Source organism: Convolutriloba macropyga, chromosome 14 (genome assembly GCF_964194025.1).
Source record: "Convolutriloba macropyga chromosome 14, txConMacr16.3, whole genome shotgun sequence".
Classification (NCBI taxonomy): Eukaryota; Metazoa; Xenacoelomorpha; order Acoela; family Convolutidae; genus Convolutriloba; species Convolutriloba macropyga.
The window spans coordinates 32,922,903-33,060,365 of record NC_134481.1 but is presented as its reverse complement, the minus strand read 5'-3'; the positions used below and the strand labels follow the sequence as shown (position 1 = coordinate 33,060,365).

The 137,463-nt window shown below is 36.9% G+C and overlaps 6 protein-coding genes and 1 non-coding gene across 8 annotated transcripts in view; all 7 read left to right on the top strand.

Moving 5' to 3' along the window:
- The first annotated feature begins 6,475 nt into the window (after positions 1-6,475).
- LOC142353014 (2-aminoethanethiol dioxygenase-like) lies at positions 6,476-11,992 on the top strand. Its single transcript, XM_075405195.1, has 2 exons — positions 6,476-6,693; positions 11,461-11,992. The coding sequence occupies exons 1-2, from the start codon at positions 6,485-6,487 to the stop codon at positions 11,957-11,959; spliced, it is 708 nt and encodes a 235-aa protein (XP_075261310.1). The 5' UTR covers positions 6,476-6,484; the 3' UTR covers positions 11,960-11,992.
- An 8,961-nt stretch (positions 11,993-20,953) lies between these two features.
- LOC142353097 (2-aminoethanethiol dioxygenase-like) lies at positions 20,954-35,390 on the top strand. Of its 2 annotated transcripts, none has more exons than XM_075405293.1 (4): positions 20,954-21,138; positions 21,538-21,722; positions 34,228-34,466; positions 35,014-35,390. In XM_075405293.1, the coding sequence occupies exons 2-4, from the start codon at positions 21,547-21,549 to the stop codon at positions 35,361-35,363; spliced, it is 765 nt and encodes a 254-aa protein (XP_075261408.1). In that variant the 5' UTR covers positions 20,954-21,138; positions 21,538-21,546; the 3' UTR covers positions 35,364-35,390. The 2 variants fall into 2 exon arrangements, with proteins under 2 accessions (XP_075261408.1, XP_075261409.1); XM_075405294.1 differs by having other exon boundaries at positions 21,520-21,722.
- Positions 35,391-40,044: 4,654 nt separating this feature from the next.
- On the top strand, positions 40,045-42,033 carry LOC142353503 (5-phosphohydroxy-L-lysine phospho-lyase-like). The gene has a single exon (XM_075405754.1). It carries the CDS (start codon positions 40,217-40,219, stop codon positions 41,756-41,758), a length of 1,542 nt encoding a protein of 513 aa, XP_075261869.1. The 5' UTR covers positions 40,045-40,216; the 3' UTR covers positions 41,759-42,033.
- A 1,972-nt stretch (positions 42,034-44,005) lies between these two features.
- On the top strand, positions 44,006-56,741 carry LOC142353731 (NADH dehydrogenase [ubiquinone] iron-sulfur protein 3, mitochondrial-like). Its single transcript, XM_075406076.1, has 4 exons — positions 44,006-44,272; positions 44,635-44,876; positions 47,648-47,796; positions 56,498-56,741. The coding sequence occupies exons 1-4, from the start codon at positions 44,035-44,037 to the stop codon at positions 56,664-56,666; spliced, it is 798 nt and encodes a 265-aa protein (XP_075262191.1). The 5' UTR covers positions 44,006-44,034; the 3' UTR covers positions 56,667-56,741.
- Positions 47,347-47,419, top strand: Trnar-ucu (transfer RNA arginine (anticodon UCU)). Its single transcript has one exon. It is a non-coding gene; the product is annotated as a tRNA-Arg (tRNA).
- A 203-nt stretch (positions 56,742-56,944) lies between the features above and the next one.
- LOC142353081 (uncharacterized) lies at positions 56,945-76,343 on the top strand. Its single transcript, XM_075405277.1, has 4 exons — positions 56,945-57,955; positions 59,351-59,555; positions 67,139-67,292; positions 76,058-76,343. The coding sequence occupies exons 1-4, from the start codon at positions 57,421-57,423 to the stop codon at positions 76,256-76,258; spliced, it is 1,095 nt and encodes a 364-aa protein (XP_075261392.1). The 5' UTR covers positions 56,945-57,420; the 3' UTR covers positions 76,259-76,343.
- A 43,340-nt stretch (positions 76,344-119,683) lies between these two features.
- LOC142353698 (uncharacterized) overlaps positions 119,684-137,463 on the top strand; it is a 99,022-nt gene continuing 81,242 nt past the window's right edge. Inside the window, exons 1-3 of the mRNA XM_075406022.1 lie at positions 119,684-119,858; positions 132,240-132,741; positions 136,151-136,362. Of these exons, the coding sequence (XP_075262137.1) occupies positions 132,553-132,741; positions 136,151-136,362 (401 nt within the window). The 5' untranslated portion in view covers positions 119,684-119,858; positions 132,240-132,552. The remainder of the gene's footprint in view (positions 119,859-132,239; positions 132,742-136,150; positions 136,363-137,463) is intronic.

Genomic DNA, 137,463 nt, shown 5'->3' with positions numbered 1-137,463 from the left:
CTGTGAAACATGGAGAAGACGGTCAATATTCAAGCCACCAGCTTTGAAATAAAAAACTATCACTGTGAGATTCTCACATTCATGAATAAGTCTCACAAAAGGAGCACTAAAAACGCTTTAGGCTTCAAGGTCAAAGGTATTGTTCATATCCTAGTTTGTTGGCTGATATATGACTGACCAAATGTTGATAGGTTTCAGTAGAGTAAAATAGATTTTTAAAACAAAGCTCGGTCCTTGAACAATAATTACAAAAAAAATTGTCAAATTCAAAACAATTGCCAAATCAAAAACAATTGTCCATTCAACATATAATTGGTTGGCCTTTCATCTGGCGCTGGATAGAACAGGACATGCTGGACCCCAAAATCAGTATCCAGATCAGTGGTGTTCGAAAATAGTGAATTAGACTGTTAAAAAGATAATTACAACACCAAAAGGGCATCAAAAAAGCCAGAATTCATCTCATGATAAACGAACAATTTTTCTACAACAAAGATGCAACCTTACACCTAATTTTGCAAGCAAATTGAAAAATCTAGTTGACTCGCAAGTGGTGTTCATAACGCGAAATTAAGATAATTCCTCCCCATCCAAAAATCTTCCTTCGATAGAAACCTGAAATCCCACGTGGTCTATAAGATAAAATGTATTGGATGCGGATCCATCCTTGTTGGGCAGACAAGCCCGCATGTTACCACTTTGATATCAGAACATCGAAAGATAGATTCACCTTTGAGTCAGCATCCTGTTGAATGTGGTGGCTCCACGAATAACATTGAATGGATGCCTTTGGCAGAGTAGAGAAACCTGAGACCCTCGAAGCTAAATAAATCAGCAAGTTTAAGTGGGGACTAGACACACTCGATGAGTATATTGGACGGAAGCTCACGCTAAAGTTTTAGTTAAAGTCATAATTCTCATTTCAATTTTTGTGCATAAAAAACGTAGTTTGCAAAACCCGCACAAGAGGGATACTTAGGGTTAGGGCAGACTTTTAATTGCCCTAGCAAATCAAAACATGGCGAATATCTAAAAATCCGGAAAAGGAACGTCATCAAGGAAATTGATAAGAAATGCAAATAGGAAGCGGTAAATAGGCTAAAAATAGTGTTTATGGAAAATGTTCAAAATAATTTCAGGGATAAGTCCTAGAATTGTTTGGTGTTAGACCATTGTAAATACACATTCATTTCAACAATTTGTGGATCAATTTTAAGCAGACGATGAATAGATTTAATTTATAAACTAATTTCTTCTAGATCAAAAATTTTTGAATTTCATTTATAGAATGAACGTTTTGAGTTTTGCATTCATCGTCAAATTCACTTAATACTGATTTGCAATCAAATTAAATTATTTCCAAACATATATAAATGTCATTGACTATACCTATCGAACTCTACAAATTCAGTTAGAGTAACAACGAGCGGTTGAAATTATGTACAGTTAATTTACATTCAAAAAATTTTATTTACTTTAATACACCAAAAAATTTAAATCATTATTTCGCAATTTTTGAAATTCTCAGGTATTTTGTTTTCATTACCTCAAAAACAGTTTTTAATCTCGTTTCTCTGTTGTTATCCTTCAGTTGTCGGGATTGCAAAAATGACATATCAGTATTCACTGGGTTAATTTACGACGTTGATACAACAAATAATTCGTGTGGACTAGCTTGAGGGTTTCATTTAATCATTGAACTGCAATCCTTCCATCCAAGCTAAACACTCATTTTAATCTTTAAAATAGCAATTTCTTCTTCTATCGAACTACTTACTAATTCAAATTCTTTGTGTTTTAACAGTTACCACACTTGACTCATTAGAGTTAATAATACATTTCACGCGGCTACTTTATCACTAAATGCTTGTTTTAGAAACAAAAAGCATTTAGATATTAAACAGAAGAAAAAAGAATTCAAGAAAAATAGAATTAGAAAAATTAAAACCAACAGAGCACAAGCGGCCATCGAACAAGTTTTTTAATTTCCGAACGAGACTTTCTCATTCTATCGATTGGTGGTGAGGACACATCTTGGATATTGTAATCAAAATTGCTTTCCGTATAGAAAGAAGCATCAAGTAACGATACAAAACAACGAAGGGCAGCTAGCATTACTTGAATATCGGCGGATACAAGCTGTGGTGACCGATAGTCCATTAATTTAACAAATTCCACCAAGGTTTACAACCAGTTTTTTAGTTGTTGAGATTACGCTAGCAAATCATATTAACCCAAAGCAGCGAAATCGCAATTGGAAATTGAAAATGTCCTTGCATTAAGAAAATTCTAGGCCTGGATGAACTGTAAGAACAAAATTAACAATGTAAACAAATTTATGAATAATTTAGACCAACAACTGAGGAAGAATATATGTTTCTCAAACTTCTGGTTCTGATAAAATTATCATTGCAGTATAACTATAACACTAAGAGCACCAAAGGTGGGCCCACGCGAGACTTTGAGTTCTTTATTGGGATAATCTGTTGACGACAAGACTTGTAACAAAAATTTACCCTAGCTATTTCCTTCGTTGGCTAAAAAATGTTCTTCAAATACTCCATCATTTTATTCATTTTTCGTGAATTGCATTTGTTTATACAGCTGGGAAGTAACCCTTTGTCCAAAATTAAGTTGTATATTCGAGTGACCCTTTATTAAGTTGTTTTTTAGAAACCGTTTGTTATCGTTTTCGATTTTCTTTTTATAGTTCCTATAGTGACCGTTCCAGTTGCAGTAGTCTCTCTGAACAAAATACACTAAAACAACGATAAATGACATTTTTTTATTGAATTTGTATTAAAATTCAAAATTTCTATCGTATAAAGGTTGTAAACATCAATGATGTGGTCTTATTTAAGAAATTGCACATATGGAAGTCCTCTTTTGGGTAAATTTTATTATCGGCAAAAACCGTTTTAGGAACATGTATATGGGTCGTAGCATATTTTTGGAAGAACATCCACACATGAGCGGCTCATTTTTCATCTCGGGCTTTATTTAAACGTTGTTGTATTATTAGGAATATATTTTTTGGCACAATATCTTGTAGTCTTATAACAACAGAAATGTTACGAGTCAACTTTAATAAGTAGATATTTTATGTTATATCCAATATTTAATTTTATATCAACGTGTATGTCTAAGTAATTGAAACTTCTAAAGATCTCAATGGGTTGATCCTGTAGGAATAAATTACAACCATCTGACCTATTAAAATAGATTGCTTGCGGTTTTTAACTTTCAATATAACTCGTTTATTGGTTAACCAGGCAGGAATGCAATTCAATTAGTCAATCAACTCAGGTTTGTTTCTTGACTTCCTTTGCTGAGGCGGTTTGTACCATCAGCAAAAACATAGAAACTCAAATTTCTATATTTTATGGTAGTCAAAGATGTGAAATATGAAAACTGATGGACCATGTTTTGGAACCCTCTGGCACCCCGCAACTGATTGCCAAAGAATCAGACTTGATATTGTTATTGAAACCACTCTCTTCCTGTCAATCAGATAAGAACGAATCAAAACCAAAGCTACACAACCTACTTCATATGGTTCAAGTTTCTTTAATAGAATTACGTGGTTTCTAGCAGAGAATGTTTTCTTAAAGGCAAGCAGAACGCTGCTAAACTACATATATTCAGCTTCTACTTCAGCTCGTCTTTTTCAGTGATCTTTTCAAGTGCGTTGTTCAAGCGTGCCCCAGCGAGAACGAAAGCCAAACTGTTTATTATGTATGAGATTACATTGTGAGCTTGAGTCATATAATCTGTTGAAATAAATACTTTAGATTAATATACTGAGAACAGAGAGTATGGATATGGAACGATAGCTATCAAGCAATGCTCGGCCTCTGGATTTGTGAATCGGCGCTACCCTAGCAACCTTTAGACAATCGGGGAACACTCCATTTTATTAATTGATCTCCAGTCCTATATTTGTCCTGTTTTAAATCAATTTTTCGTTTGACCGATTTTTCCTCTAACCCATTTGACTTTTCGTCATCAAAAACGGGATAAACAGGTAGCGACCAACCTAAATTGAGTTCTCTTAGAGACTTTGAGCTCATTACTCTCTAAGCATGCGATTCAGGGAAACTGTTTTGAAGATTTATACTTATGTTGTGAAGAGAGGTTCCTAAAGGTTGATCTCCGAGGTATCTTGTCGTCCTGTTTTTTTTTCTCTACATTAATTGTCTTTTTTTGAGCTGTGACATTTTCAAAAAGTATGATTGTTTCATTTTACTTTGTTCTGTATTTTTTCCAGATATTTCGCTGGAATGTCAACTAAACCAAGGCGGTTTATGGTAGCTTTAAATGAAATGCTGAAACCGAAGTTGAATGAGAGCATTGCATTAAGCGGCGAGGAGCTTTTTGCTGTGAAACATGACATAAAAATGTTGACTTGCAAAGATTTGGGAATTTGCGAAAGCAAGCTGAGCGACGCTATCATATGGTTCAAGTACTTCATATGGTTCAAGTTTCTTAAATAGAATTACGTGGTTTTTAGTAGCGAATGCCTTCCTAAAGGCAAGCCGAACGCTGCTAAAATACATATCTTCAGCTCTTACGTCAGCTCGTTCTTTTTCAGTGATCTGATCAAGTGCGTTGTTCAAGTGTGCCCCAGCAAGAATGAAAATCGAACTGTTTATTGTGTGTTGAGATTATATTGTGAGCTAGAGTCATATAATCTGTTGAAATAAATACTTTCGAATATTTTACTGAGAACAGAAATTATTGATATGGAAATATAGTTATCAAGCACTGCTCGGCTTCTGGATTTGTGAATGGGTGCTACTCTAGCAACCTTTAGACAATCGGGGAACACTTCCTGTAGAAAGGTTTCTTTATATACTCAACAAGAAATCAGCAATTCTGTCTAGACTAGTTTTCAATTTAGCAGCTGATATTCAATCCAAGCCAATAGCTTTCCCCTTTTCTAAGTTGTGTATCAATAGGACAATTCCACTAACGGGTAAAGAAACGATGTTTTGATATTTGATTCAATTTCTGGGACATATTCCAAGCCATCATTTGTGTATTGCTTGAGGGTATCAGTTCCAATAGAAACTAACTTCTCATTAAACAGCTGCGCGACTTGCTTCTGATCGGTTATCCGTGAACCCATATCATGTTCAATGGTATAATCAGAACTAATTTTTGATTTTCCGGTAATGTTCAATAAACTGAAAAAATTACGTGGTTTATCCATAGCAAGCAAAAATTTATACCGTAATGTTTTTCTAGTATCATTCACAACTTTTTGTGCCTCTTTATGAGCCGTGGTGTAGCTTCGCTTGTTTATCCCTACTGGACACATATATTTTATATAACTTGTTTTTCTTTGTAATCAAGTTTTTTATTCTGTAGTCCCAAGGAGCTCTCCGTAGAGTAGGCTTTAGAAATGTGTAATTGTCGATCGTCCTTTTCCTGCAATCAACGAAAGCGGAGTATTGTTCACTGAGTTTCAGTCCAGAATCTAGGAAAGTAAGTCTGGTTTTCAAGTCTTTTAAGAACACTTGCTTCTTTTATTTTTCGAGAAGAAAAGTTTTTCTAATAAATTTTGTGTTTAGTGTGGTATTGAGTGCACATGGCAATTCAATAAACGTTGCGTGATGGTACGTGATTCATATATCAGTGACATCAGTTTTTAGAGATAGGAGTATATTATTTTGGATTATATTACCGACATTTTGTCTTTATCAACAGGCTGTCAAGGCGCGTGATGGACGCCACTTTTGACGAGCTTGGTCAAGAGGACAACCTGAAGACCAGAATAACAGAAACCAAAGCTCAAATCCTATTCTACTACTACTACTACTATAGTGCGGGCGCACTGTTCTTCCAATTCCATTGATCTTACCCCGTTTTATTAATTGATCTCCAACGAAGTTTGTAGCAATTATATTTGTCCTGTTTTAATGCAAACGAGGAAAAAACTTTTCTTCTCGAAAAATAAAAGAAGCAAGTGTTCTTAAAAGACTTGAAAACCAGACTTACTTTCCTAGATTCTGGACTGAAACTCAGTGAACAATACTCCGCTTTCGTTGATTGCCGGAAAAGGACGATTTGGAAAGGAACTGGAATGAGCCGAATCCTTGCACATGGACATTCATTTGTATCTGTGAAAACTGTCGTGCACATCCTAGAACCTAACAGCGGGAATAACATCCCAGTGGCATATCCACGAAGTCATGATAATAATAATAATAATAATAATAATGCAATGTTTCGTTTGACCGATTTTTTGTCTAACCCATTTGACTTTTCGTCCTCAAAAACGGGATAAACAGGTAGCAACCAACCTGAATTGAGTTCTCTTAGAGCCTTTCAGCTCACTACTCTCCAAGCATGCGATTCAGAGAAACTTTTGCAGACTGATACTTAGGTATCTTGTTTTCCCGTTTTTTCTTTACATTAACTGTCTTTTTATGAGCTCTGACATTTTCAAAAAGTATGATTGTTGCATTTAACTTTGTTCTGTATGTTTTTCAGATATGTCGCGGGCATGTCAACTAAACTAAGGCGGTTTATTGTAACTTTAAATGAAATACTGAAACCAAAGTTGAATGAGAGCATTGCATTAAGCGGCGATGAGCTTGTTGCTGTGAAACATGACATGAAAATGTTGACTTGCGAAGACTTGGGAATTTGCGAAAGCAAGCTGAGCGACGCTATGGGTGATTCAAGCAGGTATGAAAATTAATTTTGTCTGTCGGAGGTAGGGTTACAGAATATCTTCCGTACAGTTAAGAAACATTGAAGAAACGGAAAAAATCAATCGGATAAGTTTCTTTTGTACTGTTTATTTCTTTTTCTTCTTTTTGTACTGTTAATTACTTCACATCATGGTCAAAAATTTTTAACAGCACGGATCTTTCCCCGTTTGTAGCATATTAGTTGTATCAATTGCACTCTCCTTCCACGTGCCGTTTTTTACATAATGATTTACTATGTAATGGCACGTGCTTTGTAAGCGCGCGCGGGGGGTGAGTGTGCGCAAAAGCTCAACTCATAAAACAGTTGTAAATTATATGCAGATGGGTTTCAATCTAAGACTTGATTGGGTTCTAATCTTGCAAAAGTTTCATTTTTGTGACAGGATATTGGATTTAAATTCTGTTACATAAAATTGAGTCAATGTTTTTCTAGCAGAATAACTCTCGACCTCCGTTTGTTCTATTGTAGTTGTAATGGAACGAACGGAGTTATTTATTATAAAATTGAGTCAATTGCGGACGGGCGGATATGCGGACGATTTCAAACTCATCGGAACCGATCGCATTACTATAGGACTAGACCTCAGAAAGATTCTCAAGTGGTGCAACAACAACTTCATGGCCATAAACTTAGCGAAAACAAAGTACATCCAGTTTAGAGGAACTACATGTCTGAAAGTTGGAAATTTTCTGTTTGATAGCACACCATTCGTGAAAGACTTAGGTCTTATTGTATCAGAAAACCTCAACTGGTCAGAGCATCCAAAAAAGCGGGCAGAAAAGTCGTTGAAAGCACTTTATACCATCAAACGAAATTTAGTGAACACAACCTTAAGCAACAAGAAAAATACCTACAGAAGCTACATTGTGCCCATTCTCAGTTACTGTTCACAACTATGGAAACCAAGCAAATCGGGTCTAATTTTAACTGAAAAAGTGTAGAAGAAAGTAGTGACATGGATTTTTGGTTCGAAAACAAAGCAATCATACAAATAGTCTAGTGATTCTTAAGATTTTACCATTATCGCTTTATCAAGAGCTGCATGTTGTCCTATTGTTTGCTAATATAATGTCTGGAAAAGTTGATATTGACTGGCATAAATACGTTTCACTATCAGATATCGGAAACACAAGAGCGCAGACAACTCGAAATTTCCAGTGTCTCAATTTTTGTTTAAAAAAATGCGAGTCCGATTTTTGGATGCGAGCCTGTAATCTTGCCAATATAACGATTTTTTCAAAAGCGAAATTTCGGTTTAATGAGGATTGCAAGAATAAACTTTTGGATCTTTACTCTTTTACTTTTACAATAAATATGAGGAGAATATCTCATGTACATGGAGAATTGTTTGCGGAGGTACCAAAAGCAAAAAAGTGAAAAAACTCAATTTCTCTTAAACTACGAGCTTAGAACTGCTAAAACTGAGGGTCCCGGGATTATTATTATTATATGTTGTTGTTGGCTTTCAGCTCCTTGTCGAGGGGACTTGTTCCCTATTTGCCACATTGATACAATGTCGCGTTGTTCTGCATCGTTACAATCGCAAGCGATTTGCCACGTGCAGATGTTGGTTTCAGAAAATGTGCGCTTTGGCATGTTCTAAAAACCAATTTATTTCCTCCCCTCTCAGTGAGTCTCTTCGGTAGTTAGAATTTCAATGTCCACAGTCATTACTTTTAACCTCATGCAAAATCAGATCGGCGTTTTCGTCATCGACCAGTTGGATAAGATCGACAACGGTAGAATATTCAATAGCTTCAACTGATTGTTATAGCTGGTAACTTTGTTCCAGTGATGCATTGCACAATTTTTTTTCGAGAAGCTTGATTTCACTGAGGTTTTTTCTTGACGGTGACACAACTGTAGCCACGAAGAACTGGAAGTAGCAGCGATTTGTACAAACCAAGCTTAACTAGGTGTTTGGACGCGGCCAGTGGGAAGAGCGCTGAGTGTTTCGACGTCAACGCCGAGCACGAGCAAATGCCGAACCAGGAGGGGGTTTACAGGGTCCGGCAGTGGATCTAGCTTAAGGGACTCTGTAGGACGTGAAACTCTCGTCAACAAACCTTCGGGTGTAGCCCACCCCAAAGTTAAACCTCAGGCGATAAAACTCCTTCAAGAGAGCAGACAATTTCGCAGTGCTAGGAGATTCTATGGTGTATGGAGTCTTCCTAAGTGGCGGAATCGTCATGGGTTGTCCTGGGGTAGGCCTGGAGAGAATGGCTCGACGCTCCATACGGAACTACCTTCTAGATCGAGGAGTGACGAGTATTGCCATTCTTGGAGGGACCGGTGACCTTGTGACACGAGAGAGGTGTGTCACCCCAGTATGTGACATCAAACCCGGCCTGGAATATACCAGGATGAACCAAGATGCTGGGGCAAAAGTTGCTATGTGTTAAGTGCCTGGCAGGAGTCGCTTCAAAGAAGCAGTGAAAGCACAAAAAAATTTACTTACAAACGTGCAGAGAAATGAGTGCTCTTTTTTTAGACTACAGAAAGTTCACGTTTGTGGGAACGAGCGGAGACGGGCTGCACCCAGATCCTAACCACCTGCAAGTCCTAAACTGCAGAGCAAGAGATCCCACCAAATATGACATGTATACAACCAAGGCAACCAAGTAAGTATCTACGATCGATCGCAACCAAGGTAACCAAGCATCACGCACGAAACGAATACCCCCACTTGACGGTGTACAGACCTCCCAGCGAGGTGTAACGGAAGAGAAGAAGAGGAACCAAGTTTAACTACCAATTTCACGCCAGAGCGCAAATTCCTGCGTAGCTCGATTGACCTTGCAAATTCTGAAATTCACATGAGGTCTCTATGGGTCTTTGTTGACGGTAACTCATTGATTGCAGTCTTACTTTGCAGTCTATTACCCAATGATTTCAGCTCGGGTGGAGTGACTTGAAATTCAACCTGGACACATTTGTCTATGGCTATGTCCATTTTGTTTTGTCTCAGCACTTACTGTACTGCTTGTAGTAGATCATCTTAGATGTTCCAGAAGGCATTTCCTATGGACAGCAGTTTGCGATTGACTGTTAAAAGAGGCATCTGTGAAAACAAATGCTTCGGTGAGATCTTTGATGAAACTGCAGAATAGAAGAGGACTAAAAAAAGAGCCCTGGGAAACTCACTCGTCAGATCTGAAGCTTCAGCACACGTTCTGCCTTACGTGCTGTTTTTAGTCTAGGAGATAGTCAAGGAACTTTCAGCAGACAACCACCAACTCCAATTTTTGCAACTTTCCTCAAAAGTGAGGCACTCTATCAAAAGCTTAGGAAGAATTTGTGTCAAAAGGTACTACTTAGATCGCCGTCAAACACATCATAGGTCTGCTGTAAATATTTCCGGATGTCCAAACTAAATTTCCCTTTTTAAAGTCTTGCCGTTTGCAGAGGATTTTCACAAAATGTTTGAGACAAAAGTACTTACGTTTTCAAAGACTACTAATTATGTTCAGAAGCAAACAGGTCTGTAATTTTCAACGGGCTTGCGATCAATCTTTTTGTAATTTGAGATTACATTTGCAACTTTCTGCTCTTGGGAATCTTTCGCAGGCGTTTGATATTTTGAACGTCGTATTCAATGCAAAACTGGTATGTCGAGTTGATAGCTGCGGTAAAGCTGGTGGTATGCTGTTCGGCTACGGGACATGGTTACGTCCGGAGACGGTAAAATATCAGAGATATGTCTTTTGGAGACACAGAATTTGTCAAGGTTGCACTCTCATTCTGAATATTTTAATACGGAATACTGATTTTATATTAGACTGTGAAAGATTTCATTCAACATTTACATTTGATCACACAGCAAAGCTGAAAAGGTCAAATTGTCTGAATGACTTCTTCCACTCACTAACGGCCTTTGCGCGCGTGATGTCATTTCTCACTCTCTTTATCAAAAGATTTCTGCGTGATTAGATTTTGATCCCAAGTGACTGACCTCACTACATAAAAAGACTTTTAAAACTTAAGTTTAGTTTGAATTTGTTTAAGATCAAAGGAACTCATATGTGCAGTAAAGGGCCCTAATAAGAAGTTTCTGCGGGATGAATTTTAACAAGCTTTATTAATTTATCTCTGAATGTTTTTTACCTAGCTTTTTGAGCGGCGGCGATTTGTTTTTCAATTTAGATCTATCTCTGGTTCTATCTCTATTATACGGCACGCGGGTCTATTCTTCCGCAGCTATTCCGGCAATCTGCCGGCTATGTTGTTTTACTTAGTTCAAGAACTCCATGTTTGACTCCTGACTTACCTGGCCCTTTGTTTCAACTGAATGGATTTAAAATCTTTGTACTCATTGAATTGCGCTATGTAGTGGTTTCGGTCAATGTCAAAACATCAAAATCAAGAAAAACACGATAAACCGGTAAAGCCCGGTCTTGAAGTCATTAGGTTATCAAAGTTCCTTAGATCGATTAGCTGGCATGGGTATTAGGCTTAATAGCCTTCAGTTTAGAAGCTGAATTAAATAGAATTTTACAATCTAACTGAAACTGCACACCGAATTAGAACACTTTTTGATACAAACAAATCCTGTCAATTGTTATCTCTTTTTGGTTCAATCCTGATGTGCGTAAAACGCTCCAACGGCGGCTATTTTCGGCAGTTTGGCGGCTTTTTTTGTAAAGTTCAAATCTTGAAAATGATTGCACATCAGGACTTTAAAAATCTTAGAAAAAATCCTCGTTTCTTTTCCCCGTAGCATCTGGCTTAATTTTGTTTTAGAACAGACATATCATATCTGAAAGTATTTGAGAATGCTCCGACGTTTGACTTAGGAGTGTTTGCTCTGAAGAAAGGCTGCAAAATGCCAATTCACAATCATCTTGGCATGTACGGAGTGGTGAAAGTTCTCTTTGGTTCTGGACGCATTCAGTCCTACTCACAGTGCGATGATATGCTCCCCACAATAGGCAAACTCCTCGATGTGAATCTAGTTGATGACCGGGTGGTGTCAGTTAATGATGGGAGCAATATTGTTCATTTGGAGCCTCACTGTGGAAACATACATTCAATTTCATCAACGGAAGACTCGCCATTGGTTTTTATGGATCTATTGACACCTCCATACGACCATGTTACTTACACAATTTCCTACTTTGATCTGATATCGTGTGACCCTCATAGTAGTAAATGTAAATTAAAAGTGGTTCCCGAGCCTGCTGAGTTTACATGTGGACATTTGGAGTATTCTGTTGTTGCTAAAAATGATTTGTCTGAGTAACTTCTTTTAAAATTTGAACAATTAGCTTTTCTATCTGTTTTTTCTTGGCATCAGTCCTAAGGTATTGTGTTGGAGTAAAAGATTTAAAATGCATCACTTGACAGATCTTACCTTTTGATGTCCTTTCAAGTTTTTACGTTTTTGTGTTTATATGTATGCGATTTGTGTTAACAACTCGAGAACAAATGTTATTTATTGCATCCGAACGTTAGAGTTGTTAATTTGTACATAAAACATGTTCCCTATTTTTAGGGCAAAAACAAAGGTGACGTTATTAATTCGGGGAACCCCCCTTGCAAATGAATGTAGAAATTTGCGTACGAGATGATAGGAATGTCAAAAGAAAGCTGAATAGGTTGTCCGCGCAAGCTTGTGAAATAAATTATACTCTTGTCGAAAACGCAAAAATCACGCGAAAATCTGCATTTTTTATAAAATATTGTATTATTTTTGTTTGTCACATTTTAACTCAAATTCCTTAATTTCCGAGTGTGGTATTTTTTTAAACGTAAACTAAAGCGAGGTAATACAGAGCCAGAATGTGACGAAAAATTCAATTTTAAGCAAAGTTGTAGTAAAACTGTTAATTATCCCTCAATTTTCCGTGACTAAACGATTTTTATATGTTGCCACTTGAATGAGCTACGCGAGCGATTTAGTGTGCTCACACTAGAGTTTGCCCTCGGTCTAAGGTTCGTTCTGATTTATATAACGGGACATATTCTTGAGATAATACAATCGCAGTAGTAGTAGTAGTAGATAAGGATTTGAAGTTCTTCGGGGTTTAGCACCCATTCAGTTGTCAAAGTTTTTAGTTTCTGATTGGCGTTGCAGTTTCCACATTTGCATATAATGCGCCAGGTGCAATTGTTTTCCTCTGTGCAGCGATTACAGAGAGGAAAAGAATTAATTTTGGACACTATTTTTACAAACATTTCCCATATTTTGAATACTCTTCGAGCTCTAGGTTGTACAGAATTGTTTTTCGGTGAAAGAACGTCAGCCCCTAGTAATCGATTTTTGCTGATATGTGGTTCTCGGCTATGTTGACGGGTAGTACTTTCTTGAACACATTCTATGTTTGATAGTCCGGCGTCATATTGACCTTCTGCCGAAGCATTAAGGTTCAATAAGACATGCATTCCAATATAGACTGAGTGGGAGGAATTTTAAGTTAAAATTCGCTGTTTGAGTTCTGTTTTACTTTTGAAATCCATGTTGCAGAGAATTTTTACTTTCTTTCATATGCGACCTATTATGAAAATATGTCTGAGAGCATTAGGTGGTTACTTAAATAAGCGTTTAGCTTTGATTTTTGGTGACACTTTTGAGTAATGTTTCTTTTGAGATTGAGAAGTGCACTTAATCCCGTTTGTTTCCTGAATGAGTATTTTCCTTCCAAGAAAGGTTTGCTGAAACTTGGAGCCCATGGTCGCTTTGGGTTTTCTTTTGATCTAGCAGGTGGTGACCAATAGACTCCGTCTTGCTTCTCTTGACGTTTAAGAGGTGCGATTTGCGATAGCTATTTGACTTTGTTTAAATCAAATTGACAAATTTGAAGTTGCCATATCTGTATTACATTGCGTCTGTTATGAATTTGGTATGATCAGTAAAACGCTTTACCTCTTTTAATTGTTCGGGTAAGTTGATGAAAATGATGAAGAAGTGAGGTCCGACTATTGAACCCTGCGGGACGCTACTGATGACTTCTAGCAATCCAGATACTTCATTGTTAACTTTCTCATCGTTTGTGGTTCGTTAGATAAGACAAATTTAGCTCAACTAATTTTCCTCCTACGCCAATGTTATGAAGCTTTTGTATCAGAACGTTATGTGGTTTGTGTCAATATTGTTCTCATAGTGAAGATGCATGATACTGAGGTCTTGATTGTAGTACAGCGTTTCTAGAAGGAAAAGGAATTAAGCTATATTAATTATCACAGACATGCTGTCTTACGAGTTCGTGTATTTCGTTAAATATTATCCTCCAGAACTGTGGATATGCGTACTAAAAGAATTGTTTTGGTCGAGAACCAGGCATATCTAATTTGTTTGCCTTTAAAATTTAGGCTTATCTGTCTTGCTTTCCAATATGAGTGATAGTATTCCTTGCTGAGTTTTGCCTGGAATCAGAACGTGATCGGCTTCTTTTCATGTATATGCCATCACTTTTCATCAATTAGAAACCACCATTATCTCAATAGTTAACCGTGTTATTGTTTTAGAAACTGTCAGTTGCAATTTAATAGATTATTAACAGGTCTTGTTTAGATCTAGCAGATTTCGAGCTTTGAAATTGAGTGTTTTGCTTCTTTGGAGAAGCATCTGTTTTTGCCTGGTTGTCCTCGCTATCATTTAGAATGATAACACAAGTATAGCCCTAGCTCTCTCTCTCTCGCTCTCTCTCTCTCTTTCTCTTTTCGAGATGAAGGTGTCAAATACGTATAAACTTTCGATCTATTCTGTTGATCTGTTTCTGACTTTTTCATTAAATAATCTTTGTTTTAGCGGTCTTGGGAGAATTCAGTGCTGATATGAATTGGTCGGTCATTGTACTTAGACTTGTTTCAATCGGCTTGCCTGTTTGAGTACGAGATCTCTACTAAATGCGCTTGTAGTGTGGACTAATACGTTTGCAACCACTACACTTGGATTTAAATCTGTTTTTGGCAATAAACGCAACAAATTATATTTGTTGCCAACTTGCACAAGAAGTCAGTTTTTTTTGTTTGTTTGTTTTGCTTTTTTTGCTTTTAGGGACTAGCGTACTTTCATTGGGTTTTCAATGGTTTGCTTATTATTTAGTTCCTTTGTTTTCAGTTCCTTGTCTCAGTGTAACCTGACGGTCACTGTGAGTGAAGCAAAGAGTAGACAAGAAGTTTAGACAAGAAGTTTGTTTTTTAAACTCTGTAAACTGAAGGTCAGTGCGAGCAATTTCAAACACAAAAAATCTCCTTTATATTTGTTACCTGATTATCACTGTGAGAAAAGGCAAAGTAAACACTCTAGTTATCCACTGAAGGAACCGCAATTGCAATCTCTGGTACTATGGTAATCAACCCTTCCACCGTTTGCTTTGTCTACTTCTGGATCGTACAACTTGTAAAGGACGTTATCTTTAGGTTGTTTTTCAGGTTAGTGATTCAGTCGCAGTCAAGATGTACTCTCCAGTTTTTTTGGTACCGTATACTTTTAAGATAATTGTTTGAGCTGCAAAATATGCTTGAGACGTCCGTCTTGCTCAAGTTGATCGTTTAATGATTAAGCTCCTGTAAAGTTTTCATCTCGTGGAATATTCCCATAACGAACACTTTTTTGGGAACAATTGGTTATCTCGAACTAGCTTTTTCTGGTCTTTTGAATATTCTCATCAGCTGGAGAATAGTCAGTTCCGTTATTAATTGCTCGAAAACGAAATTTGTAACAATTGTTACAATTACAGATTTTTTTTGACTCCGGCTTGACCGATTTTTCGTCTGACCCATTTGACATTTCGTCCTTAAAAACGGAATAAACAGGCAGCGACCAGTGGGCTTTAAGTTTTATTAGAGGGCGTGAGCCGCGTTTGGTAGTCATTCAAGTCTTTAGTGTGCTGAAGCTACTGGGAAGGCCATAGTTTAAGGTTAAAATGTCATTTTTAGTTGTTTTTGAGCCAAAAGCGTTGCAGTTTCTGTTTTTTTTTGTCATTGTTCAAAATTTTGTTGGACCAGTCTAAAATTGAGTTTGGTTAATTTTGATAAAGGTCTTTTGCAGACCTAAGTGCTATTCATTTTAGGAGCTATTGGTTTTGGTACTCTAATCAAAAACACGCAAATTTATACTATATTTCACAGTTTTAGTTTTGAAAATTTGGCATTTCAGCAAGAAATTCCTCCTCTAGGATTTGATAATAGGTTATTGCATAGTTTCTAATGGTAATGGTATGTTTTTCAAGATGTTAATATAACGAATTAAGAAATTTATTTAAGTTATTTTGCATTATTTGAGTATTTTGAATATTGAACTTTTTTCCGGCACCGGGGCCCAGGGATCTCCACCAAGGTTTGATAATAAGCTGCTGCATAGTTTCTAGAGTTAATGGAATGGTTATAAATTTTAAATGACTTTAGCTATTTCTTTTAATAATTTTTTTTTCAATTTTATGGAAAATTATTATGTTCCAAGTTTATGGATCTTTGAGCCAGTAAAAGATTTTGTTAGAGATTTTTTGTTTTTTTTCTGAGTTTAACGATCATGACTGCCCAACGAAACTTTTTAGCTTTTGTATATGGGTTACAAGACACAACTCAAGAGACAAATTGTTTGAACAGTTTTTTCACTGCGAAGTCAAAATTTTTATTTTTGCACTTATCATTTTTTACTGTGATTTAATTACTAACAAGGCTAGATAACTAAAAGTTGCAAAGTCGAATCTCTTCATGGAAAATATTACTAGCTCTCTCTCTCTCTCTCTCTCTCTCTCTCTCTCTCTCTCTTTCTCTATTGGTTGGGATTCTTTCCTTCTCTTTCTTGTTCACGTTTTATCTCTCACTCTATCTCTTTCCTTAACTCGTTTGTTGATGCCGCAATCAGCTGCTGCTATTTGACGTGATGTCATCATCTATTACCCATTTACGCTGAATTAAAATGGAAACGTTTTATCATAAATGACTAAACTATCGTTTTTTTAAAGAAATCGTTTTTATTTACTCTCAAACAGAGTTTGAAGCATTTTTATTAATCCTAGTCTTTTTTATGCGAATTTTCGCTTACTCATTTTTCATGGCCCATAGAAAATGAATAATGATGTAGCGCCCATTGGGCATTAAGTTTTCTTAGAGCCCTTCAGCTCACCAGTCTCCAAGTATGCGATCCGCAAACTGTTTTGGTGACTTGTACTCAATGTTGTGAAGGGCGGTTTTTGGAAATTGATCCCTCCCCCACCCCCACATCATTCCCCCCTGAACATCATTCAGGCCGTAAGGGCACCGTGAAGCCAAAGGTAGCCCTCCCACCGTTGCCAACCCTGTGACCCCCCCCCCCCCCCCCCACCACCTTTGCAGTGCACCCCCCCCCCCCCCCCCCCGAGCTGCGCTCACCTCACGCCCCTTCAATCAAGCTAAAGCGAGCCTCACTAAATCGTGGCTGGCTACTGACGGAGCCAACCGCTCATCGGTCGTCTGAGAGCAATTCGCCCGACGTTAGTCGGTTATGTTATAAATTGTTACCGCTCAGAAAATGAACAATCATTGTATCCTTGGTTGGGATACATTTGTGCAAGTGTTAAATTTGGGCGCAAGGGAGAGAGAATATCGAAAATCCAAAATTCTAATCCACGAGCTTTTGAGTCGGCTACTGGTAGAAGGCGTGTAGGTGTATGATTGATTATATATCACATGTGTAACATACAAGTCTTGTTTTAAAAATCTTCCAATTGGAAGTCTCTAGTGCAAGGCCATTCTATCTTTGAAAAGACACTGTTTAATAGTATAATTAGCAGTCGAAACATCTGATATGGTTTAGTGGGATTTCTTCTGCCCTATTAGTATTGGTCAATTTAACGTTTGTTTTTTCTTATGGGTCGGCCAGAAAACTTCAACTGCATTTGAATTATCGAACACTTGCCTATACGTGTGCTGTGACTTGTCTATAGATGTGTTGTCACTTGACTGTAAGCAAATTCAGTCAATTTGAGTGCCTCCTGATTATAGCGGATGGTATTCTGCTTGGCTCACTGAATTGGCATTTGATTAATAGAGATAATCAGGCAGTATTCAGCCCAGGGTATAATTTCATCTGTCGCTAAAACTTTGAGGCAGAGAGCTTACTTTGAAAGATTAGAGATAGACTTGAAGAAGTAAAAGTCTGAAACTTTCTGTCCTATAGGGCGAAAACATTAGATTTTCATTTCTTCAAGTCTTAAGTTCAACCTTTCAAACTAAGAAATCCATTTTTGACACTTGAATCACTTAAATAATTGGTTGCTTTGCTATCGGAGACGTTTGGTTTATTTCAACTCCCGTATATTTTTAAGAAAACTGCTTTCACTAATTGTTCTCTTAGCTTCAATTTCAAATGAAACTCAACACTTTAGTACCCTTTGGTTCTCTAAATACGTTGGAACAAAATCTTGCAAAGCCTCATCCACAGCACTTGGTCGCCAGCGCCCCCTTGTCAGTGCACTAAGTCCGTCGGAGGGGGGGGGGGCTAAGATTTTGATCTAACATATGCTTAGAATCAATAGAAAAAGTCAGGTACCAAAATCTCGAGTCGGTTAGTTTGCAATTGCATAGAATTGCTTGGAGAAATATATTCAACAAGGCGGCTCATTAATGTGCGTTCGCACATGATGTTCCGACCCGCGCTCATCTACATTTTTGACTTAAATGTCTTTTGACCAACATTTTTGACAAAGAGATAATCAAACGACGAGATCTTTACAACGAGATCTGCCATTAAAAAGACAACGAGAAAAAAACAACAAAAAGATAGCAAAAAAAAACAAAACTCAATATCTAAAAAGCACTTAGTAACAACGTCAAATTACAATGAGACAAAACCCTAACGACATAGATTTTCTTTTTCCTAACTCAAACAGCAGATGGGATTTATCTTAATGAGAACCGGCAACAAGTCAACAAACAGAAGAAATATTGATGCTAAATTAAAAAATCAATCAACATTTGTTAAACCAAATAATTTCAAAAGTATTTACAATCATTAAAAATCATTAGCTTTTAGCAAAATAATTCTTGATAATTTTGTTAAAAAGTCAGAATGAAACCAATAGGTCCTGTCTTTGGTTAGACTAAGCCATAGGAACGGACTAAACATGTAGAAAAGCTCAAAAAAATACGAACAACAAATTACAATCATTGCGAAAACAAAAATTAGTGAAGCGATTAAAATCATTAGCTTTTATCTGAATATTAAGTCTTTTATTTCATTTTCTATCTGTACTAATTCAACTAAAAAGATGCTGAATGAACAAATAAGTTCAATTGGGCCACGTTTGCAAATCATTGGGATCTGTTATTACTCGATTGTGCTAAAGGAAGAGAAAAAGAAACACAAATACACCACTCACATAACTTTATGAAGACGCATATTGTCAAACAAACGAAACATCAGTAACGTTATGATATCAGTAAACATGTTAATTTTTAAAATACAAGGAATTTTACTGGACCTCTCAATGATGAGAATAAGTTACAAGTTGACGAAAAGAACAACAAACTGAAAAAATGAAAAAACCTGAAAAATCTTTTGTATCCTACAATTTAAGACTATTCGCTATAAACCGACTGCTTCGGGTAAAATCATTCATTCAATCGCCAATTACAAGCTTATGAGATCGGTCAGCATTTTATGGCTACCTAAAGAATGATAAAAAAAAGGCAAAAACAACAAATTTAAAAAAATGAGCGAGAGATATGTGGAAGCCATTAAAAAATGAACTTTCCAGTGAAAACTTTTCTACTTTGATTTAGTTTATTAACGACTATGGGATTTTTCTTCTTACCAATTTGACTCCACTAAATGCACAAACATGAAAAAATACATTAAAACCACGAAATTTTAGAGAAAACCCGAGGTCAGAACGCCATTAAATTCAATAGCTCTCAAAGGAAGCTAATAAATACGCCAGGTTACGCCTAGATGAGACGACAAAGACGTTCGTCATTCGCAGGTCATCAATATGACTTCACGATAAGTCATTGACTATGAAAACAACAACAACAAAAACAGGCAAACTTTATCCATGATCAATTGAAAATGTTCACTAAGCCAATGGGCGATATCAATATCAGGATAATGTGATAAGATTTCAAGAGGATCCAATATTACGAAAATATCCAAAAAAATTTTTGAAAAATTTTGAAATCTTGTTGCATTGAAGTCATTTAACAAATAGTTAGAAGATAAAACCTTTAGTCAGATTAATTTTGGTTGCAGTGGAACGGAAGAGGGTCCTGTCATTACTGAGACTGACTTACAATTCACGAAAACAAGTTTATGATATGTTAATGTTAAAAAAATTCGCGAAATATCATTTTTAAATCTTTAACAGCCATTAGCTGTCCAGTTAAAGCTCTAGATAGGTTCACTTAGTGCTAATTTCGGAAACTATTGCACTTTTTGTCAACGAGTGCAAGCCATAGGACTCCACAAATTTAGTAAAACCTCAATTAGAAAATCAAAATTTCATTTAAAATTACAAAAACTCGAGTCGAAGCCAAAAAAACACGATTGATTCCTTGAAAACTAAATTTTTGTTATTGTGCTTCATTAGACTGTAATTCAGGTTGTCACTAACGGAACCTCGATATGAAAAGTGACTGGTCTCTAGGTGACTTGAGAAAAATATTAAATTTCTAGGAAAAGAGCTCTCAAATAGAATTTGAATTTTTTTGATAGTACACTTTCCTATGAGACCAGAACTAGTCTTTTTTCACCTTTTGTGTATTAGGAATACAACATTAATTCCTTTTGTGGCGCGAAAGGTAATTTTGTAGCGTCCATTTGTCAGTGCACTAGTCCGTGGGCCATATAGAATTACGTTTTAACGTGCATAATGAACATAACGTGCATAGTTGATTTGAGGCCTTTCCGATTTGAAACGGAGCAGGACGGTAATCAAAAATTTAATGGTAGGAATTTTTAGACCACCTATTTAAGTCAAAATAGTTCTGCGTTTTTTCAGACAATCAATACTCAGATGCAAATAACGGTTTTTTTAAATAATAGTAAAGGCGGTAATAGAGGTAATGCATTGGAAAGGCGTGTATTTGCTCAAACGTGTACCTTAAACATTGTTTTATTTTGAGTAACTTTCTCTATAGAAAAAATATCAGAAATGTTTGTCAATGGGAAATAAAATGTTAGCAAAGCGGATGATTATTTATAGTGGTTTGATTCAGGAAGTGAAAGTCTAATTTATCCTAAACTTAGTGTCCTACAGGAAACTAAGCTTAGGACAAAAAATTAGACTTTCACTTCTTTAACTCAAAGTTCAAACTTTCAAACTAAGCTCTCAGCCTTTTAGTGACCAATAAAATTGTACCTTGGGTTCTCTAAGATGTCTATGGCTTTAGAAACCTAACTTTACTTTTGCCTTTTGATAACTTTCATTGAATTTCCGATTTAATTCTTGGAACCAAGCAGAGATTGATGATATTTTTAAAATTCCCTTAAAAGACGTAAAAACTTTTTGCCCATTAACCATTCTATTGCTTTATATCTTAATTCTGTGCTATCATTAAAAAGTGTTCCTAGACCGCCACTTAATTACCATCCGTCAGCGTAGCCAACTATTTTTTTGCGCTAACAAGTTAGATTAAATCTGTTCTGCCACCCTCCAATCTCCGTTATAACCCCATCACAGTACAAGTTATGATCTGTTACATAGCAGTTTTTATGTAAAAAATAGAACGTGCGCTTAGGGGGAAGTAAAATTAAATTAAATGTCAAGGGGCTGGGAGGTCCAACTTTTGAGAAATGGGGCAATATATCTTCAACTTTTCATATTAAACAATCAATGTTGTTGCTATGGTCATAGTGGAAGAAAATGGGGCAAAAAGTTCAACTGGTGTTTCCTGCGTTTACTAATGACTCGGGATTTCCTTATAAAACGAATAGCAGAAGCGGCGAGAAAAAAGAGCGTGAGCGTGTCAAGTCTATCTGAAAGTGAAGTTGGTGATATCGGTGTTTTGCTGAAGGATCTAAGACTGGAGTTGTTTGGAATTTCTCCAGATCAGTTGAAAAATTTGGTTAATAGCGTGGAGTAAGTATCATCGCCTTTTGCACACTTTGCGGATGCTTCGGTTGATGTCGGGAATGTTGACTGAAATGGAATTAATGTATCTTTTTGTTTGTGACCCCCCCCCCCACCACACACACACACACACACACACACACACACAGAGACGCACGTGCCAGCCATATTTTAAAATAATGATTTACTATATGGTAGCACGTGCTCTGTTACTATGGTGTGCATAACGTTCGGGGGGGGGGGGGAGGGACACAAACGGAAAAGATCCAAATAATGTACTCAAAATAATGAGAAAAATGTTTCCAATAATCTGTTCTTTACAGATGGAACTGTTTTACAGGTGCTAAAAATTTGCGCTGAAGTTAAGTTTTTAGCAAGCATTGGAGATCTGTGGGTGTTACGAAATAGTGTTTCTGCCGTATGATTTGATCCTAAAAGTTTAAGCGACTGTATATTATCAGATTACTCATTTTTCTGGAGCAATTTTGGTAGTAATTATTGTAGTCGTTTATGACTTTTAAAAATTTTGCTGAACAGATCTTGTTTTCCTATTTACTTTTTCGGCCTTGAATATCTTTCTTTTGCGCTATCACAATTGATAATATAAGCACTGAATCTCCATTCAGCCTAGTTTCCTAAACACAAAAAATGCTCAGAATATGAAGCTGTTTAGTGTCGTTAAAAGAATAAAAAATTTGCACGAAGAATTATTTAACTCTGAACTAAGTGACTTCAGCCTATGGTCAGTCTTCTTTGACATTTGAAAAGCTGTCATATGTATTTCAATTGATTTCAAAACGTAAACGCCGTTGTACTCGATTCGTTAAGCTTGAAATATAAAAAAAAACCAGATACGATCGAAATAATGCTCACAAACTACAGACAGGGTCCGATTTTTCCAATTTATTCTCCTTAGAAGATCGAAGCCTATTGGTTTCATCGGGTTTGCCGTTGTGATTTTAATAGAACTGCTGTTATTTGAGAGCAACTTTTAAAAATATTCTTAGATTGTTCCGTTTTTTACTTTAATTTCAATACAAACTATGAAAATGTAACGGCTGCTCTCCTATCAAAGTCAAGGAAAACTTTACACCGACCAGTTTGTTTCAGAGGTTTCAAATCTGTCCGGATGTTGTGTTTTTGCAGTTAACTTTTGTGAACTGTATTATCCGCTATACTGTAGAATGCCGTTGCATTACTTGTTGCTCAATTACTCCTGATAACTAATTGCTCAGCTTTGCTGTATAACAAACTTGTTTCTCTCAGAATAACAAAATAATTTTAGGAACTTTGTTCCCCAGAAAGAAAGTTTTGAGAATATCAAAGTTAATTCTCGATTCACAAGTCAAAGTTAAGTTAAAACTGTACAATCACTAATATGATCTACAGAAACAAGACACGATAACAACTAATTTACCGCTCAAGAAAGTGTGCTTCAATACGCACTGTATGTCAGTTTAATATAACCAAAATTGCAAGTTTCAACTGATTTTTGGTAGTTTTTCAAGCTCCTTTTATGCTGCTAGTCACGTGGATTTACATGTCAAATTCAACTGTTGATTGGTTGTAGATAATAATGTCGACAGAATGTGAACACTTTTCCATAACGTCACCTTTTCAGTGTAAATTTGATGTCATGGGAAGTTTGTTAACCATGTAGAACTTTTGTCGAATATTCTCTATCAATAACAGGTTGATTCGCAATCCAATCGCAAAGAATCTGATGCAATACTGTTAAGTCGTAGTATTGTTTTGCTGGTGGTTTAGGTAGTTCGAGTTTGAGTTTTACTTCATGAATGACGATTGTGTACTAATAATAGTTGCTAAATATAAATGTTGAACAAAATGAACAAATCCGTTTGGCTTCGATAGAATGTAGCATTAAATTTCGCTTGTCACGCTATAAAGGCTTGAAATGGCCTTGAAGCGCTATTCAATTTGGTAATTGAGTTAGTAAGCTCAGCCGCCATATCGCCGGCCCTGTTTTCCCTCGTGAAAACATCTTTTCCAGTTAGTACTGGGGCGAGCTTCACTACTGGTCTCTTGTACACTCCGTCGTTCGTTCGAACTATAGCTGATCGAATCACACCGTCAGACCCATCGATGGTCTCCGTAACTCGACCTAGATTGTAATATCCACGCTTATCGCTGTCCTCGATCAACCAAACGAGATCGCCTTCTTTAAGGGTTTCATTTGCTGTAGATCGCCATTTTTTCCGATTATTCAGAGTTTGCCGATATTCTTTACGAAATCTGTCCCATATGAGATTTGCATATGCTTGAGTTTGTCGAAAGAGTTTTCGATGATCCACAAAGTCTTCTGCGCATGGTAGATAGGGTAAGCAAACTTTCTTGTTGCCAAGCAAGAAGTGATTGGGGGTCAATGCTTCTAAGTCATTCACATCTGAACTGACTGGAGTCAACGGTCAAAGTCTGCTCAACAGTACACATCGTTGTTGAAAGAACGGCCTCGGTGACTGATCTGTTCCCCAACACTGCATACATTGCTTTCTTGCAACTTCTCACCAACCGCTCCCATACTCCTCCAAAGTGAGGTGCTGCGGGTGGGTTGAACTTCCATCTGATCCCTCGTTGACTTAGATGTCCTTCGATCCCTTCTTCGTTCCATGCCGCAACGTACTCTGCAAACTCTCTTTCAGCTCCAACAAAATTTGTCCCGTTGTCGCTGATGATCGTATTCGGTTTGCCTCTTCGAGCAATAAATCTCATTATTGCATTGAGACAACTATCTGTGTCTAACTTGGGTACCACTTCTATGTGCACCGCTCTCATAGTTAGACATGTAAAGAGACAACACCATCACTTTTCGTTCCTTCGCCCAATCTTCACAATGAAAGGGCCAAAGTAGTCAACTCCAACATTTGAAAAGGCTGTTGAAGCATCTAACCGCTCTTCGGGTAGATCTGCCATGACTGGTGCTGTCGTTTGTGCTCTGCCTTTTCTGCAGGTAACGCACTTCTTCTTGATTGATGTTAAGGCGTTCCGTATGCCTAGGATCAACATCTGCTGAACAATGTTTCTTACATGCTCAGTGCCTTCGTGTTGATTGTGCTTGTGCTCGTTTCGCAAGAATAATTCAACCGCATGATGTTTCCAATGTAGCAATATCGGATGCTTTGCATTGAAGTCCAATTGACGTTTGCCTATTCTGCCTTTGGTTCGAATAAGTCCTTCGTCATCTAGGAAGGGTGAGAACTGTAGAATTTTGCTGCCTTTTGGAATTTCCTTTTCAGCTTTGAGAGATTTCATCTCTTCACTATACTGTTCTTGCTGTAGTAGTTTGAAGATAGTTGCTTTTGCTTTTTCTCTTTCTTCAATGCTGACTACGAGCGTTGCTGGTTTGTGTTTGTTCACTGCTCTCTGTACGTATGCTACTGTGTTAACTAGTCTGTTAAAGTTACTGAATCGTTCCCACTGAATAAGAGCTTTTTTTCTTCAGCCTGTATCATGAAGACTGATGAGGGTATATTCTCTTTATCTGATGCAAAGATTAGGTTCACTTGCTCTGGCCATTCCCTTTCTGGTCGCTTCGACCAGGCCGGCCCAGTGAGCCACTCACTTCTCTTGAGTTCTTCAATGTTGATTGCTCTGGTGCCAATGTCCGCCGGGTTGTTGATACCGCTCACATGTTTCCGGTGAAACATCAGTTGTATCTAGTATCTCAGCCATCGATTGGCCACAAACACTTGTTGTTTACGATGGGAACTGTGTATCCACTGCAATACTGTAGTTGAGTCTGACCAAAAGCTGCAACTATTTATCTTCATTTCGTGTTCCTTGACTATCTGTTCCTTCAACCTCACTGCCATGACTGCAGCTTGCAATTCCAATCGTGGTATTGAAAGATGCCTCATCGGTGCCACTCTGCATTTTCCAATGACGAATGCTAAGTCAGCTGAGTATTCTTTTGGTTGTGAACGTAGATAGGCTACTGCACACATCGTGTCTTCAGATGCGTCAGCAAACACATGAAGTTCGGCTTTATCCTATCCCTCTCTTTGTTGAAGTACCTTCTATCGATGCTTGTTTCAGCCACTATTGGAAGTTGTTCTTTCCATCTCAGGAATTCTTCGCTAGGCTCCACTTCGTTGTCCCAACGTTGTCCATTCTTAGTCCAGATGCCTTTCAGAAGTCGTCTCATATGAACACTGAACGGAGCAAACAATCCGATCGGGTCGAATACAGAAGATACCAGTGACAGAACCTTCCTCTGGGTTATAGGTGCTTCAACTTCCTTGTTTGTACCTCTGCATACTTGAAGACTGTCATCAGATACGGTCCATTGCAGTCCTAGCACTGAGGATCCCTATGTATTGGGTTCCACTTCGACTTGCTTCGTGTTGCTGATTGACTTCAAGTCTTCTGGGATTGTTTTGGTAACTGCATCGTTATTGCTTATCCATTTCTTCAGTGCAAATCCAAGTTGTGAGAGAAGAGGTTGTAGTTGATTGAAGACTTCAATTGCTTCTTCAGGGGTTTCTACTGAATTGATGAAATCGTCCATGTAGAAGTTGTTTTGTATTGTCTTTGTTGCTATTGGATACTCTTCTTCGTTATCCAGTCCCACTCGCTTGAGAGCATAGTTTGCACAAGTTGGAGAACTCTTAGCTCCAAAAACATGACGCTGATATTCGTATATCTGAACGGGTTCGTTTGTTCTAGGACGCCATAAGAACCTCAAGCAACTTTTGTCCTGTTCGGGATCTTGCACTTGTAGAAACATCGATTCGATGTCAGCTGTTAGGGCTATTGGTCCTTCACGGAATCTAAATATTGTTCCAATCAATCCATGTAGCAGATCAGGTCCTGCTAGTAGCTTATCATTTAGGCATACTTTGTACTTGGAGGCAGCGTTGCAAACACGTCTTACTTTGCCAGGCTTCGGGTTTAGCACTGGATGGTGTGGCAAATACCATTCTTTCCCGAAGGTGCCGTTCACTACGGACTCGTCCACTATCTTTACGAATCCTTTTTCTACATCTGTATCTATTGACTGTTGATACAAAATCTTCAGATTGGGGTCCCTTTGGAATCTTCGCTCCAGTGAGTAAAGCTGACCCAGGGCTGAGCTGTAGTTGTTCGGTAGGTTTGGCTCTGGTTCACTCCACAGCATTCCCACTTCGTACCGCTCGCCTGTGAACTTTGTCGTACTCTCTAGCATCTTCTGTGCCTGCAGTTCCTTCTTTGACTGACTGACAACGTTGATTTTGGAAGCATAGGTTTCTATGTCCCACCAGGTTTGGATATTCTCAGCCACTTTCACATCTTCAGTGAAGGCGAAATGACAAACGTTTTGTCTTCTTTTGCCAGTCATGGGTCCACTGACTACCCATCCTAATTCTGTTAGAACGGCGAAAGGCTCACTTCGTGTTCCTATCTTATAGTCCAATGGGCGCTGTAGCTCGTAAGCATCTTGACCAAGGATGATGCCAACTTCCATCAAGTTAAAGTTTTTGTCGGTAAAACACTCAAGTGATTGAAGCTTTGCTTCAGCTTATTGTAGTTGTAGTTTGTGTTTCCCAATGAGATTGACGGGTGTGCAAACGCTTCGATTGAATGCACCTTTGAATGTAGTCCCTTTATTTTGAGGAGAACCTTTTCTGTCTTCAGATCCTTTGTTCCGTGTATGCCAGCTATGTTGAGTGTCACATCGGTGCCTTGGGCTCGTAACTTCTCTTGCACACTTTGATCGATGAATGAAACCGTTGATCCACTATCGAGGAAAGCATATGTGTTAAACCTGTTGCCACCGCTCTGTATTGAGACAGGAACTATCTGAAGAAAGCTTGTAACTTCGTTACTCTGATTGATTGTTGCTGCGCTTACGTTGACTGCGTGATCGCCCTCGTCCATTTGATTTTCTGAGTGTAGCAATCGGTTTTGCTTCTTGATGCATCCATTGATGCCGCACGCATTGACTTTACAATCTTTGATTGCATGTCCTTTGCCTAGACATCCGTAACATAAGCGTTGCTTTCTCACTGCTGCGTACCGATCATTCACACTCATGTTCCTGAATATTGGACAGTTCCATATTTTATGAGTGCCATCAGCTAGCGGACAGTGATCACTTTGCGTTTGCTTCGTTTCTTTCACGTTGGAACTTGCGCTGAAGTTCGACGTTTTCGAGAACCGTTTGTCTCTATTTGTTCTTCTTCTTCGGTCTTCTTCTCTTCGCTCTCCCTTGAAAGCTGAAAACCCTTCGTGCACGAATGCTATCCTAGATAGCCACTTTGCAAACTTAATCAGGTCAGGCCAATCTTCATCTTTATCATCAACATAGAACCACCACTTCTCTGAGAACTTGGGGTAGTTTATCTACTGCCATATACAGTGTCGAGCTCGATTGCAGATCACCAATCGGCTTGTACTCTTTGAGCACATTCACAAAGTTCGAAACAGTAACTGAGAAACTGATCAGACCTGTTGAGTTGTGTGGTTTCACCTGACTTGCTTTGCGAAGACTCTCCAGTTGTGCATCAAAGATCACATGAGGCCTTCCAAACTTCCTCTCCAGAATGCTCCACGCAGCACCATAGAATTGTCCAGAATAGCCCATTCCAGTGATTACTGACCTTGCCTTGCCTGTCAGTAGAGTCTTCAGGTGGCTCATCTTCTCTGAGTCTGGTATTGGTCGTTGATCCACTGTAGCAATGAACATACTAGACCACTCCGGCCATTCGAGAGGATTTCCGTCGAAGTTGTTCAACTTCAGCTTTGGTAGGCTACTACTACCTGAATAGCCAGTGTTTTATCGTAGACCAGCTCTGGGGGAAACGTCTTGGTCTTCAACACTTGAGGACCGGTCTCGTGAACTGCGATATCGTGAGAAGTGACTATGCCTGTTCACTTCAGGGGTTACTTCGAAGCGAGCTGTTGATCGTTCTGGTGTTAGAAGGATGTCGATCCTGCTGGCCCAGTCTGAGACATCTCTCTTCTTTGGGGTCCAGTTGAAGGGTGATTTATCTCGAGCACCTGTTGATTGGGAACAAGCATCATCGTTCTCTAATGCTGTTCTCTTCACTTTGCGCTCTAGCTCACGCTCTTCCTCCAGTAGTTGATGCTTGGTTTCCAGTTCCTTCATTTGCATTTCCAGCTCTAGCTTCCTTCGCTCAAACCGTGCCTGTTCTAGTCGCATCTTGGTTTCGAACTCGATATCGAATTTCTTCATCCGTTCCTCTCGCCTTTGCTTTGCTGATGATGTTTCCGAAACATTCTCCGTCTCTTGGCCACTTGCTGTTGCTCCATTTTGCACTGTTTGAGCAACTGGGTTGTCCGTTGGGTAGTTGTTGTTGCTCTCGCTGTCGTCCACTGCTTGGGTTGCGTTGCTTTGCTCTGCATTCATTGCTGGTTGCGTGCCTTTGTCTATATATGAAAGGCAATGATAGTCCAAACTTGCTTTGCACTTCCTTGCTTCTTTCAGATGCTCTTCAACGAAATTAGCTTGATAGGACACAAGCTTGTTTCGACGCTGCAGTTGCTTGATATTTCTTCCTCTAGAAGGTGAACAGTCTGTTAGTAGAGGGCCTTTAGTTTGTTGGGTCGATCTGAATCTTCACAATTATTTTGTAGCCAATCCCTGTTTTAGTGTTGACTTCTTCCAATAAATCTTGGAACTTCTTGTCGTACCTTTGAGCTGTTGATTGAAGCTCCTCTCTGCTGGTTGTGCTTGGTTGCTGTTTGCTTTGCTGGTTCCTTTTAAGCGAGGTCAACTCTTCAACGTGTTGTGTGAATTGCACTCGCACCTTTCGCTCTGCCTCACTGGCGTTGCGCTGTTGATTCGTTTTATTTTCTTTGGGGGGTACCTTTGCCACTCTACTCATCAGATTGGACAGCAGTTTGCCTTCGACTGTCCGGGTCGGCGGACCAAATGTAACGGCTGCTCTCCTATCCAAGTCAAGGAAAACTTTACCGCCCAGTTCGTTTCAGCGGTTTCAAATCTGTCCGGATGTTCTGTTTTTGCAGTTAACTTTTGTGAACTGTATTATCCGCTATACTGTAGAATGCCGTTGCATTACTTGTTGCTCAATTACTCCTGATAACTAATTGCTCAGCTTTGCTGTATAACAAACTTGTTTCTCTCAGAATAACAAAATAATTTTAGGAACTTTGTTCCCCAGAAAGAAAGTTTTGAGAATATCAAAGTTAATTCTCGATTCACAAGTCAAAGTTAAGTTAAAACTGTACAATCACTAATATGATCTACAGAAACAAGACACGATAACAACTAATTTACCGCTCAAGAAAGTGTGCTTCAATACGCACTGTATGTCAGTTTAATATAACCAAAATTGCAAGTTTCAACTGATTTTTGGTAGTTTTTCAAGCTCCTTTTATGCTGCTAGTCATGTGGATTTACATGTCAAATTCAACTGTTGATTAGTTGTAGATAATAATGTCGACAGAATGTGAACACTTTTCCATAACGTCACCTTTTCAGTTTAAATTTGATGTCATGGGAAGTTTGTTAACCATGTAGAACTTTTTGTCGAATATTCTGTATCAATAACAGGTTGATTCGCAATCCAATCGCAAAGAATCTGATGCAATACTGTTAAGTCGTAGTATTGTTTTGCTGGTGGTTTAGGTAGTTCGAGTTTGAGTTTTACTTCATGAATGACGATTGTGTACTAATAATAGTTGCTAAATATAAATGTTGAACGAAATGAACAAATCCGTTTGGCTTCGATAGAATGTAGCATTAAATTTCGCTTGTCACGCTATTCTAGCTTTAAGGCTTGAAATGGCCTTGAAGCGCTATTCAATTTGGTAATTGAGTTAGTAAGCTCAGCCGCCACAGAAAAAGTTCTGGTTCCGCGTTATCGCAGCAGAATAGCATTAGGCCAGAGCGGGCTGTTCTTAGCTGCACTTTTTTTCATGATCATTATGGTTCCTTTTTGTCCCTTATTTTCGTCTGAAAATTTCGCAAGGTACCATCATTGCAGTGAAGATTGTTATTTTAAACTGTCTTCCTAATTTTGTCGAAATATATTATCTTCGTATATTTGAAGTCAATCATACTTCTATGAAAATCTAATGAATGATTTTGAAGGTAAATGATTCGGTATATTGCAAAGGTGAGGTTTTTGAAATTGTACAAGTGGCTTGTTGTTGGCGGAATCTTGACACTGTTTGGTTAGGTAATCGATTTTGAAGTTATAAACCGTGAAGTGTGTCGTAGATATCTGATAATTTTTGAGGGACGAAATGGTTTTTATGTTGGCTTACAGATTAAAAGACAGTTTTCAGCAGTTTCTATCACAGTTTTTCGCTTGAAGTTTTTGAGTGTAATGATTTGATCACATTTTTCAAAAAGAATAGTGGGATGTTTTTGTGATTGTTTGCGCTTGATTTCTACGATTTATAACGGACCTTCTCGAGTCTATGCGTGTGTTTGATTTCTAGGTAGACAGGTTGCTATTAATAATAGAAAACAAGACGGCTCATGCGAGATTCTGCGTAGCACAGAGTGTTCCAACATGCATCCCATGTTTGCCTTTGTTCTGAGAAGAAAAGCTCCTTTAAGTATCAGTTTTGTAAGTCTCAAATTGAAGCAATTTTAGGGGAGCAACCTTATTAGAACGTTCTTTAATATGCACACTTGAAACAAAATAACAGCCCTCATTTTGGTATAATTTTAAGAGATATACCTGAACCACTGTCATTTATTTTGCAACATAAAGCAGCTCCTCAAAAGGTTATAGTTCAACAAGATCAATCAGTCGCAAAAACATCTTAACAAACACAGTAATTTGCAGCAAGAATTTGATGCGATGAGTTTACACGCTGAATGTAATCAAGAAATAAATGACTTTTCTTTATTTACTATAATTAATTTGTGATTAAAAATCTTTAAATATTTGATAAAGTCAAGATCTAGTTCAAACGTTTTTTGAACAAGATGTTAGAATATCAAGATGTCATCAAAAGTTCCGGTTGTTCTTTATGTCAAGTTTTGTGTTACGAGTACGAACTCTGTTTATAATTGTTTGCAATTCATTGGTCCTATTTTCGGGCAGTTTCTAATTTTGAACAATTTAATTTATAAAAGCAAAAAAACTTATTCAACATTCACTTTTTTACATGAGAAACGGGAAAAAAGTATGAAATTTACGGTGTTTACAAATATAATATTCTTTTCGTTTTTTTCGCAAATTACTGTGTTCTTTTCTGTTCGTGTTGTTACGATTTCCCCGCATCAATTTGGCTATTCATGTTCAGAAGAACCAATTATGTTGTTTTATGTCATATTAACACATAAACATATGGGGTTTTGCAATTAAAAGAGCTTGCGAGGTATAGCTTAGCTTGCAAGAAAATTTTCGTAAATTCAGTTTCCTATTTTTTGTTTCAATTAATATTTACTGATTATTTTTCACGCTTTGAGTTGAATTAAATAGGCGGTCAACCCATGAGGCTGACGGAAAACTTAAATTCTATCGTGATCTGAAGCATCAGGAACAATCAACGGAAAATGGATTAGCAAAAAAATCTTTTTATCACGTTGTTTTCTCTTGTCCTCGTCTCCAGTATCCAATATTTGTTGACTTGTGACTTCTCAATCAAATCAATTTTTAAATGAAATGTTAGCAGGGTTGCGACTTAGGGTTCACATCAGAATTTTCTGAATTAAGTTATTGTTTATTTATAAAACTTTTGATCTATCTCAATCCGAAAAATTGAAATTGTTCCCATAGCTTTGCCGATAAATCAACTAGTCTATTGTAAAGCAGCTTTTTCTTTCAGACGAAATTAACTTGTTCCAAGAGATTAGCGGAATAGTTCAACTTCGTTGGGTTTTTAGCAAAATTGTTTACTGTAGATTGGTTGCACCTAAGTTATATCCAAATTTTTCATTTGGAGACGGCTTCTGGTAAATGAAAATAGGAGAACTAATAAGTCAACAAATAGTTTTAAAACTCCTTTAAGGTTTCAATAAAAGGGAAATTGAAAGTTTTTAATAAAATTTTTCTCAGCTATTTAACTTTTATGTAAGGAAATTTTTTCTTCGTTTTGTTTGCAAACAAGGTTTTATTATCACCGATAAATTTATTATTGTATAATTCAATGTCAAGATTTCTTTCAAATATATTAATATATCTTAATATTTGAATATCCTTGTCCTTTAATCATTTTTTCCCTTTTTAAACAGCTTTTGTTGAAACAACGAGCAAAAAATTTTAGTTTTATTCATAGAAGTCAAAACTAGCCTCAAACGTCTAGTCAATGGTTTTCCTCTTTTCTCTACGATGCGTAAACAAAAATAAAAATTTGACTGAAAACCGGCTTCGCATATATATTCCTTTATTTTGAATAAATGTTGCAACAATAATCGCGAAAAGATATTTTTGCTCTAAATCTGGTGAAATAAAATACAATTCATGCATTGGTATTGCAATTAGAAGATCAATTGATTTTTATTAAATCTTTTAAATTTTGATTGATTTCCAAGACCTCAATATCAGTATATCAAAATTAAGAACTTAATTTTTTTGTCCAGGCTTCTTGAATAGTTGATTTCGTTCTTTAGTTGTAATTCAGGAGGACGTGCTTGGTTTTTCAGTTCGCTATGCCTTTTGATCACGGTTCATTGCTCTAAAACAAACTTTGTAGCAATTATATTAGTGCTGTGGGTCTTTTTTATGCGATTTTTTGCTTGACCGATTTTTCATTTGACCCATTTGACTTTTCGTCCTCAAAAACGGGATAAACAGGTAGCGCTCATTGGGCATTAAGTTCTCTTAGAGCCTTTCAGCTCACTATTCTCCAAGTATGCGGTTCACAAACTGTTTTGGAGATTTATACTTATGCCTCCCCAATATCGCCACCACTGCACATATTTTTGCAGGTTTGCGGCTATTTTCTGGCAATCTTCCATTTATGTTTTCTCTTAAATTAAGTTACTCATTGTTCAGGTCGTAAGGGAACCGTGTAGACAAAAAACGCCCTCCCACCGTTGCCCACCTCCACTGTTCCCCCTGCTGCGCTCACCTTACGCCCCTTCAATTAAGCTGAAGCTAACCTCACTACACCGTGGCTAGCTACTGACGAAGCCAACTGGTCGTTTGAGAGCAATTCGCCCGACGTTAGTCGGCTATGTTTTTCATTGTACATAAGTCACGGTTTTCACGGTTGACTTCTGACCAGTTGCACTCACTGTTTCAACTGAACGGATTTTAAATGCTCTCATTTATTGGATTACGTAATGTAATGAATACGGTCAATGTCAAAACAGCAAAATAAAAAAAAACGGTAGAAACCGAAAAGTTATAGTGCATTAGGTTATCAAAGTTCATAAGAGCTTTTGCTAGCTGACGTTATTATTAAGCTTGTTAGAAGCTGAGTTAAGTATATAGTTTAAGAATCTAACTGAAACTTTGTGACACCTAGAAAAATCTGTGCATTTTTTTCTTTCTGTTTCAATCACGATATGCGTCAATGGGGTCAACGGTGGCTATTTGCGGGCTATGTTTTAAATTTGTCAGTAGTTTAGAGAAGACGTCACACGAATTGAGCTCTTCGAGAGCAAAGAAATCAGTATCATCGCGTTCGGAGTCAAACCTGGCCGAGCCATCCCTCTCCACAACCACCCCTACATGTATGGCTTTATGAAGCACGTCATGGGAAGTGGCAATGTACAGTCTTACACATTCGACTCAAAGGATGACGCGTACAACATAATTGATGACAGAATTTTCTATGCCGGTGATTTGGTCCATGTTATAAAGAGGCCTGTTCTTTCCCATATACGATCTTTTTGAAATGGACCATTTACATTAATTTTACCAAATACTCATCATTTGGTGGAAAACGAAGCAGTATTTTTTGGTGTATTTTTATGGAATTTTCGGTCAGTTTGTTTTCCTTTTAAGGAATTTTTTGCTGTATTATATTGAAATGAGTCAGCCTCATTGGCAAACGGTATTACTACTACCAACAAGAGACCACTGAAAATGATCGCTTTTGTATCAAGATAAATGGCTAATTGAAAGAAAGTGTTTAATTTCTTGAACTTGAATTAGAGTGCTAGCACAGAACGTGATTCCATAGCTCAATATCCTTTAGAAGCTTCTAAGTGAAATTCAGCTATGGAATCACGTTCTGTGATTTTTTTAAGGTCTTAGTCGGTCTCATTTTCGGTAATGCTCTCTTTTCCTGCAATAAATTGTTTAGCTCTCAAATAATTCAGAACTCCCAGAATTTAATTTTTTCGTGTTGTTTTGTGTTTCGAGTTTTGTTTAATTATTAGAGATCACTGATGGGAAAGAATTGAAAAGGCCAGTGACAACAATTGGTAGGGCAACGGTTGATAAAGTTTTCAATTTTGATCCCAAGATTGATAATTTCCATACTGTTGTTGCGTCAGAGAATGAGCCGGTCGGGTTTATAGATGTTCTGATTCCACCGTATGACGGAAATGTTAGAAAGCTCTCGTTTTGGAGAGAACTGCTCCAAAGTGACGAACGCGTTTTGGAGCCAAGCCTGGCCGAGTGTCGTACTTTGGAGCAAATTGGAATCCCTGAAAACTTTACTAGGCTTCATATGGGTCGTGCCGCGGCTATAAAAAGACTGGAAGATTTGAACATCACGAGAAACAATCAAACAACTAAGGTAAACCAAAATTATTAGCATAAGATCATAATTTAACATGTTAAAAATCTGGCAAATCTTTTAGATGATCTCAAACGAAGGTATTATTTTGCTTTTAGTGGCACAATGAAGTTTTGATTTAATCTCACAAATGTAGTTCGTTTATCTTTTTCGCAGCTTTTGTACACAAATAAAAAGGGGTGAACAGAATTCGTAGCAAAGTTTCTCTAACCCTAACCGGGCTCTTTTTGTTCTATTTCGGTCTTGCTGGGTATTTGATTTGAAACTTTTCAACTCTAACCGAGTACTTTGCATAAAATTCTGTCCTATTCGATCAACGTTGTTAAAATGAAAACATACGTTCAGCACTAACCCTGCGCACATCAATACTGTCTGCGCACATTAGAAAGTGTTTGATGGCTCGATAGAAATCTGACGCAAGCTCTGATGTTGCTCTGGTTTGGATGTAGTCCATCATGGTAAAAGTGCTTGGCAGGTATCAATTTCTTCAGAATAACAAATGGAACATGCAACTTTCTGACAGCGTGTCGATAAGAGTAATGAGCCTTGCAATAGCTTGTTTTTTTTCCGATCTATCAATTACACAACAGAGACATGTTGATCGTGCAATTTGAGCCTTTGAAACAGAATGTACAATTGGTCGGAAGTTTCTATTGGACTCTTTAATCGTGTATAATTTCTATCATAGAGATTGTTAGTACACGCCAAAATCAGCACTCCGCACTTTGCTGTCAGAAAGCTCCCTGAAAACGCCTTCGCAGCGCATTGTTGAGATACTTCGACCTGGAACAGAAGTAGTTACCGTAAATGGTTACCGTTAGAAATTGTGAATTTTTGTTACTTTTATTTAGCCGCTATTTGTATTTAAAAAGAAAGAAGATTCTTTTAGAACATTGAAAACTTCACCTTTTTAAATTTGTCGGCTCATTTTTGTTCCGACCCACTTTAGTGGGGGAGGAACTATATACTCAAATGGTTTTTTTTTGTTCAGTCAATTTTGGCCGATCGATATAATCATCGTAGAGAGTTGTGAGTGGTATCATTAGAAAGCCCGTCCAGCGTAGAATATGGAATTAAAAAGATTTTTTCAATTATCGCTTTTTATAGGGAGTTATCGAGGTTTAAAGTTTTATCAGACGTATATTAGACGTAATTCAGCTATTTTTATTCACATTTTCGGTATTTTTGATCAAATTTTTGTCAATTTTGGTAAAATGTGAAAAATTTTAAATTTAGTCATATTGACTTTATGTCTAACGACAGAGGAGGGTTGCTGAATTGTTTGATCTGAGTTTTTTGGTTAAAATTTTTGCTAAATTTTTCAAAATTTAGACTTTCGTCAAAAATATGACCAAATTTGCTATTTTAGCCCACTTGCTTTAAATTTGAGGGAAGTATATACCTTTAATCTGCGGTCATATTCTTGTTAACCTCAAAAAAGAGCTAGTTATACTCCCACCGTCTTATAAAGTCTGCTGAAATGAAAATTTTGCCAGTTTTTGGCAAATTTAAACTCGATAATTGTACAAAATGCATTATTTAGTTTTGACAAACAATAAAATTTTGTTCAAAAATTGATCTTTTTTGCAACCACTTGAAAAATTGGGTGTTTTGCTACACTCCCAGCGGTATCTGGGCTGATCTTAATCTCATCATGGATCCTTACGATAAAAAATTAGATTTTAATGGGTCGCGAACTTTTTTCAGAATATTTCCGCTACGTAAGTGTTTTTTACGTTCAACAAAGACAAGAATTTTAGATCAGGGCTCAATTAATCACAGACACTATTTACAATAAACGAGATCCAACGAGATTATATTCTGGCTTCAGAGTTAAGCTCATGGTTTTTATGGCTGTGACTAAAGGTTTTCGTAAAAGTTTTATGGACTTCTTGAGTTTTGCTTTCATTTGTTCTACTTTTTGTAGCCCAATGACGTAGTGTCTCCAATCAAAGATACAGTTAGTTTTTCAAGAGGTATAATTGAACCTAGAGAGTTCTTTCAGTTGTTACCGAATGTCTGTTATGACTTTGAATATCTTTGTTTTAAGAAAATATCGGTGATTTTTTGAAACTTTCAATATTTCATCTTATTTCTCTCAACTTCGAGTACAGTCTCAGCAAAAACAGGCGAAAACAGATTTCGTGGGAGTCATAAAATAATGACGATAACGGTTTTTTATTCAACTAATGATTTCCTTGTTTTCCAATTTTTTTTATTTTTTTTGCATAATTGCGTATTTTATGAGTTCATTCTGTTTTCCTGCCGAATTGTTACATTATTGACAATTTCAATCGTAGAAAAGCATAGTGGAAAAAATTTTAAGCGTTGAAAAAAGGCGTTTCTGAATAGATTAATTTTTTTCTTTATTATTTATACCTTTTGGCTGAGACACAGTTATCTAAAAAAATTTAGTGGATTTTTTATTTTTGCCTAGGTTTTTCTTTGTTTTTGCTGTTGTACGTCATATAACTGATGAAGATAGACCTCAATTGTTTCATCATGACCTAACTTAATCTAGTTAAAGATTTCAGTTAATAGTTTTTTGTTTTAATGACTTTCAAATTAAACTTTAAAAAATTTGTTTTCAACTGTCTCCTTTGTGCTTTCATTTTCGTCACCATGTCACTCAATCTCCATAATTCGTCACCATCTGCAAAAATCTCAGTTACTTGTGTTCATTCAAGCGTTTCTTGCTCTTGGTTATATGTTATGACTGGTTGCTTTGACCATTTTGCTTCATAAAAACTTTTAGAGATTTCTATTATGTTCAGTTTTTTGGTTTCTTTTTGGCACGTCTACGTAATCCCTCTATGAGGAAGACAAGGAGAAAGTGATGATTTACACTTCTTGTGGGTAACAATTTATAATTATAGTGCCTTGGACAGTGTGATGTCGTAAAATTGTTTGAGGTTTTGGCTTCTTTCTGTATTTGTTTTTTTTTGTGGGGTCGTAACTTAGTCTGATTATTAGCAGGCTATGTTGACTTCCCGAGGTGTTGCAATTTTATCCATGCTTTCTGTTGAACTCCTAAATGAATTTGAAAAACATAGTTTTTCGATCGATTTGTAGCTCAGTCTCAGTAAATTTAGGTCACAAACCGTTTCCAGTGAGCTATAATTTAATCATTCGAACGGTTTTAGCTTCAAACATTTGCTTCTCGGCTTTGTTACTACTGTTACTTCGAGATTTCATAACATGTAATATAATGATTTTTATATATTTTTTTATAATTTAAAGGATTTTTGTTTTCTTTTTAATTTGTAACAATAATTGTAGGTCCCATTAGCTTTAAAACTTTGCGCAATTGAACACTGGTGATGAGGTGTCTCAATTGCTAGCCATAGAGATTTACATGAACATTTAGTGATTTCCGTTGATATCTGACGATATTAATATTTGTTATATTAATTGTTTTCAAAAATAGAAACGTATTTTTGAACTTCGCACCTCTTTGCTCTTGTTTGTCAACCTGTTATCCAGTCGCATTGAGGACTGGTCCCATATCTTTTCTAATAGCTTAAATTTAGCTCAAATTGTTTTGTTTGGGTTTTATCTGATGCGAGTATCATTTTGTTCAGGTTTTTTTTGTTATAGACATCAAGTTTTGGTCGTAAATAATGTTTGTTGTTAGATTTTTATTAATGTTTTTTCTAGTAGTCATATTACCAACAACTTACATCGGCCCTCTAGCGTGGCATTATTGTATTTCATTGGTTGTTTATTGAACGGTATGCTTGTTTTTGAGTTCTCTATCTCTTCATTTGGTAGCCAATTATGTCAAGAATGTGGATGAGTGGGGTCGGAACATTATGTGCGTACGCACATTACCGAGCCTCCTTGTTTTACTTGAAATTTGATTTCAGTATCATGAAAAACTTAGATTTAAGGAATATGTGAATTTGACCAAGATATTTCAACAGCGAAGTGGAAACAAATAACTGAAAAAAAACAAATGATTTAAATTTAGCTCAAGAGCAAAAATATTTACTCGTCATTGTGATAAGATTGCAATTTATATAATTTTCTCATTGATACGTGACTTCATATACGAGCAGCTTCTGAGCCTTTTCAGTTCCCAAATTAAATGATCCTGATCTATTAATCAGGTCCCTAATCTCTAAATTCGTACTGTAAATATCAGTATTTGATATTCTCTCATTCTTGAGAAATTAATTTTTCGAAATTAGATTAAAACGCTTTTTTTCGCCTGCGAAAGTTCACAGTCCTACCATTTTCAATTGCAACTTATTTTGTTGGATCTTTACATTTTGTATGGTGGTCAATTCAGAGTTTTTTTTACAAGATTTTCATTTAATTCGTTGTATTTTTTGGTGGTTTGTAAATTGTCTAATTGTTTGCTTAAGAAACAAAAAACTGAAGATTCTACGGATCCAAAATGCTGCTATAGTGATCATTTTGTTGCAATCACCCAATGTTATGATGTGTCTCTACGTTAGCATCAAAGACGAAGTGGTGTGATATTTCTATTTATGGCAATCGGGTCAGATCTCAGCGTATCTTTTTTGGTAGTCACGCGAGGTCACGAAAATTGATTGAGATCGCCCCACATCAATTGAGGTCATTGAGAACTGAATGAATACATAACTATTCCATCACATGATATCACTTAACAATAGATAGTTTGTGATTCTATTTGCAAATCATTAATGGTACCATCCTCTATTGTTTATAAGTGAAACCACAACTGATAACTCAATCTGAAGCGTCTGCGTTCACGATTTCACCTCCATTTTATAACATATTCTGATTAAGTCAAGTTCTTCTTCCTTTGAACTGATCTGAACTAGTCCTTGATTAATAATTTTCTCGTTTTTCTGATATATCACTAAGTGCTGTGAACGATAGAAATGGCTTCAGTTTGCTTAATGGCACCTGACGTGACTTTAAAGCGCGGAATCAACAAAGTTTCAACACCGATCAACAACAACAACAATGATTTCACACAAACTGAAAACCCGAAACGTTCAGCTGACGTCTCAAACGAAAAAGAAATAACACTTCTTAAAAACGAAACAAAACGGCTAAGACAGGAACATGTCGGACCAAATGTAGATATATTTTTCAAAGAAGATCCTCTTAAAATTATCAGAGGGAAAGGTCAATATCTCTATGACGAAGAGGGAAATCAATACCTGGACTGTAATTCCAATGTGAACCACGTGGGACATTCGCACCCCGAAGTTGCAGAAGCCGTTTACAAGCAAATGTTGACTCTCAACGTAAACAGTCGCTTTCTTAGTGACAAACATTCACTTTATGCTAAGAAATTGACAGACAAATTCCCTGAAGGTTTAGACTTTTGTTATTTTGCAAACTCCGGCTCTGAAGCGATTGATTTAGCTGTGCAAATGTCAAGAGCGTACCATAAAGGCAAACGACAGAAGATTATGTGTCTAGAAATGGCGTACCATGGTCACTTGGAAACGACGATGCGTCTCTCGGATTACAAGAAAAAAGACGGAAAGCTTCCTTATGGATTCGCCGATCTTGGAAAGAATGACTATGTCAAGCTGGTGCCCATTCCGGACCCTTTAAGAGGGAAGTTTGCCCATATTCAAGACGAAACGGAGCAATGCAATGCTTATGTGAACTCAGTTGCAGATATAATTGAAAGCGAGAGAGATGAAAACGGAAAGTGTTCTATTGCAGCTTTCATAGCCGAGTCATTGCCTTCGTGTGCTGGTCAAATCGTTTTCCCCAAGAATTACTTGAAACGAGTTTACGAGCTTCTCCGTAAAGAGGATATCTTGACAATCGCCGATGAAGTCCAGACGGGCTTCGGAAGAATTGGAACCCATTTCTGGGCATTTGAGATGCATGAGGTGGTGCCAGATATTGTATCTGTTGGAAAGCCGATCGCAAACGGATATCCGCTCAGTGCGTTAGTTGTTACTGAGAATGTCGCTAACGCTTTTTGCGCTGGAAAACGAACCTATTTCAATACTTTCGGAGGTGCGCCGTGTGCTATGGCAGCTGGTCTGTCAGTCCTCGAAATAATTGAGAAAGAAAGGCTTCAACAACATGCGCTTGAAGTTGGCAATTATTTAAAGCATCTGCTCGAGAAACTGAAACAAAAACACTGGATGATAGCCGATGTGCGTGGACAAGGACTATTTGTGGGTTTCGAACTCATTCGAAAGAAAGGTACGCTTGAACCAGCTACCAAGGAAGCTGATGATCTTCAGATGCGAATGATGCGAGAAGATCGGATTCTGATCAATCTTGACGGGAGGTTCAATTCTGTGGTCAAGTTTAAGCCGCCAATGTGTTTCAACAAGGAAGACTCTGATTGCGTGTATGAGAGCATTGATCGAATTTTGTCAGAAATGGAGGCCACACTTTCAAGTTCTGAAGAACATAGCCTGGATAACAGTCCTAAACTGAAATAATTTAAAAGCAACTAATTTATTTCACAATATATTAGTAAACATTGCTCACTTAGTTAATATGTAAGTTCTGGTGCTATTGCCTAACTGCGGAAAAACGGCATTATTTTTTATGGTAGAAAATTATATATGCTTGAATTCATTGCAATAGAAATTCTCTTTCGTATATGTTGAAGGTGAAGAACTTCTGCGTCATTAATTATAGCAGGTGTAAGGGAAATCAAAATTAGTATAATTTATTCTGTTTTTTAAATATATTTTTCTGTTTCTTTCCGGAAGCGAGGTCATGTACTATGTTCGAACTGTTAGCATTTTAAAGCATGATCTCCGAAAAAAATACATTTTTTGTAGCTCCTAAAATAAGTTTGTCATGAAAAAGCAACAACTCTCCTTTTTATGGTTCATTTTTATCTGATTGATACGAATTGTATTCTTGATGTACACGCACCAATCGAGATTGAACTGGCTCATCGTTCCGAGGAAAAATTGTTGATAAAACAGTGAGTAATAACTAAAACCAGAAACTGATTTGTTTTTTTTTAAAAAACATCCGTTTTTACCTGTTTAAAACGATGAAAAAATGACGTGCTGGCATCATTCAAAAGTGGAGGAATTTGGCTAATGGAAAGTGTGTAGAGCTGCAACAAGAATATTTATTTGAATGAATTCTTCAAAAGCTCAAAAACAAAAATGGGGTTTTACTGGAAGAAATAGATCAAAGAACAGCAAAGGTGGTTTTGTGGAAGAAGTCCTATGCTTCTAGAGAAATGGGCATCTTCAATGGCCGAAGTGTTTCTTTTAATATTTCAACAAAAAGTTTATTTCTTGACATCGTTGGATTTGTAAAAAATCATTGACGAATTGGACAGACTTCTGATCAATCGTTTCTTGGAAGACCTTGAATAAACTGGTGAACGGCGAAACAAAATACTGAAACAAAATACTTTAGCTATCAAAGTACTGAGTCTTTAACACAAGCTACGCTTATTTAATTTGCTCTCGAACGAAGTGTGAGTCATTTTTTGTAAACATGTCTCTTTATGAAAATTTTTTCTAGAGAATTTTTATTTCACTTCTCGAGTGTCTTTCTCATGCTTGACTTGATTTTTGCCTGGTCTAATTTGCTCTCATTCAGAATTTATTTCTGTTGCTGAGACGAAAGCGACCTAAGCAATTACGGTGCAAAGCTCCGAAGGGTAGTGGTTAGTGTCGCAGATTTTTATCCAGATCACGTGCTAGAAATCCCTCCATCTGAATTAAATTGCCCCGCCTGTCGTTCGAGAGCAATTTGAGCGACGTTAGTCGGTTTATGTTTAACTAAGAGGCTAATAAGTCACTTGGGAAATTATTATGAAATAGATCACTTTTAGATGTTGCTAAAGGTTTCAATGTATTTTTGCATGATTTTTTCTTTAAAAAATTGATAGTTTTAGTTTTTCATAATTGTCGTTTTATAAAAAAAATCGAATCGAGCTCGACTTTAACTTCTTGTCATGTTATCGGATAAAACTGCTTACCATAGTGTTCTTCGACAGGGTACAACATTAAGACCCGTAATTTTTCCTCTTTACGCTAATGTCTTCTACAAACAAATTCGAGGCTAATTTGAGAGTGCCCAGTTTGCTCTAGATAGATAAGTTTAGTTTGCCTATTTGGTACGTGCTAAAACATTTCATAAATTTTTAATATAGTTTATTTCATCTGATTGATATGCAACTTTTGTAATTGAATTTATCAGCAAAGAAACTTAAATTGTTCTGAATATTAACCCCCAATATTTGTCCCAATAAGTGTAACCAATTTGAATGTTACAGAAAACTTAGCTTTAAAAATTTTAAATTTCTAAAAAAAATTCAAAATTGTTTTTTATTCCGAGATTTTAAATAAAATGGAACTGAGCAACTGTTTGACCTGATTTGCCCACTGTTGGAATGTTGGTTATCACTGGTTGCGATGCAACAATGAAGCTTTATCTACGGCTTTTTTGCGATAGTTTTGCAGAAATAACAAAATGTCTCAAATCAAAAAAATGTACTTCTTATTAGCTTGTCTGCGTAACCGGATTTTTTTGCTATTAGTTACTACTGATTCCTAGGTAGAGAAATGCAAAATTTGATAATAATTATTAACCATTCCCTCTAGCGTTCAGAGATAATAGCTTGACAATAAACAAAAGTGTTAATTTCATCTTGACGGCTGAAATATTTAAACTGTAACTTTCACGCAAACATAATTTTCAGGGCTGTTTGTTAATTATCATTTCGATTTTCAGATAAAGAATGTCAATTCGAAAGCTTCTTGGCATTACTTCTGAGTCTCTGCAGCGATCGTGGACATTTTCCGCTCCCAAATTTTTATCAATTACATCTTACAGAACTGCAGCAACAACTAGCAGCAGTGAGAATTCATTGCACCGTACAAAAGTACCAGTTGAAACCACGGAACGTTTGAGAACATTCGGACAGTATGTTGCTGATTGCCTGCCGAAATACGTGCAAAGAGTTATGATACAACACGGTAATTTTTCTTGTTATCAATTAAAAGCGACAGCAAAATTTTAAGAAGCAGTCAGGGGTCTCAGAGGGAAATTTAGACGTTTTCTTTAAAATACGGACCCAAAGGATGTGTTGAAATTTTGGTCAAAAAAGTTAAAGGGTACTAAAATGCTTAGGATTGTTAAATCTTGGCTGGGATATTTGGAAAATCCTTAATTATCGATCCCTGGATAAAGTGAAAAGAAAATGCTGTCATTCATTGATAACTCTAAAAGATTGTATCAAATAAAAGAATTGTATAATTCGACGCGGAATAAAATTTTGAAAAACGCGTATTCATACACGACAGCGGTCCGTAATGATGGGTCTCGCTTTTGTTTATAGGTGATGAACTGGAACTATGTATCCACCCGGATGGAGTGGTGCCAGTCATTATGTTCCTCAAAGACCATCACAATGCGCAGTTCAAGAGTCTGGCAGACTTGACAGCGATCGATGTGCCCGGGAGGCCTTACAGGTTCGAACTTATCTACAATCTGCTCAGTCTCAGATACAACTCCAGGGTTAGAGTGAAGACATACACCGATGAGCTGACGCCTGTGGAAAGCATTTACAGTGTTCATAAGGTTAGAGCATGCTCTGTCCCATCTATTTTTGCAAGATTCGTTGTAATGTTTTAGGCAGATTATTTTTTTCAACTTGCCCTGATTCCTGCTAAGTTTCGTAAGCATTAAAATTAATTGATTTTATTTCTTACTGCTGCGCTCATTTCAGCAGGCTATTCTAGCAGGCCTATTTTAACGATTCGAAGAGGAGTATTGGAGAAGTCTCTTTTAAAATCAGTTTTATTGGATTCAATTTTCAAGCGGAAACAACGCAAAAAAATTGGTGTGGTTTGAGTGTTAAACAAATTAGAGAGTGAAGCAAAAAGATACCGCTTTCTTGTTCATACCATTATTTTCGAGAGAGTGAGAAATTGATGTGCGAAAGATTTTTTTTCAAGTTAGCCTTCTTTTTTGTTCACATGCCGCTTCTTAAGGAATTTTTCGTTTTAACTTTTTTTTCAGTTGAGAGATTTGCCTCAGCTATATTAATTGTTATTAAGTTTGAAGTGATAGTTTTTTTAAGTACTTTGGTAATTAATATGGTTTTTGTGCTAATTTGGAGGTTTTCGACCATTTTGTGGTTTTTAAGACTATTGAATCGTTTTGCCTATTGCTTGATTTCATTGCCTTCATTGGTGTGTGAATAGAAACGGATTGCTCACAGATAATTTTTGAATCAAGCACGGTTTTGATACTATAAAACGGTGTTTTTGCTGAGAACTGTGACAAGATATCGAAAAGTTGGAATTTTTTGTCAATATCTGGAGTTTTTCATTTTTCCTCAAAAGTACCTGATTTTGTCAAATTATTATGTCCTATCTATTTATGTATTTGTGTCCTTGATTCGTTTCCGGAGTTTTTCCGGCTAGGTTTTTTTACTTCGTCGAATAAAAATATGTTTTGCTTTACCTTAGTTTCTACCACAGCTTGTTCAACATTTTGCGTGAAATATTTATGAATTTCCTTGGGTAATTTTATTCTTCTCTCGTTCGGTTCAAAGTACTTGCTGATTGAAAGTATAACGTCTCAGCTTTGTAAAAAAGGAGTTTCTTTGGCCTGCTTTTATTATCTTTTTGAAGCTGCAAATCTATGAAGACCGGTCGGCTATTTTCTGGCAATATGCTAGCTTGTTTTTGTTCTTTTTAAAATCTCAACAGGGGTTATTTATGGGAATCAATGGGAGCTTAATTTTGGTGGTTTTCCATTTTGCCTTAGCAAAGGAACATTGTCGATGTCTCGTGATTCTAATGTCTTAATGATTAATTGCTCTCAGACAAAAACGTGTAGCAATTGTATAAGTATTGTGGTCTTTTACGACTCGAAGGGGAGTATTGAGATTGATTCTACAGGTTTTTCTTGCTGACGCAAGTTTGTTCACGACTTGAAATGTTGACTCTTCTTTTCGAGTCTTGACGTCTGCTTTCGAACGTTGGCTTCTGTTTTGGAACGTTGACTTCTGTTTTCGAACATTGGACTTTAACAGTAGCCTAGGTAATAATACATAAAATTAGGAGCTGCTGGTAATACTCAAAGTGAAAAGATCATTATGAGAAGTTTTGCCATAAGTCTCTCCTCCCTATTTGAACTGCAGACACCTCGCCGCCCTCAACTCACCCCTCATCCACCAAGCCCTCCCTCAGCTACCCCATACCTCCCGCACAAAGACTACAAAACTGCCCCTTTCCAACTACACCTCCCCCCCCCCGCCTACCAAGACAAGAGCCCTTGATGTCTCTCGTGATTGTAATATCCTAATGATTAATTGCTCTGAAAACTTGTAGCAATTGTATAAGTCCTGTGGTCTTGAGTATTGAGATTCTACAGTTTTTTTTCTAGCTGACGCAAGCTTGTTCACTACTTTCAATTTTCGAGTCTTGACATCTGCTTTCGAAGGTTGCCTTCTGTTTTGGAACGTTGACTTCGGTTTTCGATGAATTTAGCCCGGGTACTAATACATTAGCCTGGGTAATTATTGCACGACTCTTCAAGTCGTTTCGGGTATTCTACCGGCTGTTTTTATACGATATCTCGCTTGACTCATTTTTCGCTTCGCTTTCAAAAACGGGAGAAACATGTAACTCCCGGAGGGCATTAAAGTCTCTCAGAACCTTACGCCTAACCAGTCTCTAATAATGCGATTCGCCAAAACAGTTTTGAGGCAACAATTTCATGGTGCGAAAGGCGGCTCTTAACCCCCCCCCCCCCCCCCACTCACTCGCTGGTCGTTTGAGAGCAATTCGCCCGAAGTTAGTGGGTTATGTTTGTAATATTAGTTATGATAATCACCTTCAATTTGATTTGAACAGTTTAAATGGATTTCAGTTACAGTTGTGTTGCTATTTACTGCCTCGATCTTTCATTTGCTGCTCTCCATCTTTTTTGAGTTTTCAGCTCGTTTTTATGATTTAAATTTACTGGTAATGTTGCGTAAGTTAAAGTGATATCATTAAGAACCAATTAAACCCAAAATCCACCCGGAAAGAGAAGACAAGTCCTCGTAGCGCAGTGGATAGCGCGCTGGACTTCTAATCCAGAGGTCGCGGGTTCGAATCCCGCCGAGGATGCTTTTAATAGATTAGGTACCGAGGATGCTTTTAATCAGTTTTATGAGAACTAATTACTTGAGGGTCTATATCAAAACTATTGGCCTATAAATTAGCGATCTTTTGTGCCAAATTCACCAAAACAGCGAAGGTTTATTCAGTCCCTTCAGTGTTTTCATTTCCCATCATTGCGTCAATATGATCCCTGTTGACTTGATCAATATTTTCCCAATTTTGAGTTGTTTACAGGCGGCTGACTGGTACGAGCGAGAGCTGTGGGACATGTTCGGTATCTTCTTCGCCAATCACCCCGACCTCAGGAGGATCTTGACTGATTACGGATTCGAAGGACACCCTCTCCGCAAAGATTTCCCTCTCTCGGGTTTTGTAGAAATCAGGTAACTGAATCATGGTCCACAAAACATAGTTTACGCTTTCATAATCTATGAATGAATGTAATAATAATAATAATAATAATAATAATAATAATAATAATAATAATAATAATAATAATAATAATAATAATAATAATAATAATAATAATAATAATAATAATAATAATAATAATAATAATAATAATAATAATAATAATAATAATAATAATAATAATAATAATAATAATAATAATAATAATAATAATAATAATAATAATACTAATAATAATAATTATTATTATTGAGGTCGCATCATACAATGATAAAGTGTATGATGCGCCCTGGCCGGATTTGAAATATCATTGTATGATACGCCCTCGGAAAACCCTGAGCCAACCGCTTTTTTGAATGAAATTTTGAACACAGATTTGGATTGTAGGTCCAATTTCATCGACAGAAAAAAAATTGAGCCCCAACGGTGCTCAAATTTTTTCAAGAATTATTATTACTAAAAAAAAATTATTGAGGGCGTATCATACAAAAAAATTCTCTGAGGTTATTTTTTTGTAAAAAACTTGATTTTTTCCCACAAAAGTAGCAACAGCGCTTTCTACTGGGCTTTAGGGTTTCGCTCCTTGTAACAGCAAGTTTGTACCGTAGTAACGATGTTATTATGTGAGGTTTTTTTGCTGAAAACATTACTTTCACTTAGTTGTAAATGTGTTGTTCTGTTCGGAGCACGCCCTTATTCGTCAGGCAACCTGCTTTTAGCAATATATCTGCCTAATACATTCCAATGCAATCCTTCTGATGTTAAGCATAAAACTGATTTTGACAAATTGTTTTGATTTCAGTTCAAAATGGATGATTTTCATTCAGAATTTGATACCAAAGTTGATAGTTTATCACTGGAATTATGGTTATTTGATGAACTAGATAACCCAATTAGCGTCGCTACACTAAGTTCACTCTTAGAATCCAAAGAGAGCAACGAAAAGCGTGGTTTGCGAGGTTCTGAAAAATGGACAACAAAAATGACGTCGAAAAACATCTATATGCAGATTAAGATAAATTTTTTAAAAACTTTGTTTCCGACGGCATATTCTTAAGACAACCTGCTGTTAGCGGTAGTTTTGTCTCCTATATTCCACTGCAAACCTTCAGATGTTACACTTTACACTGATCTTGACAAACTGTTTTGATTTCAGTTCAAAATGGATGGTTTTGATTCAGAATTTGATATCATATTTGATAGATCACTAGATAAATTGTGCTTGCTTGATGAACTAGATAATTCAATTACCGCTGCTTCGCTCAGTTCACTCAGCGAAACCAAAGAGAGAAACGAGAAGCATAATTTGCATAGTTTTGAAGAAGCGAACAAAGATGACGTAGAGAAATATCATAAGAGAAATTTTCCTAAAAAATTTTTTAAAAATTTTCCTTGATAAAAATTACGAATTTTTTTGCCAGAGATTCAATTCAGAAGGGTGACTTTGTATTTTCCTACCGGAGAACGAGGTTGACGCGAGCCAAGTACTTCAAAAAACTGATTGAATTTAAATTGGCAAATGAAAAACATTATTACTGATGAAAACATGATATGTACATAGATGCCAAGGATGTCGCTGTGTTAAAGGCGGGTATCGCTTGGTATGCCACTGATAAGTGTGGAAGACCAAATTTGAAGGTAGAAAGCTACGTTTTAAGAGACTGATTGCAGCATGTCCAGTTTGTCCTATAAAGAAATGTTGGAACAACTTTTTCCAAAAATTGGGCTGTATAGTGCGCCCTAATAATTAAAAATAATTTTTTTCAAAAATTCTCAAAAACAGCCCTTCTTTAGAAAGGAGCTCTAAAAGAGGTCCCTTTTTCAATTCGTAAAGTAGTTCCTAACAATTTAGGCCCAGTTTGGTCAATTCACAAAAATGTGTATGAAGCGCCTTTAATAATTCAGAATTTGCTATGCAAACTTTGTGGTCAATTATTATTGGTTTTTATCTTTTGTGCAGAGTCAATATTCAGCAAGCAGGTCTGTTTTGGGCTTGGATAAAATGCGCAGACAAAACATCTGAACATTTTTAGTTAAAAAATTGAGTTTGAGGAATTCAATGTATGATACGACCTCAATAATTCACTGTGTATGATACACCCTCAATAATTTTTTTTGATGTGTATGATACGACTCTATAATTGTAATAATAATAATAATAATAATAATAATAATAATAATAATAATAATAATAATAATAATAATAATAATAATTTTGATTCCTGCGTAATCGCTGCGGAACACCATTAGGCCACAGCGGCCTGTTTTCACCTGTCCTTTTTCTTATTATTCCCCACATTTCAGACTGATCTTTTTATGAGCAGAATTGCTCTTTTTTGTGACTATAGCCACTTTTTTTGCGTCTGAAACTTTCACGTGGTACCATCATTGCCGCCAACATTGGTCAGGCTGTGGTCAACCTGACGCAATGGTTAAGTAAGAGCTCATCCTCACACAGTATTGAACAGTATGTATAACAGTTTTGAACCTAACTTTTTTGGTCGAAACGTGTCAACTACTTTGGATTTTACAGTATTAGTTTTTTTTCTGTGCCCAAAAATAAAATTGACGTTTGCATTTGTGAGAGGTGGTCAAGTATTAGCTGACATTTGTCATTTTGGTAACCGTGTTCTGTTTAGTCCTGTGTTATTTAACCACGCAAATGATTCAGCTAAGAACATGACACTGATCTAGGGGAAAAGCGTGAGCGTTTTCATTGCAACGTTGCGTGTTTATTTAGTTGTGCCTTGTGTTCTCAGTATGATATTTCATGGACACCCGTTCAGGTTTTGTTTTCGTTTCATCTTGTTTATTGAACGGAGTTTAGCGACTCCATTCTGCAATGCTTTAGTTTGATTTTTTTGTAAGATTTTCTAATGTATTGATTCAAGGAGAGCACATAAATAAGGAAACTTATCGTATTTATTATTTCCTTTCTTGATTGTCGAATTTCAGTTTAAACTTTTTTAAAGCGCGGATCAAATTAATAACGTCTAATTCCAGCATTTTGAAACTGCACTTTTTTGCCTGTATTGCTGACATTATCGCTTTAGGACTCTCAACGTCTTCGATAGGCGTAAAAGTAGAATTTTTACTGATGATCGGTTGACTATTTTTTTTTGCCTAATTGTATAACAATGTTCTAATTTGTCGTCAAAGTTTTGGAAAGGTACTTGAAACAAATAATGTAGTTTTGTAATACGGGTAATGATAACATTCTGCGATCTCTATTTTCATCTCTTAGCAGGGAAATCCTCTCTGCTTATGATTCAGAAATGTTTTTTGCCTATATTCCTACCTAATAACAATGTCGACTGACAGACCTAGCTGCAACTTTTTTGCAACCAATTTGCTTGTACATCATAAGAATCTCTTGCCTCCCATTCGAAGCGGTCATAAAGTGATCGATATTTTGATAAATTACTGTTCGTCAGGTGGCAGCAGTTGACCAAATAGACTTCCAAAAACTATTTTTTCTTTGATACTTAGGTTCAGCACAATTTTGCTATGCTTTTTGTCCCGCGTCAGTGTATATTTATGTGCTGTAAATTATTAAGAGGAACAAAGTAATTGAATTTGCCAAATTTAAGTTAAGCTTTGTAAAGATTGTGATCATTGGGAACTAAACATATTGCTGTCAAACGATGTTTGTATTAATTTTTAATAGTCTTGTGGTCTTTTCTATTCGATTTTTCGTCTCACCCTTTTAACTTTTTGTCCTCATAAACAGGTAAAGCAAGGACGGCATTAAGTCCCTGAGCAGCTGTCTTAAGCGTTTTACGTCTCGCTAGTCTCTGAGTCTTCGATTCACCGAAATTGTTGAGGAGACTTAAATTCACGGTTTGAAGGGTGGTTTTTGGAGCTTGACCTTCCCTCCCTTCCACCCCCGCCCCCCTCTCCCCGATACACACATGCACTCGCTCCGTACTCCCCCCTCGTCCACCCCTACACCTATTTGCACGCGCAACCCCGAACGCTTGACCCTCCCCACACTTAGGTCAAACTCCCTTCCCCTTAATTAAGCCTAAGCTAGCCCTTCTAAGCTGCAGCGAGCAAATGAAGCCAATCACTCACCAGTCGTTTGTGAGCGATTCGCTTGACGTCAGTTGCTTATGTTTCCCCCTGTTTCAATTGCTCTCGAAAACGCTTGGTGCCATTTTTGTCGCTGTGCCATTTTATGCAATAATTTTGTTAAATCATTTTGTTTTTTAGTGAGTTTAATCATGGTTGACTCCTTATTTTATCTTCCATTCTCAATTGTAAGCAGAATTTAAGTGGTGGCAGTTTAATGTTACTAGTGATCTGTAATAACCTATAATAATTCTATTTGAAGCCCCTCCCTTAAAGCAGCTGACGCAAGCTTCGCAAACAGCTATTTGACTAAAATCAGAAATGGCTGAGCTGTAAAGATGATTTCCTAGTCAACAGATTTTTTTAAAGAAAATCGCTTATCGCTTACATAGGTCTTGAAATGGATTTTTCGTGGCATAAATTTTCCCTTCGATATATAAGAAGGTATACTTTTTATTTGGAAAGTAAGAACAAGAATTGGGAAAGAGAAAAGGAAACAAACTGGAACCCTCTTCAGTTCAAAATAATGAATATACAACAGTAGATAGTTCTAGCTTTGTTGAAGGCAGTGTGTTATCAGACACTTTAAGTGAAGAAAAAAAATCCTCTGGATTAACACAGTCAATGAGCAACTTGACAGTTGATGACACTGACCCCCGTTTTCAAGTTCTCATTGATACAGTGCAATTTTATCCTGATAGAAAGGCAAACTGTTGAAAATAACTGTGAAAAGCCACAAAAACAATGAAACTAAAATCAGTTATACAAGTTGGGGACCACAATTTGACAAATGGGTGTGCTCACAATCCATTTGGGCATACGCTCAATTTAGCTCCTCATTGTCAGACACAAGATTCCACGTGATATAGCAGCCCGCATTGACGAGATAGTTTTGACTGGCGAAACAAATTCAAATAGCACAGAGGTCACTCCTGGTGCATCAAACATGAATCCTATTGAACTACCAGACTTGGAAACAATTTGCAAGAAACAGATTCCAACACTACGTACGTACCTGTCAAATTTCGACTCAGTTGGTCTGACGTTCTCACCAAAACTATCGAGGGATGTATCTCGCTGCCAAACGCACATAAAACTGGAAGACGCTTTTTGCCATTAGTGAATGCATATTACGAGCATCTAATAGAGGTGGAAAGAAACACAAACAAAACCAGAAAAACTTATTGTCAAAACGGTTTGAGAGCTGGAAAGCGGGGGACTACGCCGGACTTAGGTATGAAGCTGCATTGATGAAGCAATCAAGAGAGACCCTTCCTGAAACCATAGAAGCACTTGCAGCTCGTGCTAAAGCGCTGTGCCTCCAAGGCCAATTCGGGAGAGCGGCAGAAATTTTTTCATCCGATGGAGTAGCGCCAGATAATAGCCAAACATTCAGAGAGCTTAAAACCCTACAACCTCTGGAAGAAGAACCTCGGCTGCAATTTCAAGATTAAAGATTTCAAATTTTTGAGCCAAATGTATTTGGCCAAATAGAAACCTTCCCCAATTTCTCAGCTGCTGGTCCATCTAAAATGTACCCCGAACACGTTTTGCACACAGTTAATTGCGCTGCTTCTGATCAATCTAAACAAGCTGTTACAAGCATTACAAAGCTAGTGACTTTGGCTAGCATAGGTCAGCACCCTGTGTCAGTGGCACCAGTTTTTTGCAGTGCTTCAACTGCTTTAAAGAAATTAAAAGGTGGTGTACGTCCGATAGCTGTGGGGGAGGTCTTGCAACGTTTGGTTGCAAAGTGCATAGCAAAACAAACACAACTAGAGTCGGCCGAACTGTTCTCATCTAAACAACTTGGTGTAGGGGTCAAGGGTGGGACTGAAAGTATCATACACGCGACCAAAATTACATTGTAGTACTTGCAGTTTTCACAGGATGCAGAAAGGTTAGATCGATTTTAAGAACGCCTTATATTCCATTAAACGAAGTCAAATTCTAAATGCAGCTGCATTAATGCCGAGTTTTGTATCATTTGCCATATATTGCTACTCACCGCCTAGTCATCTTTAATATAGTAAAAAAATCTGTAACAAGTTAATCTGGAGTGCAACAAGGAGATCCTTGGGTCCTCTGTTGTTCTCCCTAACCTTGGGGCCTATAAGAGATTGAATCAAAAATACCTAATCTGGCCCAGCGCTGTTGGTACCTTGGCGATGGTATTATTGCTGGAACAGAACCCGAACTGAACGAGGCTGTAGATATATTGACTGCCTCGGGCAAAACGTGCGGCCTAGAACTCAGAAGAGACAAATGTGAGGTCCGGTCAAAAGGAGCTCTGAAAACGACCGATAGCAGAATTAAAAGAAACAGTAAGGAGGGACTTGAAGTTCTGGGTGCTGCTGTTGGATCCCCCCAATTCGTTGCTCTCTCGATACATAAACGTGTTCAGAAGATCGGAAAGTTACTGGAGAACCTGGAGTACATAAACGACCCACAGTGTGCTCATGGTATTCTACATAATAGCCTGGCTGCACCAAAAAGGGGTATATTCCCTGCGCTGCAATACACCATCAGAGGAAGCTGTAAATATTTTTCAGGATTTTGACTCGCTTCAAAGGACAAGTTTCGAGAATATACTGGGAACAGTCTGGTCCAATGAGTCATGGCATCAACCATGTTTGCCTATCAGTAAAACTGGAATTGGAATTCGACGAGCGTCTGATCAGATAAAAGCAGCATATATTGGTTCGATATCGCACTCTGTTAAATTAGTGAAGCTTATAACTGGCCAAAGTCCGACAGCAGATCACACTTTTACCCAAATGATTGATGAAATGAATGGTTTGTCAATATCGCAGCTTACTCAAAGCAAAATACAGGACGTCCTCGACGAAGTTGCTCTCAATAAATTATTTAAAAATCAAAGATCTGAAAGAGAAAGCTCGTTTGTCACGCTCTCTGCCTCAATCAGGAGGACGGTTATCGGCAGCTCCCAAACCGGCTCTCGGCCTCCACCTCTTGCCAAACGCGTTTCGTGCAGCTGTGAAGTACAAACTGGGCGCTCCCCTATATATGAAAAATAAAATGTCCCTATTGTAAAACAGGATCGTTGGTTACACTCGGTGATCATGCTGTTGCATGTCATGGGCGGGGCAATATGATTTCGCGACACGACTGCCTTAGGGACAAAATGTTTTCCGCTTGCAGCGCTGCCAACCTGTCACCAGTTTGCGAGCAGAAAAACATGATAACAGAAACAAATTCTCGACTTGGAGATGTGTACTTAACTTGTTGGTCTGCTGGGCAACCGGCAGCTCTGGATATAACCATTACCTCCCCACTGCTACCCAGTATTATTTCAAATGCGGTGAAGAAGTCACGTTTTGCCCTGAGAGCTGCGGAAGATAGGAAGTTGCAGCAATATTTCCAACAATGTGCCAACACAGGTTTTCAATTTATTCCCATGGCTTTTGAATCGTTTGGTGGACTCTCTGAATTGGTGAGAAAGACTGTGAAGCGAATAGCTCTGCTCACTGCCAACAGAAGTTTGTACTCAGCTTATTTGTCAGTTGCTTTCAGCAGGCTTGCTAAATCGGTTTCCGTCACACTAATGCGAGGAAACGCTATAATGTTGATAGCAAGAAGCGCAGAACTGTGAGCAAGCTGCAAGCAAAAGAAGACTCCTTAATGTCTCATGACCTTTGATTATGTACGTTTCAGTATTATAAATGCAAACCAGATGGCGTGGGTTCCACTATCCTAGTTGAAAACTCGATTGTGTGGGTTTTACTATTCCAACACGATTGATTTAATAAATTTAATTGATTTTCGAGTGTTTATTCGTACCTGACCAAAGTGGGGAGAATAGAAACATATATTTCATACCTGGAAAACTGAAATGATCTGTTGAAAATTGATTTGTTAATCTGGTGATCTGCTGTTTTATAAACCTAGTCATGGTAACCGAGTTTTATAATAATTCTGTTCAAAAAAATTTTTTTTTATTAATTTTTATTATTTTTTGAAATGATTCATCGGGAATATAGTTTGACGACTCCTAAAATCCCGAGCAATTTTGTTGGCTAATGATTTCTTGCGTTTTGCGCCCAATTTAACTATTCTCCGTCGCAAGGGTAAAGTTTGGATCAACTGGGTGATCGTGATGAACTTTAGCATTCAATTGCTATCGTGTTTTTGTGATTTTTTGGAGTTTCAATCGCTAAATGGAACTTGTTGTGCGCGATTTTTCTATCCGTTAATGCAGCAGTACTACATGCGAAACTGGTCATTTACACTGAATGTTATGTCAACAATGCAATGATATAGCTGTCTGTGGCATCAATTGGCCAATAGCACTGGCTATTAAGTAAAATGTCCAATAACAAGTAGTATTACAGGGCAGTGAACGTAATCTTCAGTATCAATGACCAATTTGGTCGGAGGATGACAGCTATATTAACGCATGTAGAAAAACGGAATTTAAGCATTTTAGATAACTGCTTTTGGCTCGCTTTATTTATGGTTTCATTTGGCTCGCGGCCGCCCAAGGAGTAATCGAATATACGTTTCCTGAGTTTGTTTTCTCAAGCGTTATATGTATATTCGTTTGTATTAAATTGACAATTGAGAATTGTCTTTTGCGTTCAGGTACGATGACGAATTACAACGAATAGTGCAGGAACCAGTGGAATTAGCCCAAGAGTTCAGGAAGTTTGACCTTGAGTCACCTTGGGAACAGTTCCCAGAGTTCCGCACACCCTTGATAAAACCAGCTGTAGAGACACCAGCAGAAGAAAAACCAGAAGAGAAGAAATGAAAATGAATTGAACTAGTTGTTAAACTATATTTCTTGGTCAAAAGCTGTTTCAGAAAAATTTAAACTTTAGAGGAATCTTTTTAAATTGATTTTGGAGGGCCTTTGAAACGGAAGCCAGTCTCTTAACGCGGTGTAGGATTTGATTTCTGTCCACATGTCTTTCTTAGGATTAAGCTTTTGCTAAATTGGTCCAACATCATTTACTCCAGTTTCTTGGTGAAACTTGGAGGTTATTAGGCTAATGACCTGTGTCAGCTGTAAAAGACTGTCCTGTTCACATTAACATATTTCTGTCACTCTGACATGTTCGTCCGTTGTGACTAAAATTGATTGAGTGTCAACTTTATTCTATCACTTGTGCAGTTGTGGCAGTTATTCTTTTGGCTACTGATAATACGAAAATTTCGTAAACTCTTATCTTGACCTAAACAGATGTAGAAACAATCGTTTGAGTTGACCGCTTATTCATTAAAGGAAGTTTACAACGATAGTGGAAATTGATTTTATTCTGATTCGATTAATTAACCTTCAGAATATTATTGATTGAATCTGAATTTTGTGCCTCGACTTTGATTAGTCTTTGAGCGTATCCACGGGGTGATGAACATAGTTTTTGGATCTGAAAAAGCCGAAAATGTCGGTTAGTTATTGATAGATCAATAAAGGTGGCATGATCGATTAATAAATTATCAACAAACATCTTGCAATCGTCCTTATTTACATTTGATTTCACAGTTTCGAGAAATTGCGCTAAATGAGCACCACCATATCGGCCAAAAGAACTTTCCGGTTTCAAAAAACAAGCCAAAATATATCCAGTCCTACAAAAAATACCCCAAAAGCAGGATCAGAAATTGACAGGAATACAGAGGACGTAAAAGAGAAAATGATAGAAGTAACGAAGTCGATTGTCGGAACTGATCATGCGGACATTGCCAATAACTCGAAAAATGTTGAACCCAAAAATTTGGACATGAAGCAGGACACACTGTTGAAAATCCTCTCTCGATTTAACCCCGATTTGTGTATTAAAGAATTGGACGTTCGCCTGCATAGTTGTCAAATTGCCCTTGAGCTGTTGGAACAACAGAAAATTCTAATTCTGGACCTGCTCAGGACTCTCAAAGACCAGAGGCTGAAAGTGGGGCTGCTTAAAGTGAAACAAACTCAAATGGAGAGTCTGAAATACTGTAATAAGTTTCCTGAAGATCACAAGTTGGCAGTGAAGATGTACGATTACTACATGACAGATCTGAAGATTCTCCAATCCGAGGAATTGAGGACAAAAGGCAGCTGCCGTCTTCCATGTTTTAAAAATAAGTTTGATTGGGAAGTATGATTAATAGCCGCCTTCGGCCTCTCAGTGGCTATTATTTAGGCGCTCTCCTTTTTACAATTCAAAGAATTTGAATTGTATTGGGGCACTGTCTTTTTTAAGATCTGTTCATACATTTTCATGATTTTTGAAGTCAAATTGGAGTAGTGATTTTAGTCACGCCGAAACAGGAAGTGGAGCGAAAAAGCGAGTGGTTTTGCGGTGTGAAATTTTTTTGCTCTAATTTTAAAGCCGAGTGAGAATACGGTGTTTGATTAAAAATTCGCTTTCTCGCTAGTGGATTTTTGTTCACATGCGGCAATTTCACTTTGATTTTTTAACGTTCTTTAAATTTTTTGGGTCGGATTTTTTTTCCAATTGGTCTTCCCAATCCATTCATAGTTCATTCTAGGCCTAGTTTTTTGTTTGAACCAAATTTCCATTTCTCGCTGGTAGTTTTTTGTTCTGATTTTTGTATTTGGACATTGATTTTCTGTTCTTTTATTTTTTTGATCTGATTTTTTTTAGAAATGGTTTTCCCAATTCACTCATAGTCCGTTTTAGGTCTAGTTTTTTGTTTAGTCATGAAAATTCTTTGAATTGTACGTCAGGACTTGTCCTGCTATGTTTTTTAATTCGCTTTACCTTTTGATCGCTTTTTTCGTTTTACATAAGTCACGATTTTCACTCTTGACTTCTGACTTACTTCACTCAATGTTTCAACTGAATGGATTCTAACTTTGAATTACGCAATTTATTGAATACTGTCGAAGTCAAAAGAGCAAAATCAACTGAGCTAGCTGACATTAGTATTAAGCCTAATAGCTTTCAATTTAGAAGAGGAATTAGGTATGATTTTAGAATCCACTGAAACTGTCCACCGAATTGGAACACTTTTTCAAACTGAGGAAAAAATCTGTCAATTTCTCTCTTTTTTTCTTTTTTCTGTTTCAATCCCGATGTGCGCCAAGCGAGACAACGGCGGCTATTTTCCGGCAATCTGCGGGCTTTGTTCTGATTTTTTTAAACCAGCTTTGTTAATTTGACGGGATTATTACAATCCTATAAAAAAAGCTGCATTCTCAAAAAATTTGCCCCGCCTGATATTAGTTAAATCAATATTTCGTAAATCCAGATTTTTTGCGAATCCATGTTTTTGCTTTAAATTATGCGATAAAACTTGGTTTCGGAATTTTTTTTGAATTTTAAGTAAGAAATTATTTGCCGGGGTCGAAATTATTTCTTGCCAAACAGATACAGATGCATTGGAAAAAAATCACTTTTTGTATGCCCAAATTATTGCTTTGAGGTAAATCATTAAAATCGTGGCATTGGCGTAAATGGAACATGGCGAATCCTTTCTTGCCAGGCTTTCTTACATTGGTGAAGGAATCACGATATCTGTCAGCCAGGTTTGTAGACATTGGATCGAACGAGTTCTGCGGAAATAGAGCCAGGATCTTCCTCAAAATACCAGACGTGAGAAGTCTGAGTGGATCGGTAGTCAAAGTGTCAGAAGAGATCAAATTGTGGGGTTGTATGTGGAACTTTGGAGTCCAGCTAGTCAAGTCGCAGTGAGTTATGTTTAATCACGCGGAAGCTTTGAAACTGGTTTATGATGACGTGTTTTGGAAATCTTTGATAAATAGCGCTCTTGATATACGGCGCGACCAATCGACTAGGTCTAAATTTTCACACAAAATGGTAGACTTCCGCAGCTTGTTGACCTCAACTTTGAAATAATTTTGAAAAAATCAACTGGTCTCAAACGAAGTTTAGTAATTATATTCCTCCTGTCGGTCTCTTTCAGTGAGATCTTTGCAACTACAAGTTATCGTCTGGCCACAATACTTTAGTCTCCAGACAGTGTAGTTTTGAACGCACGACGCCCCCTTGTGCGTTCATTGTGATCGGCGCATATCGAATTTTTGGCCTGGAACCTCAGCCTGGGTTTGCAAGTAGCTAATTTTTTCAAGCGTAGAAACTGTCACTATAACTGATTCTCGCTGACATGTTTAAAGACTATTGTTGTAGGAGTTGGCGTAAATTGGTTAGTTTAACCAGCGGCCTCAAAATTGGATTAACCCGACCGTGCACACAATTTTGGAACTAACTGAAAAGTAGTGACAAGATATCGTCACCATTATCCCAGATTATAGTCACTATAAACCGAGGTTATGGTTTATAATTTACTGTAGCATCCATCTATCTAATTGCCAAGGACTGTTAGTGGCTGTAGCTTAAATATCAATTTAACTAATGCGGCTACTTGCTTAACAACTTATTGAGATATCAAATATATGGGATATATTTTCAATCCGCAATTAGTTGAAAATTAAGAAACTAATTATTTTCATTCTCAGTTTAGATATTATCCTCTCTTATCCCTTACTCAGTAGCGTTTTGTTCTATTTTTAAAATTTCCGGCCATAAAGTAATAATTAATTTCACAAATTCCCCTTAGTGCTAAAGTGGCTGAAACCAAACGTTACATAAGTTCAGCTGTTTTTGTTCAGTCTGTTATATTTACCGTCTGTTTTTTTTCTCTTTCTTCCAACTACGTGCTTCCAGCGCGATGAATTTAGTTAAATAACGCAAATATAGGTTATATTATTTTTTTTCTCCAGCATTCGCTGTAAGCGTCACTATTTTCCAAATTAAAATCTAATGACAAAGTATTGATACTGACCGATAATGTTAAAAACAGCTATTTCACAGGTAATACACGCGATAAAACGGTGAAACCCGACAGTCATTAAGTTGCTGAGGGGTTCCCCAAGAACTCTATTAGTCTTGAGATAAGCGGTTCACAAAAACCGCTGAGGAAGCTTGAATCAAAGATGTGATGCAAACATCTTGACAAAGTTGTAACACTAATTCTCCTCTCTATGTTGTGAACATGCACTTTGAGTTATTTTAAGGCAAAAAATTACGCAATTACATTATATGGGCTTCCTGTCTGAATTAATTTTGACAGAACAATTGAAGATCCGGAGACCAGATGATTGTTTGGAAACAAATTTCGTCAAACATTCTGTAAAAGGCTACAGTTTTTTTACATCGATTCCTTCAACCCCTTTATTTCCACAACAAAATAGTTTGACACCAAAAAGTTTTCACCCAAGAGTTCTTGTGTTCCCTAATACGCTCGAAACCTATGTATTTTTAAAATATATAAATGTTACATTTATAAGAAATTTAAATTGGAGTGAAAAGTGGGGCAAAATAATTGAGGTTCAATGATCGACTGAAATTAATAAGTGTATAAAAGTGGTACTCAAACAACCGATTTTTAACTTTTTGACCTCAATGTTGAGTTCAATTCCGCTTTGATTGAAACAGCATTTTTTGTTCCCCATAGCCTAATGGAGTTTTGTTTGAAATTAAATAGAAAGGCATAATTGTTTTACAGTAAAATTTTTGCGCAATATCTTTCTGCTTCTGCAGTTAAAGGAAAAAACAAGTCAATTTTAGATGACACAATATTATTTGTTAGTATTTCGATGAATGTGAGCGTTTCCCCCGGTATCTGATTCTGTTGTTTTATTTGATCTAAATTTCAATCCAATTTTAATTCTTTAAGATCGTATATATAGTGTCCCATGTGTGCAAATTCAGATATTTTGAAATATGAATTAGTACACCGGTTTTTCTGCCTTAAATTTAAACTTTTAATCAAAGTAAAATTTGGTAGAATCGTTTTATACGAAAAATTTATCCATAAAGCTTATGTTATCTTTGAATTACCATTAAACATCACGTTGCATTGAGTCGATTGTCTGTGAGTCATATGTTCCTAGGGTGATAAACATCGACATAAAGCAACAATCTATAAGTTAAACCCTTGCTGAACTGAATGGGAGAATTCGGACTTTCAAGTTGTAAAAACAAAAACTGTCACAATTTTTGTAGAAAAGATTGGGAACTGGATATTTGGGAAAGAATTTTAGTTAACTGAGTACGGATGCAAGATATAGGCAATCTATATCTATGTGAAAACAACAACACTAGAATTTTCTGATATCGGTTGATATGCTAATTTAATTGCTTCTGTCTTCATAAAAGTCTGATGATAGCCCAATTTGAATTTTGTTGATCAGTGATACACATCTTAAAATTCAATAAAGTATTAGGTTGAATATTTTTGTAGGCAATTTTTAAGTTTGAAAGGTGTTTGAAATTTGAAAAGTTATAGAACGTTCTATTTTAGACTCACTACAATTGCATGAACCATTAACAGTTGTCGATCTCAATGGGAATCTCGTTTTCTATTTGTCGGAGAAAAATCCTTAAATGTAGTTTTTTAAGATCTCTGTGTCAATAAGAAAATTTTAAAGCCTCTGATGATTACCGAAGTATTTTCAGGACATCCCTACTACCAAAGAGCAGGAAAAGATTATTCAAAACAAACAAATTGTGTCATTCGAACGAAAAAAAACTGACAAATAAAGGCAAAATAAATCAATAATTGGCGAAAAAGAAAGTTTTGCCAATTTTTGGATTAGTTGTTATGCAAAACTGGGCCTATATTAACGCAAAAAGGTCGATGCCGCTCCTTCAATGCTTTCTTTCAATTCAACTAAAACTGAGTTTAATTTTTGATCTGTCACGAATAAAGAACCTTATGAAGTAAATGATAAACTACCAAATCGTGATTAAACTGGTCTCGAGTGAATAAACTTAGGGTTATTGAAGGATTTTAACATGTCTATTTGAATTCACTCGCGTCTATACAATAATTGAGTGCATCAGCACATTTTTTTTCCGATTTCTTGAAGCTTCTTGTAACTTCTGTTTACAGAAAGGACGATAAACCACAGATATATCGACTACATCAGTTCACCAAATCTAGCAGTAGTTGGTGAACGCTTCTATTGGAGCAAGCAACACTTCATTAAATTTTTTATTAAATTATTGTTCCGACCCCTCTTGAGGGGGGGGGGGAACTATATACTCAAATGGGTTTTTTTTTTGTTCAGTCAATATTGGCCGATCGATATATTCATCGTAGAGAGTTGAGACTGGTATCATTAGAAAGCTTGTCCAGCGTAGGATATGGAATTAAAAAGATTTTTTTGATTTTAGTTTTTTACAGGGAGATATCGAGGTTTAAACTTTCGAGAAAATAGAGTGAATTCCGCTGATTTCAATTACCTTTTTTCGGAATTTTTGACTGAAATCTCACTAATTTTGATAAACTTTGATAAAGTTTTTCAAGAAATTGTTGTTGATTTTACGCTTAAAGACAAAATATATTGTCAGCTATTTTCATTAAAAATTTTTTGTCACAATTTCCGGCTAAATATTTCACAAAATTCAGACTTTTTCATCAAAAAGAGCACAAAATAAGTTTCTTTAGTCCACTCTGATTAAATTTGCAGGAAGTGAACACCCAAACACCACTAACACAATCTTTGTAGACTGAAAAGGGGGCTAATTCTACTTCAATTGCCGTTGAGAGTGCTCTGTAATTAAAACTTTGCCGTTCTTTGCTAACTTTATTCGTTGATTATCAAAAACACAACATTTATTATCGATTTTTAACTAATAAAATATCTATATCAATGACATTCGAAAAATTAAATATTCTTAATGGACAATCAACATTAGCAGGACTGGTTTTGTACGAATCTTGGAGCGTTACAATCCGAAAATAATTCGGATTGTCATCAGTCTGTTTTTTATATAAAAAAATCGATCTTTTTTATTTTAATTAAAGAACAGAACAATTAAAATCAAAGCTCACAAGTGATAGGTCCTATTGGCTTCATAATCTGCTCCAAATTAATTTTTTTAGGGGCTTGCTTGAAAGCTTATGGTCGTTTTGACTTTTAAAAAATTTGATTTTTAAATAAAAATGGCCTCCATTTTTCTCTTAATTTGGTCAACTTGTAGCTTAGTGTCAGCAATCGAAGAGTGCTCCTTCTTTCTGCTGAATTCAAAATTAGTCTTTCTTGTGGTTTTACGCCTTAAGTTATGGTGTTCTGGCTTTGATACTACTAGATTTCACAAATTTTTAAAAATTTTTAGGTATTTGCCCACTTTTCATGTTTTCTAGTTTTGTCACATCATGGTATTGGCAGTTCATATATCAGATTTTTTGTGTTCAAAATAACGCACAATTGATAATATTTTAATCCTTAAAGATATATATAATGGTTCTTTACCGCTTCCACAATTATTTCTCGAAGAATTAAATTGAATTTTTTGATTTTGTCTTTAACTGCGGTTTTTACTCTGTCTTGTTAGTCGTATTTAATTCTTGTACAATGACCTGATTTGATTGCGTTTTCATGGAAGAGTAGATGAGCCGATGTTCTGATATTGGAATATAGATGATGGCTTTCATGACTTTGAAAACAATTGTTTTCCAAAATGAAAAAAAATAACACTTCAACTTCGCAATTTTGTTCCATTTATTGTCTTTTTGTTATCTGGTCTCATTTAATTAAAAGTTAAAGATGACAATATTGTTGTCCAGGGAAGGTGTCATAGGGGATTGGTGTCACAAATCTAATGTTTTTAATGAATTCGTTATGACTTTACTGGCTTCGACACGGGTTTTTCACAAAATAAAGTAAGCTAATTTTTAATTTTTGTCATATTTGACGTTTTTTTGTAAACGTAAGACATATTGGAAGAATAAACGAACCCATTCAATTTTTTCACTTTGTAATTGAGGGCTTTCATGTCTGTCGAAATAAATTTTTTTCGATAAAAACATGTATTACATAATCTTGCTTTTTCTTTTTTGTCTAATTGTTACTTAGTTTCAATAATGAGAGGCCACTTAATACATTTCAAGGGAAGGTGTCAAAAAGGAATGGTGTAAAAAATCTAATGTTTTTGGTTATGACTTTACTGGCTTTCACACGGGTTTTTCACAAAAAAAGTAAATGAATTTTTGATTTTTGTCAAATTGGACGTTCTTTTTGTAGACGTCAGACATATTCTGGAGAATTGCAGGTCTCGAGGGCTTTTTTTGGAAGAATGGACGAACCTATTCAAATTTTTCATTTTTATTTATTTTTTGTCTAATTGTTACTTAGTTTCTTTAATGAGCGGTCACATAAAAACTTATCGTTGTTCGACAAAGGTGCAATCGAACATATTTTGGCGGCCAAAGTATGGCATTACGGCTTCCAAAGCATTTTCTGGCAAGTTTTAATTGATTTTATGTTTTTTGTCTTTTTGTTGTTCTTTTTGTAACTGCTTAAGAAATTGAATACCGACAATTCTTAATTCCGTTCTATAGAAGCATTGGTAATTGTAAACCTATGGGATATTTTAGTTGATTCTTAATGGTTTTCATTACTTTGAAATTAATTTTTTTAAATTAGTTTTTTTTTAAAATAAATACAGCGAATTTTCTAACTTTAAAATTTCTGTTCTTTTTTGTCTAATTTTTACCAAGCCCTATTTTGAACTGTTGAATAACCATTTTTTCTGGCGAGTTACAAGTTATTTTGTTTATTTTCAGTTTTATTTGACACTATTTTTATTTTGTTATTAAGTTGTTTTTTTAAAACGGACATAAATTTTTTGATGTAATTAATGTTTGTTGTTGTTGTTGTTTGATTTTCCGTTCGTCTTCGCTCGCTTTCTTAATATCGGCATATCTCATCAATCTAATGATTTTTGTTATTTTCAATCTAGTTATTTTGTTTATTTTCAGTTTTATCTGACGCTATTTTGATTTTGTTATTAAGTTTTGTTTTTTAAAACGGACATAAATTTTTTGATATTAATTTTTGTTGTTGTTTGATTTTGCTGTTCGTCTTGACTCTCTTTCCTAATATTGGCATGTCTCATCATTCTGATGCATCATTTTTACACCACTGAGTTATTTGCTTTGGAGGCTATCTTTTCGTTCATACATCAGTTTTTTTTTGCAAAATACTTGAACTTTTGTGTTTTTCTATCTTCCTCATTTGGTAGAAAATTATGCCAAAATTGTGGATGAGCGGGGTCGGAACTTTATGTGCTATCGCACATTACCGAGCCTCCTTGTTTACAATAAGCAATTCGGTTTTCAAAGGCAAAAGATAAGTTATGTCTCGATGTGATCTTTTCTTAATCTGAAAAACTTAATCAATGGTTTGAGCAAAAGTGAATATGTAATAGCAATTTTTTAGCATAGGTCTGCAACTCATCATACAAAAGTTAAAATTTGGCTTTGGGGGGAAACGCAAACAGTATTTTACTCTCATTCATTTGTAACAATGGACTCTGCGTTGAAAATGGACTGACAACGTTGAACTGGACCGTCATAAATCTTGGTGACTCTCTTGTTGTTGCTCTGGGTCCTCTATACTTTTTCCTGTTTGTTATTGGTTTCAGAGGAAAAGTAGAGGGCTGTATTTTATTGCAGTTTGCGGATGTTTCAGCAGTTGTATGTCACGCAAAAAGAAATAGGAAATCGTTAAGAGACTTTGATCAGTATATGATAGAAAATCGGGTACTTCGAATGAAGTGAAAAAAGGAGATAACGATTTTCAGTAATGAAAATTCAGCAACTTTAAGTTGCTTTCAGTTTATTCGTCCCTCCATTGAGCCAACGGACAATTGCAGATATTTAGTCACAATTTATGATATTGAGTTGATTAGCCGAACAACTTAACAAATTTATTGGCAATTTGGCTTTGGCAATTAGATCATTACATTTGGTTCGTCATCAAATATCTTAATAAACTAGAATAAATCTGTTCAGATCACTTGTTCTATCACACTTGTATTTCAGTGCCATTTTTTCCAAAATTTTTATAGCAATCGGTTTATAGAATCAAAATTGATTCCAGAACCAATTATTAAAATGAAACTGCACAAGATCTGCTTCTGGAATCAATAATTGTTCCCGCGGAACTGCAAGCGACGCAACGTTTCATCAACAATTTTTTTTTAATTATGTTTCGACAAGAAAAACAATCCAACTTGAAAGAAAAAGGTAAACATAACCGAAGACGTCGTAGTTAGCAAAAGTCAGCGTACAAATAATTTTTCATTGACTTCAAAATGTACGAGGGGAATTTTTCTGTTGCAACGTTCTAGAGTTGCTCATAAGGATTTGTCGAAACGTCTAATTTTCATATGACCTAAACATTAGAAGTAAATCAATCAGGCATTTGCCTTAGATGTCAAAAACATTGTCTTCTTTCAGTACTCTGAAGAACAGAGCTTTGGCAGTGTTACGACATGGCAGTGGAACATTCCTCAGTTGTTCCCTCTTCTGCAAACCTCCCAAGGCCAACTCCCAGTTCAGATTCTGCAACACAACCATCGACATCGCATTCTCCCTCCTTCACAAGCAGGAACTGTTTCCATATTCAAGTCACGTCACTTCTCTAAGTATTTTTGAATCCTTTTGTGGTGTTATAACAGTGGCAATGTGATGAGCAAAGCTATGGGGTACAAACACTGATTTTTAAGGGTCGCCAAACGATTTGGAGCAAAACTCTCATTGTCATGATAGCTCTATTCTTTTTTCATCTCCGAAATTTCCTTCAATTTTGCCAATTCTCAAATCTTGCAGCACCAAAATTGTTGTGCTATTCAAGCCATAGTGGATAAAAAGCAAAATAACGGATAGGAAAGTACTCAAACGTTATCCACTTTCTATAAATTCTCACCAAATCGCTTCCAAGACTGTCTGTATGCAGATATCTCAAATTTCTGTCGTCTTCTGAATTTCTAACTAGGCTCAACAGTGAGGGGACTCTGATGGAAAAGACAAATTCAAGACAATTTATAATAGTAATTAAAACAATATTACCAATATCCGTGGTTCACTTTCCCAAAATGAACTAAACCAAAACCGCTCACGGTATCCCAACTCTTCTTGCGATTACAATTCTTTAAAAGTTTAGTCCCACTAAACCAACTACTTTCTCTCGCTTGTTCGAAACCAAACTTCTGAAGTTCTCCCAAAATCTCCAAAGTCTGCTTCCCTCTCTCTCTCTCTAAAACTTCTGTGTCACTTCAATTTATACTCCACCAATACGCTCTTATCTTAAGCAAACAAACCTCAATCTCTTAAGTTAACATTGCAACTTTTACTTTAAATCTATTACATTCTGTAGTAGGGCTTTGTTTGCTATGCAAGCAACCCAATATCAAACTATGGTCTGTCATTCAACGGCTAGCAACCATTGTTCGACTTTCTCCTTATCTTAAGTAAACGACCTTTGGACTCTTATGTAAACAAATCCACTTAACTTTATCTCATATATGCACTTGACATGTCAATCAGTGTTTGCTTAGTAAACATTGAACGTTGCTCTGAAAAGTACTTATTCCTTTATTTCCGCTATCAAATTAACTAGCTGCAATCAATACCTGTCAAAAATCATGTGATTAATAAATAGCCAAACTCAACCCTAAACCAAAGACCAATTGTAATTTCCAATTTTGAAACGATTTCATGCAATTCCCCAGTTAAAAACCGCCGAAAAATCCAATATTCCTAAAAGCCCAAAAGTGTGACCTCTAGAGGTCACTTAGGGGTCAATAGCCAAAGATGAAGGGTCAATTTGGTAAAAATAATTATTGGCTCGAAAAGTCCTACTATAGTTACACCTACTCACCAATTTTTATCACCTAACTCCTAATAGAACACGAGCAATGACCGCGCACACTTTTCATCGACCTCACTGATCACCCCAAAATTCAGAACTCAATATCTCGGGAAGTAGTGGTCAAAACGTCTTCGGGTAAAAATTTCTATTAAACGTAGGGTGTCACCAACATGCCTTCCAAGTTTCGTGACCTACCGATTAGCCGTTGCGAGTCGTTTGCAATTTGAAATTTTTTAAGGAGTCGTGGGTGCCGAAACCCGAAAAATCGAGTTCGTCAAAATTGACCGGGGTGGTTATTTTTTGTTACTAACTGTCTCACGTTATCATATTATTACCATTTTAAAATGATTCGGCCACTCAAAAATGCCAATTTCCGGTTTTTGGCACTCGGGTCAACCCGAAGCACCGTGTTCCGGTCGCACCCGGAAGTTAAAAATAGCACCATATGAAAGCCCTTGAAAAGTTACACTTACCCTCCAAAAATCATAAGGCTACAACCAATTCTCCACGAGCAATTTAAATTTTACGTCCCGCAGCACCGACGTGCGCTAGTTCCGTGCGGGTTGGTCTGGGGTCAAATCCTACTTCAAAGTCGGATTCCTCGAACCCAAATTAGTCTATCCCCCAATTTTCAGGTCAATCCGACTTCAACTTTTAGCGAAATTACTATTTCAATTTAAGTGCTAACTGTCTTCCGGTAAAACAGCCTTTTTACCGCAGAATACCCAAAAATGATCCTAACTCCTTTTCCATTATCATCTCATACAGTACTCTGGACTTGATACCCGTTGCAACTCTTAACTAGCTTTATATCATATTCAAACAGTCATTTTTTCATTCAAAATTTCGAAAACCTTCAAATCACGCCACTTCCGGTGCTAATAACTCGGAGTTGGGAGGTCGGATTGGCCCAAAAGATATACCAGCCTGAAAGGACCATTGGGTGTACCTGACATTAAAATTTCATAAGCGTTCACCTAATATAACTCCCACATTTGCAGGGCACCAAGTTCTGCTACCCTCCTTATCTTTGTCACTTCAAAATAGCACATTTGTTTACTTCAAATTGAATTTCCAATTCTGTTCAAAGAATCTATTTCACTTCCAATCTTCGCTCTCTAGTTTACTTAAATCACTCACTTCGACTTTGGCTTGATGCACAAATGCAACTTTGCTAATTCAACTAAATATATCGACAGCTCAATATGCTTTTGTTCATTAATTTGTTTGTTTATGATATATCACTCAAATCCCCTCTCTGGCGCCTTCGAAACAAAAACCCATTCAGAAAGAAACATTATTTCGAACACCTAATTAACTTGCCTAATTTGACCTAAATTATATATCTTTCTCTCCCTCTCTCCCATGTCTTTTTACAAAAATTAAGGACTACTACACTCCTCCCTCCTAGATAATTATTCTCCCGAATAATTGCAAGCCGTTATCCTGTGACCCGATTGACCTGCTCCTACGTACTTTAACAACTGTCGACCTAGTGAACTGAACCACTTGGCTTTAGCTCCGGTTTAATATAAGATAACTGCACTAAAATCTGATTAGCGTTTGATGAAATCAGATTTGAAAACATTTTCGCATTTCCACATTTTAACAAGTTCTAAATAATTCATCAACATTGGTTTTTGCCCAAACTCTATTGCCTTTGACATATATCCTCCCCAGGGAACCCTAAAATCACTTAAAATAAAAAAATCTAAAAATAGATCTACCAGAACTACACATTTCCCCAAATAATCTTACTTTTTTGAAAAACTTTTTTCCTACGGCTATAGTGCTTGATCAACTTGTCTTGTTAAAATAGATTAATACAATGTAGACAAAAATTGGGTAAAAAGGCTCGGATAACTTAGCTGTCAACGTTTCTTTCGTCATACACTCGTTCACCTGTACATGAAAACCTTCTTCCTTAGATGCTTGAATGGATGTCCACCTCTTCTTCCACTGTAGCTACCATTTCTCCTGTAATACTGCCATGACTGCTGTCTTGATGCTTCCAAACGGCTCCACCTCTCCTTCTGGCTCAACGATCGGTTCTTCAGCAGCAGCTTCGCAATCTCCGGAAATCGCGATGCAATCCCTCTATCCACTTTCTGCTCAACTTCCATCGAAAACCCGCAAGAGTCCTCCCTCCTAGGCTGCTGATCATCATGAACCAAAATGTGCAACACTGTAGTCATTGAATTGTGATCGGATTTCCCTGTTCTGTCAACTCCAGCACTTTCCCTTTGATGCTCATCCGTTGGTTCGACCAAAACACTATCACATAGCTGACTTTCATGCAATTGCGATTGCACCCATTCCTCCAACTCCTTTCCCAACTGTGCAAAATTACTTCGGTCAACTGCTGCCTTATCGTTTTGGCACTTCTGTGTTTTAGATACCAGCTGACGATCAATTCCTCCGGGACTTGTCCAATTCTCCAAAGTGTTCACAGTGCACTCAGTTGTACACATTTGTGTCTCATCAGCCACGTGTGTTGCATTGCAAAACTTCTGGTCCACACCTCCTGTCTTTAACTCCATCAAGGCCCAGGCTCCCAACATATCAGCTCTGCTAGCTTTGACACCACCACCAAAACCGCTCGCTATTGCAGTTACGTTGTCGCATGCTACTGAGATCAAACTCGCAGCAAAACCTGTCTCGCTTCTCTCATCGTTGACATCAAATTCCTCTACATCCGAAATATCTTCAAACAAATTGTCATCATCCGACTGTTCATCGCTTAGCTCATCAGACTCTGGCGACTGTACATAATCCTTTTCCACAGCATAATGCTCGTTTGGTCCACAAGACTCAACTTTCTGCTCAATGATTTCTCCCTCGGACGTTTGTTTTCTGAAACCACTGTTTTCATTTTCGCTCAGCGCTGCTCTACAAATTTCCTGATTTGTTTGACCACAAATTTCATCCGTAAACTCGACCTCAGGTCCAGTTTGCACTTCATCGCCGTCACCTGGAATTCTTATTCTACTACCACTCAGCAATGCTCAAATCTTCCACTTTTCCAGACAGATCCTTACCGAAAGCTCCTTTTCTTGACAAACCACAGCTGGACCCAATGCCAAACTCTGCAGGCAGAACTTTTGCCAGGTTGCCGAAAGTGATCAATTAAAGAAACGCCAGCGCTACTTCTTGTATCAATCACCTGCGTCTGAGAACACTGCTGTCGCGTTCTTTGATCTGCAGTATCACTGGGTTCACTGAATTCCGTCCTATTTCCCGCTTTCCCTCTAATAAACGAACTGTAGCTTCGCTCATAAAAAAGTGGACTGTCAGACAATCGTATGTCAAACTGATACAGCGTCTCGGTCAGTGTCCATGCTTGCTTCTCTGGAGTCGACCGCCAATAATCTCTTGATAAATCACTTACTGCATTCAAGGCCCACCCACACAATTTTGTAGGCAACCAATTCATCATCTCTTCTTCCGTCCTTCCCAGCTTCATGCAAGTGCTCAAATAATCAGTTAGTTATCGAAAGTAGTTATCTAACATTAGAAAATCTACCCAACTAACTGGAAGCAGTGAATTTGGAAGCAGTCAATTATATCTAACCCTTGAGTAATACAGTTGGGCAAAACTTTTTTTCCAATCAAGAATTCTTCCTTCGGAGCGAAAATATCAAAAAAACTTACAAAGTTCAGTGTTCATTGCATATTTTTTATTCAGAGGAGAAGGCCCAACCTCCGAGCAGATTTCAATCAAAAAAGTTTTTAAGTTAACTAAAGAACTAAAATTGTGTTATGAAATCTTTTTTTGAAATTTTTTAGAGTATTCTTTTTTGAGGATGGCAGAATCATTGACCATTATTATTATTATTAATGTATGTACAATCAAGTTAATCAATTTAAAAGGCACCAATAAGTAAAATAGAAAGTTCGATTTCGAAAAAATGAGTTTATTCTCTTGTTTTTACATAGATTTTCCTTTAAAACCAATTGATTGCTCTTGTTGCTGGGAGCCAAGGATGGATGTTGCTTTGAGCATGGCAAAATCACTAGCGTACTGCAAGGCTATGTTTTGTTATGTTTTTTAAACTTGTTCATAGGTGGTCTGACGTCATTTTGTTAACAGTTGACAAACTAAAGTCTCAATTACTCACCATTTAGCTAGAATTTTTACATCTGATTCTAATTATAAATTATCAAATCAGTAAAACCTTTCAATTAAATTTTTTTGAAGATAGTAAATGAGAATTTTAATCAAGTGGTTATTATAATCAAACACTAAATCAGAACAAAAACTAAAACAAATAAAAAATAAAACTTAATCAGCAAAAAAGTAATTGATCGAGTTACCTACTCGCAAGAAAAATAATGAGGCACGTTAATGTGCGTACGCACATAAGGTTCCGACCCCGCTTATCCACATTCTTGACTTAATTGGCTACCAAATAGTGAAGAGATAGAAAACTTTCAAAAACATACATATCGTTCAACAAACAACCAATGGAAAACAAAAATGCTACAATAGATAGCCGAGGAACGTTGTTGATAATAGAACTACTAGAAATGTCAATAATAAATTTCAAAACAAATATTATTTACGACAAAAACTCGACGTCTATAATAAAAAAAAATCATAACAAAATCAAACTCGCATCAGATAAAACCTAAACGAATCAATTGAACCTATACTTCATTAGAACAGATATCGGACCTGTCCTCAATGCGACTGGTCAACAGGTCGACAAAAAATCAAAAAGCAGCGAAGTTCATAAATATATTTCTATTTTTGAAAACAATTAATTTCACCGTTTTTAATGTCCTTATAAATCAACTGAAATCCCTAAAATATTCATTAATATCTCCATAGGAAGCAATTGAGACATATATTTATCCCATGACCAATTGCGCAAATCTTCAAAATCAATGTGTCCTACAATTATTGTTATAAATGAAAAAAAAAACAAAAATCCTATAAAATGTTCAAATATAAAAAATCTCGAATACTTTATGAAATCTCGTAGTAACAGTAGTAACAAAGCCGACAAACAATTGTTTGATGCTAAAACCGTTATATAAACTAAATTATAGCTCAGTAGAAGCGGGCTGTGACCTGTGTTTACAGAGACTTAGCAATAAATCGACCGAAAAACTATTTAAAAAATTGACGAAACTCAAAAACCCAAATATTTTTTCGAAAACAAATATTTTCAAAAGTATTAAAAGTTTTGAGATTTCAACAAAAAGCGATGAATTTAGTTGAAATACCTCAGGAAGCCAATTGGGCCTGTTAATAATGACACTAAGTCACGATCCCACAAAATAACAACAAATTTTTAAAGAAGACAAAACTTCAAACAGTTTTACGAGATCACACTGTTCAAGGCACTATAATTACACAATGTTACCTGCAGCAATTGTAAATTGTCACTTTTGCCTCATTTTTTCATCAGAGAGCCTTTCTGAGAAAAGGACTACGTAGACATGACAACAAAAAGAAACTCAAAAGTTGAACAGTATAGGAATCTTGAAAACTATTTCATGAACGTAATGGTCTAAGCAATCAGTCACAACGTATTACCAAACGCGAAAAAAACTGATTGAATCAACAAAATTAATTGAGACCCCTAATTAGTGACAAGTTTTTGCATGGATACGAGAATGAAAGCAAAATTTTTACAATTGAGAAATAGAATTTTTTTTAACTCAATTTGAAAGTCATTAAAACAAAAAGTTACAAACTGAAATTTATAACTTGGTTGAGATATACGTCCTGGGAAAGCAATTGAGGCCTATCGTTGTCAGGTATATGGCGCACAACAACAAAAAGAAAGACAAGCATAGACAAGAACAAAAATGTCCACAAAACTTTGCGAGATAACTGCGTCTCAGCGCAAAAAGCATAAACTATATAACAAAAACAGTTGACATATCCAGATACGCCTTTTTCGAACGCAGTGCATTTTTCCTATTATGCTTTCTTTCAATTGAACTTGCCAACAATGTAATAATTCGACAAAAAAGCAAAATATAGATAAAATATGCAGTTATGCTCAAAATTAGAATAGAACTGAAAACGCGTACTTTCAAACAAAGAGACCATTAGTTGAACATAAAATTGTTACGAACAATAATTTATAACCAGCGGGAAATCAGGTTCCTGCCTGTTTTTATTGAGAGTGTGCCCGAAGTTGAGAAAAATAAGATAAAATAGTTGCAAAGTTAAAAAATTAACCGCTATTTTCTTAAAACAATAATATTCATAATTCAAAATTCAAATATAATAAGTCATAACACACATTACATAACAACCAGAAGAATTGTCTAGGTTTTTTTTATACCTCTTGAAAGATAATTGGATCTTTGATTTGGGACATAAAGTCATTGGGCCACAAAAAGATAACAAATCAGTTGGTCAGAGCAATGAAAACCATGAGCTTAACTCTGAAACCAAATTATAATCTCGTTGGGTCTCGTTCATTGTAAAAAGTATCTGTCTTGAATTGTGTCTTATTTTGAAATTCTGGTCAGTAATTTACATGAAAACTTACATAGCGGAAATATTTTGAAAAAAAGAGACATGCCCCATTAAAATCTAAATTTGTTTTTCTCGTAAGGATCCATGGTGCGATCAAGATCAACCCAGATAATGCTGCGCATCTCACAAAATACTCTTTTTGTTCAAATGGCTTGGCTGCGAAATAGATCAATTTTTCAACAAAATTTTTCAGTTTGTCAAAAATAGATATTTTGTATAAATATCGAGTTTGAATTTGCAAAAAAACTGGCAAATTTGTAATCCCAGAAGACTCTCAAAGCCAGCAGCAGTTTAACTAGCTCGTTTGCAGCTGAAAAAGAATACGGCCGCAGTTTTAAGTTATCTACTTCCAGCAAAGAAAAAGCAAGTGCACTAAAAAAGCAATTTTGGTCCCGAAAAAGTCTGAATTCTCTACAATTTAGCATAAATTCCAGCCAAAAAAATCGGATCAAACAATTCAGCAACCCTCCTCTATATTTAGAGATAAATTGAATGACAATACAGTTAACAATTTAAACAAATTTTAGCAAAAATGACCAAAATTAGGTCAGAAATACCGAAAATGTGAATAAAAACAGCTGAATTACGTCACAAATGTTCACAAAACTTTAAACCTCGATAACTCCCTATAAAAATCAGACATTGAAAAAATCTTTTTAATTCCATATTCTACGCTGGACGAGCTTTTGAATGATACCACTCACAACTCTCTACGATGATTATATCGATCGGCCAAAATTTGCTGAACAAAAAAACCCATTTGAGTATATAGTTCCTCCCCCACTAAAGTGGGTCGGAACAATAAAGTCAAAGTTGCAACAACTATGCAACTATTTAACAACTATTTTAACAACTATTTAAAAACTGATAGAATCACATTTAAATCAATTTGCATTAAATCCCTCCTGATGATGGCAATTGATAGGCGAATTGTTTGCATGTTGTGAGGTTTGGTATTCAATTAAGTTTTTCTTAAACTGGAAACAGTTGCTTTGGACATTAGGACCCTCAGCAGACAATTACGCGAAAAGTTGAGAGTGTCTTCGAGGGCACTAAACAAACCAATTGGACAGCTGACGATTTGATCCAATGGGAGCAGTTGAAATCAGAATGGAAATTATGGACTGGAGGAGGAGGAGGACAGCTGCTGATCGAATGCACCTTTGAACTCACTCAAGACAAACCTGATAAATTTGACCACGAATGAAATCAGATTGCATTATCAACTTCTCCATTAATTGTATATTTGTTGCATTCATTGTATATTTATCATCTATTCTCCCGACTTGAAAAATTTGCCCAAAAACATTAAAATTATAGTTTTTTAATCAGTATTTTTAGGGAAAAACACTCAAAGACCTGATAATTTTTGACCTTCATAATCGTTTTTAACCGATTTTTGTACATAGGGTTCGGTGCAAATTCCTGTCATTTCTAAAAGCGAGTTAGTTGGTTTGTTTTCTAATGGTGATAAAGATGGCTATGCGATATATGGTATCAGTCATAACATTGTTTTGATGCAAATTAAAGAACTAAATTCTATCGTGTTCATTGATTAATGTGTTAATTACCCTCACGGACTGTAATTAGAACCCTATACCCTAAAGCGCACTAAGTGAACATTAGTGCGCTTTACTCTTAGGGTTAAATAAGTTTAAAATAACAAAAGTGTGGTCAAGTTAAGGTCAGTGATGGTAAATTCAACCCAAGAGTTAAGACAGAAAGCTGTGGCAGTTCAAACGCAAATTATTGCTTTAAAATTAAGATGTCATTGTTGTCGTCTTCTGAATTTCTGCTAGGCTCAACAGTGAGGGGACTCTGTCGCCCAGAAGATCGATCAAATCAAATAAACCAAAGGTTTTGAATTGGTGAAGCAAGCGTTACTTTGTTACTCTGCTATTTACCCTCTTCCACTCCTGTATGCTGTTGCAAGTTAAGATTGCCTTGAAATAAGTTAATTCACAATGGGGCTCGTAATATCAATTCTAGTTATTTGGATAACAAATGTAAGAAAATTACTTGCAAGCCAATGGAAAGGACAAATTTTAGACAATTTATAATACTAATTAAAACAATCATAATAAATAATAACATCCATGGTTCACTTCCCAAATGAACTAAATCAAAAACGTTTACAGTATCCCAACTGTTCTTGCAATTACAAACTTCCAGACGTCAGTCTCACTCTCAATCTCTTTTTCCTTTACACACTATCCTGTAAAGTTTGGTCCCACTAAACCAACTACTTTCTCTAGCTTGTGCGAAAATCTCTATGGTGTTCAAAATTGAAGTTCCCCCAAAATTCTCAAACTTCTGTCCAAATTTCTCTGTGTTCCTTCAACTTATACTCAACCAATACGCTCTTATCTTAAGCAAACAAACCAAAATCTCTTAATTAAACATTACAACTTACACTTGAAATCCGTCCCAATCTGTAGGAGGGCTTTGTTTGCTATGCAAACAAAAAAATATCAAATTATGATCTATTATTCAACTGCTACCAACCATTGTTCAACTTTCTCCTTATCTTAAGTAAACGACCTTTGGAGTTTTATGTAAACAAATCCACTCCGCTTTATCTCATATCTGCACTTGACATGTCATTCAGTGTTTGCTTAGTAAATTTTGAACGTTGCTCTGAAAAGTTCTTAGTCCTCTACTTCCGCTATCAAATTAACTAGCTGCGATCAATCCCTATCAAAAATCATTTGTTGAAAAAATAACTAAACTCAACCCTAAACCAAAGACCAATTGTAATTCCTAGTTTTCACAACATTTCATGAAATTTCCTAGCTAAAAACCCTCACAAATTCTGGTTTTCCTAAAAGCCCACATTTTGACATCTAGGGGTCAATTGGGGGTCAATCGTCTAAGATGAAGGGTCAAATTGGCAAAAACTAACTTTTGTCACGGAGAGTTCTCTCATAGTTGCACCTACCTATAACAATTCATGGCCTAACTCCCACTAGAACTCGAGCAATGAGCGCGCACACTTTTCATTGACCTCCCGGATGAATCCGAAATTCCAAACTTAATAACTCGCAAAGTAATGGTCAAAACGTGTTCGGGTAAATTTTTTTAGTTAAAGTAGAGTGCCATCAAATGGCCGGCCAAGTTTCATGACCAACGGATCAGTCATTTTGGGTCATTTGCGGTTTGAATATTTTTAACGAGTCGTTTCGACCAAAACCAGAAAAATCCGAGTTCGTCAAAAGTGACCGGGGTTGGTGTTTTTTGTCACTAACTGTCTCAGGTTATCATATTATTACCATTTCAAAGTCATTCGGCCGCTCAAAAAGGCCAATTTCTGGTTTTCGGCACTCGGGTAATCCCAAAGCACCGACTTCTGGTCGCACCCGCAAGTTAAAAATAGCACCAATAGAAAGCCCTTGAAAAGTTACCTTAACCCTTTAAAAATCATAAGGCTGCTACCAATACTCCACGAGCAATTCAAATTTTACGTTCCGCAGCACCGGCGTGTGCTAGTCCCGTGCAGATTGATGGGGGTTCAATCTGACCTCAAAATAGGATTCCACGTACCCAAATTAGTCTATCCCCCAATTTTCAGGTCAATTCGACTTCAATTTTTAGAGAAATTGCTATTTCAATTTAAGTGCTAACTATCTTCCGGCAAAAACAACCTGTTTACCGCAGTATACCCAAAAAATTATCCTAACTCCTTCTCATGATCATCGCAAACATTACTCTAAACTTAATACCCATTGCAACCCTTAATTAGCCTTATATCATACTCAAACAGTCGTTTTTTCATTCAAAATATCGAAAACCTTCAAATAACACCACTTCCGGTGTTAATAGCTCGCAGTTGGGTGGTCGGATTGGCCCAAAAAGTGTACCAGCCTGAGAAGACCATTGGGTGTACCTGACATTAAAATTTGGTAAACGTCTGCTTAATATAACCATCCATGGGGGCGGTTTAAATCTGCTGGGTGGTATTTTCAAAAACTGACAAATTGCCTTTTTACTTACTCTAAATTAACAAAACTTTACTTAACTAACTTAGATCAAAACGATGTAACCGGCCGCGCATACTTATTACAATTGGGCAATCATTAGAAGAACATCCACACAAATTTTCAGAGTCCAATGATGAATATAATTCAAAGAGTTGAGGTGTACCAGGTTTTGGGTGCCCAATATTTTGCAAATTCAAAATTGCACTCTTGGTTACTTCAAATTGAAATTCGAATTCTAACTAGTAACTAGTTCACTTCAAATATTCGCTCTCTAGTTTACTTCTAAATTTAAATCACTCATTTCGACTTCGGCCTGATGCGCAATTACAACTTTGCTAATTCAACTAGATATTTTGACAGCTTAATATGCTTTTGTTCATTAATTTGTTTGTTGAAGATATATCACTCAACTCCCCTCTCTGTCGCTTTCGAAACAATAACCCTTTAAGAAAGAAAGTTTATTTCAAACACCTAATTAACTTGTCTAATTTGACCTAATTTATCTAACCTACTCGCAGTATCTATTTATGAAAATTTCTTATGTTCTACAATTGTGAAGGTGCTTAGGCCTTTACTTTTAATATAAAGTTAGGATGAACTAATGTTTTCTGACGTACATTTCACTTAACTTAACTTTTTTTAAGTTAAACTAAATTAAGAGTGCGTTACGATTTTAAGCGAGCACAAATTATGCATGAGATAAATATTTTCTAATTGAAAAATTGCCCAAAAAACACAAAAAAATGAGAAGTGACCGTTTCGTAGTGGCATTTAGTCGATAAAAGGTCAAAACTTTCATGACTTTGTGAAAAGTCAGAACCTCATCCACTCAGATCCGAAAAAATGGTCGGAACTTCCCAAGAGAAGGAGAACGACTTGGACTATCTCCACCATATATGCAATACACTTTAGGTTTTTAAGTTTGTACTCAAGAATTTTGTAAATATTAAATAATTCAGTACATTTAAAAAAATGTGGGAACAATTATACCTTTGACACAAGTTTAAAGCAATTTTGTATTCCCTGTAAGATTGAAGGCCAGACCAATGAAGCCGCTCGAGTAAACTAAATCAATAGACTTACAAACATGATTCACAACAGGTTGAAATCCCAGATTAAAGTGACCATCGATCAGACCATTCCTCGTGCCCGGGGGTATTCTACATTGGATGAACATTGCCTGGCCTGGAAGAGGTTATAATTGGAAGCATCCAAGTCTGGACAAGGGTCCAGGAAGGGTCTCATTAGAGATATTTTTGGTCTCATGCGGTCTTAATAGGATGTGTTTGGGTGAATGACGACCTGATCAGTTATGATTTGAGCCTGGAACCTTCACTTGGTAGCAGTTATTTTGCTACAGGTTTGCGAAAGTTGAGTTTGCGAAATTTAGGTTTGCGACAGGTTTGCGTCAGTTAAGGCGTTTCAACAAATCTTACACCAAAAGTTTCCTTTGCATGTAATTTTTTTTGATGGATTGATTTTAAAAATTCAAAAGATGCAGCTTCAAGCTTTCTTCATTGAAAATTGCAGCTCTGGGTAAAAAGAGCGTCAAATTCTGATGATGCTTTAAAAAATTTCATTTTTGATAAAGAGTTTAGAACAAAACTTTAAAACAAAATTGAAGCATAGGTTGTCAAAAATTTGGGAAAAGGAAAACAAAAACTGTTTTCTAGACGTCAAGCGAAGAGCTAAAAACAATGACGCATTACTGAAGAGTTGTTTGATAATTTAGACCTTTAAGAAAATATGCATTGGTACGTAGTTTTTCAGCACCATATTGTAATTTGATCAGGTATAACATGAATTTAGGTAAGGGGTATTTCTATAAGAGGACTATTAATCTGATCATAAAGTTAATTAATCCACTAAACAGAAGATCAGTTTTTTTCCGAAAAAAATTTGTCAGTCAAAATTTTACTTCTTGGGAATGAAACCATAATTTTTCATGAAGATCATTAACTAGCATTTTTTCGGATTTATTAAACTTATGTCATCATTTAATTACTCTTGCTGTACGCATTGCTAGATTTCGATGGCTAGTTACCCTTTTTGAATATTATGAAACTGGGCTTCTGAAGGTCGTTTAGTTTTGTTTGTTTCTTCTCAAATGGATCGGAGCCTAAATATCCATGTGTTTTCAGTTATAAGCAGGTTCTGTACAAAATTAGGAACAATTCATTTTGGATTGTTTTCTCACGTCATTCCATATAAGGATACAAAGCAATTAGTTTAAAAATTTGAAGTAAATAGCAAGATATTCAATTTTTAGAAAGTTATTACGGAATTTTTTCTAAATTCGTCTGCTCTGGGTTTTAGGTTTTACGCCTACACTCCCTTCATTTTTTTGTATATATCAGTTGACATGCTGCCCAATGTCGGCTATTTATTGTTTGAGGGTAAGGGCTTTCTTTCGATTGAAACGTTTGAAAAAAAGAGTCATTAATTAGCACCGACTGCTGGAAGCTATATACAAATTTGAACAATGAATTGCAGTTTTGTTTGAAGATTTATGCTCAAAATATGATTAACTCTTTTTAGAGTCTCTCGTACATAGTAATCTCATTTTATCTAGAGCAGTGAAATTCGTATACGATGTAATAAATTTAATGTTGTACTTAACTTGAATGGAAGTTATCAAAAAATCGTGTTTAATTCAATTGACCCCAAGTTTTCTCATTTTTTCACGTACATGTCTGTTGTTCATATTCCCGCATTGGGAATCTTATTTTCATGACTCTTGGTAACTACGGAAGATTCATTGTCTTGCATTCTAAATCATTATTTCTTCAAGTCGCCGTCATCCTCAAGTTTAGCAGGCAAGACTTAGTTACACAATTCGCCCAGCGACCAATATGGAAATTGGTCAGCAAACATAACCTCAAATTTCACATAATCAATCCGCCCCTCAATTGAACGCTATTTTACCACAACGTCAATTTTGCAACGCGATTCTTCGTCCAAATTGTCAGCCACAATCTCGACCCCCAAATCAACATTAGCGAAACTGTGGTCTCACTTGGTCACTCAACCACAAAAACAAATGTATCGCAATTCTGGTCTCCAAAACATTTTTGCTCGTGAAAAACATGAACTATCACCCTAAATGCACATCTGATTATGAAAGTTCAGACGACAATATGGTAGCAAGTATTGCGAGTACCACTCTTCAAATTGAACCGAAGAACTGGACAGTGAAGATTGGAAACAATAAAGTAGGTCTCGTAGTTGATCCTGGGAGCGTCTGTAGCATCCTGAACAAGTCACTAGCTACAGAAATCATCATCAACAACTCATCTCTTGCGGGATGGTTGTCAACTGCACCTGAAAAGACCTTAAAACATTTACCAATGCGCAAAATTCCTGTAATTGGTAAGATGCAAACTCCAGTGGCATGCAACGGTTGTCGAATCGAGGACGCCGAATTTGTAATGGTCACAGATATCTAAGACCACTCATTGATCGCAACTTATTTGATGCGCTCGGCATATCTGTCACCCACACTCTAAACTCTATTGAAGGTGGTATGATCACCAATATCACTACACCGTGTCCACTAAAAGTTTGAACAGCAATAAAATTTCCACATATAATCTCACGTATCGGACGCTCAAAAATAGACACTGTCAAATAAAAAACTCACAAATGCTATCCATCAAAACACCAAAAACCAAGATGGGTACCTATCAATTTACAAGAAAGAGTTATTAATAAAACAAAAAAGTTAAAGAAAACGGACACATATGAAAACTCAACAATTTTTCAGATCAATATTTTGTATCACCTATTGTCATTACAGCTAAAAGAGACCAAACTATAAAATTAGCTCTCGACTTTAAAAGTTCATTACAAATCAATCCACAAAAATAAATACCAGATGCCTAATTTCGACCCATTAGATAATTCTACATCGCAAATAGTAACGAACTAACAAACTGAATCACATCAATCACATTTAAAAATGTTCCTTTTCACCATAGATCTCAAATATGCCTATAGCAAACTTAACATTCACCTGACAACGCAAAGCGCTGTGATTTTATTGTTGTAAGTGGTGACAATACTGGCACTTATCGAATCAAAACTGGCTTTTATGGACTCACCCACATGCCCGCCGAGCTCCAAAAAACCATGGATTTCATTTTACACTAGTTAAGGTTTGCCTTACAAATTGCCAATCCGCCAAATTGCTACTTTGCCAAACCATAATTGTCATGGTTAGATTACAACATAACACTGGGCATTTCACCCCTCGAATCAAAAACATTTGCCATCCTTGCACTCAATCCACCTAACACACTTAAAAAACTCTGTTCTTTTCTCGGTTCCGTACATTATATCGGTAAATTTATTCCTAATTTAACTCAATTTTGCCATCCTTTGAAACCACTGGATCAAAAAAACGGTAATCTACAATTGGACTCAAGATTACACTACTAAATTTAATGCTATTAGAAATCGCATTGCAAATCATACTAAAAGTGTTCACTATAACCCGCAACACGAAGCACTTTTTAACATTCGATGGATGGAAACACACATAATCTGCTTCTAGATGTTTAAATTGTAAGGAGTAACTGTATAGTATAAATGAGTTGGAATTACTCGGAGTAGCTTGGTCAGTTGAGTTTTTTAATAATTATTTTTACGTTAAAAAATTTTCAGTTATAACCAATCATCGAACTTTTCTTTCGATTCCTAGCAAACATCAATCTAACAAATCGTATAGTAGCCGTTTATCACGCGGGATTGATAGCCTTTTTTCATTCCAATTCAAAACAGAGCATTTAGCCGGAGGTAAAATGTGTTATGTGGTTTATATGTCCCGAAATCCATATCAACCAGTAAAATTTTTTTCAAATTATTATGAAGAAATTTTAGTCGCTACATTCTCAATTATTCAATCTGACGCCAAATTATTGCAATCAGAAAAAATTATCTCCGCTACTTATCTGATTAAAATCTTTTGAATACCATATCTGATGCGCAAGTTACTATTACAAAACAATCTAATCATGCTATTGACATTTTAAAAATTGATCATGAACCACCCGTACATTTAACTCAAAACTTAATTTCACTCGCATATCGAACTACCACCTGTGAAACAACTATAAATCATTCCTTTAATCCGCATATAAACCATGCACCGCAACCATACTTGTCTCAAAATAATTTGAAACCCATTCAGCGAAATATTACTTCCAATATAAACACACCTACTCACGATAATTGAAATACTATTCGCGGATCGCAATTACGTTTGACTTAAAACAAATTAACGGATTTGTTCTGTTCCCCCAATGTATTTCATGACCCCCAGTTACAAACTATATGTTGTTATGTAGCACGTTACCATGTAAGAAAACAGTAAGTGCTTATTGAGGTCAGAAAAGACTTATATTCACTAAGCGGGGGAGCGCAAAACAGAATAGATCCAAATTAACACTTGCCCAGCAAAAGACTACTAATACAAAACTAAATAATCACCATTGCTAAACTACTTCAAATACCAATGTTGCGCCTTGTGTACATTAGCATTCAAATTACTCCTCACTCAAAGCTCATGTTGCAAATACAAATCATTCTAAACTAGAAAATAGTATTTCATTACCCAATTTGGCGTCGCAAATCAATATACAAGCGTCTCTCGTTTTTTAAAAATCCGCTGCAATTTCAAGACTTAAATCAAGCTTAATTGTCAATCAAATCCAAATCACACAGTCTTTTCTAAATTACCACTAATAATTCAAATACAAATTTTTTTCACGTGCACAATTGGTAAACAAAAAGAAAGTGCTTTTTGCCCATTTGAACTCTCAAAGTCAGTCGAAAATTCGTTCAGTTAATTCCATTTCCAAAACATTTAACAAGAAGAATCAAGCATCAAAAACGAAAGGCAAATCTGTGCCCAAAAGCACAACTCGATCTTCGCCCTGCTTTTCCTTCACAACCGATACTGCACTCAAGACGCCCCCTCCCAATCACCATCCAATTGGAACCGAAGTACTCTTCTAACAGATAGTCCCCAAGTTTATCATTTTAAAAAGTGGTAGGGAAGGCATTCAACAACAAATTGATAGCATCCCTAACTAGTAAAAAGGCAGTACTCAAAGAAGTTAGAGACTGCTTGCTACGTGACGACGAGGCTAAACTCTAACGACTCGATCCCTACCACAATTGCTACTAGCGTGAACTCCATGTCAGTAGTCATTGCGTTTGCATGGACGAGAAGTTCGTCATACCCCATGCAGTATAGGACTCATTAATCGAAGACTTGCATGCAAGTCACAGGGGGTCGGCTGGGTATGGCTTGTACGGCCCAACATTGCTGGTGCCCTACATGAACCGCGAACTCCTTGTTTTGTCCTTTTATTGCAAACCTTGCACGACAATTGATAAACAACTTAAATCAATTACACCCACCATGCAATACCACCATCATAAAGCATGTATAATTCTTAATCAGGAAATACAAGTCGATTTTGCAGGTCCTATTAATAATAGGGTGCAGCAACATTTAATTTGCATAATGACATGTATAGACCAATTTTCTAATTACCCATGTAATGCAAACGCTTCAAATGTATTATAATTTTTAAACAAACTCTTGCAGGTATTAAAGAAGTAAATAAAAAGACATTTTTTCAACATTAAAGCAGCACTTAAATTAATACTTTACCAGCTTCGCATATGCAAAGAAAAAACTACTGGAATTTCGACTTTCGAATCTCATCTTGGTCGTCGTGCTATTACTCCGCTTAGCAAAATCAAGAGTTTACCAAAAACACTCTGATTTAAGTTATGACAAATAATCACTATTGACAAATAATCACTATGACAAAAAAAAAGTACCTAATCACTATTTAGACGCTGAAACCGTAACCTCTAATGAACTTCCTTCTGAAGACCATTGGGGACACTATAGGAGTGACGAGGAACTTGAGAGGAACCTGTGCATAGCGTCTCAAGAGGCCCGAAATAGGGAAAGCGAAGCAAAGCACAATGAAAAAAGATTCTTTCGATCGGCAATTGTACATCGGTCTATACCCCTCAGAGAGTCTGCTCTAAGACAGAGTTATTGAAAAGTTTAGCTTAAATTATTAAAATCTAATTTGATTTCTCTGAAAGTGATGCTATAAACTTATTTTCTACGCATTTAACAGACAAATATTTCAAGATTGTATACCAGAAGCAGTTACTTCATGGTCGTGAAAGACTAAATTTTCCCCGCTGTTATCAGATGTAGTCCAGACATCGGAGATTACAAGAAATGGTTGCTAATGTTATATTGAATAATTGAATTTTCGGTGTGGGTTAAATCAAAAAGAATTTGATGGAAGTCTTTCCCAACATAGGTTTCTTTATAATTTCGCGTAACGGAGAACACAGAAATGGCATAATGGAGAAATAGCGTAACATTTAAAATAAAAGCTAATGTATATGTAACCTTTTTTAATAAAAAAGGCGAAATCGGAAAAATTACAGCAAATTTTATTTGAATACCTGATTACAGTACATCGATTTATGAGGTACTGCTGCGCATTAAGTTGAAGTGGTTTGAAAAATTCTCATCAGTTGGAAAGCAAAAAATAATTTTAGTAAACTTTTCGCCTGTTGATAAATCTTTGCAGCGTTCTCTAACAAATCAGTAATGCTGCCATAAAACTCCTAATCTGCGTTACATTAGGTGTCGGTACAAAAATAGATATTGATATTTTTTGTCAGCATCCAATTTTCACGCTGTTTTTTATTTAACCAAACGTGTTTACAAAATAAATAAAAATTAATGTCGAAATTTAAATATTTTGAAAGGGAGATTGAAACTTCCAGAATTAGTCTGTTAAAAATGCCTCTGATTATTTTTTGTGGAAAATTTTTTTGTAAAACGGTGAACAGAGGTGAGGCATTATAGAGAGATATAGCATAACTGTTGAAATAATAGCTAATGTATACGCAACTTTTTTCGAAATAGCTGAATTTCGAGAAATTCCAGACCTTTAATTGAATATCATAACGCAGTGTATTGGCACATTAGGTGTTTGCTTATTATGTTGACTTTGCTCAATTAAATCTTATCAGTTGAAAAAAACGAAAATCAAAATCAATAAGTTTTTCTTCTGTTGAGATATCTTTGTAGAGTTCTTCAACAAAACAGTAAGGCTGGTATAAAATCACTAATATCCCTTATATCAGGGGTCGTTACAATAAATAGTTTATATATTTAGTTTGTCAGCATCCAATTTTCACCATGTTGTTAGTAAGATAAACGTATTTGCAAAAAAACAAAAAAAATAATGTCAAAATTTAAACTCTTTTTAAAGAAAAATGAAACTTGCAGAATCTATAATAACTTTAACCTATTGAAAAAGTCTTTTCTGTTGGTTGTTGTGGCGAATCCTTTTTAAATTTATTAATTTGTTATCGAAAGCTGGATTACCATAAGGGCTTGATTACATGACAACCGCTTTGAACAATCATTTTGGGAATTAAAACATACCTCGCTGTATGCCGAAAATTAGCCGCCATTGATTCGCATTACCCCCATTTTGATGAAAACCAGAAAAAACATGAAAACTTTTCAGTGTCAAAATTACGTGTTTGATGAGCAGATGTGATAGTTAGACACACTCCTCATTTTTTATGAGATTAAAACAAAAGATTCATATCAACAACAAAAAATTTGTAGGATCTGTTACCTAGAAATATTTAAATACCTGTCATACATAACTTTTCTTTTTGAATTTTTTCTGTTTTGCTTTTGCTTTAAAAAGTTCTCTCAATGCGATATGATTTCAGGTTGCTCCTAATATGATTGAATTTGTTTATTTGTTAAACATTAGAAACAGGGAGAAAAAAGATTTGCTCGATCAAATTGTCCTTTCATAAATCTTTTTTTGTTCTTGTGAAAATTGCAGCTCATTAAAATTTAATTGAGGTATCTGGTCAGTTACAACTGCGTGTTTTCTCTATTTCACTGCATTTGTAGCGCACTAGTGCAGGGGATCAATGGCGTGCAAAATGTGGGCAACAAATGTGGGCTACCTGTTAGTAAAATAAAGTGTCAGTTGACGGCAGAGACAGATGTATACTTGATTATTGTTTGATATCAAACGATGGATTGGCAATTTTTTGATAAGTTATCTCAGCAGGCATTTTGAAAAAAAGAAATATTATAGAACTCTATTTCCTTCAAACAAAAAGTAAATCTTATCGTGAATTATCGAATTCTTTCGTTAACAAACAAACCCCCTTCTCTCAGAAAAGTGTAACTAAAAATTACCCCCTGCAATGTCGATGTAAAGAATTGCTGTAATCCCCTTCATTGAACTTCTTGACGATTGATGTACAAACCAGAAGTAGTATGCGGACAACGCTTAAGCTGTCGGCTATCTTGAGAACCTGACTACTGAAAAATATTTTCCTGCTTTCAGTTAGCATTTTGCCAAGTGCCATGCTGTAAGCAAAAAACATCTGCTTCTTCTTCTTCTTTGTCTCTTCCGCTACACCACACTGGGAGTTCTGGACACCATCAAGTGGGTGGTTGGTTTCGTGCGTGATGCTTGAACACCTTGGTTGCGATCGATTTGTAGATACTTACTTGGTTGCCATGGTTTTACACATGCCATATTTGGTGGGATCTCTTGCTCTGCCGTTTTCTTCTATTGGGTTAGTCGCAAAGCCTCGACAACCTTGTTCAGGTCCTTTGGAAGGACTTCAAGTTGGTTAAGATCTTGGTGCAGCTCGCCTGCGCTTGTTCCCACAAACGTGAACTTTTTGTAGTCTACCAAAAAAGCATTCAATTCTCTGCACGTTTGTTGGTACATTTTGTTCAGTGCTTTCACTGATTATTTGTAGCGACTCCTGCCAGGCACTTTACATTGAGCAACTTTTGCCCCAGCATCTTGGTACAGACTGGTGATGTATTCCAGGCGTGATTTGGTGTCAAACACTGGGGTGACATGCTTTTCTCGTGTCACAATGTCACTGGTCCCTCCAAGAATGGCAATTCTTGTAACTTCTCGATCTAGAAGAGAAAATCATGACGATAACGCCACTTAGGAAGACTCCATACACAATAGAATCTCCCAACACAACAAAATCGTACAAGTTTTTGTACTTGGTCCTCGCTATTGTCCTGTATGGGTCGGAATTTTAATCCATATGCACCTTGTTCTCCCAAAGATTCCTCGTAAGTGCATCCTTTTTTTCTCTCCGGCTAGTTGTCGGCTTATTTTCTTTCGGAGGCACTTCTCCCGCTTCCTCTATACTCATCTCTCCTCCAGGAATCTGAAATGAGTTCAAGATTATCCTTCTGTTGGGTATGTCTCAAACATCGACAATGGAATTGTTTCACATGAACAAATGCCTAGAAAAAAAAAGGAGCTTTCAATTGCTTGTGCTGATGTCTCTGGACCCGTAGGGGCACAGGAAGACGGGCGGAAATGACTGTAGTCTCTCTTATGTCTTGTTTTTTCTCTTAAGCTTATTCTCTGTCCACAGTCCTCACACTCATTAGGAGGGGCTCCGTCGAGGCTTTTTACGTGGTTTGTCAATGGGCACCGTTCTGCAAACTGGCTTTTGTTTTTGTAGCTTGTTATTGGTCTACCACAGCCTCCCTACCAACACTAATTGGTTCCACTGTCTCTCTTCATGTTTGTCCTGTTGACTACTAGTGGGCATAGTCTCTGTAGTCCTTCGTTCGCTCATCAGATCCTCCCAATCCATGAGAAATCTTTCCCTCAAGCGCAGGGTCTGTTTCCATGTTTTTCTATTCCGGGCCAGGTTTTCTACGTTGGTCCAGTCGATTCCGGCGTCAAACAGTATCCGGCACCAGTATGAGATTGTACCGCTTCGGAGATTCCCATTGGCTTTGGGTGTTTGCACCCCGTTCCCCAACACCGCTTTTTTCACTGCTCTACAATCCGGCATCCGTATGATGTGTCCGATTCGCTCTCGTGTTCTGAGCTCAATCTTTGATCGGAGGGATGTTATTTGGAGCTGTTTACTGAATCGATAGGGGTTCACATGTTCTTTCTGAATTCCTAGTCGTGCAAGCCCTTTGCCATCATTCCATATCCATCTGTAAGCCTTATAGACCACCTTTTGCAGCTTGTCAATGTAGGAGTTACACCACGGCTGAACTGTGCATTCGAACAGGAGTTTGGATTCAACTGTGGCTTGGACAGCTAATGCACTTGTCCGTATCGTTAAGTCGGATTTCCACTGCGACTTTTTGACTTTGAACCACGCTTGATTGCCCCTGCTTATCCTTGCATTTAGGTCTTTTGTTTTTCCTACCAAGGTCCAGAGCATTCTGGTCTTATTACAAGCCTCGCTTCCAAAGTCCATACTTTCTTCTTTGCCTTCGTGGCATTTCTCTTCTTAATCGGTCTTTGTGGCTTTGACAACCTCTTTTCCTGCTAAAAGTTAATCATTTCAGCCTATTAACGTCAAGTCATCTGCAAACAAGCTGCCTGTGATTTCAAAGTCCTGCCTGTTTGGGTTCTGCAAGGCTCTTTTAACGTCTTTCGGGGGAGGCTGCTTCCTTCCGTCTGACTCCAGCTGAGACCTCATTCTCGGCCCATAGCGTGTACCGCCTGTTTCCTCTTCTCTTGTGCGGCTCGCATGGCCTCGGCATGGTAGATGTTGAACAGCAAGGGTGACGTTGCGTATCCGTCTCGTGCTCCCTTTGCCGGGTGCCACGGGTCACTCAGGCCTTCCCTGCCCTTTACTCTGTATGCTGTGTATTCGTGTAGGCACTTCAGCACTCTTAGAGTTTCTGCTGGAGTTCCTAGTCTGAGCACAGTTTTCTTGAGTAGAGGTTTGTTTACCCTGGGGTAGGCATTTGTTATTTCCAAAAGGACAGCGCCGGGACTTTTTTGTTCTTTTGACCCATTGGGCCTCCCCATTACTCCTCGGGTCATTTCGTCTACCCGTATTATCAGTTGTGTCTCATCGGCAGTCGACCTGCTACTGCAAAAACCAAATTGATTTTAATATAGCGCTCCTATTTCTTCCGACCACGTACGGATTTTTGATGCGAAGATCCGAGCGATTATCCCGCTCGGTAGTGGCATGAGCTAGACGCCTTTGTAGTTGTTTAGATCGTTCTTATTTGCTTTGTTGTTGAGGAGTTTGACCCAGCCTTCTTTGGTTTCGTTCGGCCATTATTCGGCGGGTTTCTCCAGAAGATTTAAAATACTGCTAAAGAGGCGTTTCCTGTATCTCCCTCTCCTTAGAGCATACTCGCTCCACTTTTTGTCTCTCACCTGTGATCGTCTACGCCTACATTCTTTCCGCTGCCATCGAAGCCTCTCGCGTTTTTTGCCTCCTTCCTTTTGACCATCTGTTGGGTACCTCAGTGGGCTGCAAGGGCAACTAAGTCCGGATTCATCGACTGTGCTGAGAGATTTCGCTTTGCAATAGGAGCCAATAAACTGGAGGCTCCTAGCCACTCTCTCCTAAGTCCCTGCTTGCCTGAATCCACTGCTTGCACTTGTTGAATTTCACTGACCATGATGTACGGCTAATGTTTTTCTCACACTCACTGCATGTATACTTCCTGGGACCCGGGTTTGTTTCTATGTCGTTCAGAAACCGGGTTTCCACAAATATCTTGCAGAAACGTTTGCCCTCTTGCAGAAGTTTTATCGCCTGAGGTTTAACTTTGGGGTCGGCTACACGCCAAGGTTTATTGTCGAGAGTTTCACGTCTGACAGTGTCACCTAAGCTAATTTCATTGCCGGACGCTGTTCCCCCTTGGTTTGGCATTCGGTCGTGCTCGCCGTTGACGTCGAAACACTCCGCGTTCTTCCTCACTGTCCTGGTCCAAACACAGAAGAGGAATTTTTGAAAGAGCGCAGTATTTTTTCATGCAAAAATGGAAGCCATTGACGGCAGTAGAGTTTTAGGTGGTATAATGTGTTCGGATAATGCAGAAGAGAATTTTGAGGAGTGATCACTAATTTAGCAGAAATCTTCAACGAAAATGCTGGTAATTCTTGCCAATGTTTCACTTCAAAATTTTGGATTTATTTTGAAGTGAAAGACTTCAACGATAATTTCTAATTGCTTTGATGAGCAATTTAATAAGAGTAAGAAAACTGAACCAAGGCGAAGAAGGGAAATATGCCATACCCAAAAGGTCTTATAAGCGTTAAGATTGGGTTAAGCAAATGAATTTTTTGAGGGTCAAAACTATAACGGAGAGCCGAATCTTGATAAACAACGCAATGATATCAGTGCAACTGGGAAATATAGATCTTATCAGCAGATCAATGAATTCAAACCTACGATTCAAACGAACAAAAACTTGTTTCTACAAATTTAAAAATTACTTAAATTGTCGTTGCCTTTGATTTACGGTATTGAATTTCACAGTTTTCTGAAAAAATTGAAAGTGAAGGTTACTGCAAAAATTATGTGAAAAGGGAAAGGCTGCTTGGTGTATAATAGGTATGCAAAAGCACGCAAAAGTTATTGAACGGTACAAAAATATCGAACTCCATAAGTTTGCCATGTAAAAACTTCCATTTTGACTCTAGATTTCCCGAATTTGATAAAAAAACGGAAACAATTTCTAAACGATTGATCCCTTATACTGGTGTTTTGCGTTAGAGTTGAAACTGAGAACATGCACAGTGATAACCTACAAGATTCCACAATGAAAAATTAATGCGTTTCATTCATGTTTCCCTGTAAACTATAACTCCTCTCAAAATGCTATATGATTTCACGTTTGTCCAAATATGAATGACATTGCTGTTATGTCAAACATAAGACAGTGAAAAATTGATCAACGTGTGCTATCATGTACTATTTTTGTTGTTGTGAAACTCGGATGGAGCTCATCAAATTTACAATGGGGTATCTCGTACGTTAACACTGCGTATTTTCTCAAGTTCTTTGTAAAGTAGAGCATTAGTACATGGGAACACTGCTGCTCATTATGTTCTTGAAGGTTTTTAAACAAGTACGAGACATATTATTACAAGTTAGTATATCCATTCACTATAGCAAATAGCCTCACGTAACGCAAAAGTTGCAGGAATACTAAGAAATCTGATTATTCATGGCATCATCGTCCTCAGAAGTAATCTTGTAAATCTTAAGCTTTTTCAACAGGCCATATGCAAGCTCAGAAGCAGTAAATTTCGACAGTTCATTTTAAAAAGACAATTGAAGCGGAAAAAAAGGAAAAATTTTTTTGTGTCTGGAACTTTTGAACTTTTAGTGCATTTATTGCTGTTAGTGTCATACAAATTTTGTGTTTAATGCCAACAGATGCAGAAGAACCAGCAGCGTACAGTTCGGACATTGTTGTTGCGATTAATTATTTGTTTAAAATGCTTGATTACTGAACTTAAAATAGACTAAAAATCACTTTGTTTTTTGAGAGAGTAAATTTAGGTCGAAGAATTCAAAATGATTCTACAAACGGCACGTGTCTTTAAATTGTGCAACATCAAAATACTTTGATTTCAAATCGAATACTTCACATTATGTAGGCTTCAACATTCCGCCTCGCTTGAGGTATATCTTCAACTTTTCATATCCCATGATGAGTAATCGTAGACGTTCGAGAAGGGTGAATAAATCTTGTATCGATGCGAATTTTCATTTGGTCGATCAACTCTTGGAAAAGATCCGAAATTTTCCAAACTCTGTTGAGATGCGTGTTGGATATAGCAGCGATTTGAATGCAGATTTGAAATCAGATTTTGATGTCCTGGCCTCATTGTGACTGATGGTCGGACTCTTGCACTGTGGCATGTAGATGATGTGCCACCCTTGTCTGTTGTTGCAACGATAATTGCTGGTTTCAAGATTTGTCTCGTTAGCCAAAGGTCAAATTTTGCCCGCTTGAAGACCAGGTAGTCGACTTGAAGATAAGGTTGCTGATACCGATAAAGAGCTGAGAGGAACTACATTCTTTGCTGAGCATCGAGTTGGCAAAACATTGTACTTGCCCTGGTTGGCCGCACACGCTGTTCTGACACTGCCTGACAAATGGAATAATGGCTCATTGGTTATATTGATGTCTGCGAGCTTGCTGGCAGATGAAGATGAAGAAGACAGGAGAAGGTTGTACTTCAACCAACATTATAGGCCATCTTGCTGTTAACGTAATTAATCTTGTATACTAAGTAACCATTTTTCGTTGCTCGCTAGTTTCAACTAAGCAATTAAAAATTATTGCAGTGTAAGGAATGAAACTTTTGAGCATAAATTTTGAGTAATTTTAGGAATTAAGTTTGTCAAATGTTTGTTAAATGAGTAAGAGCAAAACAAATACATACGTGAATAACTCTGAAATAAATGATTGTGAGTCCACCGAGTACTGATTTTGAAAGACCTATATATGGGAAAATCATCCTGTAAGGGAATTTAATCCACTGTAATAACTTATAATTTGTGGCCACTTTCAGTTGGTGGGCCGTTTTTTAATACCATAAAATTCAATCGTTTTGTAAAAACAAGTGTCCTCTTTCGAATTCTTAATATAAACTGAGCAGGTGAAGTAAAATTTTGAATAATTTCCATAACTTTGAAAATTTTTGCAATAAAATGGGGTAAATTTTCTAATAACTTTTCTTTTCCAAGTTTTTGAGATATGATCAAGTAGAAACTTCAACTTTAATGGGTTCTTTTACTCGAATTGCAATTTGCGGATTTTTGACTATTGAGTAGAAGCTTCCGAATTTTCAATACTGGTCGCATCAACTCTTCAATTGTAGTTTTAAGCTTGACAACTCGAATCAAGTTGTCGTTCCCACTGTAAGTTTCAATGACTCGACCAAGTTTCCATTGCCGGTAGATTGTCTTCTGCAATGAGTACCAAGTCATCTTTCACCATCCCTGAGTCCCCTTGATACCCTTTTTTCCTGATTTGAAGGGATGCAAGATAGTCTCTGGACCATGATTTCCAGAATTACAATTCCATAATTTCTAGCATTCTGTAACAATCTGGTAATTTTTTTCTTCTTGAGGCTCACATCGTCGTCCGTTGAATCCTAGGAGAAGTTTTCCAATGAGGAAGTGGGCTTTAGTCAGTGCTTTGATATCATTGAGATCATTAGACATCTCGCCGAGGGGTTGGGAATTGAGAATTCGTTCTATTTGAACGAGGTATGTGTTGTATTCCTCCATTGTTTCGTACTTGTGTGCCAACTACACGTCTGAGGTGATGCTTCAATTGCTTAACTGCCATCATCCTAATTGTGAAGAACAAAGGGAATCGTTACCCAGTCCATGCCTTGCTGTGAAACATAGTTGAGAATTGAAACATCTGTTTCTTTGCTGTCGAGGAGGGTTTGTAGTTTCATGATGTCATTTCGAGCACCAATAAAGTTCGTACCATTGTCTGTGAACAGTGGTTCAGGTGGTTCTCTTCTGTGTGTGAATCAACTCAGAGCAGCAATGCATGCATTTTTCGTTAGATCGGTGTCTGTTTCTATATGAACTGTTTTGGTAGTGAAGCAGCATATGCTTCTCTTTCGGTTTTGTTTTGATTGGTCCGGCAAAATCAAGTCCTTTATGTGTGAATGGAATTCCTGGAGTGATTCGTTCCCACGGTAGGTCAGCCATGATGACTTGAGGCAGCGAACACATGCATTGATGACGTCCTTGGCCAAGTTTCGTCTATTGATTATCCAAACTTCTTCACGACTTTAAGAATGAGGAGATCACCACCATGAAGCGTTGCTCTATGAAAGTAGTTGAGAAAAAGTGCTGACAGTTTTGTTTTTTTTTTGCTGATGATAGGTGGAAATTTTTCATCCTCACTGCATTTCCCTTGCGATAATCTTCCTCCGACTCTAATTATCTGATGCTCGTGTTCAAAAAAGGGAGCCAGAATGAGTAGGGAAATATTTTTGCTGAGTTCGTCACCATCGCGTAGAATTGTGTATTTTTCAGTCCTCTTTCTGACTTTTAGGAATAAAAACTCTTTTTGCTTCGGCGAGATCACTTGCTTTAGTCATATAATGCCTTGGTAGAGATGCTTTCGTTACTCTACTTGCTGTATTGAGTAAACGAGTTAATCGTGAGAATCGTTCAAAGTTGAACAATGACTTGGTGTTATTCATCGGCTTGTGAACTTTTGCTTTTATCGTTTTTCAGGAGCATTGTTTGTTTACTCTGGTTGTAATGGGCAACGGATTGTTTCTCCATGAAGAGAATCTGGTCCGTTCCGCCAGAAAGAACTGTTGATTAGCTCTGTTGATTAGCAGACATTGCATCAAGGGGAACACGTATTCCCCTTGATGCAATGTCTGCAAGGTTGTCTTTTGTAGGGACGTGTTTCCAGTTCTATCTTGGCATTGTTTCTTGAAACTCTGCTTGCCACAAGGTTGTGCACTTTCTGGGTAAATGTGCTAGCCATTGTAGGACAATAATAGAATCGTTCCACTTGAAATAATCCTGTTTGGCCGTCGGGCTGGCTTCCCGGGCTCCTTTTATTGACTGAAGTAGTTTCACGCCAATCGTCGCTCCGCTGAGTTCAAGACAGGGTAGACTTAGTGTTTTTTTGACTGGTGTGACCTTCGTTTTTGCGGCGATTACGTGAACTGCTACATTGCCATCCATGGTTGTTATCCGGCTGTACACACAACCAGCAAATGTTTTTCCACTTGCGTCAATGAAGAGATGAAGTTCGAATTTCTTGATTGTTCCTCTCGTTGTTACACATCTAGGAATTTTGATATCATCAAGTTGCCTCAGATTCTCGCGAAGAGAAAACCAAGTTTCGACAATTTCATTGGAATGTTGTCGTCCCAACTGAGTCCTCGTACCCAAAGTCGTTGAAGAAGAATTCTGTAGTTGATGATGATTGGACCTAGCCAGCCAAGTGGATAAAACGGTTTTGTAGCATGCGACAGAAGCGTTCTCCTTTTCAATGCTGTGAGTGTTTCGAGCTTTGCGGCGGAGGATAGAATATTTTGGTTCGGTGTCCCTTTTATGCCAGGAGTCTTGATTTAATATTTTTGTCGAGGAATTTTGAACTGTCGTTAGTTTCGCGTAGCTCCTCCGACGGAGAGAAAACAATGCTTAGTCCGCTGGAAGACCATTTCCTTAATGGTAGTCCGTACTTCAAAAGTTCTGTTTTGAGTTTTTTTACCTTCAATGAGCTTCGTCGATAGATGCTGCTTCCCTTAATTTCTCGTCAACGTAGAAGTTATTTTGGGTTGTTTGTTTGAGGTCTTCATCTGCTGTCATTGTGCCAATTTCTTGAAGGCATCTCGTTGATTGAAACGCTGAGGATGCTATTTCATACGTCACTTGGATCATTTTCAGGTGCTTGATTGGTTCCTGTGGTGTATCTCTCCAAATATTTCTGTGGAAGTTCTTGTCAGATACGTCAAGTGCAAATCGACGATACATTTTAACAGTGTTAGCTGAAAGTAAAGTTTGATGGAAGCGTAGACGAACATTATGCGAAAAGAGATATGGTTGCACTGTTGGTCAAACCATGAGGCAGTCATTGAATGACAACCCAGACGTTGTTTTAGCCGATGCATCGAAACTACTCCTAGCTTTGTTGTTGTTGCATCTTCTTTTCAAACGTGATGATGTGGAATATAAAAGCTTTCTCTTTCCGGTCTTTGGAGCTCTTCTGTGGGAACTTCTTACCGATGCCTCATGTCCAAAAGCTTGTTGATGAAATCATTGTACTGTTTCTGAGATGCTGGGTCTTTCTAGAATCGTCTCTCGAGCGAGAAAAACCGTTTTTCTGCTTTGTCGTAGCTGTTACCTGGCTTACCAGTTTCTCTTTGAAGGGAAGTTTCACAACAAATGCTGATCTCTTGTTGTTGTCTGAGTAAAATGCTGTTCACAGATTTGTTCTTCCGGGAAAAGTTTGTTGTACATTGGAACTTCCTCTGTTTCCCAAAATAACGTAGATCAATGTTTGTTCGAAGAAATACAACTGCTGTTTGCGATCTTTCCACTTTTTCTGGAGTGTGTCCTGAAACTGTCCATCCTAAAACTGTGTTTCGCAGATGAAGTCCATTAGATTTTTGTCTTTCGCCATAGAGAATGATGTCTTCAAAAACGTCCGGGCCAAGAATGATGTCAACTTGTTTTGGAGTGTTGAAGCTCGGATCAGCTAAATTCACTCTGTTGATCTGAATGCATGATTTGATCCTAATCTGCTCTGTTGGTAGTAGGTTCGCCAATTTTGATATGACAACCGCTTTATCATTGAATGCTTTGTTCTCCGATACTATGAGAATGTTGACTGTTGGTGTGTTCAATTTTTTTGAAGAAATGATGCCCCCATGTCGATTGTGCATTGTTGTTTGGGAAGTTCGAGAAATTGGGTACATCTCTCTGTGATCATTCTAACTTGTGCACCACTGTCAAGCATTGCACGACTTTACTTGATCTCGTTGTATGGTTGCTTGATGGGTATCATGGCTGTTGGCAGTAGAACCGTGTTGAAAGATGAACTTTGATGACAAGCATTTGTTTCATTGTTTGACTTTGGGACTGTATTCTATTGTGTTTGTTCTTCATGCAAAACTGAATTACGTTCTCTCGCACATTGCTTTCATGACCCCCTTGACTTGCAATCATTTGTGCTATAGCTTTTCCTCATGCAGTTAAAGCATATTTTGCTTCTGCGTACAAGTTAGTTTCTTGCATTGACGTCCATTGCTAGAAACATTGAACACTGATATAGTTGATGATCAGTTGCTGAGCAACAAATACATTGTGAAAGTGAGGATTTGTAGCTCTGAAGCTGTCTTTCTGAATAATTGACCTTTCTGCTACCTTTTTTTGTTCTTTGCCTTGTAGTTGTTTGCTCGCTTGCACTCTACAATTGATGAAGTTGCGTAGTTCATCGATTGACTTCAGATCTGATGAACCGCTGCTTTCCAGCTCTCATTTGCGTCTGGAGGCAGGATCCAGCCTTTCTGTCAAGACATGAACCCACATGTAATCAGGTTGCACCTTGAAGTTCAATGCTTCCACGGCAAGACTGTTTTCATCAAACGTTATTATGAGGTTTTCCAGTTGTTCCGCTGATTCTTGTTGAATGCGGGGTATGTTGAATATTGCGTCCAGATGTGAATGAAGAATAAGTTGTTAGTCTGCGTATCTCTCTTTTAGCCTTTTGAATTCATCTGCATAGTTGCCACTGGAAAAAGGATTGGTGTGTAATGACTTATGCAGTTTCCCCGTGCAGGCAGGCCTTTGAGTAGCTTAGCCTCTGATTGTCTACCGATTTGTGATTGGTGTCCACGGCTGCTATAAAGCTATCATGAAATGGGGTCCAGTTTTTGTACTTCCCCCCAAAACTGAGGAAGATCAATTTTGGGAATTTTGATTCCGCTTGTAGCCTGACTCGAATACTGGGGTTCATTGATTGGTGATTCAGTTCTGTCAGTCTGGTTGAAGGGGGCCACAATTCTTTGAGGCTCCTTCATTTGAGACTGGGCTCGGAGGAACTTTTCATCGGAGTCTTCCATATGATTTGCCATCGCCTCGTCACTGTTCTCTGTTTTTTCAATGATTTTTTCATTGAGATCTTTGATGAGATTGCGTCGACTTTCTGATGTTTCGGGAAGGATGTTGACTGTGTCATGATTGACATCACTGAACGTCCCCGCTTGAAATTTGGTCAGCAGCTCTGGAATCTTTGGAGCGTTCTTTGTCACTACTACCATGTTTGCTGCTCTACAGCGCTTCAACTGTTCAATGGTTCTTGACACTTGCGCTTCTGTTTGCATTTGGTTCTGTTTGGTTTTTCCCCCGGCTGCGTTGCACCAAAGTGTTGTTGTGACTAACTTTTTGCTTAAAAAGCTTGATTACTGAATTAAATTTAAATCAGATTGAAAATCACTTTGTTTTTTCAGAGACAGATTAAATTTACGTCAAAGAAGTCAAAATGATTCTACAAACGGTACGTGTCTTTAAATTGTGCGACATCAAATAACTTTGTACACTAATCGAATATTTCACATTATGTACAATTCAACAGACATCTATTGGGCAAAAGAAGGCAAAATGCCCGGAAATTCAAAAACTCAGCAAAAAAACTATTGATACTTTGCTTAGGTTCTTGTAAAGTGTCCCTAACAACAATTATTGTCTGCTATTCAACAGCCGCAGTCCAATTTTTGATACGTTTCATTTTTCTTGAGGTCAAAAACATTCAGTTATGAAATTTCCAAAAAACAATTTGCGTTTTTCGCCAAAGTTTTTGATTTATATCTGACATTAACAACATATGACCTCCAAAAACATCTGAAGAGATATTCATTACTGATAAATTCTCTGACTAGCATCACCTGAAGACTCAGATTGCAAATATAACAGATAAACCGAAAAATATTGTGCTAACAGAGAATTAGAATAAGCCCCTTTAATACTAGTAGTAGTAAAAGGCTTTTGGAGTTCCATGGGCATCTTTCATCCCGATTCAATGTTGATTTGTTTGTACAGTTCTGGTGGTATCTATTAGTGAGTTTTCCGTAGGGTTTGCATGAGCCGCACAGGCATAAAATTCTCCAGGTGCAAGATGTTTTCTCCTTTTAACATTCAACAAAATTTTGCCAATAGATGGCATAACTTTCAGTATTTCCGACCAATTGAGAAATAAAATGCAAATTTAAATTCAACTAAAGGTTCTTTTTGGACTCCGGTGCAACTAAATGCATTAAGGCCCACAAGGCGTAACCTCTTATATCCGTCTTGATACCTCACATGGAGCGAAAAAACAATAAAGGACTCAAATTAGAGCATCCAAGACTGTTCTTTGGATTGTTTAAATTAGTAAAAAATGAAAAACAGGCAAATTATGGGGATGCTAATAGCTGTTCGAAAGAATCAAATCGAGCTCTTTCTTAGCAGGTGCACCAAACTTTTTCAAGGTTGATTTTGTAGTAATTTAATGAAATTACGATTTAGCGGCTATCAGCTCTAAGTCATTATACAAAACCCATTTACTGACCAGCAATCAAAACCCTTTGCTTGAAGATGAAGCAACTGAACAAAGAAGATGGTTAGTTGTACCATTTCAATTTTTTGTCATTGACTAACTTTACGGTTAACCCGATTTTTTATTAGTGTGTTTTTATTGTCATCTTTGTAATGCAATCTCTATAACAGTCACTGAAATCACTTAAAAATTTTCAAAAATTCTTTCATTCATCGGTTTATTACAAATTGACCCTCCTAGCTCATGTAGTCCATAATATTGAAAACGCGTGAAAAGCAGGTGAGAAACCAATCAAAGATAAACTATTACCAAATTTTTGTAATGAATTTCACCTCCAGTCAAAAATACCGTGATCCGAAAAATCTTCAAAGTTAAATTTTCAAATCTGTTTATTCTGCCCCGACCCGAAACACAACTAAATCAACAACAATCAGTATTTGGAATAGAAAGGTGAAAACATATTGTATCACATGGAAAAAAGTGAAAATTAAGAGAATTGAATAAGAACGAGATTTGCTCATTTGAAGTAGCTAGTAAAAAAGGAGGTTTTAGCTGGTTCAAATCTGTGCCATTTAAGGAATATATTCTGGACTAATACAAAACGTGATTCGTGATGGAAAAGCTTTTCGCTATGATCACACATTACCGATCCTGCTGAACTGTTTTCAAATAAGCAACCGATTTTTGCCCTTTATAAAAGAATTAAAATGAGCTAGTGTTATGTTTGATTAGTGTTATAATCCTTAGTGTTATCATCCGAAAATTTTAGCTTACTTGGTTTTGTTATTCATGTCAAAAATGTAAGCTGCCGAACATTAGTTTGCAGGTGGTTTTAAAAGATCAGATTTCGAAACGTCAAGTTTTATTGAAGGGGTGCTACGTGCATCAAATTAAAAAAAAACCATTTGATATAGAAAAACCATTTTCGTGAGTCGAAAAGTAGTGTTATTATATAAATTACTAAAAAATGTTGGCTCATTATACTTTTATACTTTTAAGGGCTTCGTATCTGGACACCCTAAAACAATAAGAGTTGAAAGATGAGTTCGACCAAGGCTGAGATGGATTTGTGGCAGAATTCCCGGAACTATTATATTTTGAGAAATTGGATGTCCTTTAATTTTGCTCGGTTCATATGCAACCCCATACTTTAAAAACTTAATCCGAGTTATTGGTTGCTCTGGCGCCTGTCATTGCGAAGCGTTGCAAAAAAGTACAAAAAAATATTTTCTTGGTCTTCCTCTGAACTTCGATCGCAAAATCTAGATAGGACGACCGCGTTTTATTAATACCAGCAAAGCTACTGTTCGGTCCCAGTAAAGATACTTCCTTAATGCGCATGCACAATAAATTCCACTGTTGCAAATGCGAGGAGGAGGATGCCACTGTTGCAAATGCAATGAAAGGAAGATGCAACCACATAAGACTTAACGATCCTCGCGTTCATTTTGCGAATCTGCTAAGTGCTGTCGCTCATGATATTGAGCCGTTGCAGGGGGAAACCGTCGCTATTAACTCAACGACCACTAATGATGCAGGATTAGACATCCAGGCCTACGGCCTTTGGTAATGCAGGTTCAACAAAACATAATTCGATGTAGAAATGTTCAAGATGCTATAACATATGTTCACCCAAAGCAGTGGCGAAATCTACAAGTATCACGAATTTATTAAAAAGGAATAAATAGAAAGAATGAAGTTGTTGGGAAAACCAAGTTTTATCTACTTGTTTTTGCATGCCCTTGTGGAGCTGGCTCATCAGCTTCAAAAGCGCTCAAGCAACTGTCATCGAAACTATCTGTGTCAATAATTGTGCAGTAAAACTCGACTAGAAATTAAAAACTTATGCTGAAACTTTATGCGGACGCTGGTCTGTTTAATTGCTCTTGAACGAAGTCCGTAGCAATTTTTGTAAACGTGTTGGTCTGTGGATCTTTTCCATTTGTGCCCCCCAGTACGTTATGCGCCCCCAGTTACAGCACGTGCCATTACATAGTAAATCATTATGTAAAAATATGGCATGTGCGTCTGGGGGGGGGGGGGGGGGGGGTGTGCAAATAATATGCGCCCACTAAGCTTGGGGGCACAAACGGAAAAAAGCCTGGTCTTTTTTTAATGCAGGTTTTTCGCTTGACCATTTTGCGCTTTTCTAGAACATTCTTTGTAACGTCCTAAAGTACGTTTTATATAGTAATTCATATATCTTTTCCCCAATTTTACTGATCGCCTTATTTAGTGCTATATTTGCTATAATCTCAAGGCCATATATAGACTTCATTTTTCTGCCTTATTAAGATGAGAAAACGTATATTTACTTTATTAACATCCTGTAAACTTTCTCAAGTATATTTGTCTTAAAAACCACTTAACTATCTTTTGTTATCTGACTTACCCATAAAAGAGGAATTTGTAACAATGCTAGCCTGTATTTATATTTACAATGTACACTTTACTATGTTCATCTTATTTGCCTGGCACGTGTCAGCACGCGCCAGAAGTTCTATTTATCTTGAGTTAATCTTGATGTATTTTGTATAAGTGATTACTCAAATGTAAATACGGCCCTCGGGTCTTAAAAAGTATTAACTCTGAGAGACACAACCAAGATTGTCAAGTTAAAAACCAGCAGACAAGTAATTCAGTCTTAGATTGAAACCCCTTTTTTCTCTAGTGACAAAAATAATAGCTGTCGGCCCTGCTCCGAAGTAAAATTAAAAACCCGCTCAGGCCCTGAACAATCACATGAAAAGAATAATTTAAGTGACAAAAGTTATGTTATTAAGATGTTAATGAAACCTTACTTCAACAAATTCAACGCAATAAAAGGATCAGAAAAGGTATATTACATGGTGACAGGAGTGTAGACAGCTTTTCCAATTAGTTCCTTCAAAAAACAAAATTGTTTATTTTTTAAACATTTCTTTTTTCCTAATGCCATTGCTATTCAAAACACTATTAACTTATTTGCACGATTCAGATGAAGTTAGACAACTGCACAAATCTGATTTAACACTCTTTTCCTACGGAAGCCCCAACATCGAAAATACCTCCGCAGAAACATACTCTATCTTTCTTGAAGATAAATTATTCATTATTTTTATTGTTGGATTTACAGAAGACTATAGAGACAGGCTCATCGCAATAGTATCATTTGACAATCAGTATGAATTCAAAGCAGTAAATAGGCACATAAAAAGGGATATGTATCTCGACTTAGAAAGCCAGAAATTTCAATTAATATTCGAAAGCGGAGATTCTAATTAAAATTAGTACTTTAAAATTGTCGCATTATCAATGTCTCTCAACAAACTTTGTTTATATTTTACTGCAGCATTCCTTATCTTCTCCATCATTGCTTATTATCTGATCACAGCACTCTTCGTTTACCTCTTCATGACAGACAGCGCCATTAGCTTTTCTTTCCAATTATCAATTGTCAATGCAACAGAGATTGGAGTCTAAAAGAAGGCGACGCCCAATGACAGTGACATCACACTGAGACACACAGAACGAAAGAAAGAAACCTCCTACTGGTAACAAAACCGAGTCAATTTGGAAACTGTGAGTTAGAACATATAAATTTTGGTGCTAAATTAAAATGCCTCCCCACGATTTATATAATACCCAAATACTCCCTGTTGTTAATAACTGCCGCTATTCAAATCATTTTGTGGAATATGTAGACTGTAACTACATACAATTCATTAGCCACAAAACTAACAACCTTATTATTTCAACAGTTATTAGTGCCTTTGTATCTGACAAAACAAAACAAATTGTGCTTTTAACTCAAAATTCTAACGACAAACGCGCCTTATTAATATTTATCCCCAAGACTTTGCGACAAAAAGCACGTGAATTTTCCAAAGTTAGACATCTCATGACCCATGGCTATGACATTGATTTAGATGATTTTGAATCTCCCCTCATCATAATTTCTGAATAATCACATTCCCAGCCCATCCAGATCATCACCTTTAATTTCAGTCAGTGCAGTTCCAAAATTATAAGAAACTAAGATGGCCGCAAATGCCCAAATAACAGTAGAGCCCTATAGCGGAGCCGAAAACCAAAGTTTCCGCCAATTTGAGCACCTTTTCCGAGGTTTCATCGGTGTCGCAGCAATCCCTGCCAACCAACAATCAAATTTTCTGCAACTCCACCTTCGAGACGCCGCGTTACGATATTTTCAAACGTTGCCCGAAGCAACCAGAAATGATCTTGAATTAAGCCTCACAGCACTCAGGGACCACTTCGCGAATCAAGATCTCCAAGAAGTACACGTTCTAAAATTAGAACAACTGCGCTTTGACCCGAAAACAGACAGCCCCGAAAATTTTCTAGTTAACTTACAAACAAAGGCTCAGCGTGCCTATCCAACGCCAAATTTGCCAGCAGTTGCAGCATTAGCGCTTCCAGGAGACGGAGGAGCAGGGGATAGAGCAGAGCACGCACGCTTCGATGGAGAAACAGCCGCACGAGCTGCTGGATTGCAAGCAGCGGAGGACAACAAGAACGAACAAGTGAAGCGAATTTTCATAAAAGCCATGCCGGGATGGCTGAGATCAAAATTGATGGAACAACCACCAGCGACGCTTGTTACCGATCTCTGCACTACTGCTCGACAACAGATGACAATTAGAGACATGTGCAGAAAAGATGACTATCCGGAAGATGGGTTCAACGAAATTAATAACACCGTGTCCGAAAACTTGATAAATGCGCTCTCTAAATTGAACCAAACGCAAGATTCACTAGACAAAAAACTTCAAACGATTGACGACCGCATCACGGCGGCACAGATAGAAACAACAACACAAAGAGATGTAACCCACTCTCCCCAGCAATCATTCAATAGACAGGGTCAATTCCCCGCGGCGCCCTACACGCCCAGAAATAACAATGCAAGTCAAAATAACTTTGCAAGTCCAATGTATCAAAGCTTTTACAGAGGAAATAATCTTAGAGGTCAAAACTTTCTTAATAGAAATCCGAGACCCCGCTTCCCAAACACTAATGCTCAAGTGTTTTATCCTCGAAATTTCACACCCCAGTCACAATTCCGCATGCCTACCAGCCCATATATGCCTGTGACTAGATCCAGTGGTACCTTCTGTTATACATGTGGTTATCCAAATCACCGATCAAGTCAATGTTCTCAGAGAGGTAGAACTAATAATAGAGGAACCTCATTTCCATTTAATCGCCAATCAAAAAACTAATAAAGCCACCCTTAACGCCCAAAAGTAGCAAACAGTCTTCCAAATCTATAGAGCAGTCTAGTAGACTATTTAATCTTTACAATATAAACTCAAATATGAGATCATCCCTTCTTCCCTATGTCAAAATTAAATTTAATAACGGAATAAGCCGTCGAGCACTAATTGACACCGGCGCTTGTGCAAATGTCATAAGCAACAGATTACTCCAAGAAATTACTGAAACTGACAAGAATGCAGTCAAATTGAAGCAACCAGATTGCACTTCAGTCAAAATGGCTGGAGGACAACTAGTCAGAATAGAGAAACAAGCTAAAATTAAATTTAAACTCGCTCACAGAGAGTTTGTTGAAGACTTCCTCGTCCTTTCCTCAACAAACTCGGTCATCCTTGGCAACCCCTTCATTGTCAAGCATGATATTTTAATTAGCCCAAAACAAGCCCTTATTCAATTCCCCGACCTGACAGTTCAAATTAACGAAATCAAGCCTGTGAACGAAAAACGACGAGCAGTAAGACATAAGAAGATTCCCATTTACACAAACAAGAAGCACACAATACAGCCCAACGAGCAATTCTTCCTGGAATGCTATCTATCAGACAAAACGGACCAGTTTGAGAACAAAAGTGGAGTAATCACTCCTAATGAAATTCTTGAAAAAGAAACAGAGATTGCACTAACTTCTTCGCTAAGTACTGTAGGAAAGAATAACACATTGCACGTTTCTGCCATAAACATAACTGAGCACCCTATCACAATCAATAGCCGAACAGAGGTAGGCAGATTCTCAATTCTTTCCACCGAGCAAGCCGACCAATTGATACAAATTGACCCACAACTGATAACGTTAGCAAAATCAAAAAACAAAAATGACTATTTTGCGGAATTGAACCAGCTCATTCAAGATTTTACCCAACACAAACCAGGCCAAACTAGGAGACCTCCACCGGAATATAGTAAACTATGGTTTCCGACACCAGAAACTTGCGAGGACCCAAGTAGTTTGCCGCTGTTACAACAAGAAATTTACGACCAAATATTAAGTTTCCAAAAATTGGAGCAAGTTGATCCACGAAGTAATGAAGAGGACCGTAAATTCTTTCTCAGTAAATTCAACTGGGAAAATTCGCCATTAAATCAAAAGCAAATAGAAGAATGCGAGCACTTATTAATTGAATATTGTGACATTTTCGCCAAACATCGATTTGACGTCGGATACAATACAGAACTGAAAATAAAGCTAACTCCAGAGCATGACTTACCCGTATACGTACAAGGACCTCCAACTCCAATACATCTACGCGACGAACTGCACATTGAATTAGCATTAATGCACTACTATGGACTTATAACAACTTTGTCACAGTCTAAATACAGTAGTCCATTATTTGCCCATAGAAAAGAGTCAGGCAAACTGCGAATTTTAATTGATCTGAGAAGAGTCAATCACTTACTTAAAAATGACTACCACAGCACAAACTTCCCAATCTCAAACATGGCCGATGCAACTAGTCATTTTGCAGGAAAAACATTGTTCACAAAACTTGACTGCTCACAAGCTTATCATTGTGTACAGATGGCGGACGACACTTCAGTACAACTACTAGCTTTCAATTTCTCATCAAGAACTTACGCGTACAAATGTCTAGCTCAAGGACTTAGTAAATCAGTTACCGGTTTTAGTTCATTCATTCGCCATTACCTAGACCCTTGCTTAGCAGCCGGTATATGCACACAATTCATGGACGATATTGGGAGTGCAGTAACGGAATTTAGTCAGTTACTTCCCAGTCTAAGTAAAATTTTCGATTGCATTCGGAGACTTGGACTGAAATTGTCACCAGAAAAATGCGAAATAGCCTCACAGTCAATCAAATTTCTGGGCAGTACAATTACAAATGAGGGAATATCCCCACAAGCAGAGAAAATCAAAAAGTTTTTAAAGAAGATTACGATGCCAAGAACAACTAAACAGGTCAAAAGACTAATTGGCTTCGCACAGTTCTTCAGAAATTTCATCCCAAATTTAGGCGAGAAGCTTATACCGTTTTATCAATTGTTACGCAAAGGAGCCGATTTTGAAGCGAAAGAAACACATTACAATGCATTAGAAACTGTGAAAAAGGATTTACTTGAAGCAACAGAGATGACGCTCCGATTGCCTAAACCGGGCCTACAATATGTCCTTCTCTGTGACGCAAGCTACTACGGAGCCGGATTTGTGCTTATGGTTGAAGATTACGTGACAGGAAAACAGTCAAAGGAAAAGAAAGTCTATGCTCCAGTATCTTTTGGATCCCAACTTTTCACGACAGCACAGCTGAAGTTTTCAACTTATTACAAAGAATTCTTAGCACTTTATTTTGCATTAGACCAGTTTTCCCACTACATCTGGGCATCCAGCCATCCAGTAATTGTACTCACGGATAATCGAAGTTTAACGCATTTCTTTCAGTCAAAAACCATTCCTCCATCACTATGGAACTTCCTGGACCGAGTTCTTTCGTTTAACATAGTTATTGCCCATATTCCTGGCAAAGCTAACTATGCAGCAGATTTTCTCTCACGCGTACAAACGGATAAAGGAGCCAGCCTGTCTCTTAAACTAACAGACAAAATACCAGTCCGTGAAATATATGTTGAATCTGAAGCAAAATCACCTGACGTTTCCATTTCGAATATCGACCAACTGAACACAGTCCCTGAATCAGAAATAGAAGAAGTTACCATCGTCTCACAACTACAGGAACTCGGACTTTACGACGCGTATATTGAGCGAAAACGGGAGAACGGAAATGAAATAAATAGTCTCTTTAAGTTGAAGCGTGCGGAAGTTAATGCAATACAATATGCGAACCAAGCTGATCTTTTGAACGATTTGACGGATAGAGAGGAAATATTAGATTTGGCGAGTGAGCAGGCAAAAGACGAGGAGATTATGCAGGCAATTGAGTGGAAACGCAACAGCTTAAGCACCAACTTGAAGTATGCATCCCGACGACTAAAGAAATACGCGAAACAGTTTGACCGTTTAGAAATTGAAAACAACACATTATACAGACAATTTTTTGATGACACAGGCAAAATAATCTTCAAGCAGTACTGCCTGCCAAAGCATCTCTGGAAAGAAGTAATCTATAGACTACACAACTCACCAACAGGAGGACATTTGGGAATACTTCGCACAATTCAAGAATTCCGAAAACGATTTTACTATCCTGGTTTCACTGAACATTTTATCGATTTCATCAAAAACTGCATCACATGCCTCCAGCTCAAGCAAACAACGAATAAGCAACTGCAACCACCATTACAGCCTGTATCTTCACTACAGTCATTTCCCGGAGAAATGATGCAAATCGACTTAGTTGAACAGAAAGGCCCAATTTACAAATTTGTTCTTAGTGGAATTGACGTGTTTACAAAGTACTTGTTTGCAGTACCACTGACAAATGGTAGTGCCGACACAGTTGCCAGAGAGCTTGTGAAGATTTTCTTCCAGCATAGCTACTTACCTAGTACAATACTGAGTGATTTAGGAACAAATTTCACCTCAAAGCTCATGGCTGAATTAACGAAGTTACTCGAAGTTAAACTCAAACATGCTACGCTGAAACACCCCCAGACAATTGGAGTAGTGGAACGCTCACACGCAGCACTTAAACGGATCCTAAAAATGAATTCCAATGAACAGTGGAATGATTGGCACAAGTATGTACCGCTGGCAACCTTTATATACAATACATCGTATCATTCTTCAATTAATTGTTGCCCGACAACTCTATTTCATGGACGTGAACCTGTTAAACCCCTTGATCTCCGTTTTTCTACACGAGCAATGCAAGCAGTTGAAGTCAATTCAGATTACGTTTCGCAGCTACAAGACGCAATGCTTCAAAAATTTGGTGAAAATAAACAAAGACTTTTAGATTCTTACCAGCGATACAGAAGTTACTATGACCAAAAAGCTGAAGCACAGCCACTCAAATTGCATTCACATTGTCTACTACTAAACCCTCGCTTAACAAAGCAAAACGATTTTACTCAGAAAGCAGTTCAAACATGGCTACCACTCTATAGAGTCGAGAAAGTCTTGACAAACTCAAATTACATTATTAGAAAAACAGGAACAAATTACACTCAATGTGTTCATCGGATCAGACTAAGACCTATCAAACTGACAGAGCCACCAGAAGACATACAGGCAATTGATCCTGCAAAGTTTGAAGCGGATCCTTCGAGAAGAACAACTCGAAATGAGCCAGAATTATTCGATGAGTATATACCAAATTTAATAGAAGAGGAGCAAAGTACCGCATTTTCAAAGACCGCAACAGTTCAACCTTCGCAAATACGCCTCGGCGTTACTGTTCCTCTAAATGGAGCCCCTGCAATGCCATTGGTAGCACCAGTACCTCCGATAGTGCCGGTCATACCGTCAATAACCGTAATACCGCCAGCGGAAAGCAGAACATCTTCACCAATGAATTCGCCAACAAATTCGCAAGAAAATTCACCCCGAGCCAGCCTTTCAGATAGCCCCAAGATAATTGCAACAACGGAAGAATTTAAGTACCCTGAAAGCCCCCCTGCAGCCGCTGAGATTGAGAGAATTAGAGAAAACGACGAAGCAGGTACAGAACAACAACCGGGACCAAGTACTCGAAGCAATCAAAACAGAGTTAACTTTGCAAAAATGCGAGGAATCAGAAAATTTGAATCATGGGAACCTGTAGCACGCTACGGTTCACGTTCACAAACGCCACGATTGCCCGAATCTCCCACACAGCCATCTATCTTAACAAAAGAACAAAAACACCAAATAATTGCAGAATCATCGCGCAGATCAAGAAGGGACCAAACTCCAACCAGAGAAACGAAACTAGACCAAGTCCGATCTAGCATTGAGAGATACCAAAGAGGTTCAACAGACGATAACGGAAAGGTAACCCGAAGCCAGTCAAAGAGCAAACAAACAACTACAAACATAAATGTAATTGAAATCGGAAAAACAAGAGCCAAATTCTACCATCATAGAGGTGATATTCCCAACTCCAGGCGCTCTTTTGCACATTGCATATCAAGCGATATGAAGATGAGTAAAGGCCTCGCCCGGCAAGTTGTCAATTACTACCCCGAAATGCTGCAAAGTCAAGAATTCGCGCAAAAACCACCAACAGGTTCCGTTATCTCATTTTATGACACGAATTTAAATCGATATATCTACAACCTGGTCACGAAAGAGAACCACTATGATAAACCTACTTATTACAACCTCTCAGCTGCTCTTCACACACTACGATTTGTTTTATTAAAGCACAACATACGCTCGATAAATTTACCAAAACTTGGATGTGGTCTCGATCACCTTTCAGAAAAAAGTGTTTTACGACAGATTATTGAAGTATTTTCGGATGTCCCAGTAAAAATTCACCTATACAACTATAACACGGCTACCAACTGATAATGTGCAGTGGCCAGTTAACCATTTGACGCGCATTAAAATGTCTTAAGACGCCTAAAAACAGCGCCAAAAGTTCGAAAATAACAGAAAAATGTGGAACGTGCAATTGGTTTATCTCTAATGTCCCTAGCAAAAATCAATTTTAGATGACACAAAGTACATCAATCGCCTCTACATATGTTGCCAATGACGCTGAGGAACTGAAATTGAGGCTAGTTTGCATAATTTTGGAGAAAAATGAACCTTTTTCCAGAAAATGATCCAAAATTGACACCACAAAAGTTACCCTCAAAAAATGGCTAAGTTAGAGCCCCTAAAAAGGCCCTCAGATGCCAGGAAACAATTTTCTGGACCCCCAGGGATACAAACCAAAGTCCAGGTGCCCCAGGAACGCGTCTGAGGCCATTTGGCTAAAAGTACTGGAGACTTGAAATCGAGGAAATCCGACCCCTGAAAAACGGCTCAAAAATCAACAAAAACACTCATAGTTCAAAGAAAAAACTATTTTGACAGAAACTAACTATACCACCATTGAGATTGGCTTTCGCACTAATGAATCAGACCAAAAAACGACGCGATTGAAGTTTTTTTCATAGTTTTATATAGTCTGAATGGTCAAAAATTCAATCTGTCCAAAGCTCAAACATGATGAAAAGCTGCCTGCCTAAATAGTAACATCCTTTTTCCCATCAGAAGTCACTCCCTACGGGGACTGCCCAAATGTACAAGACATTAAACCAATTAGTATTCCGACACTCGAAGTCAAATTGGAGAAATAATAACTTGAATCTGCCAGCATCACTACATTGAAAAGTGAGATTTTGCCAAATTTTAGATTAATACAAGTTAACCATGACTTAATGCAAAAGTGAACGATTATTGGCCACGGGCACAACCAGCAGCATTATTGAGATCAACTAGAAACGCCAAATAGGAATTTGAACGCTAAAATCGCATTTTAATGGCACATCAAATTGCTCTCCCCATTTTGAAATTTTAGGTGCAATCCTCTTCTAAGTGTGACCTTTTCTACAAAAACCAAGATATGGAATTCATCTTTTGGGTAAAGGTGCCTTTGATGATTGTTCAAAAGATGGCGGAAACACTTTTTTGAAAAAAGAGTTGAAAAAACAGGAAATGTCACTTTAATCACCACAAACACATGCCAAAATCAGGCCACAAAAAACACTATCATAGTAAAAGCCGCTAACTGCTAACATACAAGTAACATCCCTGTGTTCACTGTTTACATACTATTGTGTTTATAATAGCCTTCCAAATTAGTAACAAATTAGCAAACATGCTCTCACAACAAAGCTTTTAAATTACCTTTAACTGTCACTTTGCTCGTCCACTTTTCTTTCTGGGGGCAGTTTCATCGATATCGTAAACAATATCACCAATCTTTGACCATCTAGCCAATTCGCTATCGGTGATATCACTCAGAGTAGATTGAAAAGATACTTCACTGCTAGATACCTCCTGATGACTCCCACTTGACGACCCTTGAAGATTTAAAAGCTTTCTCTTCTTTCTTGCCGGTCCTTTTGGCGGTAAACTAAATGAGCGATCCAACTCAAAACCAGCACGAAATAACATCTTGCAATGAACAGTAACATTACTGGCGTCATAATAATCCAATAAATTTGACCCCTCCGCAGCTGAACACCTTTTATCAGCCTCCCGATAATCCCTGATTTTTAATAACCGTGTCAAATAATTGTGCTTATGAAATCTCAATTCCTTCACAAATGTCTCTCGCCCAATATCTAGCACATAGTGATTGAAAACATCCCTTCCACGACTCGAAATTGTTGGATCAGTTCCCTCGTAACCACTAACTAGGGACCAAATAAACTGTCCTGCTTGCCCAATCACACCTTCAGTAACAACAGCGTGAACAGCAAAGGCGGGCTGTATTATACGATCACCGGCAGTCCCAAGATGATACGACAAATGTTCGGTCAAATAATGACCCTTTCGCTTTTTCGCACGTGCGTTAGAATCAACGGTTAGCAACTGAAATAGGTCATCGAACGATTTAATGCCATAAAACTCTTGAGCCCTTCGGGGAGTATACGCAAATAACCACAACTTTGACCCAGATAAAACGGCAGCTAAAGATTCTCCGCCCCCCCCCCACTCAATATGGGGTGCAGTATACCAGGGTCCACGAGCAGCAAGACACCCCTGCACAACCGCCTTAAGCTTCGGATGAGGAGAACAAAAGACACCTTGATTTAACTCAAATGTAATCGACTCTGAGCTTTCTAAACCAAGTTTGTTTCCATCAGTGACTGCGCTAATTATTCCACCTCTCCGGCTAATAAACTCATGTGCGTCAACATCTCCACTATTCCAGTCTTGAATAAGCTCGTCTGACCACTTAAAATGTTCCTTCCCAGCTTCACCGCGGATAACATAAGGCACCTTTGGGAAATTTTCCTCTACGATAAATGAATCGCGAATTTCTAATTTCTTCATACCCAAAAGTTCAAACGCACCACTTCATGCCAAACTAAAGAGCAACTCAATTTGCTTATCATTAATAGACATATCTGAAAAGAAACAGGCAACTAAATTCATGCAACAAGATGCACATGCATTTTAAACTGTTCAATGAGGTTACTGAATTAACGCACAACACTGAGATTTCCGACTGTTAAATGACTAAAACAAACACACGCTGAATAACACAAACCGTGAACCAGACGCTGTGAATTTAAACAGGACGGTGAACACACTGTTTACAATGAAAATAAAGCAAAACAAGCATCATGCTAATTTTGGTATTGTCTTGCAGTTTAATCTGATCCAATCACTTCATATTCACTTACACTAAACTCTGCTAATCTATGTAACAATCAAAACATGCAGTAAGCTACCTATATCAATCAGTTGTTACTACACTGTAAACTGAAAGGTTTCTGTCGGCCTACACTTTGGAAAATATCTCATCCAAACTAGAAGAGTCTCGGATAAAATCTCCCCCCTCTGATAATGGGCTGGATGCAATTACAAATGAACTCCCGAAAACGCAAATTGTAGTACATCCCAATCAGGACGGACAAGAATAGCAGGAATTGAACCACGATTGCAATTATGGCGCCAGCTCCAGAATTATCTGGTCCGTCAGATTCACTAGGGACCAACAACTTTTGGCACTGCGGAATAATCGATTTAATCCAAACTCCAAACTTCGGATAATAGGTCCCATTTTTACAGCACGTTAGAGTGGAATTGAAAACAGTGGCGTTAAAACACATACTGATGACCTGAAAAACTTGGAAAAAATTAGCCTACCTGCTTAGCATTATTAGCCGCAAGTGGCGCAACCTCGACCCGTGTTGCTGGGAAATGGTGCCGTAAGAACCTAATTATTTGCCCCCCCTGGCTCAGGTTGAGTGCTGCCTCGACCCGTGCAGCTGGGAGAAACTATGTTTATTTACAAATCAAACATCAACATCACCATAATTGGAAATCTGTATATAAAATGCTAGAACAATTATTTACCATAAAATGAACATCAACTCAGTATGGTAATGTTAACAATTGAGACAAATATTAGTAGAACAACACAGCGGGTCACTATTGAACATCACTTGGTTTGAATTTCGACTTACAGTACATTTTACTTTCCTCACGATGAAAACACTAATTTGTTCATTTCTCTCTCTCTTCTTCTTAGTTCCTGAAATTATTAATACAGAGACCCCAACTAAATATGAAGCGCTAGATAAAGGAATTCTTTTTCACAAAGAATCACAGATTCTACTCGCAGAGAAGTTTGTTAACGTCGAATTCCTAGTTCCTTTCCCGCAATACGATTTTGTTATGAAACAACAAATCGAAGACATGCTTGAAAAACTAGCAACTATGTGGACACAACCGTCAATTTTGTGCCCAGTTAACTTCTCAGAGCCATTCAACTCATCTAATAAACCTTTCAACTTGGATTGGATGCTCTCAAAAATCACAAATGAGACAAAATCAGCAGAAAACGAAGTGAAACATATGCGCAACGTTACCGCGAAATTTTTAAGTCCTGAAGAAGAAAACGGTCAAAGAAGCAGACAAAAGCGTGCAGCACCAGTAGCAGCAGCCGCCGCAGTTGCCGGAATAGCACTCTTTGGATCCCTCGGAGTCTCAATGGCAAGTTCAGAAGGATGCGGAATAACTGGATTGTTCGGAAAATGCCAAAACTATGGACGCAAAAATGCAGAAAACATTGCACGACTTAACGAATACGCATCAGTTCTTACTGATTATGTACTCGAAGTTGAGTCAGCCAGTAACGAAAAATTCTTCCTTATCTCGAATGAAATTGCTAAAGTGTCGGAAATCCAACAGGAAATGCAAGACAATCAAAATAAAAACTTGAAATTAGTACAAGATCAATTCGACATTTTCGAGAAAAATTTCCATTTATTGCGAGATTGTACACAAATGCTCTTCTCAAATCAGCAATTAAATTTCAACTTCGATACTGTAGCTTCATTGTTATCAATTTTATACGCCGACATCAAAAGTTATCGTTCAGCTTTATATGCCTATAGTATAAATTTGTTAAATTCAATACCCATTCTGTTAGATAAACGATTACCAATGTCATTAGTTCCCCGCGAATCATTGTTAGCCGTCTTAGATTCAGTTCATGATAGTCAGAAACATTCAACAGATCGTTTGTCACTGGCAATACCCATGAAGGATCTCATGTCATATTATGATGCCAAACTTGTTTACGAAATTGCCACCGTTGAACAAGGATTACTTTTGACTCTAGCAATTCCTCTAGCATCCCGTCAAACTGCATTTCATGTCCATAGTGCGCACGTCATCCCAATGCCCCAACAGGATCCTAAAGAAGCCCTTCAGTGGATCATCGAAGGTCCATACCTGGCAATTTCGCAGGATTCCATGGAGACGACTACATTGACCCAACAACAGCTCGATAATTGTCTAGGATCTTCAACTTATCGTATCTGTCACGAAACAATGGAGACTCATCTAGCACAATCGTCTTGCTTAGCAACCCTCTATTTTCACGCGACAGTTTTTGCCCTCTCTGTATGCCAAACAGAAAAGGTAATGCTCCCAACGCCTGAAACTGCTAGAAATCTTGGTTACGGGATTTGGCTCATCATGAGCGCAAAACCATTAACGTGGAGAGAATATAATTTGAACGATGCCTCGCTGCCGACAAGTGAAGAGAAGGAGGGATGTCGACTCTGCATAATAACTCTCCAATGCGGAGTCCAATTGATCAGCAAACACATCAAAATCCGACCGGACCTCTCGAGTTGCCAAACAATTCCAGCCACTCGAATCGATGTTAAACTTGCTGGCCCTCTTCAACACCTGATTTCATCGTTACCGGAAATTGAGAAACTCCCTTACTTTACGTCGAAAACAGATGCTAACATTGAATTGTTTCAGCAATTGAGAGTAGAAATGATCAGTACAACGGATACTCTTAAACAAGCCGACTTAGACAAAATAGCAGCCCCTTTGGTCCACAAAATGCAACTCCTGAAGCCGTCCCTTGTTGATAAGTTAGAATCCTATGTTCGAATAAAGCTTTCCCTTACTCTGACTATTACAGTCTTCATTGGAAATCTTCTCCTTCACATCCTAGTAATGTATCTGTATCATAAGATCAAATTTTTCCAACGAATAACCCCCAATTTTATGAAATTCTCCGATGGAAAAATCCCTCTTAAACCAGTAGTTTCGGTTACAAACAGTGAGCTGACAAAGATACAGTCCCTTGACCATAAAATGAAAAATTTGATGACTATTGTTGGAGAAACAAACATTGATAACAATATAGATGCACGTCTACTGAAAATCGAGGAAGAAATTCAATACCTTGACAATGAAATATGCGTTCTTAAAACAATGACCGATCACAAAGTTGATATCTCTGCAACTACACAAAAGCCCCACTTGCCGATTAGACGATCAAAATCGACAATTTCCATGCGCTCTAATCGAATGAATCCCGAATTTCTTCAACAACTTAATAACGACTCTTTGGAAACTGACGAAAACGCGACAGAAACTTAAGGGTGGCTCCTTATTAACATTTTTATCTGTGTATTCAATCAAAAATTTATATCTAAATTTTTCATTAAACGTGGGTAGTGTAACGTCCTAAAGTTATCTGACTTACCCATAAAAGAGGAATTTGTAACAATGCTAGCCTGTATTTATATTTACAATGTACACTTTACTATGTTCATCTTATTTGCCTGGCACGTGTCAGCACGCGCCAGAATTTCTATTTATCTTGAGTTAATCTTGATGTATTTTGTATAAGTGATTACTCAAATGTAAATACGGCCCTCGGGTCTTAAAAAGTATTAACTCTGAGAGACACAACCAAGATTGTCAAGTTAAAAACCAGCAGACAAGTAATTCAGTCTTAGATTGAAACCCCTTTTTTCTCTAGTGACAAAAGTAATAGCTGTCGGCCCTGCTCCGAAGTAAAATTAAAAACCCGCTCAGGCCCTGAACAATCACATGAAAAGAATAATTTAAGTGACAAAAGTTATGTTATTAAGATGTTAATGAAACCTCACTTCAACAAATTCAACGCAATAAAAGGATCAGAAAAGGTATATTACATTCTTTGAATTCTCAAGTGACTTTTTTCATTCTTCATTTTTGAGTGATCTCGTTCTCTCACTCCGAATTAAAGCTTGTTGCTATTATAAAATCGGTTGCAACATAGAAACAACAAGGGCCTGATAGGGGAGAGGTCAGTGCATGTGGTTATGGATCGAGAGGTCAATGGTTCGAAACCCGGCGGGTCATTTTTTTCACCCGCCTCGTTGGAGGGCAATTCTTCCGACATTAGTCGGTTTATGTTTTCAAATAGTAAGCAACCGTTTTTTTTTGCCTTATTTTACGGAATTAATACGTTGAGCTAGTGTTATAATTTTTCACTACTTTTAAGTGTGCCATTGGTTGGTGTCATAGCAACTATGTTTCTCCTTTTGTTTGAGTAGCACAGAATTAAAGCGAACAGGAGCCATTGAGTTTTTTCTAATTACTTGGAATTTTAATTGGGAATTGTCTCTATTGATTGTTGGCATTTTTAATAATTTATCTATTCCGTTTACAATCGCAAAATAATACATTTGACGCATCATTTTCCGTTATAATTATAACGCTTATCTTTGTTTGCATTGCTAGTTAACAGACGTTATTTCCGCCTCTGGTCTCGTAGGCCAAATTGAGCATTTAATTTGAGCAAAAATGCATTAATAACCAACTCCCTTTCAAACAGCTTTGATTGCTTATAGCGTTGTTTGTTTTATACTCGTTTCCAATTCTTTTTTGAACCAGATGAAACAAGCTTAAAAGTCGAATATCCAGCCAAGAAATCTGCATGTAAGCTGCTGTATGAAAGCATAAAGTGTTGCTCAGAGTTATAGTTTAAAGCCAAAGGTAGAATTGGGACTCATTGCTGGTTTGAATATCATTTGTCGGTTTCTTTAAAAAGCTATCTAATCAATTAGATGTATTTTGCGATGTTAATTGTGAGTACCGAAGAAAATGTGCGTACAATGTCTATTGTTATGTTTCCCCTGGTCAAAGAATGGTTTTCATTCTCAATTTACTTGTAACAGAAAAAATAATTTCTGTGTGAAAGTTAAGGCAATGCTCGTTAGAATGTACACAAATTAGAGAGTTAAACGTAAAAAGTACTTTTAAAGCTTTTGTGCTTGTATTTTGCGATGAATCCATCTTCAAAAAGCTGTGTTATTTTTGTGGTGCTACATAGCGTTGATAATTTGAAAAATTCTTTTATTTGGTGGTGGCTTATATTTTTTGTCATTTTCATGCGGTGTGGTTATAGCAACTGGATAGTTTTACTAACTGGTTGAGTTATAAAACCATAAATCTAAACGCTTCGAACTTTTGAAGCGTGCATACCAAGCACGTGTATTATTTTTAAATTTTTAAATTAACTTATATTACATTAATTTTGTACGAGGCTCTGAATTGTCTTCATTTTCATAAGCACAGTTTTCATTATTCGTTGTTGGCTCTATTGGTATCGTTGGTCAATTGAGAACAAAAAGTATTGTTGTGCGTGCTTTAATTGAGTATCTTATCTTTATACTGCTGTGATCTCAAAACGTTGCGAACCAGTTTTGAGAGCTTCATATCAATATTCGGGATAACTTATACACAGGTGAGTGATGACATCCCTTATTTTTAAAAATCAGTTTCTCCAATAGCTATGAATTGTTAACCGTTAACCTTGATTGTAAATTTTAGTGGATTTGGTAATTGTTATCTCGGTCAAAAATGTATTCTACTGGATGTCTAATTCTAAGTGCTTTTGAAAGCGCTGATTTCAAAATGCTAAGTTTCATTAAGTTTGTCCAACGTGAAGCAAAATGGGATTTTTATGAAAATGAATCTTCATGTTCTTGATTTGAAAATTATTCTTATCTTGCAAGGAACTTAAAACTATTAGCTAATGAATAAGTTTATACATGTTAGGAGTATAATTCTGGCAAAATTAAAGCAATAAGAGCTCAAAGACGAGTTCAACGCAGGCTGAGCTCGATTTGTCGAAGGATTCCCAGAATTTTAAACTTTTTAGCAATTGGGCGCTGTTTTCAAATGCAACTCCATACTTCAAAACTCCATGTTATATCGGTTGGTTCGGCGCCTGTCGTTGCCGAGCGCTGCATTAACAAAATGGAGTAAAATAAAAATTTTGCTATGCTCTCTTTAAGTGTTAAATCTAGCTAGGAAGACTGTTCTTTCATTAATAGCTGCAAAGCGATGGCTTGGGCTTTTATTGGTATTCTCTGCAAGTTACGATCACGGCTTGACTGAATTGCGTGCATGATGTCATTTTTCACTCATTGTGGAGCGAGTTTTTTTAAATCATTCGCATATTTTGGTCCAGCGTGACTTAACTTTACTCTCAAATATGACTTTCCTCACTATCAAAATAACATTTTCACTCGCTATCAAAGTGACTGTTTGCAAGAAGCAGCAATGATTTAAACCGATTCTTAATAAAAATACACAAATAATCTGTTTCTTTTTAATAGCTGGCCATTGTATTGGGGCGCTGTCTTTTTTTATGATCTGTTCACATTTTCATGATTTTTAAGTCAAATTGGAGTAGTGATTTTGTTACGCCGAAACAGGAAGTGGAGTTTAAACGCCTGTGTTTTTGCGGCGTGAAATTTTTTCTCTAAATTTAAAGTAGAGTGCGAAAACGGTGCTTAAACAAAATTTCGCTTTCTGGCTAGCGGTTTTTCGATCACATGCGGCAATTTCACTCTGTTTTTTTACTGTTTTTTTTCAATTTTTTGGATTGGATTTTTTCTAAAGCGTTTTCCGTATCCATTGATAGTTCATTCTAGGCCTAGTTTTCCTTTTGAGCCAAATTTCCCTCTCGCTAGTGGTTTTTCTTTTGTTCGCATGCGGCATTTTGACATTGAATTTGTTTTTTTATTTTCTGTTTTTTAGAAATGGTTTTCCCAATTCATTCATAGTCCGTTCTAGGTCTAGTTTTTTGTTTAGTCAATGAAAATTCTTTGAATTGTACGTCAAGACTTGTCCTGCTATGTTCTTTGTTTTGTTGCGATTTTTGTTACGACCATATGACGTCATAACCACTTCAAATCTGCTTCTTGTTCATTCGTTCATGCCATTTAACTGAAGTGCGTGCGTGACGTAATTTTTTGCTCTTAGTGGAGCGAGTTTTTTTGTTCATTTGCGTGAATATATTTTTGGTCACACGACTTTCACTCACAAAATTGTCTTCCTCATTTTGAAATTGACTTTTATTTACTTTAATTCAAAGAGAGCAGGTCAAATGAGTGTGTGTCACTCTTACTGCTGGGTATTAGAGAGCAGCTAATAGAGGCAGCAAAAACTTATACAGATCTTTAATTAAAATTTAACATATCAGCCTTCAATTGAAAGATGTTTTTTTGGTCTGTCTTTTTACTGTTTTTTTTTGAGACTGCAGATCTACGAAGCTATTGCGGCTATTTTCTGGCAATCTGCCAGCTATGTTTTATTTATTTGTAAAATTGAAGGTTGTAAATTTTGATTGATAACCGATCATTGATATTATTCTGTTCAGTTGGATCACTCTCGCTACCTTGTGGGTGAAATCTTTAGAGTTATTTGTCCTGTTTCCACATACAAATTTTTCCGCCACTGGTTTACGACCCAAACAACTACAAAAGAACTCTCCGAGCTTCTCACTCATTGGGTGAGACACAGTCATTGTATCAGTGATGATTGACACCGTTCATTGGGTGACATATCAAAAAAGACTCCTCTTAACGGACAAGATCGGATTTCAGGCCTGCTCGCGTTCCCCTTCTGCCTATAATATCAAAACTATAGGAATTGGCATGATCGCAGACGCGCGAATAGCTGAATTGAGACTGACTGGGATGCCCTGTGAGAGCTAAAGATAACTTACGAATGGTCTCTGCTTTCGAGTTGTTTGGGCGATTTTCAGATACCATTCGTAAGTTATCTTTAGCTCTCACAGGGCATCTCAGTCAGTCTCAATACAGCTATTCGCCCCATTTTGCCCCGTCAGCCATGTCCCAATCTGAAGTTGTTGTCGGATAGTAAATTCTTTTGCTCGCAGATGAGTGACAAATGTGCGCCCGACCATGGCGTTACACGGCATGATAGACCGTTACATCTAGAGTTCCAAATTTACAAAAAGAAGCTTTTTCTCTTGTTTTTGTACACTTTGACAGTTGTTGTTTAAGAGAAGCATGGAATTCATTTTTCTGAGACAAATTAATCGCCAGAGCTGGAATGGGGCTTTTGATAGCCCGGCACCTGATTTTTATAGATGAAGAGATAGCAAACATGTTTTTTCTCTAGTGGAGGTATGATTGCCTAAAAAGTTGTCATAAGCTGAGTTATCAAGTTTTTCCTGAAGTTTACTTAAGAGGGCTGTGTGGTAGCAGTTTCACCTAATTCTTCAATTTTTTTTTACAATTGACGTCTGCGGTTCCGGATTATAGCCTCTTGGTGTTTCTACGAGATTGGAAGATTGGAAATGGAACCAACATGCGAAGCTTGAAATTGATCAGCTGATCTTATTGCAACGCAGTTTTGCTAATTGGAAGGCATATCTGGTTCCTTGAGTCATGTGACACTAGAGTTCCCAAAATGCCCTTAATACAAGCGTTTAAAGTGCCCTCAGACGTTGCGTTCTGAAGCGAGTCGGCTTTTTGCAGGATCGCTTGATTCGTCTGGCTTAAATTTGCATCAAAAGGAGTAGATAACGCAGGATGCCGAGATTATTGTGGATCGTCCACAAATGCAAAATCGTCGAAAAGTTCTAAGTGTCAAATTTTTCTACTTGGGAGCCTATAGCTGCTCCTAAGATTTCAATTCCTTCTAGGTTGTTCCTTCTGCTCGTTATGGCGTTGTTGGGCCATAGTTTGTTTTTATCCTTCCTGAGTTTCAAACAATAGTTTGCGTCTGATTTTTCTGGAAGTTCCAACGCTTTCAATCGTTTGGTTTTGGAAGCTGCAATGATGCCGTCATTAAGATACCAGCATCGTTGGGTCAGGTTCTTTTACAATTGGCCAGATTGCCAGAGAAAGCAAAAAAGGACAGAATGGATCACCCTGTTGCACGCTTACTGACTGCAAACAGTTGAGCTTTTGAGAAAATAAATTGCTTTGCTGGGAGTAATGAAAGGAGGCAAAGGAAATTATACTAGGCATCAGAGATTTTGTTGAGCTACGGATGCTTAACGCTTAAAAGAATCAAATGCCTTTCTGATATCAATTTGAAGAATGCTACCACTTTGCCTTCTTTTTTACAAAGGTTTTGTTTGCTTCACGGTTGTTAATGAAGCACTGTAAAAAACTGGAGCGACAAAACTTGAGAGTAGGCCAGATTCACTATTTTGGCCAGTGATGTCCTTACCCGCTTGGATTGATGCGAAATTTAACTATTGATTGCATATAGATTCTCTGGGTACATCTTTGTGGCCTCAGTTGCTGTAAAATTAGTGAGAGACTCAAGGAAAGCAGTTTTGCTTGTTCAAATTGATAAAACTCACAGCTATAGCATTCCATCGGATCAAGGGTTCTCTTTCACTTGGATGCAGTTTCCCTGACGTTTTTCTGTTGCCGGCTTAACACAGAAGATTAGTGAACTGACGATTAATGATGACAGATACCAGTTGGAGCAAAACTGTTATCCCGATGAGAGAGATCATCGCTATATGGTCCCAATATTGGAGCACGATTTAGTTGAAACTATGATACTTGAAATCCGCTTAAAACTACGATGAATGGGTGTGCTCTAAATCAATATGAGCCCATTGGAAATCCACTCAAGTTTCTTCAACAGCGATAGCGATACCACCTTGTGCTATATAGTGAAAATTTTGTTTAATGGGTCGAAACTTTTAACTTAATAATTCACTTCTTATCTTGACTGTGTTGACAACAAGAATTTTTCCGCAGAAAGCAATTATCTTTTGCGTGCATCCACCAACAGAAGTGAAAATTTAATCAGCAACAGGAAAATTTAATGATGAACAGATTTGAGCTATAAAGTTCGTGAGTATGCTGCTATATGACACGAAGCGGCTTCGATGATGCAAGCAAAAAATAGGCAACGACAAAATTGGAGGCGCTTGCTTCCGGAGCCAAGACACTTTGTCTTCGGGGACAATTCGGCCGTATGGCAATTTTTGTCATCATATTCCCTATGTTATTTAGCGCATGGTTGATTAATCGGTATTGTTATCGCTGTTGACAAAACTTGAGTGAATTGGCAATGTGCTCAATTTGATTTAGAGCACACCCATGCATCGTAATTTTAATTCGTTTTCAAGTATCTCAGTTCAGACTAAATCGTGCTGCAGCATTGAGACTATATAGTGAGTATCTTTTTTATCGGGACATAGAGTTTTGTCTCAACTAGTATCTGGAAACAAGATCTGTCACCATTAGTTGCCAGTTCATTAATCTGCTGTGTTAAGCCATTTGAGGAGACGGACCGGACTTTCCTTCTTGAACTGCTGATGGCAAGATATCACTGATTTTCAGGGAACTTTGAGTAAGCGCGGATGAACTATCGATTTTATTCGTTGCTTTGGACCGATCTATTTGAGCCGAAGGTGCTTTGGTTCCTAGGTTGTATTTCATGAACAGAACCTCAGAAGAATTTAAAAAGGAAACCGCTCTTTGAAGCGTATGGTTCAAATTTGTCATATGTATTTTTTAGTGTTGGTTTTCATAGATGATTGACTCAAACAGATGCCGATGCAGTCCAAAGCTGGTGCTCAATATGTTGCATTAAAATGAAATTTGTAGCAATTTTAATTGTTGTGCTACATTTTTTACGCAATTTTTCTTGCTTGAGCGGTTTTTTGTCTGAGCCTTTGACTTAAACATTAACCGGATTAAAAAGGTAAAGCCTGGAAGGTATTAAGTTCTCTTATTCTTTTGGGTCATTAGTCTCGATGTATGCTATTTACCGAACAAGTTTAATGCATTCTTTAAATCCTAAATTAAGGGTTTTTCGTGTATGAAGGAAGCACCCTCCGTTAAGCTGAAGATGGCCTGGCAGGTAGCTACTGGTGAAGCTAACTGCTCGGCAGTGTTTTGAGAGCTCCTATTAGTAGTGTTAGTTATTTTAGTGTTCGTGGTTTGGACGGTATTACGGTGCATTTGTGTGTGTGCGCGCCTGTGTGTTTGCATGTTTGTTTTTTGTTTATATTTTTGTATGCCTGATTGTTTTTGCTTGTTTGTTTTTGTGTGTTTCTTTGTGTGTGCGTGTTTGTATGTCTGTTTTTTGTTTGTTTGTGTTTGTTCGTTTGTTTTTGTGTGTTTCTTTGTGTGTGTGCTTGTTCGTTTGTTTGTTTGTGTAATTTGATTTTTTGTTTAAATAATAGATCTTGAAATGAATGTTCGACCTTTGCCTCAAATTCAAGACTCTTGAGACTTATTATTCCAGAAGGTTAGGAAGCCATGGTCCGTTGTGTGAGAGCATTTTGTGTGTTACTGGGTTGATTTTTTGTGATTTGTGTCAATAATTCATTGATGAAATTTAAAATCGCTTATTCTTTTTGAAGAAACCTCGTCAAAGTTTCATCCTTGCGTGGCTTGTTGATTAAATTCTTCAAAATCTGTTTCACAATCTATCAATAGAAAGAACATATATCAGCCTCAATGAAAACAATTGTGGGACCCCGCAACAAAAGCAGGAACAAAGGCAGGCAACAGTCAAAATTTAAAAAGGTCGAAAAAAAGTGGTGTCGAAGTTAATTAAATTATTAGCATCAAACCTAAATATTAAGACGATCCCAATTATGCCTAATTGAAGACAAAAAATAATTACCAGTGCCGTAGGTACTTGAATGATCATTATAGAACATTTATTCTAAGATTTATTGACTAGAATGTTCTAGAAGTCTGTTCTAGAACATTTTTCCGGTTTAACAGGAATGACTTTTTCACGCTTGACTTTGATATTTCGAGTGATTTCGAGTGATTTAAAAAGGAGTGATCCTGAAACAAAAGCGATTTTCAGCAAGGACCGTACATAACCTGTGTAGCGTAACGTTCATATGGCTGACTCTCATGTGAGATGCTGCGGGTTCAAAACCCTTACCAGTAAGAAGTTTTGCACGGTAAAAGTTTCTCTAATCTATGCCTCCTTCTAAACTGGTTGCCCCTTCAGTCGTTCGAGAGGAATTCGTCCGACGTCAGTCGGATTGCGTTTTCTTGAATATATTTTAAAAACGATTTTCAATTTTTGTCGATTTTGAACTTAAATTTTGTTTCTCTCAAAAGTTTTGATCTGTGGAATTAATTTCAGCGTGCTTATCGTGAGAAGCTTTCTACAACAGTTTTTATCCTAATTGTGCAAAATGCAAAACGGCGTAGTGTAGTCCTTGCTTGTGACTCCAGAAATTCAAGACTCTTGAGACTTATTATTCCAGAAGGTTAGGAAGCCATGGTCCGTTGTGTGAGAGCATTTTGTGTGTTACTGGGTTGATTTTTTGTGATTTGTGTCAATAATTCATTGATGAAATTTAAAATCGCTTATTCTTTTTGAAGAAACCTCGACAAAGTTTCATCCTTGCGTGGCTTGTTGATTAAATTTTGTCGTGCTTAAGATGAATGGGTGGCCAGGAAATAGTTTTTGAGGTTGATTGTAGTACCAGTTTTTTAAATCGCGTTTGATGTGAGTAGTGTTTGGGCTAAGCGGTCAATTTTGCAAGTAATAATTAATGCAAAATCATTTGGAAGTCTTTTTGGTCGTTTCTCCTTAATGTTGCCTCTTGTAAAACAAGCCAGGTGATATACAAACATGTTTTGTTCCTATCAATCTAAATCAAAACAGCCTCAGTTTCTTGTATGTGTTCAATGTATCCTGTCATCTCCAATACACTTCCGATTAATTCTCAAATTGGCTCTCTAGGCAAATTATTTATTGTAGCATTTTAATGGCTTTCACATCCAATTTGGTGTACTTTCAATGGCTCCTAACAGTCTACTTGCTACAATATTTATTATGCACGTTGTTCTTTGTATAACGGAAACACAGAATTGCTATTTTATTACCACAGAACAAGTTTTTAAGATTTTGAGTGAGTTTTTGGCGTATTGCGGAATAATAATTTCTATATTGAGTGGACGGTACTGTGTTTATGGTACATGTGATCGAGGGAAAATTGGTGAATTAATAGTTGGATCATCGTAATTTTTAATGCTCCTGTCCCTTCTAATTTCAGCTTTACATTGTGTACTTTTCAATCTGTTTTATGTATTTATGAATAAGAGAAAAGGAAAGAACATTTCATTGTAACTGTTTTGTGTTATAGCTGTGATCAAATATTTATCCACGTATTTATCCAATTGATTTTTGTAGAAAATGGGGGGATACAATTTTTCTTTGCTGCTCAGCTGTTTGTTAAAATTGTTCCACCACCAACCGCAGTTTTTTTTTCGCTCATCCGTTCTGTACCGCCGCTTTTTCTCAGCTTAAGTTTTCCTTTAACTCCGTTACTCTAAATCTAATGCGCATTATTTTTTTTATTAAGTGCTCTTATTACCTGAGTCTGTTTGGATTTGGTTTGAAACACAAGTGCATTTTTTGTTTTTTTTATTATCTCACCACGTTTTTCCTTTTTCGATATGAGTCATAAAAACTATGGCTACGCTCTCAATTTTATTCACTTTATTATGGCATTATTTGCCTGTTAGGAATAGTTACATGTTACTGATTCTTAGCTTGTATTTATGAAGTTAGTAGTTTAGTTATTATAATTACTGCTATCAGATTTTAATTTTTTGAATTAGTTATCAAATTTTTAACACATCTGTCATGAAAATAGTATTTACATTCTTTCAGGAGATTTGATTAGTTTGTACAAATTTATAGTCTATGTATTTTGTGACTATTTGAAAGTGAAAAGAAGTAAAAAATTTACTGAATCTAAATTTAATTAATCAACTGAAGAGCTCTAATAAAGTTATTATTATCTATGGCCAGATCAGCGAAGCTATATTACTAAAGCCTATAGTATATTACCAAAGAAATTTGGCAACTATTGATGGTTATGGCTTTGGTTCATATCTGTGGTATGAATATCCGTATGTTCTCATGTCAATTTTCGTGATTGCAGTGGGTGCACATATTGAAAGAATTCCCACTTCCTATTAGAAAGGGTAATCTTGTACATCTCAGCACGTTCCTTTGCGGTTGAAACTAAAAATACATGTTTAGCAGGAGACACAAAATTTTATGTCCTGACGAATTTTCATGGCTCAGATTTAATTAGTCGCTCACGTTTTTTAAATTACAACTATGTGTTCTCTAGCTTTTTGCCTTTTATCGCTTTTCCATTTTTATCAGTGCTTGTGGAGTTCTGGGCAAATATTTCAGGTTCCTTAAAACCTGGCATGAAATCATTCACAGCAACAACGTACCAAAGTTTTACATTATTTTTACATTCTCAATTGTTTTTGGGATTATTTTCATATTTCACAACTAGATCATGTTACTAGGAAAGGAAAGCATTGTTTTCGGATGTTTTGAGATTATTTTTAGGATTGAATTAATTTTATTGCGCGCTAGCATTTCTCAAGATTTTGCTGGAGCGAAATATACAATTTCTCTCCAAAAGGGAACAAAATTCAATTTTGTGATATGTTTTCATTCGTTTTAGTGTTGTTGATTCTGGAATTTATCTACCTGTGAATGTAATAAATTTCAGAGTAGCTTTAATGTTAGTAATATCTGTTTTTTTTGTGAAATTGAATTAACGTTCAGAAACGGCAGCTTCAAATAATTAGAATCTGAGTACTTCTTGTCGTTGCTAGTGAATTGGAATTCATAAAAAAGGGCAAATCGTTATTCTGCTTCGCGCAGGATGTTTCAACCCGTCCTATGTCCAATAATTTACCTTATTTGAAGACGTGAAATCCATTAAGACGAATGCACAAAAATTTTATTTGAACAGTGTTTCCGCTAAGACAAGAACAGCGAGTACAAAATCCTTTCAACGTCGACTTCATCTTCCTACTATGATTGTTTCATCTTTTGTATACGGAAATGTGAATAATTTCGATGGGTTACGTTTTTCAAATTTCAGCGTGAACTTTTTGTGTCCAAATTTGAAGACAGATTATCAAGTTTGTACTGATTTTGCGCATTGATTTCAACTCAGCAAAATGTTTTCAATAAGAGGCGCAATACATGAGTTTTTTGTATTCATTTTAAAAGTTTTGGTACCGAAATCATTACTGGACAGACTTTGAATTCGTAATAATCAATTATCCCCATGACAGTTCTTGTACACCCCGTACGGAAATTATCAAGCTTATAACTTCTTTTTTTTTCAAAAGCTTTCTCTTTTAGATCATTTGTTCAATTGATCAATTGTTAATTCCACATTTTAATGAACAAAAGAGCCTTTGAACAGCCATATACTAATACTTCTTAGGTAAACACTATTACTCTCACCTTAAGCATGAAGTTGGAAAGAATGGAGTGGAGTAGTATTGAAACATATTTTTCAAATCGACAAAAATGATATCACAAAAAACACAAAAGAAATCAAAATCTTAGTTAATTACCAAAAGGTTCAAGTATGATTGTTCAGTTATAATTGAACAGATGATTTCTTATTTGTTGATTTTTGTATCAAGAACATAAAGAAAATTTTCTCAGTAACCAAAAACAAATTGCTACTTGAAAATGTTTAGCATAACAGACACCTGAACTAGAATACAAGATATCGGAAAGAAAAAAAATGTTAACTCCACATAACTAAACAAAAATTAGTTGCGCTCCGAGGACTGGTGCTGACACAAAAAGACCGTTTTTATATTTTCAGCTGAAGAAATACTAGTTAAACGATTTAATAAATTTGCAAAAGCATTTAAATTTATCTATTGAGAATTAATACATAAGCATTTAAACTTTAAGTAAATGACCTGACAATTTTACTAGAGCATTAATGTCATCTAATGAGCATAAATACATTGCAAAAGATTTTTGTGAATATAAGATGATTGTAAATTTACACGCTTTTAGCTTAAATTTCACATTTTTTCATTATGCTGCTTTTATTTATTAATCATTCTATCCGAGCCATATAGAATTTTTGCTCTTACCATTTCATTTCCTAAAAAAAATAAAATTGCCTCAACGATTGATTCATTTTTCTAAGAAGCTATTGATGTTGTCCCATTAATATCTTTCCGTAAAAGGTTGGTTGGCCAAAATTTGGCTAAACGAAAAACTAGGGCTGCTTTAAAGGTCCTAACCTTCGTCACATAAAGGGTTCTGAACGAAAAATAAACTTACTTTTAGCATTAGCAGCTGCATTTTGTTTTTGACTGCTCTCGAACAAAGTTTGCCGTGTACATGTGTTCAAAATCTTAATCAAAATTTTTGCCTGACCGTTTTTGTGTTTCTGTACTAGAACATTCTCTGACTCATTGTGTGACTATTTCACGGTTGAGGTCTTAAGTTTTGAGTGCTCTCTTTTGAAATAAATTTTGTTGCTAATATAAAAGCGATTGTGAGCGAAAGAGAATCAAAGTCATTGTAGGTTAGTGGTTAAGATGCCAGACTGACAATCGAGGTCCTGGGTTCGAACCCCTGTGGTGTCTTTTGTTTTTACACCCATTTAAAATTTCCAAGCTACATTTCTTATAAATTAAACGTTCTCAGCCTGTCCTTCGAGAGCAATTCATCCGAAATTTTTGCGGTTTATGATATTCATCCGACGGTTTATGGTTTTACGTGGTTCCTTTGATAAAGTCTGTCATTGGATAAACGTTAAAAGGTCGTATAGTGCACTGAATTTGCTTAATTCAAACAATTTGAGTTTTTATAACAGAAGCACGATTGGTTTCTGCATCGCTATATCTTCGTGAAGACGGTTTATATTTGTATGAACAATTTCTCTGCGAAATTGGCGTGAGTTTAGATCGGATGTAGCATGGATGCTATTGCACAAGACCAAGTGTATGCGTGAAGTCTGAGGATGCTTGAGGATTATTTGAGTAGTTTCATCGGCTCAGTTATATATATTTTCAAACCGAAATATCGGTTTTTGTTTTCATACTTTTACTGATAGTTTCTCTGTTTAATGATCAGACGATGATTAGTTTGCAAAATTTGATAGAAGCGTGAAACTTTTTGTTCTTCATTTTATTTTTTGATACGTTTAGCGATCAACATCAGACACTTTTTATGCTCCCGACATTAAAAATTGATTTGATGACTTTTGTCATGAATTTTTTTTTATATTCCTGTGGTTATTATGCCCCAAAAATGCACCCAGAAGATACCTTTTCGTCTTTTGGAGTGTTGTTGATGGCAGTTTCTACTTTGTCAAGTAGATTTGAATTTTCATTGTCAAAACACCTAAGCTGGTTGGGGACTTTCTTTTTTCCATTTTTGCGAATTGTTTTTAAATTATGGGACCTCATGTCAGATGCCGTGAAATTTCTACTTTTAAGCAACTTTAAAATGGAATCCTCTCCCTCCGTTCACGGCTTAGAAAAAAGTGTTTTAATATATATTAACGTATTTTACGTAAATAATATATTACGTATTTTACGTTATTTGCTCTTGCCTGAGAGATTTCAATAGTGACGTCTTGGCTTTGCTTCTTCTGTTGATTGATTTTTTTAATGTATTTTTTGAAGTCAAAAACGGTGAATTACAGCAGAGTATATAATATTTGGAGTCAAAAAAGAGGTCTCAGTTTTTTTTTATTTTGAGAAGTTATTGTCGTTAGTTCACATTTGTAATTGATACAAAAATATTTAAGGTACTGAAAGAATAACCCTTGAAGAAAAGAAGTGTTTTTAGCTTTATCACCAGCCGTAAAAATAAGTTATCTTTGAGGGCTTTGCTTTATTTTTTGCATTCACTCCTCCGTGAATGAGCTTTTAGACCATTTTTTCTTCACAGAATGTGCGGCCGTGATAACGTGAAGTTTGTAATATTACAAACTGTTGTGGTTTAATGCTTGGTCTGTATATATATGACTGCTTTGCAATACTTTAACCTGTTTCAGATAGTTTATAGTGCCCTGAGGAAGGACCCAGTTTCCCTTCCCTCCGTCCTGACTGTCTATCGACCAGCAGGAGAGATATACCCAATCTATCCTTAGAAAACAAACCAACTATCTACTCAAACTGAACTTTGATTCATTCTTGCCTATTTGCACTACGCATATACATCAGAAACTGATACTCGCATCATTATCATCATTATACCCTATCATTCCCCACCCCTCTCTTATTGAATACCTTATTGTCCAATCAGAACGCAGTTGAACGTGATTGGAAAACTCGCATCAATAGAGTAGCAGTTGAACAGACTTGACTATGGAATACGATTCGGAATCGGGCGGTGGTGCTGCCATGGGTGCGAGTAGTATGCAGGGTCTACTTATGCAGAATTCTGAGCTGAGGAGGAAACTGGAGGAACAGAATGACAGTTACAAGTCTAAATTGGCCGCCTACCAGGAGGGACAGACCAAACAGACTGAAATTGTAAAGAAACTTCAACAGAAAGTTAGTCATTCTTCTATTTTCTTAACTGAAGGCGTTATCCAAATGTTTCAAACACAAAGATCACTAAAATAAGAGAGTTTTTCTTCCGGAAGAAGCTTTGTTATCAGAGGAGCTGTTTCTGCTTGGAAAATGGAATTAATAGTGTCTAGAGGAGTTTCTTTCATTTCCACAGATACGTCTCATCATTAAAACTAGAAACGATGACAGTCGTTGATTTTATTACAATAATCATAGAAACTGAAAAGGCGGCTCGTTAATGTGCGTTCGCACATGATGTTCCGACCCGAGCTCATCTACATTTTTGACTAAATTGTCAACCAAATGAAGAGATAACAAACAATAGATGTTTGAGTTTAAAGCAAACGTTACACAATTTATCTACTAATTGAATTACATAATGCCATGCCTCATTACAGCGCCTACATGATCTGACATTAAAGAGACTAAGAGACAAAAAATACAAAATTAGCACAAACAAAAATTTCACGGCGAAAACGGAATATCTAAATTTAAAAGCACCTAGTAACAACGTCAAAGTGCAGTCGGGTAAAACCTTAACTACACAAGTTTACTTTTTTCTAACAATAAAGCAGATGGAAAATGTTCTTAATGAGACTGGGTAACAAGTCGACAAAAAGAACGAACGGTGAGGCCAAACTTAAAAAATTAATCAACATTTTTTACACCAAGAAATTTCAAAAATCTTAAAAATCATTAGCTTTTAACTAAATAATCCTTAATAAAGTACTAAAAACTCATTACAAAACCAAAAGGACCTGTCTTTGGTTAGACTAAGCCATAGAAGCGAACTGAAAAGAAACTCAAAAAATTACAAACGATTTGCGAAAACAAACTATTGCTACCATTAAAGTCATTAGCTATCATCTGAATATTATGTTTTTTTAATTCAATTGTTCGATTCTACTTGTTCAGCTGAAGGATTTAAACAGAGATTAAATAAGTTTTCGTGCGCCACATTTGAAAACCACTGGGATCTGTTATTACGCGATTGTTCTGAAAGAAGAGAAAAAGAAACACAAAAATTGGCCACTCAATGAACGTTCAGAAATACGCATATTGTCCAGAAAACGCAATTAACAAAACAAACATTGTGACAAATAATATCAATAGATAATTTATCTCTTGAAATACAAGAAATTGGATGGGACCTCTCATTGACGAAAATAAGTTACAATTTGACGAAAAGAACAACAAAAACTGAAAAGTTTGAAAAAAACTTCAATATCATTATCATAAACTTTAAGACTATTCGCTATAAACTAACTGCTTCGGGTAACATCATTCATTCAATGCTCATTTAGAAGCCTATGAGATTTGTCAGCAATTTAGGGCTACCTAAAGAACAAAAACAGCAAATTCAAGAAAAAATTGAGCGAGAGAAGTGTCGAAGGCATTAAAAAAAATTAAACTTTTCACTGAAAACTCTTCTATTTTCAATCAATTTTTAAGAGCAATGAGATTTCTCTTATTTATCAATATAATTTCAAAAAATCAAACAAACAAATACATTAGAACAACGAAATTTTCGAGAAAACACGTATTATCAACGCAATTATTTTCATTAGCCTTCAACGCAAGCCAGTAAATACGCTAAATTATGCCTCGACGGGACAATAAGTTTGTTTGACACTCATATTTCATCAATAAGACCTTACAACAAGTTATTGACTATGAAAACGACAACAGAGACAGGCAAAAACCAAAAATTCATAAGAAAAGTGCCAGAAGAATATTTCGAAGCAATTCAAATAATAAGCTCTTCTCTGAAAACTTTATCTATGATCCGTTGAACTTTATCACTAAAACAATGGGGACCATCAGCAGTAGCATGATTTAATAAGATTTCAAAAGGATCCAAAAATTAAATAAAGTACGCAAAAACTAAAAAAAAAATTATGAAATCTCGTGGCATTGAAGTTTTAAAACTAATAGGTAGAAGATAAAACCGCTAATCAGATTAATTTTGGCTGCAGTAGAACGGAAAAAGATTCCGCTAGTACTGACATTGACCTACAGTTCAATCATTTTTAGGATTGGTTAATATTAAAAAAATCGAAAAATTGTTTTTAACTCATAACAGCCATTAAACTCAAAATCTTTCAACGGAGCTCAATATGTACGCGCAGATATACCCCGATGGAAGGATGTTTGTTACGCATAGATAATAACATGAATTCACAATAAGTCTTATGACACTGAATGTCCTCTTGAAGCCAATGGGATTAAAATATGATTTGGATAATATGTATAATGTTTGAATAATGTGATAAGAGATCAAAAGTAACCAATAATTAAAAAAATATCCAAAAAAATTTTTAAAAAAATTGAAATCCTGTGTCATTGAATACATATAACCAATGGTTAGAAGACAAAACCGCTAACCAGATTAAATTTGGCTGCAGTAAGAAGGAAGAGGGTGTTGTCACTCCTGGACTGATTTACAGTTCACGATAATAAGTTTTATTCTCTAATGTTCAAAAGAAACTCGAAAAATTATTTTTTAAGTCTTAGCAGCCATTAGCTGTCCCCTCAAAGCACTAGATATGTTCACTTAATGCTCATTAAGGAACGAACATATTGCACTGTTAATCAATGAATCTATGCCATAGGACTCCAAAAAATTAGTAAAACCTCAAAAAGAAATTCAAAATTTTAATTAAAATTATAAAAACTCAGAATCGAAGCCAAAAAAAACATGAGCAATTCCTTGAAAACGATGTCTTTTGTTCATTGGGCTTAATTTGACTGTGAAGGAGGTTTTTCATTAATAGAACCTTGATACAAAAAGTGACTTGGCTCTAGGTGACTTAAAAAAAGCAAAAAGAGAAAAGTTTTTATAAAAAAATGAGCTCTCAAATAGAATTCGATTTTTTTTTATAGTGAACTTCCCAATGAGACCAGAACTAGTCTTTTTTATCGCCTTAAGTCTATTAGGAACAAAAAATTGGTCCATTTTTAGCGTGAAATTTAATTTTGAAATACTATTTTTATAGAAAATATTTTAATTTGGAGAAAAATTACACTAAAAGTGAACAAATATCGCGTGTTCACACAAAACTTCAATCCTCGATAACTCCTCGAAAAAAAACGAAAATCAAAAAATCTTTTCAATTTTGAATTCTACGCTGGACCAGCTTTTTAATGATACCACTCACATTTCTCTACGACGAATATATCGATCGGCCAAAAATGACTGAACAAAAAAAAACCCATTTGAGTATATAGTTCCTCCCCCCACAAGTGGGGTCGGAACAAAAGTTGGCCACTATTTTTATGGAGTTTGGTGAATGGTAGCAGTTATAAAATTTGATTATGATGATATTGTGAAATTCATCAAAACATAATTACCTAACTATTGTTTGTGCTATTGTTTGTTTGTGTTTTTTAGTTGCTGCAATACAAGAAGAAGTGTGGAGAACTAGAGACAACTCTACACGAGAGAGCAAGGGAGAGTGACGCAACTAGAGTGGAGCTACAGACAGTCCAAGATCAGCTCAGTTCTAGAGTGGAGGATGCAGAGAACAAACTCAGACGGGCAGAACATGACCATAACTTGGATCTAGAGAGTGCCCTCATCAAATTGGAAGAGGAGCAGCAGAGGTTGGTGTGAAATTTTAGCATCAAAAGAGTTAGAAAAGAGTTTTTATTGCACGATTCTTCGAGTCGTTTCCGGTTTTACCGGCTATGTTTTTTCATGCAAAATTTTAGCCTGACCGTTTTAGCAATTTAATACTAAAAGTCAAATGATAAGTGCGCCAAAACTGTCGCCTTTTTTCACTTTAAATCCAATAGTGGTATATACACTATGGTACCCAAAAAAGCTACGTACACCAATAGAATTAAAAAGCGCTCCAAACATGAAATAATACATCATTCTGAGTTCAAATCAGTTCCCTAGTAACGGGTCATAGCGCTTTTAGCTTTTTAGATTAGGACTATTTAATGATCATTCAAGTACCTACGGCACTGGTAATTATTTTTTGTCTTCAATTAGGCATAATTGGGATCTTCTTAATATTTAGGTTTGATGCTAATAATTTAATTGACATCGACACCACTTTTTTCGACCTTTTTAAATTTTGACTGTTGCCTGCCTTTGTTCCTGCTTTTGTTGCGGGGTCCCACAATTGTTTTCATTGAGGCTGATATATGTTCTTTCTATTGATAGATTGTGAAACAGATTTTGAAGAATTCAATTCAATTGTTAGTTGCGTGTTTCGGTGACTTTGACCTCACTTATTTTCAATAACCTTCGTTTTTTTCCCCATATGTCTTTTATGTTTTCCTTTTATTTTTTCTGCAGTAATTTGCGTTATTAAGTTTTTGGTCACACGTAAATTCCCTCACTCTCGGAAATGACTTCTCGATTTGAAATTGGCTTTTGTTTACTTTAATTCAAAGAGATAACGTGAAGTGAGTGCGTTTCAAGCAGCTAATAGGGGCAGCATTAAGTTAAACAGATTACTAATCAAAATATAACTGCTCAGTATTTTAGAAAAAGAATATTTTTGGTCTGTTTCATCCTATTTTTTCTGAGACTTCGGGTCCACGAAGCTATTGCGGCTATTTTTGGCGATCGAACAGCTATGTTTGTTTTAGCGTAAGCTACCTATTCATGGCCGAAGAGTAACGCTGCGGGGTCCATAAGTTCTGGGTTGCGAAAAATTTTCGCGCTTAAGCTTTGGGTGGATAAGAATAAAA

Excerpts from the sequence above, each read along its gene's own strand:
- LOC142353014 (XM_075405195.1), top strand. The coding sequence starts at position 6,485 with ATGTTTTTCAGATATGTCGCGGGCATGTCAACTAAACTAAGGCGGTTT. Across the intron at positions 6,694-11,460 it reads GCTATGGGTGATTCAAGCAG|AACAGACATATCATATCTGA; the intron begins GTATGAAAATTA and ends ATTTTGTTTTAG.
- LOC142353097 (XM_075405293.1), top strand. The coding sequence starts at position 21,547 with ATGACTCGGGATTTCCTTATAAAACGAATAGCAGAAGCGGCGAGAAAA. Across the intron at positions 21,723-34,227 it reads AATTTGGTTAATAGCGTGGA|AGAAGACGTCACACGAATTG; the intron begins GTAAGTATCATC and ends TCAGTAGTTTAG. Across the intron at positions 34,467-35,013 it reads GGTCCATGTTATAAAGAGGC|CAGTGACAACAATTGGTAGG; the intron begins CTGTTCTTTCCC and ends AATTGAAAAGGC.
- LOC142353731 (XM_075406076.1), top strand. The coding sequence starts at position 44,035 with ATGTCAATTCGAAAGCTTCTTGGCATTACTTCTGAGTCTCTGCAGCGA. Across the intron at positions 44,877-47,647 it reads GCATTTACAGTGTTCATAAG|GCGGCTGACTGGTACGAGCG; the intron begins GTTAGAGCATGC and ends AGTTGTTTACAG. Across the intron at positions 47,797-56,497 it reads TCGGGTTTTGTAGAAATCAG|GTACGATGACGAATTACAAC; the intron begins GTAACTGAATCA and ends TTTTGCGTTCAG.
- LOC142353081 (XM_075405277.1), top strand. The coding sequence starts at position 57,421 with ATGAGCACCACCATATCGGCCAAAAGAACTTTCCGGTTTCAAAAAACA. Across the intron at positions 57,956-59,350 it reads CGAGGAATTGAGGACAAAAG|GCTTTCTTACATTGGTGAAG; the intron begins GCAGCTGCCGTC and ends CTTTCTTGCCAG. Across the intron at positions 67,293-76,057 it reads CCCTCCTTCACAAGCAGGAA|CCTCAGCAGACAATTACGCG; the intron begins CTGTTTCCATAT and ends GGACATTAGGAC.
- LOC142353503 (XM_075405754.1), top strand. The coding sequence starts at position 40,217 with ATGGCTTCAGTTTGCTTAATGGCACCTGACGTGACTTTAAAGCGCGGA.